Below are 143,875 nucleotides of genomic sequence, written 5' to 3' on the forward strand. Positions count from 1 at the left end.
TTCCCACAAAGCCTCTCCCCTCCAGCTCTGCCCACCCAAATCCTCCTCATCCTCCCAGCTCTAGCCCAAACATCACTTCCTTCAAGAAGCCTGCTCTGGTCCCAAGAGGAGCCATTTCATCCCCCTCGGAACCCTCCCTGTAGAGTGTCTGTCACTCTCCCAAGAGACACAGCTCCCTCACCTCCTTTTTATGGAGTTTCATCCCCGTGAAGAGGCACAGTATTCTTTGGGTTAAGGGCAAGGCTTCGAGTCAAACAAGGCTAGGTTCAAATCCCAGGTCCCTTAACTATGATGATTTGGGGCAAGTGACTTAATGGTCCTGAACTTCATTTTCTTTATGTGTAAAAGAGGACTAAAAGAGCACCTCCCTCTGAGGGTCCTACAGAAGATTAAATAAAATGATGCACATAACAACTCAGTAAATAGGGATATTACTATTGTCTTTCCCTTTTATGCAAGCTCCTTGTGGGCAGACACACCATCGTTCTCAACTCTTTACAGGAGCTCAGTGCAGGGCTTTTCCTGAACATAGCTAAACATTTTTAGAATAAATGAAATGATCAGAAGTGGTTTCTGGCTGTACACCTACATCGCTAGCGGCATTATTCATAACAGCCAAAAGCTGGAAACACACCAGCTGTCCATCAATGAATAAATGAATCAACAAAAGGTGGTATGATCATAAAAAAGAATATTATTCAGCCTTTAAAAGGAAGGAGATTCTGACACATGGATGGATGAACCCTGAGGACATTATGCTAAGCGAAATAAGCCAGTATCACACACACACACACACATACACACACACGTAAATGCTATATGATTCCACTTTATATGAGATACCTGAAGTAGCCAATTCATAGATGCCGAAGGTGGAAGGGTGGTTTCCAGGGACTGGGGGAGGGAGGAATGGGGAGTTGTTTATTGAGTAAAGGGTTTCAATTTTGCAAGATGAAAAACATTCTGACAATTGGCTACACTTTGTCAATGTACTTAACACTAGTGATCAGTACACGTAAAAATGAGTGAGATGGAAAATTTTATGTTATGTATATTTTAACACAATTAAAACTAAACAAAGCTAAAATAAAATAAAATCAGTAACTTGTTTGGACTTTAAAAAAAAAAAGTAGATTTAGGCTGAATCCCTCAAAGGTCCCAGTAGGAACAGAACAGCTGAAAAGAGGTACTTAAAGTTTAAAATGTTTGAATATAAATATTTTTTAACGTCTGTGAACCACCCATATATAAATACGCTAAAAAATGAGCTCTTTTTTCTTCTCCTTTCTACTCCAAAGGGTGACATGGAGATCATCAGCACGGGAGGGACCTGAACGACCTGCTGATTACAGGATAATATTCATACAATGAGGTTAAAAGCACTGGCTGAAAAGTTCTTTCATAAAACCTGCTACATGAGAAGAGAAAATAATTTATGAGAACATGAACAATTAGCACTTTGTAAAAAAGAAATAATGCACTTAACTTGATCCCTATATTTAACATCAATTAAAGATTATCCTCATGAATGAAACTCGACCTGGAAATTAACAAGGGATTTAAATTGCATTATGCAAGCGACAGAGAGAAGCACGCGTGCACAGGTTCAGAGCTTCCAATATTCGGCTAAAATGGCAACTGCACAATGAGACCCAGCCACTTCCTCACATTTCTGCAAGCTCGAAAATATTGTTGCAACATATAGGAACATTTGTTTCAGCTCCAAAATCCTGTGATAAAAATCCCTAGGTAGCTACAAGCAAAAGGTTGGCATCCTTCATTTTTAAAAATAACTTCTGGGTCATTTTTTTTTTTTAAACAGATAAAACTAACCAAGAGAGTCCCTTAAAAAGAGTGTCTGCACTGCTCCTAGATTTGAATCTGGATCATTTCCATAGAGCTATCCAAGTGAATCTATAGGGCAAGGCTAGATCAGAAATTATATTCTGGGTCACCTGGTTCCAAGTCATAGAACATTTTATTCCCTAAAATGAGCAGCTCAAAGGGTGTGAAATGGGTCTTAAAAAAAACAAGCATGGACTATATTTACGTGTGATTTTTTAAAAATAGTTACCATGTATTGAGCCAGACTCTATGCTAAGCAGACCAAAACCCACGAGGACAGTACTACTATCTCCATTTTACAACCAGAAGACCGTGAGGCTCAGAAGGTGCAGATGGGCAGATACAGAACAGGGACTCAATTTCCTCCATTTCCAGAGCTCACCAGTAGTAACTAGCCTTTAGGGTGAAGGGCAGATATGGTGGCAGAAACACAGAACCCGTCAGCAGACAAGCACAAGAGTCCTTCCCTGAATGTTCCAAAGTTTGCATCTGGAACCAGAGACTGAACTCTCTCCTTTTGTCTCTTTCTGGTACAAAGCATCGTGCTGCTTCCCAGGGGACATGTCAGGACCACAACTCTGATACTGATGGCTAAGAATTGCCCTGTCAGGAGGAAACACAGAGCTTTTTGCCATCTTCCAGACCCCCTGGAAGACAGGGTCTTGTTCACAGCCCAGAACATACCCCTGAGAGATCTGGCTTGGTTTTTGTTTTTTGTTTGGGTGGTTGGGTTTTTGTTTTTTTGTTTTTTTGGTTTTTTTGGTTTTGGGTTTGAGTTTGGGTTTTGTTTTTTGTTTTTTGTTTTTTGTTTTGCTATCACTGTCACTCTTGGCACATCCAAATTTTCTGGTTATTATTCCCAGCAGTGGATCTGGGGACAATTTACCTCTTTGCCGAGAGAGAAGAAGAGAGAGAAACTCAACTCTCACAATCCTGGCTCTGTGCGCATGCATGCAGGGCACGGCTTTCTCCCATTGTTATCTGGGGAAAAGAAAGCAGATGTTAACCGCTACCCCTTGAGAATTCACCTCGCTATGCTGTAAAATTCTGCATTATTAACATTCCAAAATCCTTCCACTCTTGTACGCATCTTAGATGGGAGTGAATTTTTGAGAATTCAAAAATGTCGAGAGGATGGAGGTGGCAGAAGTTTATTAAATTGGCCCAGGGCAGTTTTGAAATTTGAAAGTTTCTCACTCTCCATGGCTCTGGGCCAATTCTGCTGAGCAGTCTCTGCAGTGCTTTCTCATTGGGTGGCCCTCTACAACCTCACAGAAGGTAAAAGCCAAGCACGATGGACTCTGGGGTACACCAGGAAGAGGGTACAGTGGCAAAAGGAAGACACTCCAGATGACTTCACAGTAAGTGCACTAAGTATTAGTTACATTAATGGATCTTTTTTAAAGACAAATAATTCTAAGGCAACTTCTCTTTCATGGAAGTCAGCAGTTTCTTCCTCCTCTGACCCATTGGAAAGCAACAGTTAGGGTGTTTTTGTTTTTGTTTTTCAGTCTGCTTTGAAAAAGAAAGAGAGAGAGAGAGAGAGAACGAGCAGAGCCAAATATCCACTCATTGCAAAACTGTAGAAGAATTTTAAAGGGTATTTCCCAGCCTACAAATGTGCTTTGCAGCAAGATAGCTGCAAGTTTCTGTAATAACAGAGAAGAGTAATTAAGTCCAAGTCTTTGAAATCAGAACTTAGGCTGAGTTCTGCCTCTGTCCCTTTCCAGCTGTGTCACTTTAGGCAAGTCAATTAACCTCTCTGAGTTTCAGTGTCCTGTGCCAAATGGGAATAATAATAGCACTGACTTTATGGGGTGTACTCTGAAGATTAAATAAAATAATGGAGATTAAATCCACAGTACCTGACCCATATTATGTCTCCAAGAAATGCTAGCTGCCCCACATTATTATTCGCAGCATTCGTATTGTTCATGTTGTTGGTGAGGTCGATTTTTAAAGCACCTTGCATCCACACATCATGCCCTAAAGCTACAGCTGGTTTTGGTTTTGCATCAGGAACTGGACCCAAGGATTGGGGGGGGGGGGCGGGCAGGGGGAGTTTCTTCCAACAGGAGAGGCTTTTCCCCAATCTACCCCTCCCCAACCCTCACTCCCACTCCCAGGTTTTTATTTCAGAATTCCCAACTAGGGAAGATATAGAAGAACATTTGTGGGGGAGGGAGAAATGAAAGACAACATAGAATCTAATTCCTATAATTGATTAACTATAGCCTTCCATGAATGGAATTTTTAATGCCCTATCTTTTAATGAAGAGATGAACAAATAGCCAGCCTCTGTGATGTGCCTTCTCAGAAGTAAGCTGTTCCCTAACCCAGGCCCAAAATGCCACCCGAAGATAACTCAGGTGAGTCCCCGCACCCGCTCTGCCTCAGAGCTTTGAGTTCGGTAGACCGACGGTGGGTCTGATGTAAAAGGTTGGGACAGTCGAGCCCGGAAGACAGGATGGACGTGTGTGCAAGACCGCCACAGATCAGGATGACACCAGAGACGCCGGTCTCATTAGCGCGAACCAGCTGGCCAGGTTGCAGGACCCAGAGCCCACAGTCCCCAAGCATTCGGGGCAGGGCGTCTGCCGCAGCCGCAGCGCGGGGGGTGGGAGGCTGAGCGCCGCTCCCTGCAGAGGGAGCTGTGTAGGCGCTCCCCCGCCTGAGTAGACAGCCATCCATCACTCCCGGAGAGGCAGCGGTGGGGACGTGAACTCGGTCACCTCCTCCCCCTCCCCCTCCCCTGCAGGCGCAGAGGAGCCGAGGCGGTGGCTGGCAGCGCGGGGAACAGAACGCGCTGCAAACTGCTTGGCTACCGCTTTGCAAGACTGACGCCGCCGCCGACACAAGTTTCGCGGTTCCCCCCAACAGCCTCTCCCACTGCCAGGAAGGACGGCCGCTCTGGGGGCTTGCACGCCGTCCAAGGGGGCCCTGCCCAGGGGGTTCGGAGAGGCCCTCTCCTTCCCTTGCACGCCCGGGGGCCTCGGGGACACTCACCTTCACCCCCTCCATGGCTGGCGGCGACCCCGCGGATGGCACGGCCGTGCGGAGTCATTACCGAGTAATTTGATGGCTGGCCTGCAAGGTGCCAGATCCGAGTCCCTTTCGAAATCGAAATCGGCCGCCTTCTGCGTCCTTGGTGCGCATGCAAGGCACAGTTAACGCATGGGATCCCACACTCGGAGGGCTCTCGGCGGGTGTGCTCTGAGCCATTGCGGCCTGAGCCGATTTGACAGGCTCCATTAGAGAGCGCCTCTTTCGTGGAAATTGTAATCTTAACAGAGGGGTACGGGGCCGGGGGGAGGGGGGGTCGGTCCTTGGACCTCTCTCCACCGCCAGGCAGGCCGCCTTCCCAGGGTGACAGAATCGATGGCTGTTCCCGCCGCCATTCCCTAACTCCGTGGGAATCATCAGACCTGACCTGCAGGGCCCCGATTGGGGAAGGCACGGCCTGGAGATCTACAAGAGGGAGAACAAGGCGGCTTCAACGCCTAACCCCACTCCTGGCACCTAACCCTCCATGCCCTGGGGAACACAGCCTCAGATGCTTCTCAAAATCAATGCAAACTTAAGAACTTGGCAAGGACTAAATAGAGAAGTCTTCTATCTGGCAGCAAGAACCCTAAAGTAGAAGACCTGGGCTTCCTGGAGTGACCTTGACAAAGGTCTTCCCCCTTCTAAACTTCGGTGTCCCCATCTCCAAGTGCTAAGGCAAGACCTGCTTTCTCAGAACCTGAAGCGGTTCAAGTCCATCATTGATCAATGCATAAAAATAGCCATTAGGCCAAGACAAATTCAGATGAGTCTCCTTCCTCCTAAAAAGCACAGAAACCACCTCCAGAGAAGGAAGTTCACTGGGGAAGGGAGGTGAGAGATGTTTGTAGAGCTCGCCTGCCCCGGAGGCAGCTCCCAGCAGAGTAATGTAGACCCTTGAAGTCAGAGACCCTAAAAACTGGAGCCTCAAAGAAAGGGGGTGATAAAATCAATCCATACTTCATATCACACTCTGCAGAGACAATAGGATTGACCCCAGTCCCTGGGAGCCACCTTCTCTCTGCTCCGGGAAAGGCAAGGTTTGTCCCGCTCCAGCTCCCCTCCCCCACTCAAGGCCACCTCCTAGACACGAAAAGCCATCTCTCCAATAGCTGGACCGTGGGGAGGGGCGGGGGTGATCCCACCTGCCATGGTGGGTGTTGAGGGGGAGGACCGTAGCTGTGGCTGAGGGCCCGCGGAAATTGACCTCAGACCCCTGCGCTGCTAGTACGAGGCTCATCACAAGCAAGCCTGGGAGAGGCGGAGGGGGGAAGCCTTAACTTTTATCCGTAGGCTACGTCTAAGGGACCGGATCTGGTTAGACAGGGTGGCCTCCCGCCGTGGATTTCACCCGGCCCAATCCGGCCCTGGACTCGCGTGCCGCATTGCCCAGGGGGTTGCCCAATGCAGGAAGTGCCCGCCACCCCGCAGCCCTCCCTGAGCCCTCGGACCCCGCGCCGGGAGAGCCTGGACCAAGCCCTCGCTCCAGTTCGGGAACGGGGAGCCTGGGCTGCTTCCAGCAACTCTCTTCGTTCGGTCGCATGGACTCTGCAACCCCGGGCTTGGGTGCCAACTGCAGCGCCTCCCGTGGAGCAGCCCGCGGGGCCTCCAGCCAACCCGTCCCGAGCGCGGCGGCGGCGCCCGCAGAGCCCCCGGCTGCGCGCGCTCAGCGCGGCGGAGACCAAGGCTGCCATCTAGCGGACGCGGCGGGCAGGCGACGGGGGTAGGGGGAGACCGGAGCCCGGCCGGGGCGGAAAGGGCTCCCGGGGTCCGCGGCAGCTCGGCTTGGAGGCCAAGGACTCGGGTGCAAACGCAGACGAGCTGCGTGTGATCTTGGACAAGTCTCCGGCTCAAGGAATCAAACCTCCCTTGCCGGTGAAAAGCAGAGGATAGGGCTTCTCCGCTCAGGGTCGTCGGGAAACGCGAGACCCCGGGAGTGGTGCACCCTCGTTCCTCGAGGCCACCCCCTCTGTGAGTCGGCTCCCCATCCTGCTCTGGTCCAAACGAGTCTTGAGCTAACCCCTTCCCTCAAAGACGGGAGAGGAAGGAGCCGCTGCGGAAAAGAAAGCAGGAATCCGCACTGAACAGCAGGATCCTTTTCTAGGAATTGTAAACCCAGAATTGTAAATAAAATGCTAATGATTTATTCCTGCTCAAACTCCGGGGGCTGCGTCGCAGCTTTTGAAGACAATTCCAAGCAAGGCTTTCCAGGAAGGCGGGCCTCCCCGCGGCGCCTTCCAGGGCTCTCCCGGGGGCTCGGGCGGTGGTTCTCAGCTGAGAGCTCCAAACGGTCCTTCACTGAGGCCTGAATGGGGTCGGAGGATGACCCATCCTTTTTCTTCAACCCACAACTGAGCCAGACCCCTCCGCATTCACCCATCATTCATTCAACAAATATTTACCCATCACCAAGTACCTATTAAGTCCTCAGCTGAAAGCTGGTGATCAAAACAGACCTGGGATTCACATCTGGTGAGGAAGGTTGACTTAGCGGACAATCCCACAAATAAATACATGCAAATTACAGTGAATACCTTAAAAAAAAAAAAAATACAGGTGTGTGTGTGTGTGTGTGTGTGTTTCCACTTCCAGTATGGAGACCATGAAAGTTCTAAGAGCTTCCATGGGCCCTAAAAATGGCAGGGGAGCAATCCAGCAATAAGCCTTCAGTGTCCTAAATATTTTAAGACATTTATGTAAATAATGAACTTTTAAAAACTTAACAATAATTCAAGCAATATGCATTTGCCACTGCCATGGTAGCTGTCCTGATGTTGGACCTGGCTGGGGAAGGGGAGGGTCACTGAGCGCCTGCAGCTGCCAAGGGCAGATCGCAGGGAACGGGCAGACTGCCCTTCATCCCGCTCAACCCGCTGAACCTGCAGAGATGGCCTCATTTCAACTTCCTCTCTGGACTAAGCAGGTATGCAAGAGCTTCCTAAAGAAGCATCACAGGGGCCCCAAATCCTACTCCTCAGAGCAGGATACCTGGAGCAGCCCTAGCCAGCCCTCCAGCAGCCACCTGCAAATGCTCCTTGCATACTTTGTTTTTAATGAATGTCTCATCCCACACTCCCTTTTACATGATTCCCTGAGAAACTCTCTGGTCAACACTGACCTTTCTTGGGTCCTTTTGAATATCAGTCACAAACGTAAGAAGGATGATCAAGATTCCTGCCTCCACCGTGAAGCTGACTTTTTTGCATTTGGTGGAACCTCGGTAAGATCATCAGGACATAGTTCTTTCTTTCATCATTGGTCACCAAAGTCTGTATTGTTGAGGAAATCCAGACTTCCTGCAGAGGGCTGTTCTGAATGACCTTCATTTTCTTGCCCTGGACAAATGTTTATTGATCTCCTGCTAGGGACTGACTCTTCACTGGGCCTTGGAGAAGTAAGACCCATAAAATAGCTTCTACCCCCATGGGGCTCACAGTCTAGGTTAAGCACCTCATTTGCAAAGCAAGGAATTCTGGGGTTCCCTCTCCTCCCCAGCACTGTGGAAATCTGGACTCCAGCACAATCCTGCATCCCTTAAATTAGTTTATGTTTTCAAGGAATTCATAAAAACATTCCCTAAAGCTGTAAAAAGAGATTAGTATTTGGTCTGGGCAAACAGAACCAAAATTTAAAAAAACAAAAACAAAAAAAAATTAAAAAAAAAAAACCTCTCTAGGGCACCCTTGTCCCAAAACCCACCCCCTGGACTGAACTATAACAAAAATCACACTTTATGTCCAGGGCGGAGCTCTGGTGGTTTCTTTAAAATAATTTTCATGTAAAAAAAATACTAATAATAAAAAGGAATAAAATTCAACTATGGGCAAAAACAGGGGTGAATCTCTAATGCTGAATCAAAGAAACAAGACACAAAGAGCTCATGCTTAAAGGAGGATTCCACTGATACAAAGTTTAAAAGCAGGCACCAAGAAGCTATTTTGGTTGAAAATTTATGAAGGAAAATTAGTAAGTGGTCATCACAATAGTAGAGATAGGCATGACTTCTAGGAGGGGGGGCTTGAGATAAGGGAGGGCACACAGTGGGCTTTTGGGGGGGTTGGCAATACTCTATTTCTTGACCCCCATGGTGTTTGCAAAGGCATTTCCTTTATGAATTATTTGTCAGATTGTATCTGCGTTTTATGAACTCTTCTACGTATGTGTGATAGCTAACACTAAAACTGTGTTCAAGAAAATGGAAGAAAAGGATTATCCAGCCTATTTTTTAGATACAATTTTTTCAAACTGAATTCTATAGTCTGGGGATCTATACCCTGCCTGAATTCTCTAGAACCACGTATATCAACCCCTTGAGTCTTTCATGCAGCTGCAACAGATTTCCTGACTCATTCTTACAGACACAGGAAAGGCAAAGAGCTTGTCTCCTGGGACACTTGAATTCTGGTTCCATAGCGTTTCCAACTCACTGCGTGACCTTGAGCAAGTCTCTTCCCTCGCTGGGCCCATATCTTCTACCGCACAGTGAAAGGGTTACAGATGATTCCCCAGGCTTGCCATTATGTGGGAGGTGCCTAGTATGTTGGGTGAGATTTTCTCTGTTCTAGAAATCCCTTCCCATCTCCTTCAGGACCCAGCCCTGGAGTCTAGCAAATCCTGCAATGAGGTCACACTGCAGAGCAAGCAAACATCCCCAAAGCAAGACAATCAAACACCCAAGGTTGTCTAAAACTGCCACAAAGTCTCTTCCTGGGGGGGTGAGCACCCCACCTCTCACCACCTCCCAGAACCCACACACAGAATCAGCTCCATCCGTTCTCAGATTCCTCCCCTCTGCAGAGGCAAGAGCTGTCTGCGGGCCTGATGTCCCTTAGGGATGAGAGCACCGCTAAAATCCCATTGATTAATCGGGTCCCACCCTTGGATCAATGGCTGGCATTAGGCGAGCTTAGCGCAGTTTTATTAGTCTGGCTGCCCTCTTGCAGATGTTATAGATGAAGAAATAAAACGAGGAGGAGAGGGAAAAAGGACAAAATCATTAGTCTGAAAGGAGCAAAAGAGCATCTTCTCTATTTTGTATTCAGATTCAGAGCTGCGCTGGGAGCACACACAACAATCCATTTTTATGCTGTTTCCAGAAGTTCAGCTCAGCCTCCTGATTTCCCATTTTCCCTGATATCTAAGATCCCAGGAGCATTTGGTCAGAAGCATCCTCCAGCCCAGTCTCTGAAGCCATTTTCTAGAACCCCCAAAACACCTGAGGACCCACTCCTACGTTCATCCATTTCTCACCAGGGTGGGAGGCTTCTGCCTGATGCAGGGAAACAGGCCCAGCTCTCCCCCAGATAATCCATCTTGCAAGTGTCATACTTACTCTAAGGAGCCTGGCCCTTCACAGGCCCTGCCCAGCAGCCTGCCACATTGGTCCCCACCTTGCCAAAGCTTTGGTTCCAACCTAGGAAACCCACAGCCTCTTCTCCCTGAAGCTCTCCAGAGCGACGCTTTGAATTAAGACCAGGAATGCTTTTAAGAGACTTCGGTCCCTGGCCTTCTAATGATGACCTCTTCCTTAATTTTGTGATGGCTTCATCTGCCTCCTTCCATCATCGAGGTAGCTATAAAAAGCTAAACACCTCCTACTAACCCCATTAGGATGAAAGCGGAGGATTTTATTATTCATTTTTAATAGGAAGAAGCTCAAACTCCCCCAGGAAGTGTAAAAGGTAGGGTTTTGAAGTCTAGTATGGAGAGGTGGCAACAAAGCAGACCCCCTCGCCCCAACCCGAGAATGGCAAAATCAAATGGGAAAGACTTAGGGTGACCAGTCTCTGCAGAAAGGAAATGAGCTCAGGCAGCCCGGACCCGCTCCTCCCAAGCGCCTGGGCTCCCCTGCGCGCACTGATCTCGAGCCCTGCCGGGGAATCCAGAAATAACCCAAATCCCCTAGAACACCGTCTCCTGATAATTGTCTGTTAAACATTTGCAACTCACACACAAAGGTAACTAAACGGAATGGTTCCCTCCTGGACCGCACCGTTCATAACAGTAATAAAGCCCCTGCCACAGACAGCGTCATTATCCAAACGCCATTAACATCAATATTCGTATCAAATGCCATCTGGCAAAAGAGCTTGCAAAAGCAAGCCCCTCCTACACAGGACTTCGCAGCCTGGTGGGGAGAGGACCGAGCCTGTTCAGCTCCTGCTTGGGGCGTGGGGGGCCGGGCCTGCCTGGGAGCGCAGGGCCAGGCCGGTTGGGCTGGTCCCCGGAAGGAACCAAGGTGTACCGGGAACAGAAGGACAGGGAGAGAGAGCGACAACCATCCAAGTCTAATTTAGTCCCTGTCATTGACTTTATTTCTTCAAGTCTTAATTAGAAAGATGCAACCACCCGCTCCTTCACATTCTCATAATAAGAAACTGACAGAGTATTTATATCAATCCTTCGGGAGGATCATTGTTTTGAAGAGAAACAGAACTTAACCTCCCGCCAGTCCTCTAGGCTACCTTGCAGACAGCGTCACATGCACAACCCTATACTTAAGTTGAAAGAGATTTCTGCCGGGAGTAATTACCTGACCCCAGCACAGGGTGTTTCCTGGAAAGAGGGGCTGGGTACGAGGTACAGCCCCGCTCCTCCTCCGCGCTGGTTCCTGCTGCCCTAGCCCCTGCCTCCGTGCCACCCAGGTGTCCCCCTGAGGACCCGAAGCCACCCAGCCGTGGGGCCCCACAGCCTTAAGCCCGGGGAAGGGAAAGGAAGAAAGAGGACAGGAGCCTTCGGGTGTTGGAGTTTGATAAAGTGAGGCTGGACCTGGACAGAGAAATATAGGAGAAATATAGAAATAAAGGCTCTGGGGGCATCCTACTATACCCAGCCTGGCCTTCCCCTCTGTCAGTTTCAGCTATTATGATTATGAATATTCATAAATAAATACCCACCACGGGGGGGGGGGGTGTCATGGTGAGGTTCGAATGAAGTAATAGTAATGACAGTAATAATAATAACGGCCACCATTATCGAGTTCATTGTGTGCCGGCTATGAGCCTGAGGGTTTCACATTTTGTCTCATGCTGCCCTCACCACGACCATGGGAAGTTAAAAAGCATTGATCTCCAGGGGCGCCTGGGTGGCTCAGTGGGTTAAGCCTCTGCCTTCTGCTCAGGTCATGATCCAAGAGTCCTGGGATTAAGCCCCGCATGGGGCTTTCTGCTCAGCAGGGAGTCTGCTTCCCCACCCCCCACCTGCCTCTCTGCCTACTTGTGATCTCTGTCTGTCCAATAAATAAATAAAATCTTTACCAAAAAAAAAAGCATTGAGGGACACCTGGGTGGCTCAGTTGGTTGGACGACTGCCTTCGGCTCAGGTCATGATCCTGGAGTCCTGGGATCGAGTCCCGCATCGGGCTCCCAGCTCCATGGGGAGTCTGCTTCTCTCTCTGACCTTCTCCTCGCTCGTGCTCTCTCTCACTGTCTCTCTCTCAAGTAAATAAATAAAATCTTTAAAAAAAAAAAAAAAAAAAAAAAAAAAAAAAGCATTGATCTCCATTTCATACAAGAGGAAGCAGAGGTTGAGAGAAGTTAGGTAACTACCCAACCCAAGTCAACTCGTAAGTGGGAGCTAGAGTTTGAGCCCAAATCTCCTCTACCCCCCGCCTCCCCCGAACCTGTTTTCCAAGCTCTTGGCCATTTTGTAAACTCTGATGCACTGAGCACAGGATCCCCAGGCAGAAGGCCGGGGTGCTCATCCTGGCTCCCTCCGCCTCACAGCTGTGTGGCCGTGGGTTTGTCGCTTTGCCTCTCTGGGTTGCAGTTTCTCTGACTGCCTCACTGAGAGGCAGTGATGCTCTTATGGGAAGAAGGCTGAGCCTGACTGCTCTTCTTAGTGGGTTAATGGGTAAAGCCCTGCTCAGCTGAAATGAGATTCCCTCTGAAGAGCAGCGTGGCTCAGCCATAAACGGTGGAAAGTGGCTGCAGCGAAGAGGAGTGGCTTTAGAGAAACCCCAGGGAAGGATGCTCTGCGTGAGCTCAGGGGCCCGGGGCAGCCGGAGAGCAAAAGGACCATTTCCAGAGAGGAACCAAGGACCAGAGAAGATGCCGCTTGGGCCACAGGCTAAGGACAGGCTGCTGGCTCCACACTAGCCTACCTGGGGACAATCACACCATCAGAACCAGGGACCTGGGTACCGGTAAGAGGATCATCATTACCCTTCACAGCAGCTGCAGCATCTTTCATCCTGAGACATGACCGTGACCGGCTGCCGGCAGCACTCAGAACAGCTCCCACATGCCCTGTCCCGGTGAACGTCATCATGGGATAAGAGAGGAAGCTCTTCTCTACACTCACTGTCAATCCTTTTGGGAAAGAGACAGGACTCACTAAATTCAAATAATTTTTTCGACGTGAGCTTCCCAGCATCAGAAGCATCCATACGTAGCTGGCCAGTGATTTCCCAGGAGGAATTCCCACATAGAGAGGGAGGCCTTTCAGCGCTAGAACTTTGGTTCTGTAGCCGCCCTTTGTACTCATCCCTCACAAAGCCTCCTCACAGGAGACAAGGACGTGCTTGGAGAGGGGACAACGCTCTGCTCTGGGAGAACGGAAGTCTTTGACTCCAGTTCAGCACTGTCCGAGCTCTTGTGTCCCCTGTGATAACAGCGAATGTTTCCCGCCCCACCTCTCACTCCCTGTGTGTCCCCCGGGGGGGCTGATACTGTGGACCCTCGCCAAGGAGCTAGAACAGGGTAGGGTGAGAAGCCGGGACAGAGCTGGGGTTCTCTGGTGTGGGAAAGCAGAAGGCACTACTGTCGGAAGGGGGCGAAATCAGAATGTAGTGCAAGGAGTCCAGAGCAAGGAGACAAGTCCCGCATGGCCGGCCAGGATCTAATGGGAAATCTACATAATTGCATCAAATACGAGCCAGCATTTCGAGCTCGTCTTTGTGGCCAGGGAGGACGTGACTCATGGCTTGGTTTGTCCTGTTCAAAAAATGACCTGGGGAGAGTGGGTGCTTGGAGTGATTAGGAGCAGCTCCAGCCAGCAAGCCCCCTAGACTGCCCACAGAAACCTCTGAAAATCTCAGGCACATCTCTGACTCCAGGCTAATATCACAACCTTGGAAAAGGGAACTTTTCCCTTTTCTACTTTTCCCTAATGCATTCAGGCAGAAGGGCCATTAAAATACTTAACAAAGAACGAAAAATCAAAGGAGGAAGACAATTTTTTTACTCTATTTTTTAAACATTTGGGTATGAAAAGTCAGATGTCAAAAAAAAATTCCCCATTTACATCTTTTAAAATGTGAGCAATTAATATTTTCCATGGAGGTTCATGCTCCCTCTCTTCATTCTGTTTGCAGGGTATTGTTAAGCCGTGCTTTGTAATTTGTTGCATGTTTAAATATTCAGTCTGTATTTCATTTGGGCTACACATTTAATTCAGCCAACATGTTCATTTTAAGATCAATACTGTCATAACTATGTTGAAAAATTAAATTATTGTAACTTTATTTACATTTCTTAAAAGTACTGTGAAAATTATTCTTAACCAGGACCTAATCAATGTTAGAGTCTAAAAATATGCCACTCTGCATGAAGCTATAAAAAGATTAATGTACATTTTTTTACAAGAAATTAGTAGCTTAATGAAGTGGATAAAAACGCTGTCACAATTTTTATTGGATCTAAATTGCATAGTAGTGGAGGTACAGTAAGTGCCTTCCCCATAATGACATAATGAGTCATGACTGGTGCTGGAAGGCTAATTTGCCCTTAACTGACACAAAACCAGGGAATTAACATCCCAGTCGCTCTACGCCAATAGCAGATGCATTATTTCATTGCACAGCAGGGTTTTTAACTAAACTCTTAACTGTAGAAATATTGATCTATTCTTCTGTGAAATGATGAAATTGAAATTTTTTAAAAGGACGTCTTAAATTATGGCTGTTGCGGTGACATTTGCTTTCACAGTACCATGCCTGTCGACCAAGCAGATGCAACGGGAGAAATTTGGGGAGGCTCATACCTGGGTTTTAGAGTCTTTCATCGGAGCAGCGAGGAAGGGGGAATTTGGTAGGAGAGCAAGTGCTGGCATCTGGGAAACTGACAGATCATCTACAGGTGCCCAGGTTCTGGAGTGAATGCTCTAGAATATTGCCCTAGCCCCTAGGCTGGTTTACTTTAACAATAATCTAGGGCGAGCTGTTCCGAGCAACCCACTCACCAAAAACGGTGGTATTCAACTTAAGTTCCAAAGACAAATGTAGTGGTGAAAAGTAGGATAAGTAGTACTTGGAGGAGTTAGAAACCCTTCAAAGAGATAAATATGAGTTTAGAGACACTATACTCTCCTGGCTTCGGTTTTGTCATTCATTCATTCATTCAGCCATTCACTCATTCATTCATTCATCTTATATTTATTGGGCACCTATCAAGTGCCAGAGATGAATAAATACAGTAACACATCCTTTGGTGGCACACTGTTGCTTCTGTCACACAGTGCAATGACGCATACTCCTTTGTTAAACTAAATGAATCAAAATTCATCTTGCTTTGAAATTTTCACAATAAACCTGGAACTAAGGGCACCTGGGTGGCTCCGTCCTTAAGCGTCTGCCTTTGGCTCCTGTCATGATCCTGGGGTCCTGGGATCGAGCCCCACATGGGGCGCCCTGCCCAGGGGGAGGGGTCTCCCTCTCCCTCTGCTGCTCCCTGTACTTGTGCTCGTTCTCTCTCTCTCTCTCTCCCTGTCAGATAAATAAATACAATCTTTAAAAACACACACACAATAATTTATTTAAAAAAAAAAATAAAAGGCAACCTGGAAGGAACTGCAGGTGCTTTGAGCTATAACAACCCAGGAATTGAAATTTTGAAAGAATGGTGTGCTGACTCACATAGAGATCTGACATCTTTTATGCGTCTCTGTTTGTCACCTTGAGTTACCATCCAAAAAAAAAAAAAAAAAAAACACACACACACACACACAGAAGCAGCAAAATCAGAATTCTGGATGCTGGAAGGCCTGGGAAACCACACCTATTTAACTCAACTCAACAAGCCTGTATTCTACCACATGACCTAGACCCAGGCACAAAGAATAACTAGACGTGCGTCACCGGATCCAGCCTACAGGCCCCTGGTTCTCAACAATACTAACATGAAATCACAGACAGCCTTAGTGAAGTGGTTGGGGATGGACCTGGTATGACTATTTTTCAAATCACTCCAGGTGGTTCTGGAGTGTAGCCGGGGCTGCGAACCACCTCGGTAAAGGCAGTCGACACAGCAAGCAGAGAAACCACACAGACCTCTCGCAGGGAACTGGAGCACTTAGTGAGGGGGCTCTGCCCCAGAGCAGGGAGGAAGGCAGCCACAGACCGGCCAGGTGAGGACGCAAGCAGATACATTGGAAACTGCCGATGATGAATTTGCTCCTCCACTCTGAAGCTAGGACCATGCTCGGCTGCATGTAAAAAACCAATAAAATCTCCTCCTCATCTTCTCTTCAATATTTATAGAATTTTTTAAAATGCATATATGTATATTGTTAATTATAGAAAAGGATACATATTCATTGTAGGGAAAAAATTGGAAAACACTTTTTGAAAGGTAGGAAGAAAAAAGAGGCTTTTCAAAATCTCTGTTATTTTAAAGAGGTAGAGGAATCCATCAGTTTGAAAACATCCTAAAATTGATTGCTAAAGCTGGAATGAAAGATCCTGTTCTTGTATCCCCATCAACACTGAGTATCATCCCTTAAAGAAATGCCCATTTGATAAAGAGAAAGGGAAGCCCATTGCTATTTTAATATGCATTTCTTCTCTTCCTTGCGAGGTTTTCTTGTTTTTCATGTTTCTGGCTTCTTTGTGTGTACGTGTCACATACTAATATCTTTTCCTCACTTTCTTTTGGAATGTGTTTCTTACTGATTTATATAACTGTATGAAGAATGTTAACTTTGGGGGGGTGCCTGGCTGGCTCAGTTGGAAGAGCTCACGAGTCTTATCTCAGGGTCGTGAGTTCAAGCCTCACTTTAGGTGCAGAGATTATTTAAATAAATTCATAAATAAGTAAACTGAAAAAAAAAAGAATGCTAACTTTATGTATTCCTCGTCAGCCAACATTTTTTCCTAGTTCTCTTGTTTTGTGTATAGTAGTATGTTTTGACATAAAGAAGTTTTTCATTCCCATGTAAAGAAGACACAGAAGAACAATAAACAGAACTTTTCTGTAAACTGTCTCTATCTTTCATTTCTCTTTTCCCTTCCCCCCCCTGCTGGGTTGACAAGCCCCTGGGACACAGAGTCAGATCAACACTCACCCCCTAGCTGTGTGATCTAAGGCACGCCCTTTACCTCTCTTAGCCTCTACTTTCCCCCATCTGCACCCTAACTTTGGTCAGGATGAAATTCATTCACCACTCTCATGGGGAGAAATTTGCTATCTTATTCACTGATATAGCCCCAGAACCTAGAACAGATCCCTGCACCCCATAGGTGCTCAATAAATATTTGTCGATCGAATGAGTAAGTATCTGGCTTGGACCCTTGCCCAGGGCAGGCAATCAGTAAATGTCGGCCACCAGCAACAATCCCAGGCTGCACTGTTCCTAAGAGGTCTTTAAGGATCAGGAATTGTATCTCCCAGTCTGGTTGTTTGTGTTTTTCCTCTGATGCCTCCTCCACAGACAAGTGCGGACAGAGTGTGTCGCATGAGGCCAATCCTCTCCCGAGCATCCCTGGTGAATACAAAAGAGGCCTAATGCACAGACCTGGTCCTTCTCTTGGTGATGGCTCTTGTGGGAGTTCATTGTACATATAGAATAATTAAATGAGACGATGAGATGGGCCAGGAGATTAAGAAGGGAAAAGCAGGATCAGGGAAGGTATGTTGGAGAAGGAGGTGCCCACAAGGCACTTGAAGGGCGAAGACACTTCCAAAACACAGCAGTGTTTTTCTTTCCTCGGTTTTTCTTTCTGGGGGTTCAGCTGGCCAGGGTCAGCTGTAGTCGAGAAGCAGGCGATCTTCCTTTCACTGTAGCCCAACGCTATGTCACAAGGCCTGTCATTCCCCCCAATTCATCTCATCACACAGGCCTTTTACCATCTTGCATCATCACGTGAAGGGAGAGTACAGGCCAGTAAGATATATAGTTTTTATTTTATTTTTTTAAAGATTTTTAAAATGTATTTATTTGACAGAGAGATCACGAGCAGGCAGAGAGGCAGGCAGAGAGAGAGAGAGGAGGAAGCAGGCTCCCCACTGGGCAGGGACCCCGATGCAGGACTCGATCCCAGGACCCTGAGATCATGACCTGAGCCGAAGGCAGAGGCTTTAACCCATTGAGCCACCCAGGCGTCCCAATATATAGTTTTTAAAGATCTGTTTATTTATTTGAGAAAGAGAGAGAGAGCGCGCGCACACGAGTGGGGGGGGCAGTGAGAGAGAGAAAAGCAGACTCCCCACTGAGCTCAGAGCCCCCCACTGCAGGATTCATGCTCACGACCCTGAGATCATGACCTGAGCCAAAATCGAGAGTCAGACACTTAACCCCCTGAGTGCCCCAGGAGCCCCAGGACGGTGATGTATTTTGAGATAGAGACCACATTCATATTACTTTTATATTGTTAGAGTTGTTCTGTTCTATTACTAATCTCCTGCTGTGCCTAATTTATAAATCAAACTTGATCATAGGTATGTATGTATAAGAAAAAACACAGTATGTGTAGGGTTGAGTATTATCTGCGATTTCAGACACCCACTGGGAGTCTTGGAGCGTGTCCCCTGTGGATAAGGGGGACTGTTGGTACACAGGAGAGAAAGCTGGTAGGCTGGATGGTAAACAGCGATCGAGGCTCACTTTTAGCCCTGTGACTATTGGCCTAATGCGCTGTTCGGCCGCAGGACAAGTAGGACAAGTACGTGTTATATTGGTGACTTCCTTCACCTGGACAAGTTCACTTGCTTGTTGACGCTTGTACTATCTGCTAATGTATTGGGTTTAAGAAAAGCTCTCCTTTCATAGTCTTACAATGTACAAGCGGTGTTGGGGGGGAAGGTGGAAATCCCAAGGAAAAAAATGCAAAATCCAGAACATTCAGCCAAGTTGGGTTTTTCATTTATGTTCTAAATAAGCTTCCTACATGGTTTGTGTTGAGCTTACAACTGGGGTTCTTTACTTTTTTGAGTGCATACCTCTTGGGGAATTTGGGAAAGGCCAAGTTCCCTTGGTCAAGTTGGTCTGTGTGATTTTGCACACAAATTCAGGACTCTCCAGAATTTTCCACTGACTCCCTAAGTCATATGCTGAGTTCCTTGCATTAGAAGTTTGCATGAGAGGAAGACTATCCAGCAAACCCCAGACTTGAAGTTCTGTAATCATTAGCCTCTCGTTGGCCTGAAAATCATTATTTCTTGTCATTTTGCAACTGGCCACAAAACCCAGATCTTCCTTGTTCACTTCTTCCTGAGATGACTTGCCTTCCCCCTCACTACCTGACTGCGCTCCGAGCCAAGAATCAGGAACTCCGTAGTGTGTGGGTGTATTAAGTTAGGACAACACCGACTGCTCTAACAAATAAAGCTCACCATCTCAAAGACGGCCCAGCAGAGATGTTTACTCGCTGGTATGGAGGACTCCAATGCAAGTGCTTTTGGTCATCAGATGACCCTTCCAGCAGGTGATCCGGGATTCAGGTTCCTTCCACGTCAAGGCTCTGTGTTTCCAGCAGTGTCACTGTGCTCAAAAGCAGCTATCTAGTGGAAGGGGAGAGGACCGAGCATAGAGGATCACACATGAGGGGATTTTATGGCCAAGCCCGGAAGTGGCGTACATCACTTCCAACTTGGCGTTCTGTTAGCCAGAATGCAGTCACATAACCATCCCCAACCGAATTGCAAGGGAGGCTGGAAATGTTATTCCTGGGCCTGAGAGAGAAAGCTTGCTTGTGGAACAGGTACTCTGCCTCTGCCTACCTGGTGTCTACAGCTATCCTCAAAGAACTCTGGGGCAAGCTGCTCAGAGTCCCCATGTAGCCATTTTCCTTCCTCCTTTTGTAGACTCAGCTTCTAAGGCACTCTACTACTACCAAGAGGGCAGGCCTTTTCTCTGGCATCAGACAGATGGGACTTCAAGTCCAAGCTCTGCCAATACCTGGCAATAGGTTCCTGAAAGTCCCTTTGCCCCTCTGTGCCTCAGTTTACTCATCTGTAAAATGGACCACAAAAATAGCTCTAACCTCTAACATTGGATAGATTATAGGAGAAGGCATTAAGTGAAGTTTAAGCACTCAGATATTATGTGTGCTACTGCTAATAATTATGAATTATATATTTTATATTTATATAAATATACATAATATATATTATATAATATTTTATATATAATGAATATATTAGATATATAATATCTATTAGATATTAGATTAGATATATGTCTAATATAGATATATAAATGTAGATGTAGATTTATATATTAGATATTAGATTAGATATATATCTATTATAGTATATTATTATGAATTATATATATAATTATGAATTAATATTATGAATGCTACTGCTAATAATTATTACAAAAATAGTACTACTAGGGCGCCTAGGTGGCTCAGTTGGTTAAACTTCTGCCTCTGGCTCAGGTCATGATCCCAGGGTCCTGGGATTAAGTCCTGCATTGGGCACCCTATGCAGTGGGAAGCCTGCTTCTCCCTCTGCCACTCCCCCTGCTTGCTCTCTCTCTGCCTGTCTGTCAAATAAATAAAATCTAAAAACAAACAAAACAGTATTATTATTATTATAGGCTAGTCCGGTCTCTGAAAATGAAGAAAAAAATCCAAGAGACAAACTGAGATTCCTGTAAGAACTGAGATAAAATGTGGCAAGAGGCTGGCCTGGAGTAAAATTAGAAAGAATACCAGTTGAACAAGAACTTTGATAACCTTTCTCTTGAATCTGAAAGAAATCAAGAATAAATAATTTGAGGATCTAATAAATACATTGGGAGAGGATAGTCGAGGACCTACAGAAGAATAAAGTGGCCCAAATCCCCACTTCAGAGGTTTTTCAAAGTCACCAATCCCCCTCCACAAAATTAAGGTCTCTTCTTCATTCTCATCCTCCTGTCACTTGGCAGCATTTCGCACTGTGCAGTCTACCTGGTATTTGTTTGTTTTTTAAGATTTTATCCATGCATTTAACAGACAGAGATCACAGGTAGGCAGAGAGGCAGGCAGAGAGATGGGGGGAAGCAGGCTTCCTGCTAAGCAGAGAGCCCAATGCGGGGCTCGATCCCAGGAGCCTGGGATCATGACTTGAGCCGAAGGCAGAGGCTTTAACCCACTGGGCCACCCAGGTGCCCCACTACCCAGTGTTCTTGCTGTGAGGATCGTTCTGACTTCTTTTCCAGCCATCCTCCTTCTGCTGATTGACCAAGGCCTTCCCTAAGTTCTGCCCAGGCCCTCTCAGTGTGCTGGCTCAGTCTTCATTCAACTCACCTTTCTTCCCCTCCACCCTGCTCCCAGGAACACTGCCCCTGAGATCCTGGGCCCCCTGACACCTAAATGAGCTCCTTATTGCTAAATAGCCTGCTTTTCTCAATTATCCCATTTCCATCAGGAGATGGCCCCCAGGGGTCATAGAGTGAGGAAACAGAGGCCAAAGAACCCAAAGATATCTTAGATATCGAACCAGGAGCTACAGTGCAGCAAACAATTCCATTTCCCAAGTCAAGGCAGGTGTTAGGGAAATGGCCTGTAGGACTATAAGCTTCCTTCTCAGCTCAACTTCCAGTGCTGCAAAGCCAGTGCCATATTCTGAGAAAAAAGCCCCATCCAGAAAGTTCCAGCACTGCTTTTTCAGAATAAGATAGGCCCAGTCTGTTCAAATAAATTAACACTTGGTTCTCAGCTGCCCCATTACCTGCAACACAAAGTTCACATGCCTATTTGAATAGAGATGGGAGAGAGAACATGGAAAGAAAGGAGGAATATTTATCATTTACCAAAATGAGTATACCCAGCACCTCTCTTTAAAAGAAGGAAGAAAAGTTAATAAAAGGAGAAGAGAGGAAAGGAGAAAAGAGGATAGAAGGAAGGAAGGAAAGGAGAGAAGACATTGTCTGAGATTAATATTCCATTTTCGTGGCCCAGGCTTTTGTTCTCCAGGTTATGTTGTCTGACACCAAATTAATCGTCTGCCCAGTGCCTTCTGATGTTTGATCACTTTAACCCAAAAGACACTTTTTACAGTGTAAGGGTCTTCATGTGGAAGTTGTAACACTTTCACAACACATTGGGAGTAACAGGTGCTTTGAAGCAGGGGCCGGGGGGCACCAACTAGTTTCCTTCCACTCAGTTCCTCATTATAACTGTCCTTCTGCAGTGTTCTCAATTATATTTTAAACAGCTCTGAAGGTGCATTGATGTAGCTCATTCTTTTTACATTAAAATCTGTCTTTGCAGAACAGAGTCACAGCTGGGGATTGGGGAGAGTTGCTATGGCCCCAGAAGAAAGAAAAGCAAGTGCCCGTGGAAGGATAATGTATCCCAGCCTTTTCCTTTGCAGCTTTAGCTCTCAAGAGTGAAATAATTACAACAGACCTCATTTGAGGCAAAGGAAACTGATGAAAGCAGATATTTTAATTCAAAGATGTGGCTTTTCCTTCCATGGGAGTCTTTAAGAGCACACACACCCACAACAGATGGCTCAGGGAGCAAGTAGTCCTGTCTGTTATAGAACTGTGGATAGAGCTGTCTTCTTAAGGCCCCTTTGGAGCCCATAATCCATGAAGCAAATGATGTTATGACCTTTGTCCTATGCCACCCCTTGTTAAAAAGCTGATAAGATACAAAAAGTGAAAATCACAAACTGCTCCCCTTCTAAAATGTCTCCAATCAGTCTTGAATATTATTTCAGGGGAAGTAACTTCAGCAGTTCTTTGGATCTCTAAGTTGGGTATACACTTGGGTGATAAACAGGCAATTTAAACTTTAGCAGCAGGCCAAAAATGCCGGCGCCCGGAAAGCTAAAGGCTGTGTTAAAACAGTACAACACCGCCACCTAGAGGTCAAACAGCAAGGCATCGGCCACTACAGTCAAACCAGGTGAAGAGGCTAGGCAGGTTGCTGCCCAGACCAGAAGGGCATCCCCTTCTTCCCATTAAAGCTGAGACGAAAGGCAATTTATTTTTTTAATAAAGATTTTATTTATTTATTTGACAGAGTGAGAGACAGCAGCGAGAGAGGGAACACAAGCAAGGGAAGTGGGAGAGGGAGATGCAGGCTACCAGCTGGGCAGGGAGCCCCGGGACTCCATCCCAGGACCCTGGGATCATGACCTGAGCCAAAGGCAGGCACTTAACTGACTGAGCCATCCAGGCGACCCATGAAAGGGAATTTAAATGAGCACGGGTTTTTCTTAACATGTGGGATACTGAGGATATGCCTCCCCCATCCCTACCAACAAGGTCAAGTGCTGAGCAAGTTACCAATAAAGCAGAGAACAGACCCACCCAGGTCCAAGGTGCAGAGGTAGGGGAGTAGATGGGGGAAACCGGAGTGGGTGGAGGGCTTTTAGAGAGGATTTGGCATTTAAGCTGAGCTTAGGATGAATAGGATGTCTATAGGGCAAAGGAAGCAGATTTCAGGCTGAAAGAACAGATCAAGCTACCAGACTCAACTGTGAAAATACACAGTCTTTACTCTGTGACACAACCAGGTCACTGAAGGTTGAATTGAAACACTTAGAAAATGTGGGCGCCTGGATAGCTCCGTTGGTTAAGCCGCTGATGCTGGATTTCAGCTCAGGTCCTGATCTCAGGGTCCTGGGATGGAGCCCTGGATATTGGGATTGAACCCTGAGTCAAGCCCTGTGTGGCCTCTGAGCTCAGCAGGGAGTCTGCTTGAGATTCTTTCTTCCTCTCCTTCTGCCCCTCCTGTTCACGCACTCTGTCTCCAATAAATAAAGCTTAAAAAAAAAAAAAAAAAAAAGACACTTGGAAGATGGAATCGTAGTTCCAATACCACGTAAAACATTTCAGTGAAATGTCCTTCGGTGTGTTTATACACGGCTGGAATAGGCATTTCTTAGTGTCACACTGACACTGAACATAGGATACAAACCAAGGCAGAACGGCTTCTCTACTGCGGTCTTCTCAGAACCTTTAATACTGGACTGAAAACAGTAAATTTCCAAGAGACTACAGAAGGCAATTTCTAAAATTTGACTATGGAATTTTTTCTACAAAACATCTCATAAGCAAACCCCTCCTCCCTACTTAGGGAAGCAAGGTCAAGTGGTGGTTTAAGGATACAAGTTCTAGGGGCACCTGGGTGGCTCAGTGGGTTAAGACTCTGCCTTTGGCTCAGGTCATGATCTCAGGGTCCTGGGATCGAACCCTGCATCGGGCTCCCCGCTCAGCAGAGAGCCTGCTTCTCTCTCTCTCTCTCTCCCTCTCTCTCTCTCTCTGCCTGCCTCTCTGCCTACTGGTCATCTGTCAAATAAATAAAATCTTAACCAAAAAAAAAAAAAAAAAGATACAAATTCTAGAATCAAGCTGCATAGTTTCCAGTTTTAACTCCACCATTCACAATTGAATCTCTATGCCTCGGTTTTCCCATCCTCAGAATAGGAATATAATCCCTACAACATAAGGTACTGTTAAGATTATGTGAGGTAATAATATAAACCACCTAAAATAATGCTAGTAGCTGCTACCAATTCACATCTCTTCTGGCTGCTCTTAGATCCACAGGCTCCCCAGCTTTGCAGGAGCAGTTCAGAGAAAATGCTGTTAATGGAAACACACTCCAGCCACGCCAAACTGCCACCCACATTCCCTTTAAAGATTATGTTCCTTCAGGGCCTCTAGGGGGAAAAGGGGAGTGTTACTTTATTAGCTTAGATGGAAAATAGTAACAATATTCACTAATAATCTCTTTTGGATATAATCAGAAAAGCTTTCGGCATTTGCAAACCAAAACAGGCCAAATCCACACACATTGCTTTCCCCAACAACAAAGCTTGTAACTATCTTAATTTTATCTTTAAAATCATTTCTCTGTAAAAGCACAGAGCTCAAAATGTAGAGGTGAAATTAACTCACAAATACCTTCGGCATTCTATATTGGGACTTCACTGTGAGTGTGTTTGTGTGTATATATGTGTGTCTGTGTTGAGACTGGTATGAGTGAATGGGAGAGGAAGTGAAACGGCTGTAATTGCTCATGGCAGCAGATTATAAAGGTTTTATTTAACCGTCTGGCGCAGTGCTCTCCAAGGTAGCCTGGAACCAATGAACAGGCAAACCCCCTTAATAGTTTTATAGGATTCTTCCATTTCCGTTAATCCCAAGTTGCTTCCCTCATTCACTTGCTGTACTTCACCACTTTTCAAGTTTTCTCCTACATCACCCCCTGAATTTATAATTGTCCACAGCAATAGGGGAAAGAAAGAATTCTTGGGCACCCATGTGCCATGGTTATATTCATCTTGGGACATTATCTCCATTGAAACAACAGCAGCGTGAGACTGAAGATACAGGCAGGCCTTACTGGGCAGCCACAGCCAGCGCACAGGCCCCACCCGGCACAAGCTACGTCCAGGACTAGGTTGGCCAACATTGATTTACCAGGACAGCATTTACCGGCTCACCGGTCGTTCTGGCATCACTATGAATGGCATCCCTTCCACTCTCAACGGTATCCTGGTGAATTTATATGGTCATCCTATCTGTAACTCTAGACAAGCTTCTCTACTCCTCCAGACTTCAGCTTCCCTAAATTTGGAAAAGGATATGGGATTAGATAGTATTTTAAGAGGTTCTATCTTTTAATCTGCTTCTGTGATTTCCATTTCAAAGTTTTAAAATTGAATTCTAAAGTAATCCGATGATGAAAAAAATTGTAAGATCTTTCAACCTCTAAATACCTTCCCTCCCTTCTATGAACTAATGCATACTTTACCCCAATCAATTTAGTTCCCACATAACTGACATTTAAGGGTCAATAATCATTATCCCAGGAACTGGAAGAACAAACAGGCTGGCACTGGTAGAAATCTTAACATGGTGTCCTACTTAATTCATCTCCTTACCCCTTCCTTGCTTGGCTATAACACATCAGTTACACCAGGCCCTGCATATTCCTCACCATGAGACAGATCTGTTGGTATGAAACACCGCAACCAAAAAACCATTTTCACCTAGGCCTGGACCACCTACCCTAAGCAGAAATGGGCCAGGAGAGATGTCTGGACAGGGGGCATGAAATTCTGCACCGAGACAGAGCTTGAAGTCCTAACACATATAACATGTTAACCATATGAAGCAGCAAAAGAAATGGATAGAATGATAAAGCGAGACAACCCAACGTCCCAACACCCCACCCTCCTCATACTGGAGGCAAATAAAAAACTGATTTTGGAGTAAATACATTTATTGATACCCATTTTATATAGTTCAGTGAAATAATCTATAAATATAAAAGCATTTTCTTTTGGATATCACCATGGTCCATGTAAATACTCAACAGTCAGAATCATCTGCAGGAAGCACTCCAAGTCACACTGTTAGGTTTACAGACCTGAATATACATATTTCATTAAACAGTGGCACTTATGTACTCAAGTGGTCCAGTGGCTTTGGAACATAGGACTACTGGGCATGTCGAGTAAAAATAATGGGTCACTTTAAATCAATGGATAGGGTATCAACCATCAACAAAAAGAAACAATTATGAATTAATATCCTAGGTGAAGAAAGTACCACAGTTGACACTCGGTGTCAGAATACTGGAGACAAAGTCTATTTAATGTCACATGCTGTGGTGCCATGTGCTCTCTCCAACTCCCAGTGGACAGCCCACCAGTGCCTTAGGGTCATTCATGGCCAACGAAACAGCAATCTGTAAAGAATCTAGATAGCTTAGAATAAAAGGTACATAGTGGCTGGTACCACGTCTAAAGAAAAGTGAGCTAAATATTTCAATGACATAATGAGTTTCTCCCCTAAGAGGAGAAGATTGTGGGGAAAACAAATTTTTTAAATTCCCTTCATTACACTGATCATGATCACTTATCTAATGGAGGAGAAAGAACCCAGATATCTGGTACCCAAAACAAGGTACAAACATTTTCTTCTGTTTTAAAAAGTTTCTTCAACACTTCCGAGAGAGTTAACGCAGCAGCCACTGATGAGCCTTGCTCTCGACCTGATGCAGCATAAAACTTTCTCGTTTCTTCAGTAACAAATACAGGAATGTCCTTTGCTGCGGTCAGACCATGTGTCTTCTGAGTTAGCAAGCAAATGCATTTAAAACGTCTTAGGGTGTGCAATGTCCAAAACTGAAATCTGAGAGGCAGTGTTAGAACTTAAGCAAGGCAGGATTTTGAGAGACTACTCAAATGAAAACCTAAATGAAGCATATAAAAATTCAGTTCTTTCTATTATTTCCAACTGGTAATTGACAGCAACATTCTCTGGTAAGGATGGGTAAGTGGTGTTATCTCCAGGTCCAAAATATCCCAACTACTTAAAATAGGACCCCAAAGAGGAGAAAGACACACTGAGTTCTGTGGTCTCTAGAATTCTTTTTTTTTTTTTTTTTTTTGCCATTTAAAAAAAAAAGAAATAGTAGCTTCAGTTGCACACCACTGGTTGAAGGGGTTTTCATCCAAACGAGAAACTCTCCCCCTTGTCTCTAGTGGGACAGGCACCAGGATTCCCACAAGCGGCAGCTCCCCTGTCCTGTAGCACGTGGCATCTGACCCTGGAGTGAAGAGTAAGCTGGCACAGAGCCCCGACAGCTGGAATTCAGGCTAGATGGCATTCCGCGGCGTGCCATTGTGTGTCAGCGCTTTCAGGCTGGGGGCGCTGGTCTGGTGACCACAGCTCCTGTGAGAAGTCACACCCACCTCAAAAACCTCATGAATAGCTTTCCGGAAACAGTGGAAGTTGTAGTCTATTAAACCTGCAAGAGACAAAAAGAAGATCAGACCCCTTGAATGTCAACTGTGAAATTATCTACTAGGAAATATTTGGTGACAGAAGAAAATTGGTTATGTATTAAAAAACAAACATCCAACTGAGGAATTTTCTCTGCTAGAAACATGATAAAGCATATACCCCCAACTGTTAACACTGGTTACCACTGGGGCCTGGGAATGAGCTGAGTAAATAAATAAATCCATCAGGGAGGTAAATTTGCCAAGAAAATCTACAATAAAATCTGAAGGGAAAGTAAAATACTTTTCAAATTACCAAGCTTTTTCCTTTCGTAAGTCTTTCGGGCAGCCCGTGAAGAGCTGAAGGAACAGCAGGAGCAGGAGTTTGGCACCCCGCCCAGGGGAGTCTGGAGGTAGCAGAGAGGCCCACCAGCAAGAGCCTCAGGCAGCCTACACCTGCTCTCTCCAGGCAATGCAGCTCCTTCGATGTTTCATGAACTGGCTTCCAAATAAGATTTTGGTCAAACAGTTCTGTTTTGTTATAGAAATAGCCAGTTGCCAACCAAAAATCTACTTTTCTCCCTTCTTCTGTAGTAATGGAAACCCAATTTCTTTTTTTTTTTTTTTAATATTTTATTTATTTACTGGACAGAGAGAGAGAGAGAGATCACAAGTAGGCAGAGAGGCAGGCAGAGAGAAAGAGGAAGGGAAGGCAGAGACTTAACCACTGAGCCACCCAGGCATCCCGGAAACCCAATTTCTGATGAGCGCAATGATACTCAGCTAAAACATTGTACTTCCCAACCTTCCTTGTAACTATGTACAGCTACAGGACCAATTCTGGCCACTGGGATAGGTGGAAGCACGTGGGACCTCTGCGAAATTTCCTTAAAAGCAAAAGGATGTATTCTTTCCCCAGCCTTGCTCCTCCTTACTGTCTGGAACACGAAGCCATTCTGGACCACGAGGTCTGCCTTAAGAACAGACACCAATTAGAAGAATGGCAGATCAGAAAGAGAAGCATAAATGCCCTTGAGAGTACTAGAACATGAAGACAACCACACACACACACAAAAAAAAAACAGATCAAAACAATATGGTGTCAAAATGACTAAAAATGTCACAGAAGGGACGCCTGGGTGGCTCAGTTGGTTAAGCAGCTGCCTTTGGCTCAGGTCATGATCCCAGTGTCCTGGGATCGAGTCCCACATTGGGCTCCTTGCTCCGCAGGGAGCCTGCTTCTCCCTCTGACTCTGCCTTCCACTCTGTCTGCCTGTGCTTGCTCTCGCTTGCTCTCTCTCTGACAAATAAATAAATAAATAAATAAATATTTAAAAAAATAAATAAAAATGTCACAGAAGTCTATAGGAAGGAGAGCCCAGTGCAGAGCAAAGGCAGCCTTTGGGGATATAGGCAAGGTTTAATTAGGCCGGAAAGCAAACAATATCACAAAAATGAACAGCAGGGAGCTGGCAATGAGAACACAGCACAGGTAAAGACAGGAAAGAAACTGGAGTGACTGGAGATAGGGGCAGAGAATTCTCGCTGGGAAGTACTGGGAATCAAGTCTGACTAAGGAGATTAGAGTCAAATTCCGGAGGTCCTTCAGACTCAGGAAGAAAAAAAAGCTATAAAAGTTTTGGTAAGGGGGCACCTGGGTGGCTCAGTGGGTTATGCATCTGCTTTAGGCTCAGGTCATGATCCCAGGGTTCTGGGATCAAGCCCCATGTTGGGCTCTCTCTTCTCAGCAGGCAGCCTGCTTCTCCTTCTCCCTCACTATTCCCCCTGCTTGTGCTCTCTGTCTCTGCCAAATAAATAAGTAAATAAAATCTTTTTAAAAAAAAAAACCTTTGGTAAGTTCAACTACATTAAAAATGACTTCTGTGAAATTGGTAAAATAAAACTGACCACCAGGGAAACCCAAACACTAGCCAGAGATCTGACGATATTACAAAATCATTGTTCATTTTTTTGTTTATTATTGGCATCGTTATGTTTTAAGAAAGAATGCTATCTTGTGAGACACGTGCTGAAATCTGTAGAGACAAAATTATTTGATCACATCAGAGATTTGTTTTAGAATAACCCAGCAGAGAAAGAGGTACAGAAAGAAGAAAGATTGGCTATGATTTTTATAATTATCCAATCTGGGAGATAAAAGGGGTTCATTCTGTTATCTTCTCTACTTTTTTATGTCTGACAGTAAAAAATAATAACTTTGCTGGTAGGATAAACAGAACACGAGACTGACCATATGCTGGGAACTGCTGATGTAGGACGATGGCTATATGGGCACTCACTGTGTTGCTCTACCTTTGTATATATTCGAAAACTGTTTTGTTTTTAACTTTTTTTATTTTTAGATTTTTATTTATTTACCTTTAAGAGAGTGAGAGAGAGAGCACAGAGGGAGCGGGAGAAGCAGACTCCCTGCTGAGCAGAGAGCCCGACAAGGGGCTCCATCCCAGGACCCTGAGATCGTGACCCAAGCCAAAGGCAGATGTTTAATGGACTGAGCCACCCCAGTGCCCATTTTTAACTTTTAAGACTAGAATGGAGAAAAATAACTAAGAAGCACAAAAAGAATAAAAGTATATGAACAGGTAAATTACCAAAGAACAATCTTGAACTGGCATAAAAGGTACCTGCCACAAGGAAAACGCCTGTTCTAACTAGTGATTAAAGAAGTAAAAATTAGAACCAAATGAGATACCATATTACACCTACCAGACCGACAAGCATTATCAAGGACATGAAGTGACAAGAACTCCCACACAGTGCTACTGGGGCCGAAAATGGGAAAGCCAGATTGGAGAGCAATGTTTAATAAGGCTGAAGATGTATGAACACATCTCTATAAATTCCACTACTAAACATATTCTAAGAGAAACTCTGCACATGTGCGAAGGCAAACATGTTCATTTGCTGCATCTGAGTATTTGCTGCAAAGCTCTCTGTGATTTTAAAAATAACCTAAATGTCCAGCAGAAAGAAAATAAATTGTGGTATATTCGATCCACATAATATGGTGTAGAATTAAAATGAACGAACTAAAGCTACATGTTAACAACACAAATAAATCTTAAAAAAAGACCTTAAGTGAGGAAAGCGAGTTGCAGAAGACTGCTTACATTTTTACAGCGTTTACACAGAGATACACAATACAAAACTCTATATTGGTTAAGGAAGATATGAAGTAAAATACATCATACATGGGAAAATTAGATACTACATTCAACACAGCACCAAAAAAGACTTCCAGTGCGACACATACATGAATGACAACCATGTCTCTGCCGTGTTTTAGTTCTGAAGCTCAAAGGCGAATACGCACATCCTTGTTTATCCAAAAATTTTGTGTACTGGATATAGTTCATTAATATTAACATTAGTAAAATATTAAACCGTACAACATTAAATTTAAAAAAGCAGACCGCAGAGCAGGCACTTGTAGCACTGAACAACAGAGAGCTGTGTGAGATTCCTGAGTATTTAAATAATATGATGAAAGCAACTTTCTGAAAGCTAATAAAAGACAATACATACAGTAGCCCCTCAAAACATGTGCTGAGAGCGTCACCTCAAGCAGGACATTAGTGCCCAACCATGGGCCTGCAGGGATGAGGGCCTGGACTGATAGTGGGAACGGAAAGGAAAGCCACGAAAGAAGATTTGGTGAAGCATCAACGTAAACAATATAGGAAAAGAATGGGAAAAGGGGAACACAGAATGCCTTCTGGAAATGACCTGCAACGGCCCCTTTACAGTGCCACCACAATCACCTGACTACAAGGTACCCAAGCTTGGACGCCAGGCGATGTTGTAACAGGTAACACCACCAGGGTAGCCAAGAGGATCAGGAAACAGAGGGGGAACAGTCGTCAGTTCTGACACCACGTACATGATGATAATCAAATATTTAAGAGAAAATGTCTTACTAACAGCTCCAAACATGGGACTGGAATATGGGCCCAAGTCACAACTGGGGAGGTCAATTTTTCAATCAACCACAGAGAGAATATTAAGTGACCATGGCTTGGAAGAGCTGAGCAGGAGAGTAAGTGAAGAAGCAAGCATAAAGACGTGGCTCTGAAAAACACTCAGAACTGAGAAAAACAAAAGAAACCGAAGAGATCAGAGAAACAAATACATGAAATAACTTGGAGAGCTCAGCTTTAGGGAAGCAAAGGGAGAAGGAAACATCAAGCAAAGAGAGACTGGCCGGGTCACATGCTGGGGAAGGCTGAAGAGGCTACAGAATGCGGAAAGGCCGCTGCATGTAGCAAGAACGTGAGCTGGTAACATGCCCAAGAATCGTCTCTGTAAGCAGGTGTGGGTAGAAGCCCAACCGCAGGCGTTTAGACATGTATTAAAAGACTCAAAATAAGAAAGTTTGGAATTAAATACCTACCTTAACATAAAAGATCAAAAGAAGGACAAAGTGTGGACTATATATGGAAAGGAAGGGACAAGAGCAGTTTGAGCTGATAAGTATTTAACACTGCAATATTAGTTTATGTGATTTTCAAGAACCTAATACATTTTTACAAAGAATTTAATATAAAAACAGCCTTTTAAAATGCCATTACCTTTTCGTTCAAAACTTTCTTCCCTAAGAATGCAGACCAGTGCCAAAAATTTAGTCACTTCCTTTAAATAAAGGACAGTCGTATTATTCAGCTTGATAATTGCCATAGATTCTTTGTCGTAAGCACTTCCACTTCCATCTTCCTTTAACCTGTTTTAAAAGAAAGTATTCATTACAGGTTTCCCAATGAGGTATTCTGTCACATTTAATTTGCACAATGACAACTCTTTCCACTCAGTTTCCAAAGTGTCTTTAAGAAAAAATAATGGGGGGACGCCTGGGTGGCTCAGTTGGTTAAGCAGCTGCCTTCGGCTCAGGTCATGATCAATCCTGGGATTGAGCCCCACATCGGGCTCCTTGCTCGGCAGGGAGCCTGCTTCTCCCTCTGCCTCTGCCTGCCTCTCTGTCTGTCTGTGCTCGCTCACTCTCTCTCCCTCTGTCCCTGACAAATAAATAAATAAAATCTTAAAAAAAAAAAAAAAAAAAAAATACTGGGGGCACCTGGATGGCTCAGTGGGTTAAAACCTCTGCCTTCAGCTCAGGTCATGATCTCAGGGTCCTGGAATCAAGTCCCACTTTGGGCTCTCGGCTCAGCAGGGAGCCTGCTTGCCCCCTGCCCTCTCTGCCTACTTGTGATCTCTGTCTGTCAAATAAATAAATAAATAATCTTTAAGTGGGGGGACAGAAAAAATACTGGCTTAAATATATGGCAACAGAAGTTCTCATTTAAGAAATAAGGTTCCCAGGGATGCCTGGGTGGCTCAGTTGGTTGGACGACTGCCTTCCGCTCAGGTCGTGATCCCGGAGTCCCGGCATCGAGTCCTGCATCAGGCTCCCAGCTCCATGGGGAGTCTGCTTCTCTCTCTGACCTTCTCCTCGCACATGCTCCTGTCTCCTCTCAAATAAATAAATAAAATCTTTAAAAAAAAAAAAAAAAAAGAAAGAAGGTTCCCGGGGTGCCTGGAACTCAGTTGGTTAGGAGTGTGATGCTTGATCTAAGCTCAGGGCTTGATCTCAGAATCATGAGTTCAAGGCCAACATTGGGCTCTACAGTGAAGCCTACTTTTAAAAAACAAAAAAAGAAAGAAATAGGGTTCCCAGACGAGGATGCAGTATTCTATACATGCACGCCTTCATCTTGTTTACCCAGGATACAGGGAACACAGGTTTCAAACCTTCCCTCACCTTAATCTGTACTGACAGAGTATACAAATAAAAAAGGACCTAATGTAAGAAAAATGCCATTAGTGAAAAAGGAGTTAAGTATATAAACTAAAATTAATACAGTCTATCAAAGATATTGTGGAATCCTGATGCTTACAAAGTGAGCCTTCAGGGTCTGAAAGCTATTGTTTTTACTAGAATTGTCAGAATTATAGGTAGTTCTCCTTCAAAAGATGTAAATCAAGAGCTGAGTAAGAAGCAAATATAATAAAATACGCCATACTGCCAGCACGGACTGTGTTACGAATGAGATAATGGATACTTTTTCTTCTCTTTTATAATGTAGCATATAACACAAAATGTATTATACAATGTACCTTACACTGAAAAAAATTTTGCAGCTAATTTTGATTTTTAAATTATAAAAAAGCAGTTATGAAATTTTGATTTCTTTTAAAAAAAAAACAAGTGTTCTATTCATCCATTTTTAAAATGAGGAATGGGAACATGAAGCTGTACTGAGTAATATAACAAAAAAAAAAATTAACATTTTCATTATGGAAAAAGAGCAAAGGAGAGCATGTAACCACAAAAGTGAGAACCAAATAGAAGACAGAAACAGGCAGGTAAAGAACATGTGAGAGAAATGCATTCTCCTACTGAGTCAGCTGGAGAAAGACACCATCATATCAGGCTGAGAGACCAAGGTGAAGGGCAAGAACAGAGAGATGAAAGAAGAGTTCAGACCAGGTGGAAAAGGGAACAGATAAAGGACACAGAAAGCAAAGGTCATGTTAGAGCATCAGAAAGTGCCTTGGGAGTGCTGATGTTAACACACTGGGGGGATTAGGGCTATTAGAAGCAACAGAGGTTGTTGGCTTTTGAAATACCAGTAATTCTCCAAAGTTTTCATTTGTCCTCTGGACTATTCCACAAAATCACACCTTTGCTGGCATTTATAAATCTCTGTATGAAGCTTGGTGAATTTACATAAAGAAAGAGTTTACATTTTAGAAATTTATTTTGGAAACTCACGTATGGGTCAAATTTTTCTATGTTTAAGTCCTTCTGACACCCAAAATTCCGATTTCCTTGTCTCTTGGCTCTCTGAAAGATTAGGATCCCTCATTTCCATAAAGCCTGAAGTTAAATTAGGAACCAGTACTTACTCTGTTATTCAAAATACATTAATCTACTTTTTTGATCTAGCAGAGTCCCTAAGGGAAAAGACATAGTGCAAGCCCCCCAAATAATGGTAGGAGAAACTTTCAGTGATAATTAAATCTGGCACTAGCAGTTTTCCGACTGCTCTTACCCATCCTCTGAAGCAGTATAACCTAGCAGTCCATCTACAGGGAAATCAAGCTCCAAGTGGAAGCACTATGGTCAGAACAATTCCACTCTCTACAGTACCTGCTAGAGGCCTCAAAAATTAATCCCTCTGACAAACTGAACTGGTAGTCTTCAATATGTCTGATATCTTGCAAATACACACACACACACATATACATAACTTACCCATATATACAAGACACATCAATTACGACATCAATCATGTCACAACAAAGTTCATAAGATTGCATATCCACAGGAGAACTGTCTGTTGCAATGTAGATTTTGCTGACAACGTCGAAGAGGAAAGCTTTTTCAATACCTGAATTCTAGGAAAAACAAAATTGGAGAAGTATTCAGTTTCAAGAATCAAAATTTGTAATTTAAGATCCTGAAATTATGGATTAATACACAAAGACAATTTAATTGTATAACTCAGTACCAAAGAATTAAACAGTATGTGGTTGAGAGACACTTCTGTTATCCAAAGAATAAAAGTGGAATCATGTGTCTGCTCTGATTTACTGATTGACTTAATTGCATTAAATTTGATTTTTCTTCCTCCTCAAATTAAATGAATTACTTGGTAAGACACCATCAGAAAAGTTAACAACAACAAAAAAATTCCTCCAAAAATCAAGCCATGCTACATTTTCAATAATCCTTGTCACAATAATCAACCTCTGATTTAAATGACCTTGCCACCAGAAAGGCATTCTGTGGCAACTAGCAAAACATAAAAGAATTAGTTTGATGTCAACATCTAGCATAACCCAAAAGCCCAAAAGAAATGGGGACCCCTACACCCTGAGCTCTTGAAAGTAATGTCTAGAAAATATAATAGTTGAATGTTATATTTATTGAAGGAATATCCTCTTTTATTAAGCTGAATCCTCAAAATAAGAAAAGTGAAATATGATACTAAGATTATAGTTAGCAAGGAAAGGAAAAGATCAATTTTTCAATGTGACCTCCTATAAAGCAGAGATTAAGCAGGAGTCAAATTCCCAAAACCCAGATTTTTCCAGTTACTATTCTCCATTCAGGAAACAGATGTCATGAAGATTTTTCCTTTTTATCATGGAGGTTTTTATTAATTAAGAAAGTACGAAGAAATTTTTCACTTCATTTTAAGATCAGAAGGGTGAGCACTAAGGAAAGAACTCAGAAAATAACTCAGGCCATTTTTAAAGTATTCTTATGATTTATTTTACGTGTTAAGTGCATCATTAGCCTTTCGGCCTGATTCAGACTAAGGCAAGACATTTTTTTGGAGAATTTGATAACACAAATATATTCAAGAAAATGGAATCAGAAACTACAGTGAATTAGCTCACTTACTGATATAAAGATATTTAATAGGTTTTCCAAGGTCGGCAGTTGTGGGATGAGTTTCTGTACCACCTTACTAAAGGCTTCAAATATTGAATGGTCATAGATACTAGTCAAATAAAAGCTGAAAAACACAACACAATTTGATTAATTTGAAACATATCTTAAGTTCAGTGACAATTATACAATATAAAATTTTATGTTGCTTAACATTTGATTTCACTAAGTTCAAATAAAGCCTTTTTACCTCGCCTGTCATCCCCACTGTTCAAGAAAACAAATGCAGCTCCCCAACCTGGCTTGTAACCATCCATCTCTTTACAGCATTTACAAAACAGGGCAATTTCCTAGTACCCAGGAAAGCATTTTCAGATGCAGGAACCTGAATATTCACCTAAGTCTTTGCAACCTGATCCAAACAACCTGGTTTCTTAAGCCCATAACTGACAAAGACCAAGAGGGAGCATAAAGAGGGGTGACACATATTCAGTAAGAATGTAATTCAGGTTTCTACGAAAATGCCATCTCTTCAGAAAGCTCTTTCTTGACCTTCCTACCTAAAACAGCAGCCCTTTTCCCTAATTTCTCCTCATAACACTGATAAGTACCTAAAATTACACTATATGTTTATTTGTAAGTGCTTTTGAGCTGTCTCATTCATCAGAATGTAAAATCCATGAGGACAGAGACTTCGGTGGTCTTGCTCATAGCTACAACCCCACTGACCTGAACAGTGCTCATAAATATTTGTTCAATAAACAAATGAACACAGCTGATGCTCAGAATTTATGCAAATGACATAATTAGAAGAACAGGAGCCGGGGCCCTATTAAGCATAGGAATGGAACAGGAATCTGCCTAAAAGGACATAGAGTGGAGAAGCAACAGCCATAGATTTAACAAAACACATACGAAAAAGAGAGACCTTTCACATTTTAATACAATTTTACATGCTATTTTTAGCTCAGAGAGTATACTCCTCATCATGTAGTTGTTCTACTTATTTATTTGTAAGTACGTATTACAAAGTCAGAAACACAGATCTGTAGCTATGACACTTGGCAGGCAATTTAAAAACACTCTCAGGACGCAGACCTAGGAACCTAACCCTATACAAGATGCGGCTTGACTCTAGATGTTCGAGCAACAAAACAAGTGAGGCCAAGAAGACCCCTCTCCTAAAGGCATCAGGGACAAGCACTAGGAACAACGGAGTATTTTATTGTTTCCTTTAGGCAAAAAGGTTAGCAATGTGGGAAGGTCCTTCAGACACTCTGAAGCTTGGAAGTAGATGGGGACATGGAGAACCCTACAAGACAAAGGGCATTTTAGTAAACAGGATTTCTGGGAACCAGAAATCCAACAGAGCCTAATCCACAGGCATGCTAGTAATTAATAAAAGCTCGATGCAAAGATTCTTCAGAGGTTAACAAGGCCTAGAGTCCTATAAGAAACTAGAAAAAGGGATGGCATGTACCTCTGCAGTGGGACGCCCCAAAAAGGAACAAGGAAGGGGATTAGGAGAATTCCCATATGCCTTAGGGAACACAGGACAATCATGGCCTAAAATCCATTGTTAAGTGTAGATTCCCAAAAAGTGAGACTGAGGAATTTCACAGGGAGGCACTTTCACTTTCTCTTACAAATATTGCTAAATTTTTTTTAAAGCATGAATTACTGATAAAGATTTTAAAATTTCAATCCAAACTACAGATTAATGACACTTTTTCTACATGACTTCCCAGAATAACTGAAAGTCCCTGGCACCTGAGGCCCTAGGGAATATTAGGGGTAGGGATGTGGGGTGGCTTGAGCTTTTAAGGAAGTCAGTGTAACAGACCAGGGATAAGGAAATAGCTACATGTGTGTCTCTCCCCTGCTTCCCCTTTAAGCTGGTTATATCAAGAGAACATTTTCTTGGGTACTTTTTATTACTCATATCTACCTATACCACCAAAAAAATACAAAACATAGAAAATATTCCTCACACACTTCCAGAACACAAGCACATAAATCATCAATCCTATCTAGTACTTGTTCTTTAATGATACTTTCTTCATAGTATTTAGTTATGAATCCGCAGTTCTTTAAACCTAACAGGAACCCTAAACAGATTTATAGAACAAATTCACCTAACTCAAACTTCAGAAATTATAAAAGCATAAACTGTTTTTAAAAACATACACAAGGTACATCAAAGTCCAGACTCGAACATGTGCCTCTTTAACATGCTCTTCCTACTGAAAAAAAAAATACTGTGAAGACTCCAGCTAGAGTTCTACAACAACTGTGACAGAGTCCTTGAACTGAAGCAAAATGAAAATAAATAAATGATGAAATCAAGAGAAGGGAGTCCCAAAATAGATTTATGCCATGAGGAAAGAGGCTGATTCCAGTCTCCTGAGATGAATTTTTAAAAGCACCAATGAAAACCCTTCACATGACTTCAATCTCCAGGAAAGTAACTTCTCAAATACCATCAGGCTCCCAAAACTGAATTCAACAAAGAGATCAAGAATATTACAGATTTGGGAAGGGCATACCAGTAACAGAAAGCCACGTGTTTGTAATGACAGAGATGGGAATACATTTAAACATTTTTCAGGGCTCTCATATCAAACACACATGTTGTTACCTAAGGTGGAGTTTTTCTAGCCCAGCATCTGCAAGGTCATCATTGGCCCTTTGATGAATGTCCCTCTGTGTTTCTATTTTGTGATCATCAGACAGACCATCAACTTTGTGAATAAAAACCTCAAAATTCATGTCTGGGTTAACTTTGTAGGCTTTAGAAACAGTAATGTGAAGTCTTGTTAAAGCCTCCATGTAGTCATCCTGTAAGTCAGAACAAAATATTTTTTAAAAAGAAATCTGGTAAAAGTCAGTAACGAATTAAGAAAGCCTCAAACCACCTCTTTCCCCAACCACAGAAAATATATTACACTAATTATTCACAAATACTCCAAACATTCAAATACATTAACCTCATCTCTCTAAATCTTTAATCTCTCCAGATAAAAAAATTCATTTACCAAGTTAATGCTTATAATTTTTATATTGCTAATATAAGAAAAGGAAAAAGGAAATGGATACTTCTTCCCAATAGAATTTTTTAAAAGTAATCCCAGCTCTGCCATTTATTAGATGTGTGACTTTAAGCAGGTTGCTTAAACTTGTGATCTCAGTTTACTCATCCATCAAATTGGAATTACCATACCTACCTCACAGTATTGTAAAGAATAAATTAAATTGGATCATGTATGTGAAAGCCTCCATTACAAGCCTCCCAATCAGAAAGCACTCTTTACCAATGCTTAAGCTTCTTAAGGTCAAGGACATGTACCATTCATCTCAGGGCTTGTCACAAGCTAGGCCCTCAATAAACACTTGTTGAGTCAAACTCAATTTGGACAACCAAGAAAACTATTCACTTTAATGTTTACTGACTCAGTTCTCCTATTCCTCATTAGATTATGGGCACTGAAAGGATCTTTCCAGTGAGTGACATCACTATTGTAATAGTTAATGAAGTATGGCAATATCCACTATTAACAAACAAAAGTGGAAAACTGCTCATTAACTAGAACTCAAAAGAAAAAAAGCCACTATCTCCTAATCATCTCATATTCTGCACCGCACAACGGCATGCCTGCACACCTCTGAAGCTCCATCTCCCATACTGCTAGGAAACCTACCAGCAAAGAAATAAGCTGCAAGAAGCACATGATAAAGAAAACACCTTTCCTTTGTGTCTACATCTTTTGACAGCAGAGAAAAAGAAATAAACATTATTCTTACTACCTGTGCATCAATGACATATATCAATGCTCCTGTTCCTCTGAAGATCATCTCGTAGTCAAAAGTTGGGTCAAAAAAGTCCATTTGTCCAGGAAAATCCCATATCTGGAAATTCACAAAGGAGCTATTGGAAATGTCATCTTTATAAATCTTGTTGGTACTTTCCAAAAAGAGAGTCTCGTTGGGTGACATTTTATGAAACACCACCTGTTAAAACAAAGAAGATAATTTTATGACTATTCAACTTTGTACTTAAAGTTCAAAATTCGACCCTGAATTAACATATAAAGGATATGATCCTATAGCAAGAATTTTAAAAGAGATAAAAAGTGAATGGTGTATCATCAGTATTCACTATCCTTTTACTTCTGAGAAATGAGAAGGCACCAAATTACTTTCCACAAACCTATTCTGGAGCTGAAACTTTTCTGCTATTTTCTCTGCACATAGTAAATCCTAGTAGCAGCACTGTCTTTCATTGTCAATTCATTTTATTTTCTGCTAAACTGTATTAATTCTCCCAAAACCTACTTTAATATCGTAAAAGCTTAGAGCTAAAGTTTTAGAATTTTTGTTCACTGAAAACTTACCGAAATGCCTCTATCAGGCTCTGAGAATTACAAAGGTAACTGCCTAGACTCTGCCTTCACTGAATTTGCAGTCTTGTGGAAGAAATAAAAGACAGTGATACCAAGTAGAAAATGATTGGGGGGTGGGGGAGTCAGGAGAGGAGTTGACAGGGAAATGACTGCTCCCATGAGAAAAGAAATGGTAAAAGTAACAGTTAAGAATCAGGATAATCACAATCCATACAACTCTAACATAAAGCTAATTTGTCTCTCACTCTTACTTTCTAGAAAAGGAAACTGGGTAGTTACTACCAAAGTTTAGTCAATGAGTAACAAGCGAGAAGAATTAAATTCAGTTTGCTAAAACCCTACCATGAATTTACTCAAAATTTGCTGTAGAGGTGAGAAAAAAGAAAAAAAAAAACAGCAATCCAGTAAATTCAGAAGTTAATAAAACACAGTAATCCAGTTAACTTCATTAGAAGGCTACTTTTCAAAACCATCATGTTTACAAAATATCACACAGATTTATTTTAGATAGACCTCTGCAACGGAATGGAAAGGGCAACAGACCAGGTATCTGGCGTCTTATTACCAGCTCACTTGTGTGTGAGGTGGGTGGCTAATGGAGGACGCCAACCTTGCCTCGGTTTCCCCCTTACTAAAAAAGGTCTAGCCCTCCCTTCGTTCCTGACAGACCCGAAGTGAAAGCAAATGGCCTGACAAAGATCTGCAAATATTCTCGAGGTCTCAGAAAATTTTTGCATCTGCACACATAACAGGAGGGACTATAACCAGCAATTACACTCGCCCGGCCCCAAATACTAAAACTGGTGGAGTAACAGCTCCCCAATCCCCAGCGATGTTAAATTCTCCTTCGTAGTAGGAAGCATTAAAACGGCCAGCGACTTAGTCACAGCTCTTCCTGATGCTGCTCCCTGGGACTCACCTGGGAAGCCCCGCAAACTCAGGTCACCTGAAGTGAGAGGAATACACAAAATCGGGGCAGGGGAGGGAGTCGGACAAGTTCTCCAAGTTGGAACTACAGAGTACGTCTCAGTTTCGGAAAGGAGTCTGGGGCTGGGTCCCAGGGGGCGGAGGTCCCGGGCGGTGCCACCAGCACCTGCCTCCCTCCAGCCAGTCTTGCCTTCGGGGACCCACCTGGCCTCGGCTGACTTGGGCGTGGACTCCGAGTCGGGGTCCTCCCCCGGGCCACGCCTCTGGCCTCACTCCCCAGAGGACAGAAAAAGCGCGGTGGGACAGCCGGGACAGCCAGCCCCGGCCGTCGCCCTCCTCTGGCCCCCCGCCTCAACGCGCCCGGCGGCCACCCAAGCCCCTAGGAGGGGGAGGAGGCGCCGGGGGATCCGGCGCGGTCGCACTCACCTTCTGGATGGAGGACTTGCCGCTGCGCCGGAGCCCCATGAGCAGAATCCTCGGCTTGGAGCTGTCAGCGCCCCCAGGGCCACAGCCTCCGCCGGCCCCCGCCCCAACCCCGCCGCCCGCTGCTGCCGCCTCCTCTTCCTCCTCCTCCACGCCGTAGCCGAAGTCCTTCGGAAAGGAATCCGCCGCGCCGTAACTGCCGGCCAGGGGCGTCTCCTCCGCCCCGTACTGCAGGGACATGGTGCTGGAGCCGCCGCCGCCCGCGCCCTGACAGGCCAGGCCAGGCCAAGCCAGGCCGCCGCCTCCCCAGTCCGCCGCCGCCGCCGCCGCCCCCGGCAGCCGCCACCGCCGCGCGGCCCGCCCCCTAGAGCCAGACTCTCATAGGCTCCGCGCCGAGACCCAGCCTCTCATTGGCCGCCCGAGCTGCCACTCGGGAGCAGCAGGGTAGGTGGTGCCCGTCACGTGCCCGGAATCACCTGACTTGGAGCCGTGGAGGGGGGAGGAGGAGTCACGAGGAGGGTGCCCCGGCCGGCCGAGCCCTCTGCCCTCCGCCCTACCGAGCGCCTCGGTCCTGCCCAGCCACGCGCCTTGCTCCTCGCCGCTCTTCTGCCTGCTTGGGAGCTCTGGAGGCCGTCGCAACGGGAGATGTTCTCTGGGCATTTGGGGGAAGAATTGATTGTGCTCCTACAATGGTACTCGCCCAACCAGTATTTACTGATGCCCGCGATGTCCTGGGGGGGGGGGGGGCGGGGACAAGGGACACAAAAACTGAAACGGACTCGGACCCTGCCTGCCCTCATGTTGCTCGGAGATTAATAGAGCTCGGATCTCTGCGTAAGTAGCTTCGGTACGAGATACGAAGCGTAAAGGTCAAAGGTACAGGTAAAAATGCTCGGGAGTTGGGAGGGTGAGAAAGTCTGTAAGGAAGTGGCGTCTGAGCAGGTCTAGATGGATGGATGTGGTTGGGATATGCAGGGATAGGGAGGAGGAGCCAGCCTGAGTGAAGGTAGAGCCTCAACCAAAGGCAGAGTCAGGGTGTGATACAGTTCGATCTAGCATGTAGCAGGAAAGTAAATGCAGCCAAGCTAGAACAGCTTATGCTCCCCCTTCAGCAAATCAGACGGTGGTTACTACTACCACTTCAAAATCAGAAGGATTGTTTCCCCTTTTTCCACACCCAGTCTACTTTGCATGTAACTTACCCTTCCCTGGCCCCATAGAACATTACATCTGCTGTGACCTTCAGCTTACAGACCAAAAGAATGAATAATGAAAGCAAACTAAAATGTTTTCACTAGATTGGTTTGAGAAAGCTAGAGGAATTTTCACTCTTGACAATCAGGCTTTAGAATTGGAAATTTGACAGAACAAGAGCCTCCTCTTAAAATGGAGGTGATGGCGGTGGCGCTGATTTTCTAAAGACTTTAACTTCTAGATTATGAAAGGAAAGCATGTTTTTGCCAATCTGGGCCTTAGTTACATCTGAATATATACGTTGAAGGTAGGACACATCCTCAGAGGTCATCTAGTCCAATCTCTCTCCTAAACAGAGTCCACTCTGTAGCACCCCAGCTGATAGATAATGCAGCGTACACTTCAGTGCTCCAAGGGAAGAGAGGTCACTATTTCAAAAGGCAGGCACATCCACTGAGGTAAAACTTTGTTTGGAATTCTTCTGTTTAGACTAAAAATCACACTCACTGGAGCTTAAAATGGAGCAATACAGGAGTAGTCTTCCATCTTTTTCATGACAGCCCTTCAAATATTAGGTTGCAGTCTTCATTACCCACTAAGTCTTCTCTGTTCACGTTAAACATACTCCGTTCCTTTGAACATCCCTTCTATGCTGATGTACAGTGGACCTTTCTGTGATGATGGAAATGTTCTACAACCATACTGTTCAGTATAGTAGCCACTGTGAATTGAGCATTTGAAATGTTGCTACTGTGACTGAGGAGCTGAATTTTTTAAGTTGTAGTTCAGATGTGGCTAGTGGTTACCGTATACAAGCCACAACCTTGTATTTTTAAATGCATTCTCCCTGTTGATCATTTACTTTTTTACATGCATTTGAGCTTCCACCAAATGTCTAGCGCCTGCAATTCAATACTAACCAATACAGCCTTAGGGATGACTGTTTGCACCTGGACAGTATTTCTATTAATGCTTTCCAGATGGAATTTTTTTTTAAATATCCAGAGTATATGTGGTTCATAATGATAATCACTGGAACTAGTATTTTGTCAGCAGTCGTAGTGCCTAAACTTGTATCACTGCATTTTTTAACCTAAACATAAGACTTGACATTTCAGCTTTTTGGCTTAGGCCCAGAAGTTGGGGTACTCCAGTTTATCATTTTCAAACTTGTTTCAATATAATTTACCAACCAGCCAACTTTGTGTCATTTATAGATTTGGCATTACACCATGTGACCCATACGTAGTCCTTTACAATTTACAAGGTACTTTTCATCTGTTATATTTAATTTGATCCTTACAACAACCTTGTGAGGTAGGTAAGATATGAAATCTACATTTTATAGATAACGCAGCTGAATGAAGCATAGCAGGATCTGAATGGATGACGTCCTTTTTCTACTCCATTGAACATCTTCTTGTACATTCTCTTCAGCCATATCATTGATAGAAATGATGAAGAGGACCTCCAGAGGCCAAGCTGACTCTGAATTCTTAAATAGCACTGACTGATACAACAGTTTAAACAGGTCAGTTTCCTCTTAAAAATGCGGTTATCCAACCCACTGGTTGCCCTTCTGTCCAAAAAGATGGTACAGGAGACAGTAACCTGACTTATGTAAACACTAATACTAGTCCCATAGTAGAGAAGCAAATGAGGGTCAGCAGCCAGAAAAAAAATTCTGCTTGTCTGTATTCCACAAAGGGACTGTCATACCAGCTGTTTAAAGAAACCAAGTCTCCCTCTCTTTGAAAATCCCCATGGGGCCACGTTTTATTGTTCTTATGGTTCTTAGCACTTCCTATCCCACACTGTTAATTGCTGATGTACATGTCTTATACCTAACTTCAAGCCATTCATCTCTGTAACACCCAGCACTCAGCCTACTGCTGAGCATGTAGGAGGCACTCAAACTGGTAAAAGATAAACCGATTCAAGTGAATGTTCTTCCAACAGTATCTGGCCCCCCTCCAAAAACAAACTTGTGACTAGAAGAGACACAGACCATTGCCACATTCTTGCCAACATGACTGATTAAAATGCCCTTACAATTAGCTCGGTCACAGTTTCCAGCAAGTGCTGAGGCTTTTGATAGTTAAATCAGCTTTCATTGATGTGTTCTGTTTTCTACGTGTGTTTTGATCAAAGAGTAAAAACAGGTTCTCTAACAATAGGGTTAGAATACATGAGACAGGATGACTCTTAATAATGTCAAGTCAGTCAGTAAGGAATATAAGTCACCAATAAAATGAAAACATCTGACTGTAGGTCTTCCAAAAGAAAGGAATAGGACTAACAAACAAGAATATAGTGCTTTACCATTTACAGATCTTTCACATACATTCCATTTGACCCTCACAACAACCCTGTGAGGTAGGCAGCACTGATACTATTCTTCTCATTTAACAGATGAGGAAAGTGAATCTCAGAGCAGTTAACTGAAGTGCCCAACATTCTATAGTTAGTAGATAATTTGTATTAATATCAGTCTTTGGCCTAAAAATTCAGCACCCAACCTCGCCTCATACTTGCTGTACCTACTTCACAGGGATAATGAAGATAAAATGAATTCAAGGCTAGAAAAATACTTTGAGGGAAAAAGCACTATATAATTATACCCGCAAACTATAATTTTCCACAATATATGGCTCATTCCCCTTCTCATCCCAGCTTGTGCATGAACCCAGAATTTTATATTGCCTCAGTTCTGTGCTCAGCTGAGCAACTAAGTAAGGCAGGGAAACAGTGTGATCCTGTTTGAAGTTATATAAATTACAATCAGGGTAACTGCTAGTATAGCAAATTGAAAAACAACACAGACCAATGTGCAGCTAGGACCCACTGAAGCACAAAGCAAAGCAAGGCAACATCATCAGATAGGGCATGATTGCATAGAAGGAAACGTGGTGTCAGAGTTCCAACTGGCACACACACAGTCATCTAAGGCAAAGTGGTGGCAAAGAAGTTACTTGTTCCATATTATATAAACACGAGCAGAAGATTCACGGGAACCCATGCAAAAGCATCTTCTGTCACACTGATCTCTCCAGCTGCCTTCAGAGGATATAAACAACAGTGTCATCTTCATTTTAACGGATGACTGTAGCTGTGCTCATATCCTGCACTGAACCAAGGAACAGCTCCATGCTGAACTTTCTTGGCTAAAATACAAGGAGTACCATCATTGCTAGTCAGACTAATAAACAGAATGTCTTTTAAGGTAATGAATTAGATGGCTGTGTTTAGACTTTTTTTTTTTTTTTTCAGGATTCACTTTGGATTCTCCTGCTTTTAAGACCCAAAGAAAGTTATATTGAGTTTTTATTGGTGATTCTAAGTATATGTGTTTATAACAGTTAAAGTGTGATAGGTGAATTCAACATATTAAAAGAGTTCTAGAGCATCTGTTCAGAAAAGGTTATATACTATACAAACTATTCAAGTCATACAAAACCATTTTTTTCAGTGTCTTTTCAACTGAGAAGGATCCTATTCAGCACGCTTCTCCTCCTGAGGTGGTTCATACTGAGCAAGCTATAGGGCAAAGACAGAGGAGTTTAGGTGAATTTTATTCTAAATTGGGTAAAAAAAACTTAATAGTAACAAAATGAGTAGTTAACTATTCAATTACTGAATCAGGAACTTTATATGAATATCCTATCCATTTTTAAACCATTTAAGATTTATACAATTTAAGATTTAATACAATCAAATGTAATGAAAACTCTTTTCATATAAACCTTTAAAATTACTGGGAAACCAGTGCCGGATTTCAGTTCATGACTGCACTGCTCAAATACTTAATAATGCAATAATCTGTCTCTTTCTTCCCAAAGATGCTATGGCTTCTGGTAAAGGACTTAACTCTTTAACAAAAGTTTACTGAACTTTCTCTTAAAAAGCAGGAAAAAAGAATAATGTAACATATATTAATCTAGCCAGTCAGTGAAGAAGAGCTCATGTCTTTGACTTAAATGGTGCCAAAGAGTTAACTGATAATTTGTATTGTGGAATCTTGGATTATTTAAGAGGCTGTATTTTCTGTTATGCTAAGATTTAGGTTATTCCAATTAGTTGAGAGATTTGAGAAGATGATTAGACTTCACTGTGCTTTAGTTTTCTACCTATAAATCGTTTTGTGTACCTGTTTCGCTTATCTCGCAAGGTCGTTGAGCAGATAAATCACATTATAAGAAATGCCTAGAGTAATGTAAAATGCGTTACGTGATTCAGAATGTGGAAAAACCTCAAAGACTTAAAAGTTGACTAATTTGAAGTTTATGAAAAGTCTCACAGGAGTTTCAACAGAGAAAAAACTTGAGCACAGACAAAATTAAGTGCAAACAAATTTATAGAGATAAACACATTACAGCGCCAGCACATATGACTGTGCAGGTTACACACTGCACAACTCTGAGAGGTGCCATTCGCAAAGCATTGACCTTACAATGACCTACTTAGATCAAGTGCTTAGGACTCCCAGAACACTCCATTTACTCATAAGCAGCATTAACCAATGTACTCATCCTTTTTTTTTTTTTTTTTTTAAAGTAGGCGCCATGCTCTGCATGGAGCCCAATGCAGAGCTTGAATTTAAGACCCTAACATCCCAAGACCTAGGCTGGGATCAGGAGTTGGCGGCTTAACCAGCTGAGCCACCCAGGCGCCCCCCTCATCTTTTTCTTGATGCAGGTTCCCAAGAAGCTCTTCTTGACCACACATTGCTTGTCCTATTTACAATTTGTGGTTTTCTAGATAGAGCATCAGTTCAGCCTTGCAGTTAATCAAGATTTTTTATCCTCCTCCCTCCCCTACTATCCATTTTAGTGAGGTTTTGCTCTTTTTAATCATTAAGGGTGAAATTATTTTTAACATGAATTCTTTTAAAACATTTACCTTTGTTTTCAGTTTTTTATTTTCTTCTACAATAGCTTCATATTTCTCTTTCATTTCTGCCAGTTCTAGGCGAAGCAGCTCTATTTCTGGATTTTCTGGAGTAGCAGCTCCTAAGTGATGCTTTAAAAAACTAATACCAAAGTTAAGAATTTACTTGAGCTGAATGAAACTAATGAAATAGCTCAGAGCAGTATCAGTATCTCTGATCATGGTCACCCCACCTTACCACCACCATTTACCCAGAGATCATCATCGCAAAACATAAAGGAAAGTAACTTTTTCAATCGTGAAAAATACTTTAAATATTTATCTACGTGAAAAAATAAGAGTTCAAAAATAAGTCCTTTTTCTGACTTGAAAGATGAAAAGGATACTCCAAAGCACTATTAGGTTTCTCTGGTTCTTCATATAAGGCTACCAATACTGCAAATCAAAAAGCAGAAAAAAGCAACAATTAAAGTCTTAAATTTGAATGCCTGAAAATTATATAGCCCAGTAAATGTTAAATGCCTGTTATACGCCAAGCACATTGCTAGGACTGCCATACCATGGTAAACAAGGCAGCTAAGGTCCCTGCTCTCAACAACTTCACAGTCTAGTGCAAAAGCAAAGAACTAGACCAAAAAAAAAAAAAAAAAAAAAAAAAAGGCATCAAGTGGCAATACAGGATGATGGATTATGGGAGCGCTTTGGAAGAACACCTAACTCACCTTAATGAACCAGGGAAGGCTCCCTAACAAAGGGAAATAAGACCTGAGACTTGGTTATGAGGGTTTCAGATAAAATGGGAAGGTGAGGGGGTGGGTAGGGCAAGAGAACAACACATTGAGGAACCGAAAATTCAAGTATGGCTAGATGGAGCCGTGAACAATGTGGCAGGAAAGGAAGCTGGCAGGGTGGTCAGGACGCAGACCAGGGAGGATCCTGCAAGTTTGGTTAGACTTTGATCCTTAGAACAGGCATATAATTAAACAGTTTTTAGCAGGAGAGTGACAGGATCACTCTTAACTACTGTATGGAAGATCCTGAGTGGGACAAGGATGAAGGCAGGAAGAGCAGTTAAGAGGCAGGTGTGGCAATCCAGCTGAAAAAGATAGCAACCTGCACTAGAGTGAGGGGGGGTGAAAATAAAGTAGATAAATTTGAGAAAAATTTTGGAGAGAATCAACAGGGCTATGGTAATTACTGAAAGAAGTTTTGAATTCAGAATGTGCTTCAAGAATAGTTTCATATACAACATGCTAAATAACCACCAACCAAAGACTTTACCAGTTATCTGCATGCTCAAATCAACATTAAAATAGATGTTTTAGTTTGTATCCAAAAGCTCATGTGAGCACTACCTTGCTCGTCTTCTACTGAACAAATTCCTCCTGGGATTTACTACTCAGATAAAAGTCTCTAGACCAGTGGTTAAATTTTTTGTGCATGGAACCCTTTGAAAAGTGACAAAAGCCCAAAAATGTAACTACACACAAATAACGTCCATCTCTAGACTCCAAGCTAAAAACTGTTGTAAAACAACTTACACACTTTCTTTTTTAGCTTTAATAAATCATCAAAATATATAGACAGTATGAAAAAATCAAATGGAGCCGTGACTTTTTAACACCCTGCACTGAGTTCTGATAGTTACTCTTCTAAGTATACATACAACCCTATTTTTTGAGAAATTGGTAGGTTTACATCACCACCACCCTCTCTCTTCAATATGTTTTTCTTTAAATAACACACTCAAACCTGTTTCTTCCATTAATTTCCACTGATCTCTGCCAACTAACATTATAAGACATGAATACTCTTACCCTTTTCTACCTCTTCTTCCCCACCCCATTTCTTTCAGCTTCTAAACTTCTGTCTGTGGTACTATGAGGTTGATAATTACAGAACATAATGTAAATGTCAAGTTTCCTGTGCTTTTCTATAGATGAAATATACTTCCTTTTAATCAGATAAGAACTCAATAGCTGGTGTTTCCCTTTTTGCCTTAGCAGGAGGGATTTTTAGAGGTTGATGTACTCAAAATAACTCAAATGCTTCTTTTTCCATATGACTTATCTTTATCTTTAGCCGTCCTTTAGTGTGTTAATGTTAGAAGCAGTTTCAGATCCTCTTGGAAATATGCTGTATTAAAATTAAATTAAATATGTATAAAGTACCCGTGTTTGAAACTGAAAATCAAATTTTAAATAGGTCACATCAGTAGAGACATTATGCTAAATTCTCTGATATTATTTAGGAGACCGTAAATCCACAGAGATTGAGAAGTCAGATGCCAGTAGATGTGAGCAAGGGAAAAGGAGCCTTCAGGGGTTTCCAATCTCGCTAGGGAAGATCCATGTACGGCCACAAGGCTGTTACTTCCCACCAAGGTCATTTATCTGTCTTCTAACATTCTTTTACTCTGTCCAGCCACTCTGGCCTCCTTGCCTTCCTGGAATGCTTGACATCACATATCATCCAGATCTCTGCTCAAATGTTACTTCTTGAGACCTTCCCCCATCACACCTTATAAATGGCACACCCGTTGCTCTTTATCCCCTTTGCTGTGTTTTTATTCATAGAATTTCCCACTGGCTGGCACTATGTATTATCTGTCTCCTCCAAATAGAATATAAGGTCATTTAGAGCAGGGGCTTCCCCCCACCCCACTGCTGTATCCCCAGTGCCTGGAACAGAGACCTTAATAAAATGATGAAAGTTAATTAACTTACGGAATGTTTTTTTTTTTTTAAAGGGGAGGGGTCAATGAAATTGAACCTTCTGTGACACTTCAGGAGAGGACAGAGCACAGCACTTTCATAGAATACTCCTATCATGTTTGCTGAAATTTAATTGCAAAGAGATAAAGAAACTGGTACCTGAACCTAAGGTTGGTAGCAATTCAGAATTCTCAGCCCATACATGGGAATTAAAAGTCCTGCTTTCTGTTAAGACCCAGAGTTAATCTCCCAGAATTTTCTCCTAACCTTTGCTTCCGGCCAAGAGCAGTTACCAAATTAATTCCCACACACTTCTCATGTGGAGCCAGTCATCATCCCTGACAGCTCTTCTGTTCTACACCCTTGAAAGTCCTAGCCAATGAGCTGAATGATACATAGCTGACATTCACATTATTGCTGAGCTAATGAAGTAAGCAGTACCCCAACTATCTCTTGGAACTCTCCAGTTTGAAGCTCCTTATTCATCTTAAGTCTTGAATCCCCTTGGAGAAAGAGATACAGTGTAATAGCTTCCATCTTAAAAAGTGTAAACAATATAACCATTTTCATGTGCCCTCAAGCTCTTTAAACTGTAATTCTACTTATGAAATCTGCACAGAGTAGGAATTGGTATAGCCTACGAAAGTGGGGGTTGAAAAACCGCAGCCAGACTGACTATGAATCGCCTACTTTGGGGATTGAGTTCACTTAGTTATTTTATAAGCAACTTTGAAATCAGGTAATTTTCCCACTGGCCCTTTGTTCGAGGGGAAAATGCTTCTTTACATAATTTTGACTTCGCAAAAACTGTAAGGAGAGAGGAATTGGGATTTCAAGGTCTTTAGCAAACGTGCTCCCTGCGACCGCTCGAGGCAAGGCAACGGAAGTCGGAGGGACTTTGCAACAGCTGCAAGAGTTTCACTCCGCCCGGAGAGCGGTAGTGTGAGCGAGGCTACCCCAACTCCGGTGCCGTCCGACAGCCAGACGTGCGCCAATGCCTGCTGAACCCCGAGGCCCACCTAGCTGGACCCCTGACAGATCCCACCTGTTCCCCTTCTTTCCCTACGCCTTGGCCCGTCGGGGGCTCAGCGCCAAAGAGCACGGCGTGGACACGAAGAACCCTCTCCTAGCCCATGCTCACCCTTAGTCAGCGTGTCCAGCACCCCCGACTTCTCCAAGTACCTCCGGAACTGCTCGCGCTTCGAGTCGGCGGCCTGAGGAGACACGGCGGGTCAGTGGCCAAAGCCCAGGGGCCGGAGCAGGAAGAAGGCGCTGGGAGTCCGGCAACCCCGCCTCCGCCTCGCTACCTCAGGCCCCCAAAACCTGCGCGCGCGCCCCCATTCCCACCCTCAGCCGACCAGCGGCTGGCTACCGCCCGCACGCCCCCAGCCACGCCGCGCCCCCCTCACTTTGTAATGGGCCATAGTGACAGCGGCAGCGGCGTAGCTGGCGCCCGAGACCGTGGCTGGCGGGCTCTGAGCCGCACTGCTCATGCGCGGAAGGGCGCGCGCGCCTGCGTACTTGCGGACCACGGGCCGAGATCGCAGGGGTGTGGCCTGTTTTCATGACGACCAGGACGCTGTGAGTGCCCCATAGTGGGCTAAGCCGAGGGAGGCTGCGTACGCCCGCCTCTCTGCTCCCAGAGCAGCACCTCTCCTTCCTCTTCCGGTCCTTGCCGGGATTCGGTTGCTTAGCGAGAGGCGAGGTTTTGGTAACTCCGGACTGGTGTCCAGGTGGGGCCAAAGATGGGCGTGGCTTGCGGAGGCCGGTAGCGCTGGGACTGGAGCCGGGTGGGATCTTCGGACACCCGTCTGGAGCAGACCTGGCTCAGCTGGGACCTCATTAGGTGTGGCAACCTATACAAGCCGGTTTCTTGGCTCTCATGCTGAAAAGGTGCGCACGACCGACGCCGGGCAACCCTTGGGTATGCAATGTCTGGAAAGGAGTTCTTAGACTCGTGTGTTTCTACTCCCGCTCTTACTTTTGGAGTTCGTTTTGTGGCGGGCTTGATAGGGGCCTCTGGAGGATGGATGAGCGGTAGCGTACTAAGCTTTTGAGCGCTTAATGTGTGCCAGGCACTGTACTAAACACGTTTCTTATTTTAATTCTCATGCTATCCTTGTAAAGTGGGCAGTGTTAATAGAGTGGCGAAGTTAGAGGACCAGGGAGTGTAGAGCTACGACTCCAGCCTGGGTACTGAATCAAAATGCTATAAAGCCATCAATCTTTTTAAAATTTTATTTACTAGACAGCAATATTATCACTATACTCAGGAGACATCAGGTTGCAGTCAATAAAGAAATTAAATTAAGTCCCAGGGACAAACAATTGAACCATTGTCCAGAAATAAAAGATTAGCAAGTAGAAAGGAGAATTATGTAGAACAAGGACAGTCTCCTAAAGCTGTACTCCCTTCAGGGAAAAATCTGTTTCCAAACCATTAAGCCTCGATTCTGAACATGTGACTTTCCCAGAATCAGTTTTCATGAATTTTAAAGGAAGTCTCTGAAAAAGTAATTCTGATTTGGTAACTATGTCATTGAGTTTAAAACTGCCCCTTCACCATTCAGAATTAATCTCTTTTTCCTTTTTGAAATGGTTTTGCAGTTGTCTGCCTTAACAACGGGTCTTTAGGGCTACCCTTGTCTTGCCTGCACTCCACCACCACTAGGGTACTTCTGTGATAGCTTAATATGCAGAATGTCTAGAAGCCAACAGCTGTTCAGATCTGAAGGTCTGTGGGAGCCCGCCTACCAATGAGGTTGTTTGTCAGCAATCCCAAATGATTTGGAGGACAAGCAGTAGGATTATTGCAGCTTCTGACCAAATCAGATTCAAAGGACAATTGTCCCAAAGAAGCAGGAGTATCTGGAATGTCAAGTGACTGGCAGTCTCCCTGGGAAGGAGGAAGGGTGCTAATTGTGCCCTCTCTGAACTGGCCCTTCAGGTTTCCTTTAGGAGGTGACACCTGATTTTCATCTTCCTTAGAGGGACCCCACGTAGCACTAGGCCACAACTGTTCCCAGGCACAGTTAGCAGGTAGAGGGAAAGCTGTTTGGGATGACTGCCCCATGTGGTTGTCCAGATCTATAGCAACACCTGGAATAGAACAGTGACCTCTAGAGCAGTGGTTCCTTTTGCTGTCTTTGCAATCAATTTCTCTCTTTTCCCTTAATGGGTTACCCATTTCTTTTCTAAATATTTTATGAGTGTCTTCATTATTACATGAGCTGAAGTGTTGAAGATGACTACAGGTAGCGCTAAGTGTGTGCATCTCATCAGAAAGTACAATTTCTTGTTTATCCAAAACACATTTCTCATCATTTCCGCTGTGATTGTCAGGATCCACCTGAAATGCAGGTGAATTTAAACTAGGGCACACTGCTGTGTGTTTTTGCTTTTCCATTAACAGGTAATAATCAGGTGCAGAAGAGAGTCTCTTCAGTGAATTTGCAGATGCGCTCTGATACTTGGCAGGATTTTGTTTTGACTTGTTCGCAAAAAATTCATTATGCTCATCCTTCCATTTATATTGTCCCCAAAGCCCTCTTTTAATCTTTTTAAAACCTAGGTGGAAAATTTCTAGAACATTTAAGAGAAGCGAAACAGTGGCTATGGCTTGCATAAATAGTAGGAATATTGTCTTTTCTGTTGGTCTTGAGACAAAACAATCAATTATATTTGGACACGGGTGGCCATGGCATTTAAATAAAGGCTCTAAATGAAATCCATATAAAAGATACTGTCCGATCATGAACCCAACCTCAATCACGGAGCGAGTGAAAATGTGTACCACGTAAGTGCAAAGCAGTGTTCCTCTGAGTGGAGCTTTATTTAGTTTCCTTTGTTCCAGCTGACAAAGTTCTTGCTCCAGTCTCCTTCGGTCCCCAGGCATTTCAAACTCCACCCCCTCCAGTGCTCCTCTCAGTTGAGCTTTCTTCCTCTGCCTCTCTTTCTCCAGAACCCTCAGTCGGTATAAAGCATGGCCCATATAGACCAGGGATGGTGAAGACACAAATATCACTTGCAAAACCCAGTATCTAACAAGGGAGATAGGAAAAGCCTGGTCATAGCACACATTTCTGCAGCCAGGTTGTTCTGTATTACAGATGAAGCCAGACTGCTCGTCATTCCAGACATCCTCAGCTGCTACACCCAGAACAAGCATTCGAAATATGAACAGGATAGTGAGCCAGATCTTTCCAATTATGGTGGAGTGGATGTGAACTTCCTCCAGGATGCCTCCAAGGAAATTCCAGTTCCCCATGTTTATTTAGTCAGCCATCTTCACTCTGAACCCCATCAAATGGGAGACAGATAAATTCTTCCATTCTGAAGGACATGCTAATTCCTAAAGCAAACCTATGGCGAAAACATGAACAAAGCATCACTCTCTTCGTGTGCGGGTTACTCTCCTCTTTCTCTAGAGAACTGTGATAATCTTAGCAAGAATTTTTTAAGCTATCAGGAATTTTAAATCACTTATGTTTAGACATCATAATGCAATGAAGAAAAAAAAAAGATAGCTGGAGGAGGCGTTGTATATATTCTCTATGAAGAATAGAACTCTAGATGGGGTGCTTGGCTGGCTCAGTCAGAAGAGCATGGGACTCTTGAACTGGGGGTTGTGAGTTCGAGCCCCATGTTGGATGTAGAGATGACTTAAAATAAGTAAATAAAATTAAAAAAAAAAAAAACAACTCTAGGACTCCCTATAAGAAAAGAGTCTTGTTATTGTTAGTTGAAGTTTATTGCTGTTTTACTTTAACTGAGAACTTTTGGGCAGGTTCCTAAAACTACTGATGTGATCTTACAAATCTCTCTATTAAGATTATATAAAAATTGGGACGCCTGGGTGGCTCAGTTGGTTAAGCCTCTGCCTTCAGCTCAGGTCATGATCCTGGGGTCCTGGGATGGAGTCCCACATCGGGCTCCTTGCTTGGCAGGGAGCCTGCTTCCTTCTCTCTCTCTGCCTGCCTCTCTGCCTATTTGTGTGTACTCTCTCTCTCTCTGACAAATAAAATCTTAAAAAAAAAAATTATAACCAAAGTCAGTGATCTTAAAATCTCATTTATACACAAAGGAAAATGAAAGTGTTTCATTTGATAATTCAGTAGGATACAGCACTTAATGAAAATCAGAGGAAACAGATCTGGCTCTTGCTATCAGAATTTAGATTTGTTTTTTAATCCATGTTTAAATGTCTAAATTCTCTTGGCTTTCTGACAGTTGTTGAGCACTTTCAGAAATCAGAAATTTCAGTAATATTTACAAATATTCATAAAATTCTTAATTAGCTATGAACAATTGTGTACATTTTTATCATCTTAAAATGAACTCCAGTTAACTAAGTAAAACTTAAATTAAAAAAACAGAACTTCAAGATAAATACAAATAAAAAAAGAACTCCAGAAATTCTAAACTATTTTTGTCCTAGCAGAATGTTTTTAGATAGTTCTTGAAATAAACAGACGGCTGTGGTGGTGGTGGTATTATAGATATTTTCATTGTAACAATATTTGACCTACTTAGGACACATAGCTTGCTTTTATGGAAGGAACAGTGTAATAACAGAGCAAGTTATACTTTAGATGCTTGGATTATCAAGCAGTACATTCCATATTAAGGTAGAGATTCTAGTGTATCTAAGAGGAAATATATCCTACAGAATGTGTATACTATATCCCTTATATAAAGGGAAATGTTACACAGTTAAATACAATACTGGGATACTATAGCTAAACAATATATTCATCACAAAAACCTTATAAAAACCTTATGAGGTAGGAATATTGTTTCCCCAGTTTACAGATGAGGAGACTGAGGCACACCTAAATTATCCAAGGTTGGGGCAGCTGGGTGGCTCCGTTGGCTAAACATCCAAGTCTCAGTATTGGCTCAGGTCATGATCTCAGGGTTGTGGGTTCAAGCCTCACATCCAGCTCTACACTGAGCACAGCATCTGCCTGGTACTCTCTCTCCCTCACCCTCTGCCCTCCCCCAACCAAATGAATAAAATCTTTAAATTACCCAAGGTCACACAGCTGGAACTGGCATTGAAAATCAGTGTGGCTCTAAAGTCAGGTCCTGTTCTATTTTTCCTCTTTGGGTGCACTTAAGATTTGCATGAAAGAAACATGAAGAAATCATCTGTTTTCTCTTAAAGGTTTACTTAAATTAGGTATGTCAAATAGTGATAGTTTGGACTTTTTAAATAACTGATTTTAAAGTCTTTAGTTCCTTTTCTAAAGCTTCATACGATTGAAAAGATTTACAAAAGCATCAAACTTCTAAAAATTAGTTGTACTTCTGAGATAGAGAAAATTTCTATTTGACTTTATTATGTTAATAATAACATATTCTTTGATCCAACAATCCAAAACACTTTAAAGTATAAGCAATGGTATCATTCATGTTGTTCTTAATAATTGCAAATTGAATATGTCCAAAGTAATTATCACTACAAGAAAGGCAGTGTTGTACATAATAAATAATAGTGCATCTATAGTATGGTACTATGCAACCAGTAAAAATGATAAATATATACTAATATAAAAAGACATTTGATGGCGATTCACAGACCTATACCCCTGGGGATAAAAATATATGTTTATTAAAAATTTAAAAAAAGACATTTGATATATTGTTTCAGTTTATAAAATAGAACAGTATGACCCCATAATCATATATTTGTTTATATGTAGAAATGTGTAAGAAAAAGCCTAGAAGAAAATTCATCAAGGTATTAACTATGATTTAAAAAAAAAAACTAAAGATATTAAGTATGATAATCTCTGGGTGGTATAATTACAATTGACATTTTTTTAAAATTACATGTATTTTAATTTGTTTTTACCATGAGCACTTCTATAATCACACACAGAAAAATTGTTTTTCCTTAAGATACAAAAGCATAGTATTTCCTGAAAGGAGCAGTAAATTAGCTACTAATCTTAAGTTCTGAAGCTTTCCTAAATGACATGAATACTAGTCTACAAAGACTCAATCCCACAGAATTCAGAAGCAAAGAATAAAAACATTTCAAACAACTCTTTGTTAATTTGCTAAAACAGAGATTAACACAAACCTGTTCAGATAAATCTGAGAAGCAAGTCATGTTCTCTGAAGGTGTCCCTTCCCAGGTGTTGCAGGTATAATGCAGTTCAATTCAATCTGAGTCAGCCATCTGCTAAAATTCATTTGTGCTCATTGTTCCTGCTCCTGAAACCACTCTGTCCAATAGAACTTTTGCAACAATGCTGAAACAGACTCCCTCTGCACTGTCCAATAAGGTAGTCACAAGCTACCATAGAGCCATTGGGCACTTGCATCATGACTTGTGTAACACAGGAACTGAGGGGTTTTTATCTTATTTAATTTTAATTAAAATTTAAGAGCTGCATGTACCTTCTGGCTACTTTATTGGTTGGGATAAATAAAGAATATTTCCAGTATTTCTAATAACATAGCAGTTTAGAAGACTAAAGTTCTGAGCCCCAAATTAAGCTGAATAGATGGTTCCTCTATAATTCAGAGACGTCAAATTGAAAACACCAGATGTTCGTATGCTTTTTTTTTGTAGTAATTTTGCCCCCTGGGGAGCCCAATTAGATATCACTGTTTTGGGTAATGTGAACCATGTTTCTAGTACTGAAAACTCTTTCTGACTAAAAACAGTTTCTTTTTTATTTATTTATTTGAGAGAGAGAGAGCATGATGGGGGGAGGGTCAGAGGGTGAAGCAAACTCCCTGCTGAGCAGGGAACCTGATGTGGGATTTGATCCTGGGACTCCAGGATCATGACTGGAGCTGAAGGCAGTCACTTAACCAACTGAGCCACCCAGGCACCCCTAAAAAAGTTTTCATAGTTAGATGAATTCTGTTTCTCTGTCTAGTTTTCTGTTAGGAACAATTAAATTTCCATTTAGGTCATTAAAGTTCTCTCTTCAGAGCTAGTGACCTGATGGGTTGGCCATGACCGATGACTGTTTCTTCTCTGAGCTTTTGTTTTTTTCCCTTAAGATTTTTTATTTTTAAGTAATCTCTACTCCCCAACATGAGGCTTGAACTCAGAACTCTGAGATCAAAAATGGCAGGCTCTTCAGCCGGAGCCAGCCAGACACCCCTTCTCTGGGCTCTTTGCCAATTAACAGATACTTTTCAGATTAAATGCAACTATTTTACAGGGAAAAATTATACATTTATATTCATATATTTGTATATTATATGTTACATAGGTGTAATATATACATTATACATAAACTATTAATAAACTTGAAAAACACTAAGCCTCATTAGTAGTTAGATAAATACAAATTTAAAGGAAGTATTATTTTTTCACTATCAAAATGCAGATTTTTTTCAAAGATTTACAGTATCTGCTTTTGGTAAAAGTATAAGGAAACTTACTATCACCTGCTGTCAGTAAGAATGTAAGTGGATGCAGCTACTTAAAAGGCAGTTTAAATCTATCAAAATTAACAGCATTTCTGCTTCTGGATGCTTAAAATATTCATTGAGCAAACATACTCAAAGGTATCCTGCACCTAGGAAGTGCACATAACACTGTTGATAATAACACAAAATCAGCAACAGTGTCCAGTAGAGGCGTGGTTAAATAACCACAGTACATCTTTATCATCCCGCAACTCAGAGAATGGAAGTCTCTAACATCACATTGTAGAGCAAGTTACAGAGCCGCACCCCTAGTATAATCTCATTTATGCTGTTAAAATTTAACAGTTCATATGTATGAACTGTATACATATGTATGAACATATACATAATATGTATATTTAATTAGAACAGAGATTAACCCAGATCTTTCTAAGTCGGGGTAAATCATTCTTATAAGTTATACCAGTCACCTTCAACTTGTTCTCTGAACTTGTCCCTTTGGGGATGCAGAGCAGGTTCAGTGCCATTTAGTACAGTGAGGGAGCCAGGCATCAACTCAAATCCATTTTCCTTTCTGCGCCTCGTGGGTAGAAAAAGATCTTCGAGAACATACCCCCAGCTGTTGACAGCAGTCATCACCAGGAAAAGGAGCAGGTTTGGGGTGGGAAGGTAAAAGAGACTATTTCATTTAAGTTCTTGTTCAAATATTTGTTTAACCAAAAACATATGCATATTCTCATACTCAAAAAACTTTTTTTTTAACAAATCTCAGATCAGTTTTTCTCAAAATGCTGACATAATACTTGGCATATATCTAAGTAAGTATGTATGCTCCTTTCAGAAAACAGCAACATGTTTAGATAGGTGTTCAAAAATAAAACATGTCAATGATGAAAGAAAAACATTGTATTTCCTATGTTCAGATAGCCCAAAACTACCATTTTGGATAAAGGGTGACCAAGGCACCTGGGTAGCTCCTTGGTTAAATGTCTGACTCCATCATAGCTCAGGTCTTGATCTTAGGGTTGTTGAGCTCAAGCCCCAAGTTGGGCTCCATGCTGCATGAAGCCTACTTTTTTTTTTTCTTTTTTGAAAGTGGGAGAGAGAGAGTGCAAGGGGTGAGGAGGAGCAGAGGGACAGGGAGAGGGAGAATCCCGAGCAGGCTTCATGCTGAGCTCAGAGCCCGCTGCAGGGAGGGGGGAGGGGAAAGGGGGAGGGCACAATCCTGTGACCCTGAGATCATGACCTGAGCTAAAATCAAGTGAGCCACCCAGGTGCCCAGACATGGAGCCTACATTTAAAAAAAAAAAAAAAAAAAAAAGGCTAACAGTCTGGGTTCTATAATAAGAAAGGAGGCAGGCTTCTCAGCTTTCAGATTTGACATTTTACCTTTTGTAAATAAATCCTACCCACTCCCAGGAGAGCCACTAGCCATGTAAAGGATGAGAATCCAGAGTCCGGGATTGCACCAGAAAGCTAGTTCTAGGTTCCTCAGGATCCTAGACACACTTCTTGAATCTTAAACTGGCAGTCCAGAAAATTTTCAGTCTCCTTTTATAAGATATTTCTAGCATCTATGATGCACTCACAGAAATGTTTGTTCTGTCCTCCTATGATACTCTCAGCTTTCAGTTTTTGGGGAACATAGCCTCATTAGAGGAGGAGAGAGTGGGCTTTCGAGTCATTACCAACCTTTAAATCAGTGCCCTCTTAGACAAGTTACTTGATTTTTTTTTTTAATGATTTTCCATGTGGTCCTCTCTAGATAGAGTAATAGCCACCTCGCTGGGTTGCTGAAAAGATAAGCAATAATGTATATCAAGCACCTCAAACAGTGATCTGTCCACCCCCAACAGTGACAGAAAGTGATTATCAATAGTCTGGCACAGGTATGAAAAGTTTTTATTATCAGCACAGTACAGTATTTGTGAATTCTATCAAACAGTCTCTACAACATACCCTCTAAGGAGAGCAAGTCTCATTTAGATACATATGATGCACACCATGAGTCTGGAAAGAGCCAATCCCTGCTTTTTCTATCCCTTCCCTTTTCTCTCTTCCTTTTCCCTCCTCTGCGTTCAGAAGCCCCTTCCCTAAACCCTAACCCCTTTTGTAAACAGTCTTTGCAACTGAGGACATCGGTGGTGTTCTGACCTCTTTAAAAAAAATTATTAGTATTTGCAAGGACTTCTTGGTCTCTTCATAGACTTCAGTTTTTTTCCAGATGGCTCTTTGCATTCCTTGGTTTATATATCATGAGGCAGTTCAGTTTGCTGGGGATAGGAAAATGTTGAAAAACACGGCAAATAAGACACAAGCGAAATAAGCTGCAATTGCTATCCAGAACCTTGGGTCCTTCAGCAGAGCCTTATCAAAGCAGCTAAACACAGTGTAACCTATGGACATTCCAGCGAATCCACCTGCAACATGGGCTGCAAAAGACACCTTGGGAGGAAAAGGGGAGACATGAAAATAAGCGAAGAAAATGCTAATTGCATATTTCAGTTGCGTCCCTCTTCCTAAAAGACACATACCATCAGAGTCAACAAGAGTCTTAAAAGCCTGAAGGACAAGGAGGTACGCGAAAAAGAGACCCAGAACTCCCATGTGCACAGAGAGGAGATGTTCTGAAACCATGCTGAGCTTAAAAAATGTCATTTCATCCACACTCCGAATGCACAGGACCGAGACATTCTTTCTCACTCATTCTCTGTCACCATCACATTCAGGATGGTCCTGTATAATGTCAAGAGGAGGTGTTCCATGACCACGGGGGATCTCTGTAGGAGCCGCATCTAACCCCACATAAATGGAATGTCAGAATGAAAACACAGATGACGGAGACACACGTATGCCAGCAGAAACTACCCAATTCAAAGACTAATAAGAAAACTGGAAATCTCTGTCGTTTTGTTTTTGTTTTTGTTTTTGTTTTATCTTGCAAAATCATCTGGACCAAATTTTCATTGCTGTTTTCCAGGTGCAGAGAAGTAGAGTCAGCAATCAGGGCTCTGAGAGAGTTAAGTGAAAAGGATAACCCAAAAATCTGATTTCTTCAGGAATCTGTTCACCTTCCACTGAAAAGCGTGGCTGCCCTAAATCACAGAATTGTTGCCCCTATTTGATGACCCTTTTTGGCTACTGATATGATAGCTGAACAAGTTCTTATTAAAAAATAATAAATGATGGGGCGCCTGGGTGGCTCAGTGGGTTAAGCCGCTGCCTTCGGCTCAGGTCATGATCTCAGGGTCCTGGGATCGAGTCCCACGTCGGGCTCTCTGCTCAGCAGGGAGCCTGCTTCCCGCTCTCTCTCTCTCTCTCTCTGCCAGTCTCTCTACCTACCTGTGATCTCTCTCTGTCAAATAAATAAATAAATAAAATCTTTAAAAAAAAAATAATAATAATAATAAATGAAACTCACCGGTGACCCGTCCGCAGGGACAAAGAACCTTCTGTAGAGAGCAAATCCCATATCTGACCCAACTAGAAAGAAAAACAAACTGATGAAGACCCAGGACCACCAGAGCAATACACCAGATGTTTTGGGTTCTCTTCTAGTAATGGTAGCAGCTAACATTTATGGAGACTCACTCTGCCAGGTGCTATTATAAGCGCTTTAAGAGTATCAATTTGTGGGGATGCCTGGGTGGCTCAGTCCATTGGGCGGCTGCCTTCGGCTCGGGTCATGATCTCAGGGTCCTGGGATCGAGTGCCGCATCGGGGGGGGGGGGGGCCCTTGCTCCGCAGGGGGCCTGCTTCTCCCTCTGCCTCTGCCTGCCATTCTGCCTGCCTGTACTCTATCTATCTGACAAATAAATAAAATCTAAAAAAACAAAAAGTATCAATTTGCTAATCCTCATAAGGACTCTATGAAATGAATATACCATTATCCCATGTGACAGATTGATTCATCCCACCTGTATTTGGTGGTTATCCACTATGTGCCAGGCACTATTCTAGGGGGCAGAGATACTGCAGTGAACAGATGAGACAGCCCTGCCTCTGCCTCCTGGAGCTGATGGTCTCGTTCCGGGAGGCACACAAATTATTAAAACATAAAACGTGCAGTACAGCAAATGGCACTAAGTGCTCCATCAAATGGGCAAAATGCAGAGAGGAAGGAGGATAAGGAACGCTGGGAGTAGGGTGTGATTTTTTAATAGAGTCAAGGACAATCTCACTGAGAATATGACATGTGACAGAGATAAGAGAGCAAGCGATGCTGTCCTCTGAAGTAAGAGTCTTCCAGGCAGTGGGAAGAGCAAGTGCAAAGTCCCTGTGGCAGGAATGTGCCCGATGTGCTGGAGGAAGACCAGAGCAGCTGAGCTGGCTGAGTAGTTGGTTTTCAAAGTGTGGTTTCCTGCCCCTCCAAGAGCAGCAGCAAACATTCACCTGGAACTTATTATAAATTAAACTTCTCAGGCTCACCCTAGAATTATTGAACCAGAAACCCTGAAGATGAGGCTCAGGAGTCTGTGTTTTAACAAGACCTCAGGTGATTATGGACTGCAGTTGGGGATAAAATGTTAGGCGAAGAGCAGGGGACAAATCACGTAGGGGCTTTATGGGCCAGTGTAAAGACTTTGGCTCCAAGTGGTAGGAAACCTTTGAAAGCTTTGGAGCACACGAGTGATATGATTCAACTTATGTTTTGGTGGTGGTGGTTGTTGTTGCTTTAAGATTTTATTTATTTGCTAGAGAAAGAGAGAGAGGACAAGCAGGGGGAGCAGCAGGCAGAGGGAGAAGCAGGGTCCCCCACTGAGCAAGGAGCCTGATGTGGGACCCTGGGACCCTGGACCCTGGGATCACAACCTGAGCCGAAGGCAGCCGCCTTAACAGACTGAGCCACCCAGGTGTGTACCTCGACGTCTGTTTTTGAAAGATCATTCTGGCTGCTATACAGGAAGGAGTGTAAGAGACCAAGGACGAGAGCAGGAGACCAGCTAGATCACAGGTATGGTATCCATCCAAGTGAGGAATGACGGTGGCATCTTATCCATAAGGAAAACAAAACACAGGAGGTAAGTACTTGTCCAAGGCCACCCAGCTCAGAGGCAGGGACAGGATTTGAACCTTAAGAAGTCTGACCATGGAGGCTCCCCTCTCACCTACCACACTAACTGCCTCTAAGTACACCAGAGCACTGATGACAGGCCAAGAAAAGAGATGAGTCCATACTTTCCAATGGAACATCAAGAGCCAGAACTCAACCTTCTTCAAATAAGGCAGACCCATGATGCCAAAGGAGTTTCCAGGACTTCTTGGCCTAGAAGAACTCCACCTTCCACGTGGCCTATACTTGGAAACATCTCGTGCAGCTGTCACATTCCACACCCATCCCTCAACTCCCTGTGCTCCACTTAGTGGAGCCTCCGTGTCCTCGGAGATGGAAAGACCTAGTCCTTGCCTTTGGGGAAACAGCATCAGGGCCATGTGCTGTGGCTGGTTTCCCTTTCAATACTGTATTGATTGATGTTCAAGTGACTAGACGGGAATTGAGGTCGAGGAAGTACTCAATATTAATTTAATTGTGAATGACTGTTACACAACATGCTGGATAAATGCATCTGAGTTGTATCTGCAGCCATCATTTGGATTTCCTAGTCCTGTGTAAATAAATACACAACAGAGGTAGAACTAGGAAAGTTCTTACTGGAAAAAGTTATTCTGGCCTCGTTGTCCACAGAACAAGGCCTCCTTTCAAAAAGTTCTTGTAACCCTTAGCACATCCATTCCTCCAACCTCTTGCTCTCTTGTCATGCCCTTTCTATATCTCTCTGCCCGACTCCTCCTGCTTCCTGGGAGAGTTTGCTTCTCCATCTGCTGCAGTGTCTACACTGGGACATGTCTTCCCACCCGAAAAGAAGCTTCTTTTCCAATAAACCAAGTTATTGTCCTTGCTAAAAATTTGACACTGATTTTTAAGAGAGTTGCCTTTATAAGGATTTTTTTTTTTTTTGGAAGGGTGAAAATGTGATTTCATCTTTCAAAAACTCAGCTGCTTTTTCAGTAGATGCATGGAACAATAATGCTTAGGAAGGAAGGTTCATCAGGCCAATTGTCCTTCACAGTTAAGAAGAATATTTTACCTGTTTAACCAGTTAAAAAAAAAAAAAAAAACTATACACTTTCCCAAGGAAATGTGTTTAAAATAAAAATATACTGTATTTTGTTAATGTGGCATGTGTTGTAATTTGCCTTTTCTTCAATAATAGGTAAACCACAAAGCCGAAGAACTTTTAGAAATGGTCCATGCCAGGGAGTGGGAAAGGTTAACATTAACAGGTCTTAGCTGCTCTGTAAAAATAAAGTGACTTTATTACTTACCTCGGGAATGACATAATGTTACATAAACTATTTTTGGAGACTCCCTGTGCATAAGGAAAGGGTTTTTACTCCAACACTGAAGAGTATTAAAACCATTTTCCCATCAAGGGTTTGAGACTCATTTTACAAAGTCATTCATAATTACCCTAAAAGAAACAGACTGAAAACCAAGAAACGTGTGTGTGGCAACATGTTTTGGTCACAGGATTTGTCCCTTGGTCCCAGTGTGACACTTAACAGCCCAGGTGGCAGCTCTGCTCCACAGTGACTCTCACAACAGACATTTGCTGTCCTTTCTGTGCTCACAACTTTGCCTCACATTTTCAGTTTCTTACGGACAAAAATATTACATTGAGTATGTGTAACATATAAACAAGTCACTTACCTTCTCTCAAGATGAAACAGTGTTTTTACAGCTGAACTGTCCATAAACTGGATTTAGTCTCCTCAGAGGTAGTTGGCCCTATTCCCAGCAATGTGGATAACTGAACTCTTGATACCAATTAGCAGAACCATTTCTTCTTACCATGTGGATAGCCAAAATCTTAGGTTTTATCAAGCATTGCCTCCATCATGGCCTTCAAGAGGGACCCTACTGTCTCACCCCAGGGTCTGCCTTCTCCCCACACCCTCTATGTGGCTCCAGCTTCTGCAGAAGCAGATCAAAAAACACGAGTTAATAGCCCTGCCGTGGCTCTTTTTCTTCTACCCAGTGTGGCCTGCCACCACCCAAAATCTACCATGACGTTCAGACTCAGCTAAAGTTTCGCCTCCTCTCCAGACTGAGCATTCTTCCTAAACTCCTTCAGCATGTAATTCTCTGCTGTCATTCTTGGAGATTTCAAAAGCCACACTGGCCATCCTCCCAGTTCCTTGACCTCTCCGTTCCCTCACCCTCCGCTCCTGTCTTCAAGCCTCAGCCACTGCTCCATGCTTAGATCCTAGATCAGATTTTTTTCCCTTCATCTGAAAATGTATAAAGTGAGGAAGAGAACAGATCATGTCCGTGTTTTTCAAGCTTTCCTGTTTCAGACAATATCACATACAGAGTCCAATGTATGAGAAAAATCCAGTATATAAAACATAAATGAAGCTGTTGTGGTTAAAGTAGACAGACTACCTAAAGCTCTATCCTCTTGACTTCCCCCACTCCAGAAAGAAACAAAAAGCAGAAACTCATTACTAAGGCACCTCTAAAAACCCCCCCACAGGGGTGTGAAAACTCCTCCATTGACCTTTCTGCTTAGGGTTATGGAGCCAAAATTCTTTGTCACTCCCTGCCAGTATTTAGGAAAAGTGAGGCCCTCTGGAAGTCAAACTGATAAAGTTACAGGTGCGAAGTGTTCACAAAACAAATTGACTTATAATGGAACACCTGGGTGGCTCAGTGGCTCAGTGGGTTAAAGCCTCTACCTTCGGCTCAGGTCATTATCTCAGGGTCCTGGGATCGAGCCCCACATTGGGCCCTCTGCTCAGCAGGGAGCTTGCTTCCCCCTCTCTCTCTGCCTACCTGTGATCTCTGTCAGTCAAATAAATAAATAAAATCTTTAAAAACAAGCAAACAAACTTACTTATAAGGATGATGATCAGTAGTCTGACAATTCCGAGGGCAGGAATCATTTCTCGAAAATTCTTGCAAAGAGATAAATAAAAATAATGTAAGCCATCTATTGGCAAATGAAACCTCCACTGTACTCTCTCTTCACCTGCTTTTTCATTTAAAGTTTGAGTGTCAAGTATTTACAAAATAAAGCAATGCTCTCGAAGCACAGCTTTCAAATGTATTTGGGAAGTATAATGCTGGTGTACTTGAGAGCAAAAGAAATAGTTAATTCCTTTTAATTCCTAGTTAACTAGACAGGACTGTATTAGCAGGAAAGAAATCAAAATATAGGTAATGTGGAAATCAATACTTAACATGTCATGGGTAGAGATATGATAAGATAAGATAGATAGATGCTGTCAAATGAAGTCTGATGAAATATTTCTAAGGGTGTTTTGGTTAATATTCATTCAATACTTTATCCTCTTCCTTCCAAATAGGAGTTAGTTAAAATTTGAATATTATCTCAATTCTTTTAAAGAATTTCAAAAAAATTTAAAATATTGGGTAAAAAAAAAAATAAAGTTTCATGTTAGCTTTGAAAAATCTCGGTCCAGGGGCACCTGGATGGCTCAGTCAGTTGAGTGTCCAATTCTTGCTTTCAGCTGAGGCCATGCATGATCTCGGGGTCATGAGATCAAGTTCCATGTAGGGCTCTGTGCTCAGCAGAGGAGTCTGCTTAAGATTCTCTCTCCTACCCCTCTCTGTTCTCTCTCTCTCTCTCTCCAAAATAAATAAATAAATCTTTTAAAAAGAAAATCTCAGTCCAGTTTACAGTATCCTCCCGTGTTACTAAAGAATTACTGAGTCAGGGGCACCTGGGTGGCTCAGTCGGTTAAGTGTCTGCCTTCAGTTCAGATCATGATCTTGGGATCCTGTGATCAAGCCCTCCATTGGGCTCCCTACTCAGTGAGGTGTCTGCTTCTTCCTCTCCCTCTCCCCCTCCCCTGGCTCATGCTCTCTCTCTCTCAAATAAATAAATTAAATCTTAAAAAAAAAAAAAAACTGAGTCAGACAGACATCTCTACTTTAATTTATTGAGTTACTTCTCCCTCCCCTTTCAATTTATTAATTCTCTTCCCAAAGAGTAAAGACACTGAAATATCCATGTTTACTTTAAATCAATTATTTTTAAACTGTTGGGGTCACAACCTATAATAAGAAACAATTTACACAAAAATCCAGTACACACATAAATCAAACAGTTTTACACGTAATACATACTGAATTTTTTTTTAATTTTTAATTTTTAAAAAAAATTTTATTAGTTTAAGTCAGCTCCATGCCCAATATGGGGCTTGAACTCAAGACCCCATGATTAAAAGTCACATGCTCTGCCTACTTAGCCTGCCAGGTGCCCCTCTTTTTGTTTAATTTTTGGTCACAATTCCTTAAATTGTGTTCACAACCCACTAATGGGCTGCAATCCAAAGCCTGAAAAACATTTTTCTAAATAACTTCTATTTTTAGAATAGTTTTATAATTGCTTCCTATTTTCCTCCTAGGGTATTTTTTTTTAAAGATTTGACTTATTTATTTGACAGAAAGAGACATAGCAAGAGAGAGAACACAAGTAGGGGGGATGGAGGAGGGAGAGGCAGGCTTCCCACTGAACAGGGAGGCCTATGCAGAAGGTTAATCCCAGGAGCCTGGGATCATGACATGAGCCAAAGGCAGACTCTTAATGACTAAGCCACCCAGGCAACCCCCCTCCTAGACTATTTATAAGTATACCATCGTGGGTCAAAGGGTTTCAGAGCTAGCCAAGATTTAACACTATAGTCTCTTTTAAAAAGTGGTTGACATTCTTATATACTAGACATTGACATATAAAATGGTATTTTGCATTTATCTATGAAAATTTAAAGCCTTGACCCAGTAAATCCACTTCTAGGAATTTATCCTACCAACATACACACACACACACAAACACACACACACACACGCGCGCGCAAAAAGATAAATGTAAGAGAACAACATCCTTACAGCACTATCTACAAGTGTGAATAGGTAGAGTCACCCCACTTTTTTTTCATTGAAGGATTAAATCAGGATGCAGCTCTACAGTGTGCTGTGGGGCACTTGAAGAGACTGAAGTGAATTTCTGTGTACTGATATGGGTAAATGGAGTCAAGATAACTCTATGTTAAGACGAAGAACAGTATCTTTAAGAGCGGGTCCATTTTTGTAGTCAATTTTGTCAGGATTTTGAATACATCTAGAAAAAGATCTGAAAGGATGTATATCAAACTGTTAACAGATACTCTATTTGAGATTTTGACTATTATTCAGCTTAAAAAATTTTTTAGTATTCATCACTTTTGAGATCAGAAAAAAAAATAAAGATAAAATATGAAAGGAAAATCCTGGTTCCTAAAAGGAAGATGAATGCTCAGTAAATATGATGAAGATTCCCTGATCCAAATACCAGTTATTCTTTAAAAGGAAAAAAAAAAAAAAAAAAAGATCTGTAGATTCCATTCCCAAAGTTCTTACCACCAGAACATTCATAAAATAGCCTCCCATCAGAGCATAGACTCCTCCTGAAGCACCCACAAGATATTTGAGTGGGTCGAAAATGGAGCTGGCAAGGGACCCTAAAGAAATAAAACACAAAGGATCGCACATAAGAATCATGAAAAGATAAATCTTTCTAACCTAAGGCAGAAGTTGGGAAGATTGGGCCATTATCATATTAATAAGCAGCAAGTTTATTTTGTTTGTCCCTTCTGTACTATAAAAGTATAGCTATGTCAAATCAATTTTTCTGAAATTAATTAAATGTTCAATATGAGGACAGTATAACAGGGACAAAGAGCATAAACTCTAGAGCCAAAATTACCAGGTGTGTGACTTGAGCAAGTTTCTTAACCTCTCTATGCCCTAGTTTCCCTACGTAAAGAGAATATTAATAGAACTTACCTCAGTGCATTGTCAGGGGAAGCGAATGAGTTATGTCCATCATGCTTAGAATGCTGCCTAACATGTATTATGTACTTAACTAACTATTGTTTCAAAATATTGCACATGTTTAGCCAAAACTATCAAAATACCTGAGACATTCCAACATCTTATGATCTAATGGCTGGCTTTCTCATGAAGTGAAGATGTGACCTCAAAACCCTTCTCAACATAGATTCAAACAAGAGGAAATCTATTTGCCAACCCAATCTTAGATTGTCTGAACCAAAACAAGCCTTTATTTTTTTTTTTTTTAAGATTTTATTTATTTACCTGACAGAGAGAAATTACAAATAGGCAGAGAGGCAGGCAGAGAGAGAGAAGGAAGCAGGCTCCCTGCTGAGCAGAGAGCCCGATGCGGGACTCGATCCCAGGACCCCGAGATCATGACCCGAGCCGAAGGCAGCGGCTTAACCCACTGAGCCACCCAGGCGCCCCCAAAACAAGCCTTTAAAACCACCTTCTGCAAACTCTAAGATGATCTCTCTGTACTGCTTTGTTCTACTACTTAGTTTTTTGCTTTTTAGGCTCTCCTTCATTCCTTAGGATACAATGTAATACCTGCTTTGTGCCAGAAAGACAAAGTGGCCTTGGGAATTTTATAAACAAATGAGTAAACAAGTATAAGAAGCAGAATAAAACAACTACTATGATTTCTTAAATGTAATGAATTTGCTATGGAAGCACTTAGGAAGGAATTATTTTTTTCCCCCAGCAGAGAGGTGGAGGCCTTGTTCCACTGAGAAGGAGGATACAGCATTTTGATTAAACTCTAAAATATCTTTAAGATTTGTAAGGGAAGCAAAGGAGGGGAAAGTATTCAGGACTTAGGTAACTGGAAAAGTAAAGACACAGAGACAAAGGTATATGGGTGACTAAATATCAGTGAGTAGTCCAACAGATTGAGGGGATGGTCCTCAAATGTCAACCTTCTGACTAGGGCTCAAGTGGCTGCATCTTAATCATATGAGTAATTTATTTTTAAAACACATATGTACATGTCCACTTCTAGCCATGATGGAGTAACAAGGATAAGATTTTCTCTCCTGCTTGAAACAGCTAAAACCACTGGACAAAATATATGAAACAGTGATTCCAAGATACTGGACATAAGATAACAAAGGACAGTGAAACCTGATGGACAAGAAAGAAATGAAGTGAGCTATCTGATTGCGCAGCTTACTGCCTTGAAAGAAATTACAGGGTTCCCCCCAGGTAGCTCTCAGTTAACTTTAAGTTGATGAGATAGAGTTTCAAGTCCAGATAGTCCTAGGCAGCTAGAGGTTGCAAGACAGTGCACCAGAGAGAAAGGAGCAACAGACAGAACTCCAGAGAGGAGCACATGAGGAAATTACCTAAGCTAAAGAAAAAAACACCAGAAATGAATAGAGGGGAGAGCAAGTAGCTTTGCTCACCCAGCACAGAGAGGCCAAGTAACTTTCCAAACCAGAAAACTTCATAATTCATGGGGCATTGCATGAAGTAAACAGAAGGGTCCTACCCAAGCAGTGGGTATTAGCACTAAACATGACTCAAAAACACAGTTTCACCTAGAAAATCTTACCAGAAATTTTCAAACTACTTCCAAATAACTGTGTTTCAGAAAAAATTTAAGGAATATTTATAGGAATACAGTAATAACCACCATCCAAAGTTTAAATGTCTAGCATCCAAACAAAAATGGTCAGATATGCAAAGAAACAGGAAAATAGGACCGATAATAAAAAAAATAAGTAAAATTTTAAAAATCAATTAAACCCCGAACTGACACAACTCTAAATTTTAGCAGATAATAGCAATAAATAATTATTACAACTATATTCTATCTGTTCAAAAATTAAGTAGAGACACACAAGATAGAAAACCCTCAAATTTCTAGATGAAAACTGCAATGTCTTAAGATGAAAAAAAAAATACACTGGTTGAGCTTAATGGCACATTAGTGCAGAAAAAAAGATTAGTGAACAGGAAGACATGGCAGTAAAAGTATCCACATAGAATGAAACACATAGAGAAGAATATTTTTAAAAATAAATACCTTGGGGACACCTGGGTTCCTCAGTCAGTTAAGCCTCTGCCTTTGGCTCAGGTCATGATCCCAGGGTCCTAGAATCAAGTCCTGCATTGGACTGCTTGCTCAGTGGGGAGCCTGCTTCTCCCTCTACTTCAGCTGCTCCCCCTGCTTGTGCTCTATCTTTCTCTTTCTTTTTCTCTGACAAATTTTGAAAAATAAATAAAGACAGCAGGACACCTGTGTGCCTCAGTCAGTTAAGCATCTGTCTTCAGCTCAGTCATGATCCCATGTCCTGGGATTGAGCCCCACATCAGACTCCATGCTTAGTGGGGAGGCTTCTTCAAGATTCTCTCTCTCCCTCTGCCCCCTCCCCTTGCTTGCTTACACTCTCTCTAAAACAAATAAATAAATCTTTAATTTTAAAATGCTAAAGAAAATTCTCAGGGAGAAGGAAAAAATATCAGATGAGAATATGGAATTACACAAAGGAGTGGAAGGCACTGGAAGTGGTGAGAACATGGACAAACCCACAAGATTTCGCTTATTACTTAAATTCCTATAGAAGATAAATATTTAACTACTTGAAATAATAAGTAAATTATGTTGGAGGATAGAAGATCAATGTACAAAAAAATCAACTTAATGTCCATGTCATAGCAGTGAAGAATCAGAAATAGAAAATTTTTAAATAGTACCATTTACAGAATATCAAATATATGAAATATGGAGATAAATCTGACCCACACACACAAATACGCAAGAGCTGACACTGAAAGCATGGTTCCTAAAATTTACAAAGTGATAAATTATACTTCATCAAAACTTTAATCTCTGGGTTGTGACTTCAAGCCCTGTGTTGAATGTAGAAATTACTCAAAAATAAAATACTTTTTAAAAAGATTTTATTTATTTATTTGATAGAGAGACCGTGAGAGAGGGAACATAAGCAGGGGGAGTGGGAGAGGGGAAAGCAGGCTTCCCACAGAGCAGGGAGTCCATTGCCGGGCTCTATCTCAGGACCTTGGGATTGATTGTGACCCAAGCCAAAGGCAGATGCTTAATGACTGAGCCACCCAGAAGCCCCTAAAATACTTATTTTTAATTTTTTTAAAGACTTTATTTATTTATTTGACAGAGAGAAATCACAAGTAGACAGAGAGGCAGGCAGAGAGAGAGAGAGAGAAGCAGGCTCCCTGCTGAACAGAGAGCCTGATGCGGGACTCGATCCCAGGACCCCGAGATCATGACCTGAGCTGAAGGCAGCAGCTTAACCCACTGAGCCACCCAGGCGCCCTTATTTTTAATTTTTTAAATTTTTTAAGTAGGCTCCACACCCAGCATGGGTCCCAACATGGGACTTGAGCTCACAATCTTGAGATCAAGACCTGAGCTGAGATCAAGAGTCAGCTGCTTAACCAACTGAGGCACCAAGGTGCCCCCAAAATAAAAATTTTTAAATATAAATAAACAAACAAACAAACCCAGTGAGATACCATCATATATCCAACAGACTGGCTAAAATTAAAGACTGATGATAGCAAGTGTGGAGAATGTGGAGGAGCTGGAACTCCTGGTGAAGGTGTAAAATGGTACCACAGTTGACCCTTGAACAAATGGGTTTGAATTGCTCAGGGCCACCCTTATGCATATTTTTTCCCACTGAATACAGTACAATACTATAAACGTATTTTATCTTCCCTGTGATTTTCCTTAAAGTTTTATTTATTTTTTTAGTAATCTCCATACCCAACATGGGGCTCAAACTCATGACCCTGAGATCAAGAGTCACAGGCTCTTCTGACTGAGCCAGACAGAATGCCCCCTTTGGTTTTCTTAATAATTTTTTGCTCTAGCTTACTTTACTGTAAGAACACAGTACATAATAATGTATACAAAATATGTGTTCATCCACTGTGTTATCAGTAAGGCTTTAGGTCAATAGTGGGCTATTAATAGTTAAGTTTTGGGAGAATCACACATTATATGTGGATTTTCAACTGTGTGAAGGATATCAGTGCCCCTAATCCCCACATTGTTCAAGGGTGAAGTGTATTTTGTACCATATAACCTAACAATCCCATTTTCAGATATACATCCGAGAGATGAACACAAAAACTTATACACAAATATTCATAGCAACATTATTCATAATAGACAAAAAGTGAAAGCAACCTAAATGTGCATCAGCTGATGAATACGCAGAGGAAACGTGTAAAGCCACATAATGGAACATTGTCTAGCTATAAAAAGGAATGATGCACTGACATAACAAACATTGATGAACAATGAAAACATTACATTTAAGTGAAAAATGCCAATCACGAAAGACCGTATATTGTATGATTCCACTTGTATAAAATGTCCAGAATGGGCAAATCTAAAGAGACAGAAAGTAGATTAGTGGTTGCTAAGTCTGGGGAAGGGAGAATGGGGTGGAGTGGGGAGGGATACAGGGTTTCTTTGGGAGACAAAAATGTCAAATTCAATTGTGATGATGGGCATATAACCCTGTGACTTAAGTAAAAAACAAAAACAAAAACAAAAACAAAAAACACTGAATTAGGAGCGCCTGAGTGGCTCAGTGGGTTACGCCCTGCCTTTGGCCCAATTCAAGAACTCAGGGTCCTGGGGTAAAGCCCCATATCGGGCTCTCTGCTCAGCAGAGAGCCTGCTTCCCCCCTCCTGCCCCCCTCTCTGCCTGCCTCTCTGCCTACTTGTGATGTTTCTCTCTGTCAAATAAATAAAATAAAAATCTTTTTAAAAAACTGAATTAAATACTTAAATAAGTGAATTGTATGATATATGACTTAGCTCTCAGTAATCTTACTTTAAAATGTTGGCAGTTTCTTAAAAGTTAAACATCCCTCTGAAAGGATCCGGTCATTCCATTCCTAGGTATTTACCCAAGAAAACTGAAAACATCTGATTACACAAATACTTACACACAAATGTTCATAAACGCTTCATTTGCAATAACCCCAAACTGGAAACAACCCCTAATGTCCATCAACAAGGAGAATGGACAATTTGTCTATTCCCACAATGAAATACAACTTGGCAATAAAAAGGAGTCAACTATCGACACACACAGTAACATGGATAAATCTCAAAATAATTATGCTGACTGGCAGAAGCCAGACAAAAATAAGTACATACTCCAAGATCCCACTTATATAAAATTCCAGAAATACAAATTAATCTATAATGATCAGTAGTTGCCAGGGAAAGGACAGGGAGGGGCAGTAGAGAGCAATTCTCAAGGGTCACAGAGAAACTTTCTGGGGAGTGATGGATACATTTCTTATCTTGATTGTGGTGATAGTTTGTTTCATGATTGTATACATGTATCAAAATTGTCATATTATACACTTTAAATATGTGCAGCTTATTATATGTCAGTTATACCTCACCAAACAGAAAACAAAACAAAAACAGATGCGAGGGCCATATCCTCTGAGCTTCTGAGTCAGTAGATCTGGGTGGGATCTAGATGGGTTTAGCTATGACAAACTCTCCACGTGACTGTGATGATCAGTCCCACTGGGGACACTGGGTAGGACTGCACACCAGCACTTCGATCTTTAACGTGCATACAAATCAATTTTCGATTTGTTCAAATGCAGATTCTGATTAGTGGGTCTGGTTGGGGCCCAATATTCTGCATTTTTAATGAGCTCCCAAGTGATACACATAAAACTAATCCATGGATCACACTTTGCCAGGAGCAAAGATGGGGAAACTAAAGTTATTTGACATATTAAAGAATCTAGAAAAAAAAGCAAGAAAGACAGTGGACAAGAGGAAACTTTTAGAAGTGATGGACATGTTTATGACATAGATTATAGTGAAGATTTCACAGATGTATACTTATCTCCAAACTCATTAAGTCATATACATTAGATATATACAGATATTGGTATGCCCATCATAACTCGAGTTATTTAAAAAAACATTTTACATCAAGTTCCCCTTAAATTCTTTATGTATATATAATTTTTTTTTGAACATTAGTAAAGATTATGGTTCCAAGGAAAGAAAAGAAAGGCAATGGGGCCACGTAGTGGAGGTAATGAGCAATCTTGGATGTTTTGACTTTCTTCTGGACGTTGTCAGTTTTTTAGGAAGGATATAATATGATCTAATCTGTGCTTGAGGAAGGTGACCCAGGCAGCAGTGTGAAGACCAGAATAGCAAAAAGACACACACCTGCCAAGAAACTATTGCAAAAATAGCCAGACGATGTGAACAGGTTAATCACGTTCTCTCCTCTCTCTCCTCTGAAACTGGGGCAGGGCTGATTCCACAGGTCGAAATCAAGCTGCGGGGGGGACCCAGGCAGATGCTAGAGCCCTGAGGGCCTCACCAGCACAAAGGCTTTCAGGGGCAGGAAAAACAGGCGTGTGCAGGACCAGAAGTAGAAGGTGGAAAAACAGATTCCACAAAAGCAGGAGGGAAGCCCCTGGGGAGCTATGTCACTGAGCATTGCCAAGTCTGTCTCATGAAGGTTTCCTGCTCTCTGGCCCCACTGCTCTAGGAGGCTAGTAACATGTTCATCAGTGAAAAAATTTCAAGCCCTGCAAAAGGTTGGCCTATGTCCCCTCTAAAAAGATGTGTTCACATTCTAACGCCCAGCACCTCACAATGTGCTATTGTGTGGGAAAAGGATTACTGCAGATATGAATAATTAAGATGAGGTCGTGTTGGATAGAGTGATATGACTGTGTCCTTATTAGAGGAGACAGGCACATGTGAATGGTGAACTCCATGTGGCAATGGAGGCAGAGCACGAAGAGCTACAGCTGCAAGTCAAGGAATGCCAAGGACTGATGGTCACCGCCAGAAGCTAGGGAGAAGGGAGGAAGGAAGCATTCTTTCACACAGGATCAGAGGACAGAGCATGGTCCTACTGACACCTTGATTTCGACTTCCAGCCTAACTGTGAGATAGTACAGTTCTGTTGTTCCAACTACCCAGTCTGTGGTTCTTTGTTAGAGGAGCCCTAGGAAACTGATACAACCAGCCACTTCAATATAAGTATATTAACTTATTTGTAGGTTGCATATAAAAGTACTACTAATGTGAGTGTTTTGATGGCAGGTACATTGTATTGGTTTTCTTTCATATAGTAATATGTATTTTTAATATAAAATAGATTTTTTTTAAGATTTTATTTATTTGGCAGAAAAAGAGGCAGAACAAGCAGGGAGAGCAGCAAAGGGAGAGGGAGAGGGAGAAGTTCTGCTGAGCAGGTTGCCGGAGGCAAGGCTCGATCCCAGGACCCTAAGATCAAGACCTGAGCCAAAGGCAGATTAGCTTAAGCTACTAAACCACCCGGGTGCCCCTAGAAATAGAATTTTTAAAGGATGAAACATTGATTACACAATATTTTTAAATCATTTTTACTTTATTATTGGTACAAAAACATGGTTTTTTTAAAGATTTATTTTAAAGAGAGAGCACAAGCAGGGAGAAGAGCAGAGGGAGAGGGAGAATCCTCAAGCAGAGTCCCCACTGAGCCTAACACAGGGCTTGATCTCACAACCCTGGTATCATGACCTGAGCAGAAATCAAGAGACAGCGGCTTAACTGAGCCACTCAGGCACCCCTGGTACAAAAAGTGTTTACCAAACCATAAAAAGACAAAAGAGAAATTTAAATGCATGTTTCTAAGTGAAAGAAGCCAATCGGAAAAGGCTATGTGCTATGTGATCCCAACTATGTGACATTCTGGAAAAGCTAAAACTGTGGAGGCAGCGAAAGGATCAGTGGTTGCCAGGGGGTTGGGGTCAGAATGGGGGTAGGGATGAATAGGCAGAACACAGAGAATTTGGGGGACAGTGAAAATACTCCATATGATACTCTTAATGATGGATACAGGTCATTACACATTTGTCCCAAACCACAGTATGTACAATGCCAAGGATGAACTTCTTTATGGGCTTTGGGTCATTATGATGTGCCAGTGGAGAATTCGTCAGTTGTAACAAATACCCATCTGTAGGGGGATGTCAATAAAGGGGTGGGGTGAGGGGATTATGCATGTGTGGGGGCAGGGGTTATGGGGAATCTCTGTGCCTTCCTCTCCATTTCTCTGTGAACCTAAAACTTCTCTAAAAAAACAAAGTCTTTAATTTCAAAAAAAATTTTTGAATGAGCAGATTTATAAAAATAAGCTTCATTATTTGTTTGAAAATCCTCATTAAATATCATAATTCTGAAGTACAATATATACTCCTAGATTCAGTTATTTTCTATAGAAATTTCCTCTTACTCATAGCCAAAATGTAAAATTTTAAAATGACATGTAGTTTCAAATGGGAGAATTATATCATTGACTTTGCTTACTCCAATTATGAAAAAAAAAAGTGTTGTAATTTACCTGTTAATCGCCACCTTTCCCAGCATCAGTCCTCTGTTCATGCAACTCATCAGAAGGTGTTATAAAATAGGTTTAAAACCCACTAAAACTCTTAACTGAGAACTCTTGAAACTGATGAGAAAATTGTTTCCTGTGTTTTAAGTGTGAATTTCTAAGACTTGTTGCATCATTCCCAGCAGCAAAGTCACCCAATGAGAGAACGATTTCCAATTATTAGTTTTTAAAATGCCCTTTCAGAGCATAAGTATTTTTGGAAAAGCAATTATGTTCTTTCTCCTTGTATGAAAAATGCTATTATGTCATCAATGGAACATATTTTGCATTTGCTTTTTCAACAACACCTGTTCAGTAGCATCCTACTGAAAACCTTTTGTTAACACAGGGCAAAAAAAGTCAGCAAATTAGACACTCATCTTTTTGTACAAGAAAAATGCATAGTCTTTAAAATGAGCCAAAGAGGAGAGGACTTTCACTGATTTCAAGACTTACAGTGTGTACAGTAGTACGGACGACATGGTATCGGTGGAGGGTACCACATAGGTCAATGAAACAAACAGGAGAACTCAGAAACAATGCCCTACAAATACAGCCAACTGATTTTTGACAAAGGTGTAAAAAGAATTCAATGAAGGTAATAGAATTTTTAATAGATTGTTGTGAAAATATGAAGTCATTTCCAAAAATCCCCAGAAGAACCTCACTCTAAACCTCACAGCTTCCTCACTCAAAACAGAGGCCATATTCCAATGTAAAGCATAAAACTGTAACATAAAGGGTAGTGTAAGAGAAAATTTTCAGGACCTAGAGCTCAGTGAAGAGTTCTTAGACATCACCATGAAGACGATTCATAAAGGAAAAAATGGTAAATCAGATTTCATAAAAATTAAGAACTTTTGCTCCATGACTCTATTAAAACAGTGCAAAGGCAACTACACATTGAGAAAAATATACCAGTCAACTACTTATTCAATAAAGGACTAGGATCTAGAATATGTCAAGAACTCTTGGAACTCAATGGTCTAGAAAAACCTAATTAGGGGGAAAAAAAAAAGGAAAGGAATACAATTAGGAAATGGGCAAAAGACATGAGCAGGCATATCACTAAAGAGGTTAGGCACATCAACAAGTGTTCAGCATCATTAGCCATCGGATGGCAAATTAAGGACTAAGGCCATGATGAGATATGGCCTTAGTATCACATGCTTCTGAGCACAGCTGAAGTAAGAAATGGCAACAACATGAACGCTGGTGAGGATGTGGACAACAGAATCCCCTCTACACTATTGGGGGGAATGTAAAATGGAGCAGCCATTCCAGAAAACATTTTGGCTGGTTCTTAAAACAACTCAACAGGCACTACCATACAGCTTCAGAACTGAGCGCTTGGGCATTTATCCCAGAGAAACGAAAACTTCTGTTCACAAAACTTGGTACTTCTGTTCACAAAAACCTGTACACAAACAGCTTTTTTTTATTTTTTTATTAACAGCTTTTTTTGTAATAGCCCCAAACTGGAAACAACCCAGATAGGCTCCAGGGAGTGAAGGGTTAAAAAAATGGTGGTCCATCCACACCATGGAATACTACTCAGAAATAAAAATGAATGAAGTATTGATACATAGAGCAGCCTACATGGGTCTCCCAGAGAATGATGCTGTGTGAAGACAGCCAACCCCAAAGGCAATATACTGTATCATTCCATTTATAGAACATGCTTGAATTGAATTACAGAAATAGAGAACAGATTAGTGGCTGTCAGGGGTGAAGGAGGGGTGGAGGATGGGGAAGAAGAGGTGATGGCTGTGAAAATACAATGTGAGGAATCTCTGTTTTGCACCTTGACAGTATCAAGGTGGATGTCCTGGTTTGGAAACTGTACTAGAATTTTGCAAGCTGTTACCATTGGGGGTAACTGGTGAAAGAATACTTGCAACTGCAATGTAAAAAAAAAATTAATTTAAAAAAAATGTTTCCGGGCGCCTGGGTGGCTCAGTGGGTTGAGCCGCTGCCTTCGGCTCAGGTCATGATCTCGGGGTCCTGGGATGGAGTCCCGCATCGGGCTCTCTGCTCAGCAGGGAGCCTGCTTCCTCCTCTCTCTCTCTCTCTCTGCCTGCCGCTCTGCCTACTTGTGGACAACAGAATCACCTCTCTGTCAAATGATTTCTCTCTGTCAAATAAATAAATAAAATCTTTTAAAAAAAAATAAAAAATATGTTTCCAATAGAAAGTTGAAGTGGGCTCAGGGGATTTGCTTAAAACCATAATTATATTGCTTTGATATTCATGTAACTCAGAAACTTTCTTTGACTTTGGAGTTTGAAAAAGTAATGGTTAACTTGAATCTTGGAGAAGGAAATAGATGTTAAAATCTTGAGTCTGAAGAAACAGAAGGCAGTTCATGAGAAGAGAGGTGTTTCATCCCCATTATGCAGGTTAGAAACGGAAGTTCAGAAATGTCAGCAACATTCCCATGTTCACACAGCTAATAAACGATAAAGGTAGAATTCAGGATAAGGTTCTTCAAAAGACCATATTCATTTTAATATAGTACACTAGCTGCTAGAAAGAAAAAGATTGTAGCTTTAGGGGTGCTTTATGGTTGTTGTTTTTTTTTTTTTTCAGTGAGTTAAAGCCTCTGCCTTCAGCTCAGGTCATGATCTCAGGGTCCTGGGATCGAGCCCGGATTGGGCTCTGCTCAGCGGGGAGCTTCCCCCTCTCTCTCTCTCTGCCTGCTTGTGATCTCTGTCAAATAAATAAATAAATAATCTTAAAAAAATGTTTCCAATAAATAAATGGATAGATGGGAATTCTCATACTTTCTCCTCTGATCAAAGTGGATCCTCTTAAGACACACCCCTTTTCAGAGATCACTGCGTATTTTGCCAGTTCCCTCTGAGCCCTGGGCCTCTGTAGCTCTTCTCTATGTTCCCTTCAAGCGGTCTTTCTTAAATGCACATTGGCTCGTGTGACTTCCCAAGATCGCTAGTCTGACATGTTGGGCCTTCATGATCTGGCTTTTAAGTCTCTACCCAATATATATGCACCTGGGCACCAACATATACATAACTTCCAAATGTGCAAAAGCCAGTCTGATTCTGAGATACCCAAGGACAGGCACAATGACCTATCTCTGTGTGCTTCTCTCAAATATTTTAACTGTTGTGGGGTTTTTGGGGGTTTTTTATGGTTTTTTTTTTTTTTCTTCAGTTTACTTATTTATTAATTTATTTAAGTAATCTCTACACCCAATGTCAGGCTCAAACTCACCATCCTAACATCGTGAGTAGCATGGTCTTCTGACTGGTCCTCTAACTTTTCTTTCTTTCTTTTTTCCTTTCTCTTTCCTTTTTCCTTTCTTTCTTTTCCTTCCTTCCTTCCTTTCTGTACTTTCTCTCTCTCTCTTTTTTTTTTTTTTTTTAGCTTTATTTAAGTAATCTCTGCACCCAATGTGGGGCTTGAACTCATGACCCCAAGATCAAGAGTCCCAAGCTTTTCTGACGGAGCCAGCCAGCTGCCGCTGATTAACTGATTTCCAGTGCTTATCAGGTTCCCCAGCATGTATTAGGAATACAGGAAATCTTGACTTAAATGATTACTTTTGCCTTGTGCATTGTGCCCTCAGAGTGCAGAGGCATTGATTCTGTGTTACCCTCAGGATACTCACCTGCAATCACTCCTGCCAGGTACACCAGCCCTACTCGCAGGCCTTTGTGGACCATTTCCAAGGGAATACCCAAAGCAAGCTGCATAATGAGATTCCCCACGATGTGCTGAACTCTGCAGAGACAAACACAGTAGTCCCATATTACGACTAACCCACACTGTTGTTTCTTTGGGACATGAACAGGCATTGGTGTATTGTTTCTAGTTCAAATTCCATTTTCTAATTTTTTTAGGTGACTTTTTTTTCTTTAATAAAAATCTCAACACAGTGCCTCAATATGTAAAACCGATAAAAGGACATTTTGGAAGTATCATTTATTTTGTAAGTTCTGTCTTGAAACAGTGACTGACAACATCAAACGATCAGTGATAAGGATGGCTTAAGGAACATAAACTTGAAGTTAGGCTCAGATGACTATTGCCATGTTAGGTCAGCCCCCCGCATCTGATCCTGTTTCTGTAGCATGGTAATGAGAAAATCCTAATTCACACGTATCGAGTTTTAAGTTTCAATAGCTTTGTTGTTGTTGTTTTTCTTCTTTAAGGGAGGCTCCATACCCAACGTGGGGCTGGAACTCTCAACCCCGAGATCAAGAGTTGCATGTGCTACTGAGCCAGCTGGGCACCCCAAATTTCAACCGTTTTTTAAACAACTGGTCTTGCAATCTTAGGATATACTTTTATTTTTAAGATTTTATTGATTTATCTTACAGAAAGAGAGAGAGACAGAGACCGCGCATGAGCAGGGAGGAGGAGCCAGAGGGAGAGAGAGAAGCAGACTCCTAGCTGAGTAGGGAGCCCAATGCGGGGCTCAATCCCCGGACCCTGGAATCGTGACCTGAGCCAAAGGCAGATGTGTAACTGACTGAGCCACCCAGGCACCCCAGGGTATTTTTTTATAAAACAGAGATGGCAAGAGAAACCGCATCCCCAGTTCTGTTTTAAAAAGTCCAGTGGTAAGCTGCTGAGCAAGGAGCCTGCTTCTCCCTCTCCTTCTGCCTGCTGCTCCCCCTGTTGTGCGCACTCGCACTCCCTCTCATTCTGCCAAATAAATAATTAAAATCTTAAAAAATAATAAAGTTGAAAAAACAGTTCCCCAGAACGAAAAAGAAAGTTTACACTAGCTGAAGTTAGTATCTCCCATGTACTACAGTTTGGCATATAACATATTTGAGTGCAGGTGGTTTTTATTTCAGTTCTGAAAGAGGTAAAAATATTTTTAAATAAAATTCATATTTTGCTTGTCAAAACCCACAGGCATCTCTGAAGAATCTCTGAATGTACTTTGGTACATTCCCACATTCTAGTCATCCTTAGTTTAGTTACAACATAACACAAGACTTTTTTTTTTTTTTTTTTTTTAAGAGATTTCAGCTTAGGGGCGCCTGGGTGGCTCAGTGGGTTGAGCCTCTGCCTTTGGCTCGGGTCATAATCTCAGGGTTCTGGGACTGAGCCCCACATCAGGCTCTCTGCTCAGCAGGGAGCCTGCTTCCCCCTCTCTCTCTGCCTGCCTCTCTGCCTACTTGTGATCCTTCTCTCTCTGTCAAATAAATAAATAAAATCTTTAAAAAAAAAAAAAGAAGACTATACAGTGAGAGGAGAAAAGGCATAAGGATGAGATCCCCCATCGTAGACCCAGAATAGAAATGCTGACTTTTTTCATCAAATTTTATCTACCCTTCCAGGTCTAGCTTGAATCCATGACATCTGGGAAACCACCCCCTCTCGGATCTTTCTGTCTTTCTGTTTCTGTTACAGTGACTAATCCCACATCCATCTCCTTACCACCTGTCTGCTTCCTTTAGTGAGGCTGGAAGAGCTCATGTTGACTTTGCCAGCCTCTCATAGTAAGGGGCAGCTGTGTCCATGGGTCTGGCCATTGAAATGCAGGACAGAGCAGCACCCGTGGGAGACTAGGAAGAGAGCTACTTTCTTGACGAAAGGGATGAATATCCCCAGCACCTGGTCTACCCTTCCCCTTCCTGCTTTTAATGCCCAGCTATGCTGCCAACTTGCAACCACGAGAGAAAGGTCAAAGGAGAAGCAGATATGCCAGCACAGAACCAAGAGTCTTGGCCTTGTTAAACTGAGGAACTAAGCAAAGAATTGAGGAACTATGACAAAGAATTAACCTCCATTTGTTTAGGGCCCATTAGATTTTTTTTTTTGTTACCTACAGCCAGAAGCATTCTGAACTCCTATACCCCACTATGTGACCTGTCCTACACAGCCTTGAGAATTCTTTTTGAGGGCCTTACTATGTGTCAGGCATTGCAAAAATTACATTATAACCACAGCCTCATTTAATCACAGCAACCTTATAAAATAGGTGCTGCTACCCCATTTTATAGATGTGGAAACTGAGGCACAAAGAAGTTAAATAACTACTGTATACTATAATACTATATGGCCTCCCATTACTATTTAACTGACCTGACCGTTTGCCCTTATAATTTTCAAGTCCTTGAGTGCAGGAACCACATTTGCTCAGAACATGTTAAATGAAAAAGCAAACAAAGTATCCATAGAAACTGGGCAATGAGCAATTTTGTCCTTATTTTTCAAGTCTCTGAGCCCTCTGTCTGTCATGGATGCCTATTTAGCCACTGACCACAGTCATCCTTCAAGATCCAAGGCTGGGTAGGTCATACAGACGAAGCTGGCCTCATCTGAACCCCCAGGCGAAGCGTCTACTGGAGAGGGGGGGCCACAGCAAGCTGCTCATGGTCTGCGGTGGGCATAGTGAATCTTGGGTTCCAAGCAAGGTCACAAAATACTATTAGCATATAAGATACTATAACTAGGGACTCTTGGGTGGCTCAGTCAGTTGGGCATCTGCCTTTGGCTCAGGTCATGATCAGGATCCTGGAATTGAGTCCTGCATCGGGATCCTTCCTCCTCGGGGAGTCTGCTTCTCCCTCTGCCTACCACTTCCCCTGCTGGTGCTTTCTTCCTCTCTTTCTCTTTCTGATAAATAAATAAAATCTATTTTTTTAAAAAAAGGAAGCTGTAACTAAAAAGCACTGCATTGCCCATTGCTCATATCAGTCCAGATGGACCACAGTATTATACACTCCACAAAGCACTCGCAAATTAATTCTCCTTAAGTGTGTGGCAGGGCAGGGACGGAGGGACTGATGATCCATACCCTAAAGGGAATATTTTCACAACATCAAACAACTAGGGGAACATACATGTGCTTTAGTAACGATGGGGTCTCTTCTCACTAATCTCCCTATATAAATGCCAGGATCGGGCAATTACAATGCAATACAAAGTCCACTGGACTTGGAGTTAGCGCGGATAGGTAGAGGTTCTAGCGCTGCAACTTAGCCAAGTGACACAGAGCAAGTAACCACATGCCTGAAGCCTCAGACACAAAGCGGCAGGAGTAATCCTTGCCTCCCGGGGCTGCTGAGGATCAAACAAGATTATGGACGTCTAAGTGCCTTATCAGTAATGAAGCACTGACCCGATGCTGAGAGCTACAAGCACTCGCCGTCACCTTCGACATCAGTGACTTACGGTGGTGTCTTACCCAGCGTGGACCAGCATATAGGAGACAAACCTCCAGGCTTGTTCCCGCTTCTCGGGATTGTAGGTAAAGGGACTCTCCAGGATGCCTGTGTCCAGGGTGATCCACTGTTTCTGAGGCTTCCACACGGCATAGTAAATAAACACCGCCAGCTGCCAGGGCGGGGCAGACAAGAATGTTAACCACCTTCAGCAGAGGGTGACCCCGGAAGAGCCCACGGGCACTACTACTTTGCTCTCAAACACTCAGCTCTCAAGTGGGCCCCTCTGTTGCATGTGCTCAGGAGATGACAGGAATTGGGGCACCTGGGTGGCTCAGTGGGTTAAAGCCTCTGCCTTCAGCTCAGGCTATGATCCCAGGGTCCTGGGATTGAGCCCCTCACTGGGCTCTCTGCTCAGCGGGGAGCCTGCTTCCCCCTCTCTCTCTCTCTGCCTGCCTCTCTGCCTACTTGTGATCTCTCTCTGTCAAATAAATAAATAAAGTTTAAAAGAAGAAAAAAAAAAAGACAGGAATTAAATGTCCTCGCCGTATATCTGACCATGTCACTGGTCATATCCCACTTCTCCAGTGATGAGAAGCAGCCCTAGGCCAAATATAAAGGCTCTTTCCAAACCCCTCTACCCCTTACGTATCCTCCACCCCTATCTTCCCACACCCAACATTTTGTCTTTCACTTCCAAGTTATTATGAAATTAAGTCGCTGCTGGCCTCCAAGGAACAGAATAGGGAAAGGGAACGATAATGACTCTACAGCACAGAAGCCCAGCAAACACGACCTTAACGGAGTGAGGGAGGTTCAGGTTGCCAGGGATGTCATGGGGATGTCCCATACTCCCCAATGTGACATGAGGACAAAGGCACTTCGCCTCTGTATGTTCCTCCCCAAAACCTGTTAATTCCAATCTAATCAGAAGGAAAACCTCAGGGGCGCCTGGGTGGCTCAGTGGATTAAGCCTCTGCCTTCGGCCCAGGTCATGATCTCAGGGTCCTGGGATCGAGCCCCGCATCGGGCTCTCTGCTCCGCAAGGGAGCCTGCTTCTCCCTCTCTCTCTGCCTGCCTCTCTGCCTACTTGTGATCTCTGCCTGTCAAATAAATAAATAAAATCTTAAAAAAAAAAAAAATTAAAATTAATAAAAAAAAAAAAAGAAGGAAAACCTCAGACAAGCCCAGACTGGGCAATTGTCTACAGAAATCTGGCCCGTACTCCTCAAGACTATCAAAGTCATGAAAAACAAAGACAGACTGAGACAACTGTCACAGATGAGAGGGCACTGGGGAGCCACAGGAACATACTGCAAGGTGATACTCTGGGTTGGAGGGTACAGAAGGGACAGAAAAAAGACATTAATGGAAAAGCTGGTAAAAATGCATATTAAAAACTCCAAAGGAAGCCTGCAGTTTAGTTAATAGTAGTATACACATGTCAGTCTCTTCATTTTGACAAATGTGCTATGGAAATGTAAGGTATTAACAGTGGGAGAAAGGAAGTGAGACCTACATAGGAACTCTCTGCACTATCTTTGTAACTTTTCTATAAAGCTAAAATTAATCCAAAATAAAAAGTTTATCCCAAAAACTTTTATTTGAAAAACAGATCTTTCTGTGAGAGAACAGGCATCCCAGCACCCACCCCACAACTCTTCTATAGAGAACTGCCCTCTCCACAGCACAGACCCCGGTGGTCATGTTCGGTATCATGTGACCTTATCCTATTATTCCCCAATTCCCACACTCACCAAGCACTCCCACACCTGACTGGGCCATGGGTAGGCCCGCCAACCCATAGGCTGGCAGGATAACATGACAGAGTGTGCCAGAAATGTTGATACATTGGGGTTTTCTTTAACTGAGCCATAAGAGGCTAGGTCCCTATGCTGGTTAATGTTGTGTTAACTTGGCGAGACCATGACACTCAGAGAGATTTGATCAAACATCATTCTGGATGTTTCTGTGAAGGTATTTTTTAGATGAGATCAACATTTAAATCAATAGCCTTTGAGTAAAGCAGATTACCCCCCCATAACGTGTGGCCTCATCAGTTGAAAGCCTTAATAGACCAGACTGACCTCGTCTGAGGGAAAGGGAATTCTGCCAGTATGACTGCCTCTGAACTCCAATGGCAACTCTTACTCCTAGGTCTCCATTCTGCTGGCCTACCCTATATTTTTAACTTGCCAAGCTTCCATAATGGCACAAGCCAATTCCTTCAAATGAACCAATCTCCCTCTCAATATACATGTGTAAATAGGTAGATGGATGGATGGATAGAGAGATATAGATGATAGATGATAGATAGATAATGTTTATGTTTGTGAATGTACACACCCTATTGGTTATGTTTTTCTTTAGAACCCTAATACAGTCCTTGATAAAGAAATTGAGACATTGGTGGGAATTAAGAGGATTACATTACATATGGACTTCCTAATGTCCCTGAAGTCACACCCACACATATCTATCCTCCACCCATTCTTTTATGAGACATCATGGTAGGTGCCATGAGGCTCAGAAGAAGCCCAGTCCCAGCCCAGTCACTAAATGTGACCTTGGGCAAGTCATTCCAGCTCTCTGGGCCTTGCACTCTTTTTCTGGACAACAAAAGGGCTGATGAGATCAGAGTCTGAAAACACACTACTTGCTGCCCACAGTAGGGGATCCCATTTTTTTTTTTCCCTACTGAAACCTGGAGGCAGCCCTAGAGCTCTTCTGGTTAGGTGTCTCTGTTGGCTCCACAAAAAGACCTTAACCAATCAGTCTGAGTTGGTTCATAAAACCAAACCAATTTGTGACCCCAAGATTATTTGGTTTCTAAAGCCCCAGCAACTAAAATGAAATGAAGCCACTGAAAACTATAGTCACTGCTGGGCAGTGAAAAGTAAAACTCAACTCTTGGCTAAAAGCGACTGCAATCATTAGGAAAGACCCAAGGGGGCTCCAGAGAGGGTGAGGTTGAGTTCCGTGTGTGCTGGACTTGCCACCACTAAGCTCTCTTCCTTCCAGTCTCTCCTCTAAATGTGGTTGAAGCCCCTCCCCCCTTTCCCCTGGTCTTGTTGCAATTCCCCAGTGGTACTTGCTCTAGTGCCCACCGCCCAACATACCTCAGCAAGGCTGACGGAGATGATAAACACAGGGGGTGGGAGGCAGTTAGCTCTCTCCAAGTATGTTCTTCGGACCTTTTCAGGAAGCATCCATTTTGAGACAACCCTATGGACCTTTTTACTCTTGAAGGCTTCACCTCCACCGTCCTCTCTCATTTCCTGCTCTTCTTCCAGCTCTCCTTCCATGTCTCTATCCATATTCAGATTCATATCCTCCATCTCCAAATCATGATCAGCAGCCATTGTCCTGGGTCCTCCCTCCACCTGAAAGGGCCATGAAAGTCAAGGAAAAATAGATAACCTGATAGTCCTTGGGACATGCTCTTTCCTGAGCTCTCCGGTATAACCATTGATGGTTTCTAAGGCCTTTCCTATATACTGATAGAAGGCAACTTAAGATCTGGAGCCCAGATACTTATACTATCCATTCCCTCATCATCTGGCTCAATTGTGGCAAAGTACTAGGGTCTCCCCAAATGAGGGAGAAGACCCCCAGGGATCATTTCTGGTATCATCTATTGCTACCACCTGAAGGATGGACTAGAGCCTTGGAATAGAAACTCTACCTTGTATACCCTTTCCTTCCCCTCTGCCACTGACTGTCAAGTCAGCCATCAGCATAAGAGATGCCTTTGTCATAACGTGATACATCTCAGAGCTTACAGCATACGCACTGCATAACTGAACCCAATCTTGTCCACCTGGAGTAAATGGTCTCCTTTCCATTCTTAGGTCTCCTTTCCCTTCTTAGTTTCATCTTGCTTCTACTCAAAGGCCAGACATAGGTCTCTGGTTCTTGATTCAGAATCAAAAACAATTTACTGAGCAACTACTGTGTATCAGGAACTAAGCTGGGGCTTTCCCATCTATTGACTCATTGGACTTCCACAATAACCCCAGAAGGTAGGGTTTTGCAGTCCCATTTATAGATTAAAAAAAAAAAAACTGAGCAGCCCAACCTGCACCCCTAAGAAAGATTCAAGCCTACACCTTTCTAAAATACCCGCACTGCCCATTCTTTAGCACACTTGAGGAAGGAAAGCCATTCCTTACTGGTTCTCCAGGCACAAGGTCAATACCCTTGCTGAAACACATCTTCCCAACAACTCTCTGACATCTGGAGCTCTAATTTCCACATTCGGTATCCCCTTGAACTCAATCCTCAGCATTCAATTATTCAAGCATTTATTCAGTAAATATCTACAAACACCTACTATGTATCAGGCCATCATCTACCCCAAAGTGTTTATAATGTAATGGAGGAGACAGAGGTCGATAAAAATCATAAAGATAACTATCATTACACCGTGATAGAGGACACCAAGCAGGTGGATAAGACACCAAGGGACACCTCACTGTAACAGTGAGGACAAATCCATATACTCTGTGCTTTCCCGGTGCCATGCCCTCAACCATGTTCTATCCATTTCCTGTTGGTCTGGTTCTGCTATTTTTTTTTTACTCCTGGTTAATCTACTTAAATCACTCAAATGTTTCTGTGGTCAAGGGGGGTGGTGCTCAAAAATGAAGGGAAAAAAATAATAAAAATAATGTTGCAAAATAGTACATAGAGTACAATCCAATTTTTGTAAAAAGTAGTGTACTGATACACATACAGGAAAAAATCCAGAGAATGAACCATGATTTTATCTGCATGGTGGGATTTCACTACATTTTTGCCCTCCATGGAGGAATGGATCCAAATTTTGTGGAGCCTGAAGTGTAAACAATTTGGGGGGTTTTCTTTGGAAAAATAATATAAAATGAAAATTCCAAAATATAAAAATTACAAAAGTGGATACACGGCCTTTGAAGGAGCCCAAGCCAAGTGAGAGATCTGAAGGTTAAGCTTTATTAGCTTCAGAGAAAATCCACCTCTGTTTATATTTGCTTTTTTTTTTATTTTATTTTTAAGTGATCTCTACATCTGATATGAATTTTGAAGTTACAACCCCAAGATCAAGAGTGACACATTCTACTGACTGAGCCAGCCAGGCACTCCTATTTTATTTTTTAAAGTATATATTACTATTTTAATTAAAAAATAATAATAAAGCCATATCTATGACACCTTTACCTGATCCTAACATCTCAACTACTGTACTGTTTCTCCCCTCCCCTTTGTGGCCCAATGTCTTGAAGAAAGAATCTATACCCTAACCAGCTGGTCATCTGGATGCCCCACTGAAACTGATCTCCTGAGTTACGCCCATCAAACAAATCCACTTCCGGAGCGATGTGAGTCCCAACCATGAATGCAGAGTACTCTTGGCACTTCAGAATATATCCCCACTGCAAAATCTCACGTATTCCTCAGAATTACCTTAAGTAAAAAGAAGGCAATGATTATGTTCCCAATTCTTCTCATCTTCAACCTCCCTAACAGACTTTCCTGTTGAAATCTCTTCCTCCATCTTTCATCTCAATCATAATTCATTCACTGACTTCATTCTCCTGCTCCCCAGACACAGGCATTCCCTCTGCATGCTTCAATAACACTCTTTTCTTTTTAAGATTTTATTTATTTATTTGACAGGCAGAGATCAAAAGTAGGCAGAGAGGTGGTCAGAGAGAGAAAGGAAGGGAAGCAGGCTCCCTACTGAGCAGAGAGCCCTATGTGGGGCTCAATCCCAGGACCCTGGAATCATGACCTGAGCTGAAGGCAGAGGCTTTAACCCACTGAGCCACCCAGGTGCCCCAACTCTCTTTTCTTGCAACTGGATTTCTCTAACTCGGTGAAGAGGAGTGAGCTAGTGGCAAGGTCACTAGATGACAGAACATGGGTTTTGCACTACTCAGACCCCGGGGAATGGCCTTGTCTTGTTTTTCTTTGCAACCCTAGGCAATGACCCTGGGACTGGTACCATGAACAGTAGAACAGTGGTTTCTAGGGGTGGGGAAAGGGGGAAATGGGGAGTTGTGGGTTTAATGACTACAAAGATTCAGTTTAGGAAAACAAAAAAGTTCTGGAGATGGATGGTAGTGAGAGTTTCACAACAAGGTAATGTAGTTAATGCCACTGAACTGTACACTTAAAAATGATTAAAATGGTAAATTTTAAGTTATGTACATCACACACACACACACACAAACTAAATAATGCGAAACTTTCAAAGTCATTGTGAAGATCAGATCTAGTGTTTGTGTCACCAATATGGGCTTCACCAATGATATCTTATAATACTGATATTTTCAGTTTAGGTTAATGTATCTAAATTTCCTAAATGACCCCAAATAAAGTTTTTCACTATATATATTTTTTTTAAAAACATGATGGAGCCAGATATCTGGGATTAGAACACAGCTCTACTCCACACCAACTGTACATGTAGGTAAGTCACTTCAGTGTTCTGAGCCTCAAATTGCATTTTTTAAAGATTTTATTTATTTATTTGACAGAGAGAAATCACAAGCAGGCAGAGAGGCAGGCAGAGAAGCAGGCAGAGAGAGAGAGGAGGAGGAAGGCTCCCTGCCAAGCAGAGAGCCCGATGCGGGACTCGATCCCAGGACCCTGAGCGATCATGACCTGAGCCGAAGGCAGAGGCTTAACCCACTTAGCCACCCAGATGCCCTCAAATTACATTTTTTTAAAATGTGGTAAAATACACATAACATAAAATTTACTACTTTAACCACTTTAAAGTGTACAATTCAGTGGCATTAAGTACATTTACAATGTTCTGCACTCATCACCTCCAACTCATTCAGAAACTTTTTTTTTTTTTGAAAGATCTCTTTTTCACTTTATTTTGTCAGAGAGAGAGCACAAGCAGAGGGAGAAGCAAACAGAGGGAGAAGCAGGCAGAGGGAGTAGCAGGCTCCCCCTGAGCAAAGAGCCCAACGTGGGGCTCAATCCCAGGATCCTGGGACCATAACCTGAGCTGAAGGCAGACACCTAACTGACGGAGCCACTCAGGCGTCCCTTGTTCAGGAACTTTTTCATTGCCCCAGGCAAAAACCCCGTACTCATTAAGCAATCTCTCTATAGCCACCACGCTCCAGTCCATGGCAACCCCTAATCTACTTTCTGTCTCTATGGATTTACTTACTCTGGATATTTCATGGAAATGGAATCATACCATGTGAGGTCTTTCGAGTCTGGCTTCTCTCTGTAGTAGTAATAAGTTTTCAAGGTTTATCTGGGTTTTGGCCTAGGTCAGTACTTCATTCCTTTTTTTTTTTTTTTTTTTTTTTTTAAAGTAAGTGCCACATCCAATGTGCGGCTTGAACTCACAACCCTGAGATCAAGAGTCTTGGGAAGGGGCACCTGGGTGGCTCAATGGGTTAAAGCCGCTGCCTTCGGCTCAGGTCATGGTCTCAGGGTCCTGGGATCAAGTCCCACATCGGGCTCTCTGCTCAGCAGGGAGCCTGCTTCTCTCTCTCTCTCTCTCTCTGCCTGCCTCTCTGCCTGCTTGTGATTTCTCTCTGTCAAATAAATAAATAAAATCTTTAAAAAAAAAAAAAGAGTCTTGGGAAGGGACTTGTAGTCATGGGTGAAACAGGTGATGGGGATTAAGGAGGGCACTTGTGATGAGCAGCATCTGGTGTCCTACATAAGTGATGAATCACTAAATTCTACACCTGAAACTAATATTACACTGTATGTTAACCAACTGGAATTTCATTAAAAATTTGAAATAGAAAAAAGAAAAAAAAAGAGTCACATGCTCTACTGACTGAGCCAGCCAGGCACCCTGTACTTTATTCTTTTTTATGGCTGAATAATTTTGCATTGAATAGATATATAAACACACCTTTTAAAACATTTTATTTATTCACTTTATAGATATAAGAGAGAAAGCGAGAGAGAGAGAGAGTAGCAGCAGGGCTGAGAGCAGAGGGCCAAGGACAAGCAGACTCCATGCTGAGCACAGAGCCCCACATGGGGCTCGATCCCAGAACCCAGAGATCGACCTGAGCCGAAACCAAGAGTCAGACGTTCAACCAACTGTGCCACCCAGGGGCCCCTACAAACACATTTTGTCTATCCATGTGTCTGTTGCAGGACATTTAGATCTTTGATGACTATGAATGGAGCTGCTATGAACATTCCTGTGCATTGTTTGAATCCCTGTTTTCAGTTATTTGGGGTATGTACCTAGGAGTGGAACTGCTGAGCTATATAGTAATTCTATATTTAATTTACTGGGAAACTCTCAGATTCCATTTTAAAGTGGGGATAATTCAAAAAAATAGAAATAAAGTGGGGATAATGATAGAACTTACCTTGTAGTATTGTTGGAAAGACTGTTCGAGGCAATGCATGTAAAGCACTTAGAATAGTATCCGGCACACAGTAAACACTCCATAATTGTTAGTTATTATTCGCTAAGGATGGTTGCGTGGGTGTGTGGATGGTTGAGATGGACGGAAAGACAAATGGGGCTGAGTCTAGGGCCTATTTTCACACTGCAAGTTACTGGGAATCAACTCTTACCGATTTTATTTTTTAAAATAGTTCATTAGGCAGTTTCCACATTACAATAGATTATATTCAGTAAATTTAGGGAAGAAGAGAAATCCCCTTTTATGCTACTTTTCCCCAGCAACTTTTCTGAGAATAAAGTTCCCTCCCCTACATCATCCACCTCCCACTCACCCAACCTCCCAGGGTCAGACACTAAGGCTGTAGACCTAACTATTTCATTAACTTTCCCTGAATGTTGTTGATTATTTCTAGATTTACAACTTCTCATAATTGGCAAAAAAAAAAAACAAAAAACAGTGTGGATTTAAGGTCTGTAGCTTTTAACAGCAAATATTAAAGCATTTAAAAAATAAGTTCAGGGGCAGGGGCACCTGGGTGGCTCAGTGGGTTGAAGCCTCTTCCTTCAGCTCAGGTCATGGTCTCGGAGTCCTGAGATCGAGCCCCGAGTCAGGCTCTTTGCTCAGCGGGGAACCTGCTTCCTCCTCTCTCTCTGCCTGCCTCTCTGCCTACTTGTAATCTCTGCCTATCCAATAAATAAACAAAATCTTAAAAAAAAAAGTTCAGGGGCACCTGGGTGGTTCAGTGGGTTAAGCATGAGACTCTTGGTTTAGACTCAACTCATGATCTCAGTATTATGGGATCAAGCCCCATGTCAGGCTCTGCACTTAGGGAGGAATCTGCTTGTCCTTCTCCCTCTGCTCCTCCCTCCCCATCCCTCCACCTCCCCCACCTCCACTCACACTTTCTCTCCTCTAAAACAAATTTCAAAATCTTTAAAAATTAATAATAGTAAGTTCAAGGGCACCTGGTTAGCTCAGACAGTAGAGCGTGCAATTCTTAATGTCAAGGTTTTAAGTTTGAGCCCAGCATTGGGTGTAGAGATTACTTTAAAAAAAAGTAAAATAAAGGGCACCTGGGTGGCTCAGTGTGCTAAGCCTCTGCCTTTGGCTCAGGTCATGATCTCAGGGTCCTGGGATGAGTCCCTCATCCAGCTCTCTGCTCTGCAGGGAGCCAGCTTCCTCCTCTCTCTCTCTCTCTGCCTGCCTGTCTGCCTACTTGTCATCTCTGTCTGCCAAATAAATGAATAAAATCTTAAAAAAAAAAAAAAGTAAAATAAAACCTTTAAATCAGCAAATAAAAGTAAGTTCAGTTAGGGATTTTAACGTTGTATTAATAAGCTCTATGTAAATTAAATTCCCATACACGATCATTTTATGAGGAAATAAAATTCTACACTGTTAATACAACCGTATAGCTAAAAAGGAGCTTAAAAAACAAAAAAAACTAATGGGCGCCTGGGTGGCTCAGTGGGTTAAAGCTGCTGCCTTCGGCTCAGGTCATGATCTCAGGGTCCTGGGATGGAGTCCCGCATCAGGCTCTCTGCTCAGCGGGGAGCCTGCTTCCTCCTCTCTCTCTGCCTGCCTCTCTGCCTGCTTGTGATCTCTGTCTGTCAAATAAATAAATAAAAATCTTTATTAAAAAAAAAACTAAGGATTACATTTCCTCAAAATTTTCTGTCCTCTAGATTTCAAATTTTCTAGAAATTTTACAGCATTAAGCCCAATATTTTAGAGAAATGTATTTCCTGTGCTACAAAGATACCTAACCCATTCAGCTCTGCCAAGACTCACCATGGGTCTGTTTTCTTCCTCGGCACATACAGCAAAGGGATCAGACATGTAGTAGTTCAGCCACTTCAGCAGCTAGCAACAGTTGAAAATGTTGGTCGCACCTGCAGCATGTTGGTTTTACCTCTCTTCTCAGCAATGGTCACACTCTGACTTCAAGCCCTGTCTGTGTGCCCTGTTCTTCGGAAACCAGGAGCACCTCCTTGATTAAGCATCTCTGACATCTTCAGGGCTCACAGGTGTGCTTTCAGACTGTGGCATTCCCTGGCCCTCCCACTCCTGTTTATCTTCTGCTCCCACACCTGAATTCCTGAGCACAGTTCACCACCTTGGAAACATTCCTGATCAAACAATGAAAAGATGATCCAAAAAAAAGAGAAAGAAAGTGAAGGATTATCCATACTCATAAAGCTGTGGGAAATGGGTGCAGCATAATTTTGGAAGGCAACTGGGCAGAACCTAGATGCTATGAAAAGCATATACTTTCCAACAGAAACACCGTACTCCTAGAAATCTATCCTGCAAATGTATTTGAGCCAGTACACAAAGCTGTATACCAAAGATGTTCAGTGTGGAACTACTTATAGTAGTGAAAACTTAAAGAGAACCAGAATGTACTTCAATTGGGTTGTTGTATTTTCTGATGGTTCTAATTCTTAGAATGAGCCCCTATGGTCTCCTCTTCCTTATACTGTGCTGAAATGTGCCCACTAGTACCTCTGCTTCTGGGTCCAAGGTTTTCCTCCCTAGGCTAATCTAAGGCTCTGCCATTAATTTTGTCCTTGCATGGGTGTGGTCCAGATAATCCACAGGCTCTACAGGTCAGAGTTGGGACAGAGTTTCTGGAAGCATGCTTTTTTTTTTTTTTTTTTTTAAGATTTTATTTATTTATTTATTTGACAGAGAGAGAGAGAGAAATCACAAGTAGGCAGAGGCAGGCAGAGAAAGAGGGGGAGGCAGGCAGAGAGAGAGGGGGAAGCAGGCTCCCCACTGAGCAGAGAGCCCGATGTGGGGCTCGATCCCAGGACTCTGAGACCATGACCTGAGCAGAAGGCAGAGGCTTAACCCACTGAACCACCTAGATGCCCCTGGAAGCATGCTTTAGATTACCAGAATTTTTGATGGTCCAATCACATAAAGCAGGAGTCTCAAAACAACTCGGCAATGATTACAACACATCATAGTCCAACAGAGACATAAAAGCCTCGCATCTATCAAATTATTCACTTGGTCAGTTTCAACACCGTGTTACATGTGGAATGGAATTATTTACTGCACTGACTGGGCTTTCTTACTCATTAAGCAAAGATCATCCAAGTTTCTTGAGCTTCCTTTAATGTTGGCTTAATGTTATGCTTCACCTCCTACCTTTTATCTTTAGCAGGTGGCTGTCAACTCTGTTGAAATCAATCTTTCTCGGTCTCTCGGTCTCTCTCTCTCTCTCTGACTCTCTCTCCCTCTCTTTCACACACACACATACACACATGTGCACAGACACACATGTATACACACACACATACAGGTCAAAACTGGGTGGCACTGTTGTGAAAAGTTCTCATCCTGCCAGTATGAACAATGAGGGGAGATTGTTAAAAAGAATGCTGGAAGAGTAGAAAAGACTCATAGCCATCAAACTAAAAATATGTTCCCCCTGTGCACCAAAAGCTTAAGACCTTCCCTTCATGCTTGGCAAGTTTCCCTTTTCTTTTCTTTTTTTTTTTTTTTAAGTAGGTGCCACACCCAACATGGTGCTCGAATTCACAACCCTGAGATCAAGAGTCACATGCTCTACCCACTGAGCCAGCCAGACTTGCCGGCAAGTATTCTTAAGAGGAAAAGTGGAAAGAAGTTTCCTGCATCCTGACTGTATCTGGGGTAAGTATTGTTCATGTTATGAATCATAAAGCCATTGTGTTGGCCAAGGATTGGGAAGGGTGGGGCCATGCTCATTTACCCAGAGCACTCTTCTGCTTAACCAAAAAAAAAAAAAAAAAAAAAAAAAAAAAAGGTAAAAAAAGATTTCCACAAGGAGATTTACACAGGAGATCCTTGACAATAGCAAGGGATTTTTCCAAAGACTTTCCAGGAGACTTAATATAACCTACAGTGTCTCCCAAAATTATGTTGTAAATTATAGCTGGAAAATTTTTAAGTGATTGCATTTCAGACCCTAAATAATTCTATAATTAGAGATGTAAGGTTATTTATAAAGTTTGTTATGTGAGGAGTGTTAATTAACCACATTCAACACTTTGCACCTAAGGTCCCAAAGAAGAAAAGAGAATAGAACCTCAGTTAGTGAATTGTGCCTCTTCATCTTTAAGTAAAATTTACCCTCTCTCTCAAACCAGTTCCTGCACTGGTTGAAGCACTCATTAAAACAACTTCCCAAGGCACTATTCCTTGTATCTATCTGACATATGGTAGATCGCTTGGTATCAAAGATCCTAGGCACTACTGAACTTGACATTCCATGCCAAGTGGCACCACTGAACTTGACATTCCATGCCAAGTTTATCCATAATTTCTATTTGTGGCCACACAAAAAAGAAAAGAAAAGATAAAGAAAAACATCACTTTCTCAAGCTTCACTTTTTTCTCATTTCTATTTCTGGCACTATCAAGTGATTTATTTTTAGGAGTCTTTTCTACTCCTCCAATAAGAAACAGATTTTAGTCACTGCATGCATGGTTACCTAGAGGCTGGAAACTCGTACAGAAGAGCAAAATCACGTGAGACATCGAAGTGGCATGGCAGGCTTGGCTCACTCACTAGCAAAGGACTGGTTCCAGCAAAGTCATTCAATTCACATCCCTTTACAATGGCCTTTTGGGGGCAGCTAATAAATTGCAAAAACTGTTAAGTGCTGAAGCTGCAAATGTCAAGGGCTCCAAGGGCTCCCAGTGTCTTCTTTGATAACATTTATATAATGGCCCTTTGTCAGGGCTCTTGGAGAATTCTTCATCTCACGAATCCTGGCAGGCAGCTAGGACCACTTCCCGCTACCGAAGGTAAAAATCCCCACTCCTTTCGGTTCCAGGTTTCCAGGCAGCTAAGGTTCAGGTCCTGGCTTAGTCTTCACCAATTAGCAGCACTTGCTTTGGATTTTGGAGGCTGGAGCTTGACACCTGGCTAAGTTCTTTATAGCAGTGCACTATAGAGAGTAGCATACCTAAGTGTCCATGCCCCCCGGTGCCAGCTGTATCTTCTATGCAGGTGGCAGCAATGAGCACGCAGGAGCAGCAGCCAGAGCAAGGGGACCATCTGCACCTACTTGGCCCTGGGATGTGATTTTAGTGTAGTTCTAGGTGCCTGGTCTTCTTTTGTCTTGGCTTATTTTCCCACCCTTGTTTCAGCAGCATTCCAATGATTTTGTAACCTACCTGTGACCCTGTGGTATACTAAGATATATATATTTGGTCTTTATCCCCAGTTCCCCCGCACAGAGCTCCTAAAACCCTTGGAATTTCCTGACAGGGTTGGGAGGGACCAGCTTCTGTTATTCACAATAAGTCCTTTTCAACCAGACCTGAGTTTAGGCTAAGGAAGTGACTCTTGGAGGATGGGAGCTGACTGCCTGAGGAAATAACCATGTGATGAGAGTGATGGAACTTTCAGCCCCATCTCTGGGAAGGGAAGAAGGGCTAGAGATTTGAGTTTAATCAGTAATAGTCAATGACCAATCACACCCATGTCATGGATACTCCATGAAAACCCCAAACAGAAGATTCAGAGAGCTTCCAGCCTGGTAAACACAGGAAACACCCAGAAAGCGTGTGAAAGCTCTGTATCCTTTCCCATCCACCTGGCCCCACGCATCTCTTCCATGTGGCTGTTCTTGAGTTGTATCCTTTATATAAAAACCAGTAATAATCAATAAAGCCCTCTCCTAAGTTCTGTGAGCTATTCTAGAAAATTCTTTTTGGTTTGTTTGTTTCAAATTTATTTATTTATTTGTAATTATTTTTTATTATGTTCTGTTAGTCACCATACAGTACATCATTAGTTTTTGATGTAGTGTTCCAAGATTCATTGTTTATAACAACACCCAATGCTCCTTGCAATATGTGCCCTCCTTAATACCCAACACCAGGCCAACCCATCACCATGCTAACCCATCCCCCCACCTCTCTCCCCTCTAAAACCCTCAGTTTATTTCTCAAAGTCCAGAGTCTCTCATGGTTCATCTCCCCCTCCGATTCCCTCCCTTCATTTTTCCTTTCCTTCTCCCAATGTCCTCCATGCTATTCCTTATGTTCCACAAGTAATGTTTCAGCAAATTATTAAGCCCAAGGAGGGGGTCACCCCAATTTCTAGCCAGTTGATCAGAAGCCCAGACCCACAATGGGCATCTGAAGTGGAGAGCAGTCATAGGGCACTGAACCCTTAATCAGGGGGGTAGTTGGTGTCAGAATTCCTTGGCATGAAAAACCCACATATTTGGTGTTGGAAGTGTGAGTAGGAGTTGAGATATTGTTTTTCTTTTTCTTTTTTTTTTTTTTAAGATTTTATTTATCTATTTGACAGACAGAGATCACAAGTAGGCAGAGAGGCAGGAAGCAGGCTCTCTGCTGAGCAGGGAGCCCAATGCAGGGCTGGATCCCAGGACCCTGAGATCATGACCTGAGCCAAAGGCAGAGGCCTAACCCACTGAGCCACCCAGGCACCCCGAGATACTGCTTTTCTTTTCCTACCCAACGTGATTTCAATAAAATTAATTTACTGGAGTCATCAGCAAAAATTAGTTTCTGTCCCCTGCAGCCAAGAACCTAACTAACACCTAAATACCCAAGAAACTCTTCTTTTTTTTTTTTTTTTTTTTTTTAAAGATTTTATTTATTAATTTGACAGAGAGAAATCACAAGTAGACAGAGAGGCAGCCAGAGAGAGAGAGAGAGGGAGCAGGCTCTCTGCTGAGCAGAGAGCCCGATGCGGGACTCGATCCCAGGACTCTGAGATCATGACCTGAGCTGAAGGCAGCGGCTTAATCCACCGAGCCACCCAGGCGCCCCCCAAGAAACTCTTCTAAACTCTACCTGGGGTCTTCCTGTCACAAGTTAAACTCACTTCTTGTTCTGCATTAGGGAGACACAGCGTGGGAGGGCACAGAACCAGGAGACTTGCTTTCTGGTCTAGACTCTGCCACTTTCTGGCTGTGTGAGCTGGAGCCAGTCCTTCTCTCACCTGTGCCAGGAAATGGACAGTCTGTACCAGACCAATAGTTCCCCAAACTAGTTCTGCCTTCAAATCCCCTCTAGCATTTCTTATTCTTTCTTTTTTTTTTTTTTTTTAAGATTTTATCTATTTATTTGTCAGAGAGAGAGCGTGAGAGTGGGAGCACAAGCAGGGGAAACAGCAGGCAGAGGGAGAAGCCCTGAGCCACCCAGATCTCCCAAGCAACTGTTTTTCAGCATTTGTTTCTATACAGCTTCCTGGCTTCTCTCCTGAAAAAAACTAATTTGATAGCTGTAGCAGATCTCTGACAGGTGACATGGAGGCAGCAGCACCTTTGAGACCCACAAACTAAGGACTCCAGGTTCCATTCCTACCACAAACTCTGTATTCTTCCAGTGGAAAGCAGAGTCAGTTTTACTGCTGTATTCCTTGTGCCCCGAAAGTTCCTGGCACACAGGAGGTGTTCAGAAAATACTAGCATCTGCGTAAGGGTAAACAAACTCTCTGCAACTTTTCTGTAAATCTAAAATTATTCCAAAATAAAAAGTTTATGTAAAGAATACTGGAAGGAAGAAATCTGTCCAGACAACATTAACCAAGAGTCTTGTATCATTTTATGTTGAAAAGTGCCTTCTACCACCCTTTTCCTCTGCACCCCACCCCACCCCACCCCCACATCATTCTGCCATCACTGAACCATCAGAGGAGACCAGCAAAGCCACCATCTTGTAAAGGCTACCAAAGGGCTTGTCACCTGTCTTTGTGCTGGGCACTGTGAAGACCCGAGTTCTGCTCCCAGCATACCCCTTAATTTCACTGTGCCACAGTTTCCTTGGCTATAAAATACACCCCCTTTATCCCCTCAGTATCTTACAGAATTATTGTAAGAAGCAAATGAAATAGGAAGAGTTGCCATAATAGTGAGCACTTACTAGGGGCGTCTGGCTGGCTCAGTGGGAAGCGTCTGCCTTTGGCTCAGGTCATGATCCCAGGGTTCTGGGATCTAGCCCCAGGTCAGGCTCCTTGCTGAGCCAGGAGCCTGCTTCTACCTCTGCCCTTCCTCCTGCTCCTTTTCTCTTTCTCTTGCTCAGTCTCTCTCTCTCTCTCAAATAAATAAATAAATACATCTTTAAAAAAAAATTAGTGAACACTTACAGACTTTTTAAAAGATTTTATTTATTTATTTTTCAGAGAGAGAGAGAGAGAGTGCACAAGCAGGCAGAGCAGCAGGCAGAGGCAGAGAGAGAAGCAGGCTCCCCACTGAGCAAGGAGCCCAATGTAGGACTCTATCCCAGGACCCTGGAATCATGACCTGAGCCAAAGGCACCGGCTTAACCAACTGAACCTCCCAGGTGTCCTGCACTTACAGATTCTACGCTAAACACCTGATGAGCCTTCTCTTCATTAATTTTCACAAGAACCTTATAAAACAGGATAATAACAAAAAACAAAAGTTAAAAAAAAAATAAGATCATAACACCCCCATTGTATAGATAAGGAAACTCAGGCTTCCAAAAGAACTTGATCAAGATAACCCAGCCAGTGAGGGGAGGGCTCGGAGAACAGCCCTGGGTGTCTCACTTCACAGACCTTGTGTGTTCCTCTGTCCTGCAATTTCTGGGCACCAAGTGTTAAAGAAGTGGACATCTTTATTTAGCTTATTTTCATACCATCCTTCCCTCTACCCTCATCTCCCTCTTCTTCCTCCAGCTCCCCAAACAGACCTGGACTAGAGCCCAGGAGTTTCCAAATAGGAGCCATGGAAGTGGCAAGTCCTCAGCCCAGAGTCTGGGGCTCCCACTGCTGCCCCAGGGAGTCGGGATAGACACAGGCACCCAGGAAGGGAAAAGCATCTGCCTCTCCAAGAACCCAAATGTCTAAGTCAGGCTCCCCTTCCCTCCTTCACCTCACCCAGGAGAGCACAGGCGAGGCCACCCACCTTAGGACAACTCGTCTTTGGCAGAAGAGACTTTGGATCATGAGTTTGTGCTGCTTTCCTAGTTGCATTCACACGAGTAGGTTTTAAATATCTGAATTGTTTCTTTAAAGAGCTGGCCCCACCCACTGATTGGTACCAGGCGGGCCCCAGCCAAGGCTGAGTCCAGGCTTGATGTGGCCTGGGAGCCCAGGAGGCTGAGCGGCAGTCTGTGCTGGGTGTACCCAATTTTTGCCCAGCTGGGCCTGGTGGGGAGGCTTTTGGTGGTGTTGCTAGGCAACCTGGGTAATTAGAGAGGCCACGGATTGGGCTTCTAGGCCACAGAGATTAACAGTCTCCTTCATCACGCTGCAAACCATCATTATGGCCCGTTCCAGAGGCCTGCAGCAGTCTCTGTGGTTATAGCCTGAAAGAGCACTTTTTTAGCTACAGAAATAAAGAACCAGCTTTTCAATATTATGGGTTTGTGGCTGTGGTTGTTTTCTTCTTGCTACATCTCTGAGGATACACTCAGAATAAATAAGCAGATGATTTAAAAACAAACAAACAAAAAGACGCCTTCAAAAACCTTTTCCAAAAGTTTTTCTTACTCCTAAAGCAAAGCAAACTTGCACTCACTGTGAGGGCAACTAAGGTAGAGACATCCTGCTTCCTGAGGTCTGTGTGCGCCCACGACACGGTAAAAGCTGCTTCCTTGGAAACCCACGCAGCTGGGGCTGTGGTTCAGGGTGGGGGAATCATGGCCTTGGTCCCAAACAAGGCCTCTCAGCAGAATAATCTCTGTCTTTCCCACTCAACAACAATCACAATACCCCCCTTCCCAGGCTCCAGCCACTTTCACTTATACTATTTCAATGGTCCCTCCTTGCTGCTCTGTGAGGATGACGTCATACTCCTCCCATTTTACAGATGAACCACTAAAGCAAAAGAGTCATCCCTGATCATATAGCAACCTAGTCACACCAAAGCTGAGACACAAACCCATTTTTCTGAGGCTAGAGGGGCTCTCCCCCATCCTCACTGTTTCCCCCAGCACTACCTAGGGTAGGACATACAACTTTGTACCTGATCACAGTATAAGTTATAGTAGTAACAATACTCACTGGCATAGAGACACAAGAACTATCATATCTATCATATCATATCATATACATATTATACTATTCTCCACACATCACCCTTGCTGATTGTGGCCAGTCTTCCAAAGCTGCCTCCCGTACACTAAGGAATACAGTCTGGAAGAATTCCCAGAGCTGGACACCCTATTTAAGAGGCTTAACCCAGTCTACCAGAGGACAGGGCTGAAGGGAAACACTGATCCTGAGCCATCTCCGCCTTCATTTGGGGAGTTGACTCTGTTGGACGGCATTCTGATACTATTCCGTCAGTCCTGTGACTAAAGAGGCAGAATCATGGCTCTCATTAGGTATTTGTAGTTACTCTTCAAAAGGGCTTTCACTGCCTCATCTACCATGTTCCTGGTCCATCAATAGTGACCAGCTGTGCAAGACTGCAGAGGACTAGGGATTTCCTGGGATGTGGGGCTTGGGATGCTAAAATCAGGACAGTCCTGGGCAAACTGAAGACAGTCACTTCTCATAGATCACCTCCATCAGAATCATCTAGGGATGTCAGGGGAAGATAGCTGGTTCTCTCATCCTGGCAGTGGTTCCTAACCTTGGCTACACATCAGAATGATCTGAGAAGATTGTAAAAAAAATGTTGACATCGGGCTCATGAGCCCAGCTCGTCCACCAATAGTATCAGAGCTTCCGGGACTAGGGCCCAAGTGCTGGTATATTTTAGCGTTCAGTCCAGACTAAAAACCCCTACCCTAGAGATTTGGATTCAGAGGGTGTGAGCTGGGGTCTTGCCCAGGAATCTCCATACCTTTTGACAGCTCCTCAAGGGATGCTTATGTATACTGTGGTTTGAGAAGCTGTGGTTTGAGAAGCAGTGAATTCTTATGTGATGTGTGCATTCACTGGATAAGCACTCCCTGAATGTCTTATGTACGTTGGGCTCTGGAAACATAAGAAAAAAAAAAAAAAAAAACCCACCTCCTATTCCCAGGTCCTCCCTATCCAGGGAGGAATAAAGATCTGTAAATTGTCCCAACACAGTATACTGTGGCTTAGGTTTATAAGTGACTCAGCCCCATCAGGGTGATTACGGTTAATCAGTTCCCAGAAGCCTAGGGTGATAGATTACAGATGGCATCTATTATTTGCCATTCCTCCCACTAAGAGGTGGGGTTTATCTCTCCTGCCCTTGAATCTGGGCCAGCGCTGTGACAGGTTTAGGCCAGTAATATGGGGCAGAAGTAGCACATCCCAAGGCCAGGCCCTAAGAAATCTGTAGCCCCACTCTTGTTCTTTGTGGAAACCTAAGACCATAAGAAGGTTGACTACTGGGGCACGTGGCTAGCTCAGTTAGTAGAGCATGCAACTCTTTTTTTTTTTCTTAAGATTTTACTTATTTATTTGACAGACAGAGATCACAAGTAGGCAGAGAGGCAGGCAGAGAAAGAGGAGGAAGTAGGCTCCCTGCCAAGCAGAGAGCCTGATGCAGGGTTGGATCCCAGGACCCTGGGATCATGACCTGAGCCCAAGGCAGAGGCTTTAACCCACTGAGCCACCCAGACGCCCCGAGCACGCAACTCTTGATCTCTCGGTGTCATGAGTTCAAGCCCCACATGGGGTGTAGAGCTTACTATGAAAAAATATAAATAAGTAATTCAAAAAGAAAGTTGAGCACTGTGTATGATATGAGACTGAAAAATCATTGACCTCTACCTCTGAAACTTATAATGCATTTTATGTTAGTTAACTGAATTTAAATTAAAAAATAAAATTCTTGGGGGCATCTGGGTGGCTCAGTGGCTTAAGCCTCTGCCTTTGGCTCAGATCATGATCTCAGGGTCCTGGGATCAAGCCTTGCATCGTGCTCTCTGCTCAGAAGGGAGCCTGCTTCCCCCTCTCTCTCTGCCTGCTGCTCTGCCTACTTGTGATGTGTCTGTGTGTGTGTGTGTGTGTGAAATAAATAAATAAAATCTTTAAAAATAAATAAAGTTCTTGTGAAAGTAAGAAAGAAAAGTAAATCCCTAGAAATAATCAATTAATTAGTTCATTAATTCATTAAAAATTTAGAAAAGAAGCTTGATTACCCCGAAGCCACCATCCTATGATGAAGCCCAATTATTCATATAGAGACAGAGAGGCCATGCGGAAGGGCACCGAGATGCCAGACCTATGTATAAGTGAAGGCTTTTTTTTTTTAAGATTTATTTATTTGAGAGAGAGAATGCCTGTGTGTGGGAGTAGGGGGAGGGGCAGAGGAAGAGGTAAAGAATCTCCAAGCAGACTCCCTGCTGAGAGGAGGGGGTGGGGCTCACTCTCAGGACCCTGACTGAGATCATGTCCTGAGCGGAAACCAAGAGTCTGATGTTCAACGGACTGAGCCACCTGGGTGCTCCTAAGTGAAGTCTTCCTAGACCCTACAGCCCAGCCCATCCACCAACTAAAGACAGCCAAGTCAGTGACCCCGGCTGACACCACACACAGCAGAACTACTCAGCAGGACTCTGCCCAAATTCCAGACCCACAGAATCAGGGCAAAATAAAATGATTACCCATCCCATACCATTCTGTCTTCCCATTGACATTGTTCATCTTGGTAACCCTCCACAGTGTAGACTGCTGGTGTCCTACCTGAAATATTCTCCATCTCAGCTTCCACTCCTGGCCCCCTCCAAAGCAAACCAATACAACCATAAATCAGACTACAGCAACTCTGCTTAAAACCTCTCAATGGTTCCTTGCTGTCTCTGAGACAAATACAGGATCCTTACCAAGACTGGTAAGGTCCTGCATGACCTCACATTGTTTTGCACACAAATCCGCATTAGATTTTGAAAAAGCTATGACTCTCACACACATTTTACAATAATGTCTAAAATTCTTTTTTACAAGTTAAAATAGGTACTAAGACAGAATTTGCTGGTGTAGTCTTATTAGAAACATGCTTTAGGTATATTTCCATCTAAACCTTGGAGTTACACATTTAGTTCAGTTTTTGGAAAACGTCTGTCATCTAATCCAATTGTCAAAGCCAATGTTCACTGTCCAACCGATTAGTCAAAGCAGAATAATTTTCTGTCTGTAAGAAAACCCACCTTCATTTTTAAACATTTCTATCAGTGAGTATATCTGCAGTGATATACAGTGAGTATATCCGAAGACAACCAATTCAGGTCCCAATTAATTCTACAATACACAGTTAATGAGCTAAGGCACTTCAATTTAAAGCAGAGTGGCATAATAGAGCACAAATTCTAGAGGGGAGGTTCTGGAGTTGAAGTCCTGATTCTGCCACATAATAGCTCTGTGACCTTGAGTAGCCTGTTAAACTTCTGGTTGCTGGGGCACCTGGCTGGCTCAGTCAGAAGAGTCCAGCTCTCAGTCTCAGGGTCATGAGTTTAAGCCCCACACTGAGTGTAGAGCTCACTTAAAAAATAATAATAAAATAAAATGAAAAGTAAATTTTAAGAGTCTGCAGTAAGGTACCACCCCTTCAGTTTATCTTATCTGATCCCTCAGGAACAAAGCACCCTCTACTTGTCCTTCTGGTTTTTATAGCCCTGGGCAATGCACCACTGAAAGTTTCAGGACAAATCTAGCAAAGCCAGAGAAAGGAAATAATGAAAGCAGAACTAGGGTCTCCTGCCTGGTTCCGCAGTAGAGCAAGGCAACCCTGAGCCTCAGGGTCTTGAGTTCAAGCTGCACGTTGGGCATGAAGCCCACAAAAAAAGAAAGGAAGAGAGAGAGAGGAAGGAAGGAAGGGAGAGAAAGAAGGAAGGAAGAAGGGAGGGAGGAGGAAAGAATGAGTTCACAAGAAGAACTTAAAAGAACCCAGTCAGGAGTGCTTGGGTGGCCCAGTGAGTTAGGTGTCCAACTCTTGATTTTATCTCAGGTCTTGATCTCGGGGTCATGAGTTCAAGTGCCACACTGGGCTGCATGCTGGCTGAGGGAACCTACTTAAAAATAAAAATAATAAAATCTAAAAAAAAAAAAAAAATCGAGTCAAGCAGATTGCTTTCAGGAGGGAATACCTGTGGAATCTGAGGGCCCGGAAACGGATTCTCTGAAACCTATCCACATCCAGTTCCATGTTCAACACAAACTCTCACGCCACATAACAGAGCCCAACACAATTCACAATTCCTGGTGCCCCCCTGCAACTCCATCTCTCTCCTTTACGTAACAAAGCACAAATCAGCAAGCTGTATACCCCAGAATTTGCTCCAGATACAAATGTAAATCACTTGTAAATTTCAGTATTTCTATTAGAAAGAATAGATTAGCTGTAACCCAGCATACAGCCAAAGATGAAGCACAGTAGATCAGAACACAAGGCAAGTTAGGAGGCCCTTCATGCACCATTAGGAAGTCCTGAAAAGGAAGTCCTAAAGAGGAAGGCTCATTTCTTCAGAGAGGAACCCTATCAGGCCTAGAGGTCTTGGTGCCATTTCCCTGACCCCTCCCCATGCCTCAGCCACACTTCTGAAATACAAGTCAGATGGTGTCCTCCTTTTGCTAAATCCCTGCAATGGTTACCCAATACCCTTGGTGTAAAATCTATTTTCCTTAAACAAGGCTCATAGCCTGAGTCCTGCCCATTTATCCTTCATTCCTCCATTGACACTACCCTTCGGCCATACTAAGCTCCTAGCAATTCCAGCTCCCACCCTCCACTAGGCTTTTGCATGAGCATCTCTCTCTGCTAGAGTATCTTCCTTCCCCAATTTGTTCTCCTGGTGAACTTCTTTTTTTTTTTTCTTTGTTTCAGATTATATTTATTTGAGAGAGAGAGAGAAAGAGAGCAAGCAGGGGAGGGGTAGAGGGAGAGGGACAGAGAGAGAATCTCCAGCAGATTCCGTGCTGAGTGAGCATGGAGCCCAACTCAAGGCTCAATCCCACAACCTTCAGATCATGACCTTCAGCAGAAACCAAGAGTTGAGCACTTAACCAGACTGAGCCACCCAGGCGCCCCTCTCCTTCTAACACCCCCTTCTAACATTTCTAACTTCTAACTTTGAACACCCCCTTCAAGACTCTGTCCTAAACACCTCCTCTGCAAAGCCTTACAGGCATCTGCCATGAGCCTGCCATTGGCTAGGCCCTGTATCCAGTAGAGAACAAGGCAGACATGGTGGAACTAAATGACGCTCATCGTTCCCTCTGCAGCCTCTGTTCCTGTCTAGGGTACCATGCCTTCTTTGTATTATCACCATCTCCTCTATGTGAGTCTTGAGGTTAGGACTTCTGTTTCATTCATCTATGAATGCCTATGAGGGAGCCCACAGAATACATCAAAAAATGTTTGTTGGACCCATTTACAAAAGGATTCATCAAACATTCCTGTATTAGGGACACCCCAAGGTGCTGGTTACACAACTGTGAACACACAGACATGGTCCCTGCCCTCTTGTGCCCAACAGAGCACTTGAATGAATAAATGATGGGTGAATGAATAAATGAATAAATTAAATGAATAAATGAATAAGTAAATGAATTAATGAATCAGGAAGGAATGTGCCCCTCCCCATGGGGATGAAGCAACCCAGGGCAGGAGATGTACAGGAAGTGAGAAGTTGGTGTCTAAGAAGTTGGGAGAATAATCATGTCCTTTTGTTCTCTCTGATACACAGGAACTGGAAAGACAGCAAGGAGTTGGACAAAAAGCATGGATAGAGTCTAATCTAGACTTGAACTCTGGATCCATTGTTTATCAGCCATGTGACCTTAGGCTTAGCCTGTTTGTATCTCCCAGTGTCTCCATTTCCTTATCCGTAAAATGGGAATAGTAATAATGTAACCGGGATAAGACAATGCATTTAAAAGCCCTTAGCCTGAGGCCAGGCAGAGTTGGTTTTAGGAACTGGTAGTTTCCATCACTTGCTCAGTGTGTCTGCAAATTCAGAAACACCGCAGGGGAGCCTGCCCGGGAGCTTCATCTCCCTTCCCTGGAGTCCCAGCCCTGGTTCGGTGTTCTTACCTCAGACCCGAGGGAGGCCCCTTCCCCATCCCGCCGCATCCCCACCCCTTCTGAGCCTCCCTCTCCCTTCTTCACCTCCCCCTTCTCTACCCATTCTGAGTGTACGCGTCTGCCTACGTGCTTTCAAGATCAGGGGTTTTCTTAGACATCTTTACAGACCTATGGAGAGGGGGAGGTGGCGGTGGGAGGTTCGGCGCAGGAACGCGCGAGGGGAAGGGGGAGCGGTGTGCTAAAGAAGAAAGGAAGAGCACTGGTGTTTATTAAGGACCCACTGCCTGCCAGGCACCGGCTTGGTGCCTGACCAGCTCCCTTTCATGCCATCCTCATGACAATACCACTCTACAGGGGCTCCTGGGTAGCTCAGCCGTGGAGCGTCTGCCTTCAGCTCAGGTCACAATCCCCGGATCCTGGGATTGAGCCCAGCACGAGCTCCCGGATCCCGGGGAAGCCCGCTTCTCCCTCTCCCGTTTCCTCTGCTGGTGTTCCCTCTCTCACTGTGCCTCCCTCTGTCAAATAAATAAATAAAATCTTTTAAAAAATAAATAAATAAAACACTCTACAGATGAGGGAATGGGGGCTCAGAAAGTGAACAGGAAAGATGGGATAGGAATCCAAGTGTCTGGTCAACTTCAAAATAATGTTACCTATGCCACAGGGCGCACCAGCTTATCATTATTAAATGTGTATGAAATACTGTGAAGTGTGTAAACCTGGTGATTCACAGACCTGGGGATAAAAATATATGTATATAAAAAATATATGTTTATAAAAAATAAAAAAATTAAAAAAAAAATGTGTATGAAATAAAGGGCAGTTTCCCCAGTCCCATGAAGAGCAGAGACTGTGTGCCCCCTCCCCCGTAATGCAGGTTTAGGCTCAAACAGTGATGAATCAACAAGTGAATAATAACACATGAATGAGCGAAATCCCTCAGACACCCACACCAGGAAGGAGGAAACAAGCCCGGGGGAGGCGCCTAGCAGGAAGAAGTCCTCCCTGGCAGCTGTCTCTTCTCCAGTGCGGGGCACGCGGGAGGTCGGCCAGCCCAGGAGGGCTAGGAACTGGCTCAGCTGGAAGGGACTGGGGGCAATGCTGAGGGACAAAGGTGTGGAAGGGGGGTTGGTTATGGTGAAAAATGGGGTGAAGGAAGAGAGGGCCAGTGACTGACCAGGGCTGGGAAGGAGAATGCCATTACCTGGTCCCCCGCCATGTCCCTGGGGGAGAAGCCAGAGTCAGCCCCCCACTCCTAACTCAACATGGTACGTTTATTTTATTTCATTTTTAAAAGTAATCTCTACACAACTCACGACCCCCGAAATCAAGAGTCCTATGCTCCTTGGACTGAGCCAGCCAGACGCCCCCTCGACATCCTACTTTCAAAATGAAAGTTGCAGGATCCCAAGCGGCCATCCTGAAGACTAGTCCAGAAGGGAGGTTGCCAAGAGCGTCCCACCGCCGACTCCTTCCCGCTCAGACCCCGGACCCCGGCTTTTCTACCCCGGAGCGCCTTCTGCCCCGCCCCCTTCTCCGCCAGGAGGGCCTCGTTCCGCAGGTCCCAGACCCCGCGCTTACCTCGGGAGGCCCACGTTGTCCCAGCCAGGACAGGCTGCCCACCGCCTGCCAGGATGCCTGGGCCGAGGGGCTGCCTCTGCGGCCCTGACGTCCCCGCCCCGCCAGCGGTCCCTCCGCCCCTCCCCAAACTAAAATCGTTCCAACAGGTTCCCAGCCGCCCGGCCCACGGGGAGGGAACCTGATGAAATCCCCTCCCCGCCTTGACACCCAGTCTGGGCAGGGCTAGGCGGCTCTGCAGTCTCACTCCTGGGTTGGCCCTGGATGAATGAGTCCTCCCCTCCGCGGGCCTGGGTCTGAGCCAGGGAGCCAGGGACAGTTTCCGATCTTTCTCTGTGGCCCCGGTACTGGACTCCATTCTGTCTCCAAGTCCCGCTTTCATGACTACATCTGAGCCCTTCCCCACTGTGCCCTCCTAGGAAAAAACCTCAGCAGGGTGGTCTCTGCCGCTCTGCCTTTGGTGGTGGTGTGTTGGGAAGCCAGATCTGGCACTGGACACCGGAGTGGTGTGACTTGGAGACCCTCGGCAGAGATTTAATCACAAGCCCCCTGGGCTCTGTCTACCAAACTGGTTCTACCTTGACCCCTGGTAAAATAGGTTTACTAGTTTCTCATTATTCATTCAGTGCATTTTAATAATTCCCATCTCACTAGGCCCTGGGGATGGTTGATATGCCCTTAAGTAATTTTTGTAAATTAATAAATTCTCATTTAGGATTTGAACATCGGTTCCTTCTGAACCTTGTTAATATGAATCAGTGCCTACAAAATCTCAGTTCTGAGATTTTTATTTATTTATTTATTTATTTAAAGATTTTATTTATTTGAGAGAGAGAGACTGCAGGGGACAGGGGTGTGGAAGGGGCAGAGGGGAAGCAGACTCCCTGCTGAGCACAGAGCCCAACTCTGGACCCTGGGATCATGACCTGAGCAAAGGCAGATGCCTAACCAACTGAGCCACCCAGATGCCCCCTCCCCCCTGATCAAATCAATCTTTGCAATGCTTAACCCCCACCCCACCACCATCACAGTGCCTAGGGGACCTTTTCCCAATTGGATGTTCCATTTGGAATTTCTACAAATGTTTGTGTGGCTTTTTTTTTTCTCCAGCAGCTCTTAGCTGCTCAGGCAGAGAAGATGGCAGGATTGAATCAGGTTTAAGTGCTACAGAAAGACCAGAGCCAAGTATCCTGCTGGCTCAGTACAGCACCATTTCTCTGAGAACTGCTCCTTCCCATACCACCCCTTGGGACTTTGGCTGTCATGTATATATTCTGTGGCCAACATTGGTCACAGTGATTGGACCAGAGAAGGACATTTGACTGGGGACGGGATGGGGGGGACATACAAATTTCCGTTTTCCTAAAAATTTGCACTGGGGGCAGAAAGACTTCACTCTGTCTCTGTCTGTAGCTGAAATGAAAAACGGTAAATCTGGGAGCTACTGAGTGTTCCACATGTGGAGCAGCAGAGTAAACGAACTTCCCTGCCTCTGAGCTTACCGCATCATTGGGGGTGAGGGTGAGGGTGGGGGGGTGTCTTTCCCTCCTGTGTGTCTCCTTTATTACTCACATACAACACTTCCCCTCGGACAGTTCCGGTTACCAAATGCACGGAGGTTTTCCCCCACCAAGCAGTTTGAGATACCAGCTAGGGATCCGACAATTTAACTCAATTCTGACACTGCCGACCCGGAGATAGCAGCTGATCCCACAGATTAAGGGCTCGGTCCCACAAGACTGTCCCCCACTTCAGATGCCCATTGCCAGTAGCAGGTACCTGGGTCACCCACACCACCTCTCTGATGTGGCTACAAATCAGAAGTTCCCATACTCCTATTCTCTGGTTTGGTTAATTTACTAGAGTGGCTCACTTGGGGAAATACTTAACGTTACCAGTTTATTAAAGGGTATGATAAAGGACACAAGTGAATGGCCAGATGAAGATGTGCATTGGGTAAGGTCTGGGAGAGTCTCAAGCACAAGAGCTCTGTCCCCTTGGAAACAGAAGGGCTGCGTACCCTCCCCATTCCTGGATGGTTCATGGACCGGCACTCTCTCTGAACCCCTTACTACTGGGATTTTATAGAGGCTTCCTCACATAGGCATGATCAATTATTAAGTCCATTTCTAACCCCCTCCCCTCTCTGTAGAAATGGGAGGGGAAGAGCTGAAAATTCCAAGCTTCAAATCAGGGCTTGTTCTTTCTGGGGACCAGCCCCTTCCAGGAGCCATCCAGGAGCCCACCCAGAGCCACCTCTACAGAACAAAAGTGGCTTCTAGTGCTCTTATCACTCAGGAATTTACAAGGGAGCTCTGTGCCAGGAACATGGGAGAGATCAGCATATATTTTTTTATTATCTCACACACATCCTAACAGCTACCAAAAAGTATTTAAATTATCTGGGTGTGTGTCTTTCTCTTTCCCTGCTAAAGAGTATGCCCTGAGATTATGAATTCTTCGAGAGCAGTAACCCACTCTGTTTCATCTTTGTATCCACGCAATGATGCCAAAGTTTGACACAAAAGTGTGAAACAATAATTGTTTGTCAAACTTTTGAACTCAAAAGCAACAACAGTTCCCACCTTTAGCAGATGAAGCCTCCCTCAGCCACCAGCAGGTGTCAGGACGTATCTCTGTAGCTCCTGACCACCAAGCTTCTTGTCCGAATTGTGATTCCTAGCAGGCAGTAAAACTACAGAGGAGTCCCTAGAGGTGTGCAGTGTATGGGATAGCTCAAGACCCCTGAGTGTTAGGCCACTCAGCAGGAAACAATATAAACTAAGCTGCATAAACTTACTTATTATATTCTTCCAGACTCCATGGAGTATGTTTCCCAAATGCTGAATTCTTTCCTAAATGTCCTAGATAAACTGCAAATGTGAATATCCCAATAAGGTAGCTTTCTTTCTGGGACTGAGCATTCGTTACATGCTTAAAATATATGAAATATGCATTTTTTAAAGGTACTCTGTTTATGAAAAAAGACATATTAACCATTCACAGAAAACCCACTACAGCTAAAAACACTAGATAAAATGTAAAAAAAAAAAAACTTTTTCAATGCGTGACTAACCTTGGCTGATATCTAAGGGATTCCTAGGAGAAAACAGGAGAAAATGAAGGCTAAATGAACAAATCTATTTAAAGAAGACACACCCCAAAATTAAGAAAGTCGGAAAGGTTGAGAGTTTTTATTATTAAAATAAAATTGACATATAACATTTTTTAAATGATTTTATTTATTTATTTAACAGAAATCACAAGTAGGCAGAGAGGCAGGCAGAGAGCCTGATGCGGGGCTCAATCCCAGGACCCTGAGATCATGATCTGAGGCGAAGGTAGAGGCTTAACCCACTGAGCCACCCAGCACCCCGGCATATAATATTATATAAGTTTAAAGTATATAAAGGATTTTTTAAAATTTTTAAAGTAATCTCTACACCCAACATGGGGCCCGAATTCACAACCCCAAGATCAAGAGTTGCATGCTCCACTGACTGAGCCAGCCAGGCACTCCCAAAAGTTTTTTTAAAACAGGTGAAAACATGATTAAACTAACCAAAAGAGAGTTGGTATAGTTATATTAATATCACACAAAATAGAATTTAAGTTAACAAAGTTATCAGAGATAAGGAGGGTTACTATAAGTTGAAAAGAACTTCTGGGTGGCTGGCTGGCTCAGTACATAGGGCATGCAACTCTTAATCTTGCTGTTGTGAGTTCAGGTGTTGTGAGTTCAAGCCCCATGTTGGGTATGGAGCCTACTTAAAATATTTCTTTTAATTTTAAAAAATTAAATATATATATAAATATATATTTATAGATTTATTCAAATATATTTAAATGTAGATATATAATAAATATTAATAAATACACATGCATAATAATATATTAATATATAAATAAATATTTAAATATTTTTATTATATATTTCTTATATATCTATTTATTTAAAGAGTTTTGAATTTACCAGGAACCTACTACAATTATAAATATATGATTGATTGATAGATGAATACCTACATACAGAGAAACATATATAAGAAAGCTTTCTGGCGTGCCTGGGTGGCTCAGTCAGTTAATCTCAGTCAGTCATCTGCCTTCAGCTTGGGTCATGAACTCAGGCAGTATCCTGGGATTAAGCCCCATATCAGGCATCTTACTCAGTGGGAGCCTGCTTCTCCCTCTCCCTCTGCCCATCTCTTTCTAGTGTTCTCCCTCTCTCAAATAAATAAATAAATAAAATCTTTTTTCAAAAAAAAACCCAAAAACCTTTCTTAGGGGTGCCTGGGTGGCTCAGTCAGATAAACCTTTGACTCTTGGTTTCAGCTCAGGTCATGATCTCAGGGTCCTGGGATCAAGCCCCACAACGGGGCTCTGAGCTCCCTGGGGAGTCTGCTTGAAGATTCTCTCCCTCTACCTCTTCCCCCCTCACTGTCTCTCTCTCAAGTAAATAATTTTTTAAAAAATACTTTTTATTAGCATCTTATCAGAGTAAAACCTAGTACTGCATAGGAAATATAGTCAATGGTATCGTAATAGCATTGTATGGGGACAGATGGTAAGTCTGCCTGTACTGAGCACAACACAAGAATAGACACAGCATAACCAGTGGACTTGTCCAATCACTGTGTAAAAGGCAACATTGAAACTAATGTAAAATTGTGTCGACTATACTTCAATATTTTTTTAAAAAATAAAAAACAAATACATCTGTCATATATTGTCATATATGTCTATATCCAGAATGTCCTCAAGCAAGGAGGATCGCTGATAACACCAGGGCATCCGTTCTCTCACTCACTGCCATACTTCTGCCAATGCAAAGTGTGTTCCTTAAACAGAAAATCCTGCTGCAAAAGCCCCACCCACCCAAAAGGGAGAATCTGTCTTCTTTATCTGTATCCACCAGGATTCTAAACTGCAAGAAACAAAAACCAACTCTGGAAAACAAAAACAAAAACAAAACACAACTCTGGGTATTGCAAGCTGAAGGGCAATGTATTTATTGGTTGATTGATTGGTTAACATTTTATTTATTTATTTATTTGACAGAGAGATAGAGAGAGCACGGGTAGGCAGAGAGGCAGGCAGAGGGAGAAGGAGAAGCAGACTTCCTACTGAGCACAGAGCCCAATGCTGGCCTCCATCCCCAGGACCCTGGGATCATGACCTGAGCAGAAGACAGATGCTTAACCAACTGAGCCACCCAGGTGCCCCTGAAAAGCAATGTATTGAAAGGAGATTAAGTAGCTAGTAGAATTCATGAGGGCTGAAGAGAAGACTCATAGTCTGGGTTACGAATCGAGAAACAGCAAAGTCAAGGAGTAGAATGGGGCGGGTGGTAAGGGCGCCACTGCTGTGGCTGCGGGGCTCTGACACACAGCTGTGCCCGTGGTAGCACTAGCATGGAATGCTGGCTGATGGCTTCCCCCACCCGCCCCCTGACTCCCGTGGCCTCGGCCTGTCGGGGAAACGAGTTTCCCTAGCTAGCTTGGAGGTAGGTGTGTGAGACCCACAGAGTGCCGTCCATATGCCAACCCTCTTCCTGCACGGGATGTGGCCAAGGGCGTACTCAGCACTTTCACCTTTTGAAGAGGATGATGGATCCTATATCCCAGATGCAAAACCTGAAACCTAAATGCAAGACAGGAGTTCCAATGTCAAGGGCCCAAAAGAAATTTCAAATGTCCACTAAACTCTTAAACATCAAGACCACCCCTGCCAGGGAATAAAGATCAATCTAAGAATTCAGCTAATCAAATTAAGAATTATGACTTAAACTAAGAATGAAAATCAACTCTGGGGACGCCTGGGTGGCTCAGTTGGTTAAGCAGCTGCCTTCGGCTCAGGTCATGATCCCAGGGTCCTGGGATCGAGTCCCGCATCAGGATCCTTGCTTGGCAGGGAGCCTGCTTCTCCCTCTGCCTCTGCCTGCCTCTCTGTCTGCCTGTGCTCACTTGCTCTCTCTCCTTCTGTCTCTGACAAATAAATAAATAAAATCTTTAAAAAAAAAAAAAAAGAAAGAAAATCAACTCTGGACTGGTTCCAGTATATCTCACAGTGCCTGCTACAAACAAAACTCAATTCCAGATTCAAACCCTTAGCACGTAGAGGACTAGGAAATTTAAAATACATCCAGAGACCAAGCTCCAAGAAGGTCTTAGAAGTGCAGTTTTAACCTTCCAGCCTCTGCAATGTAGGCAGGCTGGACCGGGGGGCTTGGTGTCAACCTTGAGCATGCCGTCTACCCCACTTGTCTCAGATACTACCCATTACTTCTATTCAATCTCCAAAGGGTACTTTTTACAACTATTTTAATAGGTAATGCATTCATATGGTAAAAAAAAAAAAAAAAAATGCAAACATCATCACCAATAGGCAATGAAAAGCAAATCTCTTAGTTGCCTTTATCCTCCAAACCCCACGCCCCCTTCTCCTCCTAAGAATCATTGATTTTTACTGGCTTCCTATTTATCATTCCAATGATAATCTGTGTGTATGTGTATATATATTCTTTTCTTTTTACATATATGGGACATAAAATGCATATTGTTTTTCTCCAATCTACCTTTTTTTTTTGCTTATTTCATTTTTTTTAATTGAAACACACTTGACATATAATATTATATTAGTTTCACGTGCACAACACATAGTGATTCAATATTTATGTGTATTATGGGATGTTTACCACAATAAGCATAGTTACCCTCTGTTGCCATAAAGAATTATTACAATATTATTGACTATATTCCCTATGTCATACTTCATATCCCTGTGACTTATTTATTTCATAACTGGAAGTTTGTACTTTCTATTTCCCCCAACCTCCTACCCTCCCCTGCTCTGGCAGCTACCAGTTTCTTCTTTGTATTTATGAGTCTGGTTCTGTTTTCTTTTGTTTTTGTTTTAAGATTTTATTTATTTATTTGACAGAGAGAGAAGCAGTGATATAGGGAACACAAGTAGGGGGAGTGGGAGAGGGAGAAGCAGGCTTCCCTCTAAGCAGGAGGCCCGATGCAGGACTCGATCCCAGGACCCTCGGATCATGACCTGAGCAGAAGGCAGACATTAACAATTGAGCCATCCAGGTGCCCCAAACCTCCATTCTGTCTTCTGTAGTGGCTGCACCAGCTTGCATTCTCACCCACAGTACATGAAGGTTTCCTCTGCTTTTTCCTATACTTTTTTCACCCCAATCTATATTTTAAAAAATATTTTATTTATTTATTTGACAGAAAGAGATCACAAGTAGGCAGAGAGGCAGGCAGAGAGAGGGGGGAAGCAGGCTACCTGCTGAGCAGAAAGCCCGACAGGGGGCTCAATTCCAGGACCCTGAGATCATTACCTGAGTGGAAGCCAGAGACTTAGCCCACTGAGCCACCCAGGCGCCCTCTACGTTTTTCTAAAAGATTTTATTTATTTGTCAGAGAGACAGAGAGCAAGCACAAGCAGGGGGAACAGCAGGCAGAGGGAGAAGCAGGTTCCCCACCGAGCATGGAGCCTGATGCAGGGCTTGACCCCAGGACTCTGAGATCATGATCTGAGCCCACGGCAGCCACCTATCCGACTGAGCAACTCCCATCTGCTTTTAACACCTGATGAGAGAGAAGAGTCCTGGAGAACCCAACACCAGATAAGGATGGTCTGATGACAATGGGAACTCCATTTCTTTTTCATGCACTTTGTTTTTAAAAAATCTTTCTTTTAGTATGCCTGGGTGGCTCTGTTGGTTAAGCATCCGACTCTTGGTTTCAGTTCGGGTCGTGATCTCAGGGTTTTGGGTTGGAGCCCCACATCAGGCTTCACTCCCTCTCCCTCTGCCACTCCCACTTCTCATGCACTCTCTAAAATTAATTAATTAATTAATTAAAAATTCTTTCATTTATTTCTTATAAAATACTGCAAAATATTTAAATGCACAATAAAACAGTAAAAAATGAAAGTCTCCCTAAATTCCATTTCCAAAAAGTAACTAATGTAAATAGCTACCTTACCTATGTATCCATCTCATCTATCTGTCCACCAGTCTATCCCTATGTGTATATATTTGCATAGTTTCTACAGCTTTAAATTCCTTCCTCTACATTTTTCCAAGTTCTTCACTGGCCAGAGTGTTGGATCTAAATTTGCCTCACAGTTCTGTTAGCTACTAAGGCTACAACTATTGCCTTAATGGATCCCTTAAATCTTGTGTCTCTACCAAAACTCCCCAAAGTAAACAAAGAAGCCTGATCTAACTGTGTCCTTGTTGCTTCTTGGTGGTAGAATCTTAAAATTCAAGCTCCTAGATTCCCTCTTGGATTTTGCCAAAATTCTTGAAGCAATGTCTGCAGTTTACTCTTGCCTATATTCCCTAATGCAACAGAGGCTTGTTTTCAGACTCCCCTTAGCTCCTCTCTCCTGACCACAGACCTGTGATCTTCCTGGGAAATGGGATGGGAGTCTAACCCAAGCAAGGTTAATCAGTATTTTCCCTGAGATTTTTCAAGCGAAGTTGGGAGGAAGATGCTCTTTTCCTTGCTGAGGAAAAGAAAAAATGTGACTCTGTGAGTCTGGAATTGCTGGCAGCCACAGATCTACCACATTCATGGTGAAGTTGGATTTATCTTCCATAGCAATTTTATCATGTATTTTTTTAACATGGTGGAGGGGCAGAGGGAGAGGGAGAAGCAACCTCCCTGCTAAGCAGGGAGCCTGACAGGGGACTTGATCCCAGGACCCTGACATCATGACTCCCCAGTCAAAGACAGACGCTTAACCAACTGAGCACCCAGGCACCCCACAATTTTATTATGTATTAATAAATTTTTCTATTAATAAATTTTTATTAATAAATAATTTTTCTAAATTTCCAAGCTTGCTAAGATACAATTGACATAATAGAGGCAAAGGCCAATTTTTTTTCCATTCAATTTTTTTTTAATGTAAGTTCTAAAGTAAATTTTTTTAAATATAAGTTCCTTTTTTTTTTTTTTAAAGATTTTATTTATTTATTTGACACAGAGAGAGAGAGAAACTGTGAGAGAGGGAATACAAGCAGGGGGAGTGGTAGAGGGAGAAACAGGCTTCCCGCTGAGGAGAAAGCCCTACTTGGGGCTCCATCCCAGGACCCTGGGATTATGACCTGAGCTGAAGGCAGATGCCTGAACCACCCAGGCACCCCTTAATGTAAGTTTCTAATGTGAGATCATAGGGCTCAAACTCACAACCCTGAGTCACGTACTCTACTCTCTGAGCCAGCTAGACACCCCCAGTCAAGTTCTTTATTATTAGACAACAGGTAGTATTCACTCTTTTGCCATGCTCAGAGGTTCTGGATATTAAGAAGTAGATATCTTTGGGGGCCATTATTTAGCCTACCACGTGGGTTAGTAATGGGACATACTTTATCAGGCTATTGTAAATGTTAACTGAGTTAACTCACATAAAACTTATACATACGTAGCTCTCAGTGAATGTTGGCTATTGTTTTTATTATTATTTGTTTCTCTAATGTACTTTATTGTTTTTTTTTTTAGCCATCTCATGTCTGAACACCCTTCTTATTTTGAGGCATAGTCCCATTTATGGGTCTCAGGGAGAGGGAGAAGCCCAAATCATATTACAGAAGTTTGAAGGAAAACAAGGATTTGCCTTCCCTATCCCCTATTGTCCAGGTCATGGGCCAATAACCAAGGTTTGGCCAATAAGATGCTCATGCCTGGGACACTGGAGTCTTGAAAAGACTCAATTTGAGATTCTTAAGGGCTGCAGTAATGGTGTCAAGAGTCTCAAGCAAACTAATAGTACCTTGTATGTTAATTAATTGAATTTAAATTTTTAAAAAAGAGTCTGGAAGCAACAAATGTGCAGTGGTGAAAGAAATGATCAATGCTATCTAGCCTTTTATTTTTCTAAAGATTTTATTTATTTACTTGACAGAGAGAGATCATGAGTAGGCAGAGAGGCAGGCAGAGAGAGAGGGGGAAGCAGGATCCCTGCTGAGCAGAGAGCCTGATGTGGGACATGATCCCAGGACTCTAGGATCATGACCTGAGCTGAAGGCAGAGGCTTTAACCCACTAAGCCACCCAGGTGCCTTTTTTTTTTTTTTTTTTAAGCTAGATTAATGGCTTTCTGTTCCTTTTCCGAGCCTGCTTCTCCAGTTTTCTCTTCTATAAGCTATAATATCCTTCTGATACACTCGTTTTCTTCCTAAGTTAACCACTTTTGGCTTCTATTGTTGCAACCGACAACTCTGATTAATATCTATTGGTCTGCTGTTTGCAGACAGTTAATTAACCATGACTATTAGACTTCCTGATGATATGCCCGCTGAAGGTGAGACACTGAAGACTTGATTAGAACTATTTCCTGAGGGGCACCTGGGTGGCTCAGTGGGTTAAGCCTCTGCCTTCAGCTCAGGTCATGATCCCAGGATCCTAGGATCGATTCCCACATCTGGCTCTCTGCTGCTCGGCAGGGAGCCTGCTTCTTCCTCTCTCTCTTTCAGCCTGCCTCTCTGCCTACTTGTGATCTCTGTCTGTCAAATAAATAAATAAAATCTTTAAAAAAAAAAAAAAAAACTATTTCATGAAATCAAAAAATGTAAGAGACCGTTGATTATGTTACCTACAATAAGATAGGGAAAACATAGTTTACATTTCCCAGATTAGAGCAAATTTTGAAATTCAGAACCATCATGAGTCAGGAAGTCCTTCTTCCTGTATCCAGCACTCCAAAAACATTCAACACCTGTCTCAAAAACATACTAATTTTTCGGGGCTCCTGGTTGGCTCAGTGGGTTAAAGCCTCTGCCTTAGGCTCAGGTCATGATCCCTGGGTCTTGGGATCGAGCCCTGAGTAGGGCTCTCTGCTCCGCAAGGACCCTGCTTCCTCCTCTCTCTCTCTGCCTACTTGTGATCTCTGTCAAATAAATCAATCAAATCTTTTTAAAAAAAAAAAAAAAACGACTAATTTTTAACAAGTGGTACAAATACAACTGATATCCACATGCAAAAAAAAATGAAGTTGGATCCTTAGCTCACACTATACACAAAAAATGAATTCAAAATGGATCATAGACTTAAATATATGAACTTAAATTATAAAAATCCTGCAAGAAAAATGGGAATAAAATTGTTGTGACCTTGGATTAAGCAACGATTTCCTAGATGTGACATCAAAAGTACAACTGATAAAAGAAAAATCAGGTAAGTTGGGCTACCTCAAATTTAAATGTTTGTGCTGCACACACCGCCACCAAAAAAGCAAAATGAGAGAAAATATTCTCAAAATGGGAGGACAATATTCGCAAAGTGATATGTTTGATACGGTACTTGTCCAGAATACATAAGGAACTCTTAGAACTCAATAATTAAAAAGACATAAAGCTTGATCAAAAATTGAGCAAAGATTTTGAATAGGTATTTCCCCAAAGAATATATACAAATGACCAATAAGCACATGAAAATACATTCAACATCATTCATCACAGGTGTTTAGAGGAATCCAAATCAAAACTACAATGACATACCCATAAGATATCAGCCTGACCTCTAGAGAGGCAAAAGAAGAAAGGGCACTGAACTCAACCAATGATTGACGGCCAACCAATGGCCCCATGATTTAACCAATCTTGCTTATATAACGAAGCTCCAGTAAAAACTCTGGACTCTGAAGCTTGGTAGAGCTTCATGGCTGGCAAACTTTGATGTACCAGGAGGTGATATGCCCTGATTTCACAGGTAGAGGGCATGGAAGCTCAGCATTTGAGGCCCTCCCAACTTCTGTGGCTCTCCTTTGGCTGGTCCTGACTTGTATTGTTTATAATAAAACTATATTTGGAAGTATAGAACTTTCCTGAGTTATGTGAGTCGTTCTACCAAATTTTCAAGCCAGAGTGGGGAACCCTCAAATTTGTAGCCAGTTGGCATAAATGGGGTTGGCCTGGGGATGGCTAAAGTTTGGGTGGCTTCTGAAGTGAAGTTAGTTTTATTGGGGACCATGCCTTTTAATGGTGGGTTCTGTGTTAACTCCTGGTGGTTAATGCCAGAATTTTACGATAGTATGTTAGTTGATGTCAGAATATCACCTTATCTGGTAAAAGAGCTACATTATGGTTATGTGATCCACCTGGACTATCTAGCTGGGTCCTAAAATTCAATCACAGATATCCTTGTAAGAGGGAGGTGGAGGGAGATTTGCCACCAGCAGAAGAAGAAAAGGCAGTGGGACCACAGAGGTAGTCAGATGATGTAACCACAAACTGAAAAATGCTGGAAGCCAGCAGAAGCAGGAAGAGGCCATGAACAGACTCTATTCTGGAGTGTTTAGATGGAGAAGAGTCTGGCCAATGCCTTGATTATTTTTCTTTTTTTAAAATATTTTATTTATTTGGGAGAGAGAGTGAGAGAAAGCACAAGCAAGGGGAGGGGCAGAGGGAGAGGGAGAAAGAGAAACAGACTCCCTGCTGAGCAGGAAGCCTGATGAGGAGCTCAATCCCAGGACCCTGGAGATCATGACCTGAGCTGAAGGCGGACGCTTAATCAACTGAGCTACCCAGGTGTCCGTAATGTCTTGATTCTTCATTTTGGACCAATAAAACTGATTTCAGACATCTGACCTCTAGGATTATATGAGAGTAAATTCCTGTTATCTCAAGTCACCAAGTGGCAATTTGTTACAGCAGCCATAGGAAATCAATATATCTATATCTCGTTTACAGATAAAATTGAGGCCCAGAAACTTTCCCAAAGTCTGACAACAAGGACAAATTCACATTCAGTTTCTCTGGCCCCAGAGCCTATGCTCCCAATGGCTATTCTGTCGTGCAATTAACAGAAAGCTTCTCACCGCTCACCATCTTGCTGTGGTTGCCACATTCCATTCTTCACAACTCCAGAAGTCTGCTCCTTGCAAGCCCCCTCCTCGAGTTGATATCAGCATTAACTTCATTTAGGCTAAAGGAAATAAAAGCACCCCCATCTTACCACGGGAAGTGGGAATTTGGTCCAAAGAATCACAGATAAGGGGCACCTGGGTGGTTCAGTTGGTTAGGCGTCTGCCTTCAGCTCAGGTTATGATCTCAGGATCCTGGGATTGAGTTCCACTTTGGGTTCCTCACTCAGCGGCCAATCTGCTTCTCCCTCTCCCTCTGCCACTCACCCTGCTTGTGCATGTTCTCTCTCTCTGTCAAATAAATCAATTAAGTCTTTAAAGGAAAAAAAGAATCACAAATAAGCAGCACAAAAACAGGGGCCCCTGGATGGCTCAGTAGGTTAAGGGTCCAAATCTTGATATTGGTTCAGGTCTTGATCTCACAGTTGTGAGTTCAAGCCCCACACCGGGTCAGGAGCCTACCAAAAAAACAAAACAAACAAAAAAACAAAACAACAACAATAACAAAAAACCTACAAAAGCATCTTGGTCTGTATTTCTAGGCTTTGTGCCACTGAACTCTGGCCCTTGGGCATTTAGAATACAGTAACAGCTCTAGTGCCCAAAGACAATGCCAGTGGTCACTCCCCTGCCCCACCTACATCTGTTGCTCCCTACCCTCCATTCTCTGGACACAGTTCATCTCTGTCCTTGCCTCTGTTTCTTCCTGCTATTTCTACTGATGGATTCTGTCCCTGCTGTCCTATATCTTGCTAGATTTCTTCTTTCTCCTAGATGCTACGACCTTATGGCTTCTGCTTAGAGCTTTTTCCTTCTGTGTCTCAAGTACTGTTTCACTAGAAGTCAAATGCCGCAAAAAGGTGTATGGCTAGGCTGGTCAAGCACTATCTGATCTGGTGCCCTTATTGGTCAGAGGCCTTTCTAGACCACTTTAAAATGATTCAATATATTTAACATATTTATAATGATTCCCAGTTTTGGCTCAGTGAAACTGATTTCAGACATGTGATTTTTTAATAGTCAATATATTCAAAAATAGATATGTAATGGTTTTTAATTTTAAAATGTTGATATTTGCAATATGCTGGAAACCCTATCTTTTGCAGTACTGATCTTAGAATGAAAAAAATTATTTATTTTTAAAAGATTTTATAGGGGCGCCTGGGTGGCTCAGTGGTTTGGGCTGCTGCCTTCGGCTCGGGTCATGATCTCAGGGTCCTGGGATCGAGCCCCGCATCGGGCTCTCTGCTCTGCAGGAAGCCTGCTTCCCTCTCTCTCTCTCTCTCTCTCTGCCTGCCTCTCTGCCTACTTGTGATCTCTGTCTGTCAAATAAATAAATAAAATCTTTAAAAAAAAAAAGATTTTATATTCATTTATTTATTTGAGAGAGAGACAGGAGAGCACAATCAGAGGAGGGGTAGAGGGCAAGAGACAAGCAGATTCCCTGCTGAGTGCAGAGCCTTATGAGGGGCTCGATCCCAGGACCCCGAGATCACAACCTGAGCCAAAGTCAGATGCCTTCACTGACTGAGCCACCCACATTCCCCAGAATGAAAAAATTTAAAATCAACTAAAACATATGCACAAGAGCACACAATTTTTCAAAAATGTTTTAGAAGATATGTAAGCAAACAGTTGGTTCAATGTCCAGCTTCTTTGTTGGAGTCCCGCAGCAAATAATGAGAAGAAAGGCTGTGGGTTAAAAAATAAAAGTAGCTGGGGGCGGTAGGTGGCTCAGTGGGTTAAAGCCTCTGCCTTCGGCTCAGGTCATGATCCCAGCGTCCTAGGATCAAGCCCTGCATCGGGATCTCTGCTCAGCAGGGAGCCTGCTTCCCTCTCTCTCTGCCTGCCTCTCTGCCTATTTGTGATCTCTGTCTGTCAAATAAATAAATAAAATCTTCAAAATAAATAAATAAATAAAAGTAGCTGAATACAAGTGCCCCACTGAGAGATACGTTCTGACTTTATTAAGAAGAGCTGGGGTGCCTGGGAAGAGCTGGGGTGCCTGGGTGGCTCAGTTGGTTGAGCGACTGCCTTTGGCTCGGGTAATGATCCTGGAGTCCCGGAATCGAGTCCCACGTCGGACTCCCAGCTCCGCGGGGAGTCTGCTTCTCCCTCTGGCTTTCTCCTTACTCATGCTCTCTCTCACTGTCTCTCTCTCAAATAAATAAATAAAATATTTAAAAGAAGAAGAAGAAGAAGAAGAAGAAGAGCTGTGCTTGGCATTCGAGGGGCATCATCTCAGTTAACTCCGGTAATTCACCTGTGAGGTAGGTTCATTTTATAGGTGAGCAACCTGGGTTCAGAGAGCTTGTGACTGGCCTAGACTTCCACAAAGTGGTCAATATCCGAGCTGGGATTTGAGCCCACATCCGCCTGATCCCCAGATCTGTTTTTTGTTTGTTTGTTTGTTTTTTAAAGATTTTATTTATTTATTTGACAGAGATCACAAGTTGGCAGAGAGGCAGGCAGAGAGAGAGGGGGATGCAGGCTCCCTGCTGAGCAAAGAGCCCGAAGTGGCCTCGATCCCCCAGGACCCTGGGATCACGACCTGAACCGAAGGCAGAGGCTTTAACCCACTGAGCCACCCAGGCGCCCCCACCCCCACCCCCAAGATCTGTTTTAACCACACCATTCTGCTATTTGCCAGAGAGAAAAGCGGCCTCTGCTACATCCCATCTCTGTGAACGGCAGCCAGCTGCACTGGGAATCAGAGCCACACCAGCAGAGAGGAGACTCAGGGTAAGCTCAGAGAGGGATGGCAAGAAGATCCAAAGCATTGTGGTACTTGTGGCTAATACAGGCTCTGTACCTCAACAAAGGAAGATGGAGTGTCTTCTGGTGGTCTAAGCAGTCACCATTCCCATGCCACATTGAGAGTTAGGAAGGGTGGCCTCTGCTGTTCTGCCCTGTCTTAGGAGATCAAGGGTAAACAGTTGCTACCAGATGGTTATTCCCCCTTTGTTCCATGCTCCTTTCACATTGGTGGTATTTTGTGGAATCTCTTATTTCCCCCCCTTTTCTTTGTCATCCTCTACTTTCTGTTTATATCCCCTCAGAAATAACACAATACAGTGGCTAAGTTTATGGACTCTGGACCCAGACTATTTGAATGCTTACTAGTATTCCTAGTACTAATACTTAATAGTACTCCTTACTAGCTGTATGATCTTAGATAAATTACATAAATTCTCCATACCTTGGTTTCCTTTTTAAAATCCTACCATGTGGGACGCCTGGGTGGCTCAGTTGGTTAAGCAGCTGCCTTCGGCTCAGGTCATGATCCCAGCGTCCTGGGATCGAGTCCCACATCGGGCTCCTTGCTCAGCAGGGAGCCTGCTTCTCCCTCTGCCTCTGCCTGCCACTCTGTCTGCCTGTGCTCACTCTCTCTCCCTCTGATAAATAAATAAAATCTTTAAAAAATAATAAAAATAAAATCCTACCATATAAATTTGCATACTTCTAACCTACTCTTTATTTTTTAAGAAGTTATTTATTTATTTAACAGAGAGAGAGACACACAGTAAGAGAGGGAACAAAAACAGGAGGAGTGGGAGAGGGAGAAGCAGGCTTCCTGCTGAGCAGGGAGCCGAAGCAGGGCTTGATCCTAGAACCATGGGATCATGACATGAGCGGAAGACAGACATTTAACAGCTGAGCCACCCAGGTGCCCCTGACCTACTCTTTTTTTAATAGCTGCATCAAATGTACCATACTTTCTTCAGTCACTGCTTGAATGATGAATATTCTCTTTAATCTCAGTGTTTGGCCGCTGTGAACAACGCTGCAATAAACATCCTCGTAGATATAGTCCAGTGCTTTTCTTTTATAGGATGTCTACCCAGACATGGGATTTGTAGATGAAAGAATATGTTTTTATTTTTTAAAGGTGTTGCTGAAATGCTTTACAAAAAGTCTATACCAGTTGCACCTGGCTGGTCAAGTCAGTAGAGCATGGGACTCTTGATCTCAGGGCCATGAGTTTGAGCCCCATGGTGGGTATAGAAATAAATAACTTAATTTTTTTTAAAAAATCTATTCTACTTTATAGCAATATCTAATAATGCCTCTTGTTCAACCATCCCACCAGCAATAAATATTATCTAAATGTTTTAATTTTCACAATCTGGTAAGTATAGAGTGAAATCTTAAACTGTTATTTAATTTACATTTCCCTGGCTTTGGTGAGTCGGAACACTCTAATATGCTTCTTGTGCACCCACATTTGTTCTGTGAATTACTTCTTCATGGACTTTGTCCATTTTTCTGTTCAAGTCTTAGTCCTCTTCTTGTCCATTTGCAAGAATTCCTCTAATGTTATAAATGGTAAGTCTTGGGTGGCTCAATCACTTAAGCATCAAACTCTTGATTTTTGTCTCAGGTCATGATTACAGGGCCGTGGAGTTGAGTCCCACCTGAGACTCAGGGGGGAGCAGAGTGGTGTCTGCTAGAGATTCACTCTCTCTCCCTCTGCCCCTCCCCCACTGCTCGCATGCGTGTGCGCTCTCTCTCTCTTTCATAAATAAATCTTTAAAAATATATATAAATGTCAACTCTCTGTTCACTCTGTTGCATTCCCCCCCAAATTTTTTTTGCTTGTTTTACGACTCATTTAAAAGGCTATACTTGGGGGCCTGGGCAGCTCAGTCAGTTGGACATCTGCCTTTGGCTTGGATCATGATCCTACAGTCCTGGGATCAAGTCCCACATCAGGCTCCCCACTCTGTGAAGAACCTGCTTCTCCCTCTGTTTCTCCCTCTGCTTCTCTCTTTCTCAGTTTCTCGTGAATAAATAAATAAAATCCTTTAAAAAAAAAAAAAGAGGCTTCATTTAGTCAAGTAGTTCCTTTGTGTTTGTTTATTTGTTTGTTTGTTTGTTAAGTAGTCCCTACACCCAACAGGGGAGCTTGAACTCTTGACCAGAGATCAAGAGTTGCATGCTCTGCAGACTGAGACAACCAGGCTTCCCCTACTTTTCTTTTCTAACGGCTGAGTTTGCTGCCTTGGTCTACCTCATGCCTAGGCTGTACATATAGTCTCCTGCATCTTCTTTCTTTTTTATAAAAATATATACAGAAAAGGGGTTCTTGGGTGGCTCAGTCAGTTAAGCATCCGACTCTTGATTTGGAATCCAGTCATGATCTCAGGGTTGTGAGATTGAGCCTATGTCTGGCTCCACACTGCGTATGGAGCCTGCTTAAGATTCTCTCTTTCTCCCTCTCTTTAAAAAAAAAAAAATAATTAATTATATGCAAAATTAAAATAGTTGCTTTTTCAAAAAATGTTTTCCTCTTTAAATTATGTAACATCTAAATTTTACCAAAATGTTTTGAGCATCTGCACTTTATACAGGTACTTATGTTGCACAACAGAATTTTTAGACGTATGTAAGGTGAGGGAAGCCTCCGTGGCTTAGCTGGTTAAGCATCTGACTTGATTTTGGCTCAGGTCATAAGATCATAGGATTGAGCCCCAAATCAGGCTCTGCACTCAGGATGGAGGCTGGTTGAGATTCTGTCTTTCCCTCTGCCTCTAACCCTCCCTGCACTTGTGCTCTCTCTAAAAATAAATAAGTAAAATCTTTAAAAAGAAGATGAAACTGTATAACGTGATAATGTATGTATTCATTTTGAAATGATCACCACCAAGGTAAATAACACATCCATCTCCTCACAAAGTCACCATTGTGTGTGGTGAGAACATTTAAAATCTACTCTTCTAGAAAACTTCAAGTATATTAACTATAATCACCATGTTGCACATTAGATCCCTTCTTACATTTTCTAAGATTTTTATTTTTATTTTATATTTACATTTAACTGTAAGTATTTAAGCCATCTATTTAAATTGCATAAGATAGGGGTCAAATTATTTTCTTCCAGGAACGCCTGGGTGGCTCAGTTGGTTAAGCCTCCAACTCTTGATTTCAACTCAGGTCATGATTTCAGGGTTATGAGATTGAGCCCCCAAGTCAGGCTCTGTGCTAGGCATGGAGCCTGCTTGGGGCTCTCTCCCTTTGCCCCTCCCCACTCCCCACCCCCACTCATGCTCTCTCTCTCTCTTAAAAAAAAATTATTTTCTTCCACATACACAACCAGTTCAACAGCAACATTTATAAAGGAACCATGTTTTCCCTCTATGACAAATGACACCATTGTTACATGCTGAACAATCTAATACAATAAGATCTCGTTTTAGATTTTCTATTATTTTCCACTGAACTAATCCTATGCCAACGTTATATTACTTTGATTACGTCAGTTTTATGAATATTCTGACATCTGTTTAAGCAAGTAGTCCCCCTTCACTACAGTTCATTTTTATGTTTTCCTTGGTTATTCTAAGGCTTCTATTCTTCCATATGGATTTAAGATTATTTTAGCAATTCAGTTCAATATATATTAAAAAAACTGCCTGTCAGAATTCTAACTAGAATTGCATTAAATATAAATAATAAAAAAATTTTTTGTGTTTTTATAACATTGGTACCCAAGAACAAATAACTTTTTTTTAAATCTAGCTTCAATTTTACGTTGTTCAATAAGATTTCATCATATTCTTCCTATATGACCTGTGACTTTGTTCAGCTTATTCTTAGGTATTTTTTCCTTTTTTTTTTGTGACAGAATACACATAACATAAAATATACCATCTTAACTAATATAATGCCATATGTTAATGATACTGGAACTTTAAAAAATTAAAAATTAAAAACCAAAAATTGTCATCTTAACCATGTTTTAAGTTTATTTATTTACTTTTGAGTAATCTCTACACCCCACATAGGGCTCAAACTCATGACCCCTAGATCAAGAGTCGCACCCTCTGCTGACTGAGCCAGCCTCATCTTAACCATTTTTCAGTACATGGTTCAATATCATTAAGTACAAAAATTTACATGGCTATGCAGCCATCACCACCATCCAGCTCCATAACTATTTTAATCTTCTAAAACTGAAATGCTATGGGGTGTCTGGGTGGCTCAGTGAGTTAAAGCCTCTGCCTTCAGCTCAGGTCATGATCCCAGGGTCCTGGGATAGAGCCCCACATCGGCCTCTCTGCTCAGCAGGGAGACTGCTTCCTCCTCTCTCTCTGCCTGTCTCTCTGCCTATCTGTGATCTCTGTCTGTCAAATAAATAAATAACATCTTAAAAAAAAAAAAAACCTGAAACGCTGTACTTATTAAACAATAACTCCCAATCTCTCCTCCCCTCCACTCCTGGCAACCACTTTTATGCGTACTGTCTTTATGACCTTGACTACTCTACATACTTCTTAAAAGTGGAATCATACAGTATTTGTCTTTATGTGACTGGTTTATTTCACTTAGCATAATGTCATCAAAGTTCATCCATATTGTAGCATATTCCAGAATTTACTTCATTAAAAAAAAAAAATTGGGGGGTGGTCACCTGGGTGGCAGTTGTTAAGTGTCTGCCTTTGGCTCAGGTCCTGATCCCAGGGTCCTGAGATAGAGCCCCACATCAGGCTCCTTGCTCAGCGTGAAGCCTGCTTCTCCCTCTCCCACTCCCCCACTTGTGTTCCCGCTCTTGCTATGTCTCTCTCTGTCAAATAAATAAATAAACTATTAAAAAATATTTTTTTGTTTTTTTTTGTATTTTTTACTTTTTTAGAATCTCCTTCCTTTTTAAGTCTGAAAAAATTTCATCCTTTTTTTTTATACCATATTCTGCTTTTCCATTCATTGGTCAGTAAATACTTGGGTTGCTTCCAGGTTTTGGCTATTGTGAATAATGCTGCTACAAACACGGGTGTATAAATATCTCTTCAAGACCCTGTTTTTTGGGGCACCTGGGTGGCTCAGTAGGTTAAGCCTCTGCCTTCAGCCGGGTTTATGATCTCAGGGTCCTGGGATCGAGCCTCACATTGCGCTCTCTGCTCAGCGGGGAGCCTGCTTCCTCCTCTCTCTCTCTGCCTGCCTCTCTGCCTACTTGTGATCTCTCTCTCTGTCAAATAAATAAATAAATAAAATATATATTTTTTAAACCCTGTTTTTCTTTTCCTTTTTTTTTTTTTTAAGATTTTATTTATTTATTTGAGAAAGAGAGAGATCACAAGTAGGCAGAGAGAGGAGGAAGCAGGCTCCCCGCTGAGCAGAGAGTCCAATGCAGGGCTCGATCCCAGGACCCTGAGATCATGACCTGAGCCTAAGGCAACAGCTTAACCCACTGAGCCACCCAGGCGCCCCGTTCTTTTCCTTTTTTTAAAAAAGATTTTAGGGACGCCTGGGTAGCTCAGTTGGTTAAGCGGCTGCCTTCGGCTCAGGTCATGATCCCAGCGTCCTGGGATCGAGTCCCACATCGGGCTCCTTGCTTGGTGGGGAGCCTGCTTCTCCCTCTGCCTCTGCCTGCCACTCTGTCTGCCTGTGCTTTCTCTCGCTTCTCTCTCTATGACAAATAAATAAATAAAATCTTTAAAAAAAAAAATAAAAAATAAAAAAGATTTTATTTACTTGTGAGAGAGAGAGAGAGAGAACCAGAGGGAGGGCCAGAGGGAGAGGGAGAAGCAGGCTCCCCGCAGAGCAGGGAACCCGATGTGTGACTCAATTCCATGAACCTGAGATCACGACCTGAGATGAAGGCAGAAGTTTAACCGACTGAGCCACCCAGGTGCCCAAGATCCTGTTTTCAACTCTTGAATATACCCGTAAGTGGAATGCTGGATCATACGTAATTCCATTTTTAGCTTTGTGTGCAACCACCATAATATTTTCTTCAGTGACTGTTATTTTACATTCCCATCAACTGTGCACAAGGTTCCAATTTCTCTACATCCTTGCCAAAATTTGATATTTTCTATTTTTTTATTAGCTGCCCTACCAGGTATGAGGTGGTATCACTAGTTTTTATTTGCATTTCCCTAATGATCAATGATGTTGAGCATCTTTCCATGTGATTATTGGCCATTTGTATATCTTCTTTGGAGAAATGTCTATTCTAGTCCTTTGCCCATTTTTTTTAAAGATTTTTATTTATTTATTTGATAGACAGAAATCACAAGTAGGCAGAGTGGCAGGCAGAGAGAGAGAGAGAGAGGAGGAAGCAGGCTCCCTGCTGAGCAGAGACCCCGATGTGGGGCTCAATTCCAGGACACTGGGATCATGACCTGAGCCGAAGGCAGAGGCTTTAACCCACTGAGCCACCCAGGTGCCCCCCTTTGCCCATTTTTGCATTAGGTTTTTTTGTTCTCATTGAGTTTTAGAAATTCTCTATATTTTCTGGATATTAATCACTTATCAGATATAGGATTTCCCAATATTTTTCTCCTGTTTTGTGAATTGCTTTTTTACTCTGTGGATAGTGTTATTTGATGCACAAACTTTAAAATTTTTCATGTAATCCCTTTATTTTGTTATCAGTGCCTTTAGTGTTATATTCAAGAAGTCATTTCCAAATCCAAGATTGTGAAGTTTTTGTCCTATGTTTTCTTCTAAGAATTTTATTATTTTGTGTTTTGCATTTAGGTCATGGATCCATGTTGAGTTTATTTTTATATATGGTATTTGGTAAAGGTCCACTCTTTGGCATGTGGATACCCAGTTTTCCCAGCATAGTGTGTTGAAAAGATTGTTCTTTCCTTGCTGAATAGCCTTGGCACCCTTTTCAAAAAATCATTTGACCATATATGTGATGGTTTATTTCTGGGCTCTCTATTCTATTCCATTGGTCTATATGTCTGTCTTTATGCCTATACCATACTGATCTGATTATTGTAACTTGGTGGGAAGGTAAGTAATATAGTAATATAAGTAGAAGTATTAGTCTTCCAGCTTATTTTTTATTTTAATTAATTTTTAAAAGATTTATTTATTTATTTGACAGAGAGAGGGAGAGAGGGAATCCAAGTGGGGGAGTGGCAGGCAGAAGGAAAGGGAGAAGCAGGCTCCTCGCTGAGCAGGGATTCTGATGCGGGACTCAATCCCAGGACCCTGGGATCATGACCTGAGCCAAAGGCAGACACTTGACTGACTGAGCCCCCAAGAGCCCATGTTCTTTTTTTTTTTCCCCCCTTAAGATTTATTTATTTATTTTCGGGAGAGAGAGAAACCCAAGCAGACTCTGCAGCATGCATGGAACCCAACAAAGGGCTCAATCCCATGACACCAAAATCACAACCCAAGCCCAAACCAAGAGTTGGATGTTCAACCAACTGCTCCTCAAGCACCCCTGTTCTTATTTTTAAGATTGTTTTGTCTATTCTGGTCTCTTTAGATTACATCTGGATTCTGGGATGGGTTTTTCCATTCTCAGCAAAAAAAAAAAATGTCTTTGGGATTTTGATAGAATTGCATTTAAAATGTAGATTGCTTTCAGTAGTATTGACATTTTAACAATATTAAACCTTCCAATCTATGAACATGGAACTGTTTCCATTTATTTGTCTTCCTTAATTTCTTTCAGCAATGTTTTGTGTCATTTGCATTGTACAAGTCTTTCACCTCTTTGGATAAGTTAATCCCTATTTTTTAAAGACTTTATTTTTAGAGATTTATTTGTTTGAGAGAGAGAGAGCATGCATGGGGGGAGGGGAAGATGGAGAGAAAGAGAAAGGATCTCAAGCAGACTCCAGACTGAATGCCCAGCTCAATGTGAGGCTTGAAATCATGACCCTGAGATCATGACCTGAGCCAAAATCAAGAATTGAATGCTTAGCTGAGAGCCACCCAGGCACCCCAATCCCAAATTATTTTGGGTCTTTTTTTTTTTTGGTTCTATGTAAATGGAATTGTTTTCATAATTTTCTCTTCAGAATCCTCACTGTTCACGTATAGTAAATGATTTTTGTGTTGTTGACTTCATATTCTACTACTTAGCTAAATTCATTTATTAGTTCTAATAGCTTTTTTGTGGGATCTTTAGAGTTTTCTACATATAAGATCATATCATCACCAAACAGAAATAATTTTATCTCTTCCTTTTGATTTTGAATACTTTTGATTTTTCTTACCTAATTGTGCTGGCTAGAACTTGCAGCACTATGTTGAACAGAAGTATCTTTGTCTTTGCCTGGTGCTTGATCTTAGAGGAAAAGTTTTATTCTTCCACCCTTGGGTATGATGTTTGGTGTGGGTTTGTCATATGTACTCTTTATTATACTGAGGTAATTTCCTTCTAATATTGTTGAGAGCTGTTATCAGGAAAGGATGCTGAATTTCATCAATGTTTTTCCTGCATCAATTGAGATGGTCATTTGGGTGGTTTTTTTGTTTGTTTGTTTTGTTTGTTTGTTTGTTTGTTTTTCATTTTGTTGCTGTGGTGTATTACACTGATCAATTTTCTTATGTTGAACCATCCTTGCATTCCAGGAATAAAGCCCACTTGCTCATGGGTCCTTTTAATATGCTGCTGAATTCTGTTTGCTAGTATTCAGTTCAGAATTTTTGCATCAATGTTTATAAGAGATTTGGTCTGTTCCTAGATATTTTATAATGTTGTTAAGAATAAAATTTTGGGGGGCACCTGGGTGGTTCAATGGGTTAAGCCTCTGCCTTCAGCTCAGATCATGATCCCAGGGTCCTGGGATCAAACCCCGAATCAGGCTCTCTTCTCGGCAGGAAGCTGCTTCCCCCTCTCTCTCTGCCTACTTGTGATCTCTCTCTCTCTCTGTCAAATAAATAAATAAAATCTTTTAAAAAATTAAAATTTAAAAATATATTTACCTTGTAGCCACCTACCTAATCATATTCTCTTATTAATTCTAGTAGTTTTTTTTGTCATTGTTTATACCAGCACAATTAGTACCTTTTCTTTTCCAATGTTTATACAATGTCTTACCTTGTTTTAATCCCTATGATAGTAACTCCAAGGTAATACTTAATAATAAAATGGTGATTGTGGTCATCCCTGTCTAGTTTTAATCAAAATAGTTTGAGAATTTCACCATTTAGAATGTTACTGTCTGTTGGTTGAGGTAAAGTCTTTTTTTTTTTTTTTTTTTTTTAAAGATTCTCTTTACTTATTTGTCAGAGAAAGAGAGAAAGAGCAGCAGGCAGAGCAAGAAGCAGACTCCCTGCTGAACAGGGAGCCATGATCCCAGGACTCCCGGATCATGGCCTGAGCTGAAAGCAGACGCTCAACCAACTGAGCCACCTAGGCCTCCCGAGGTAAAGTCTTTTTCATGTTCTAGCAATTTCTCCCCATTTCTTAATGTTAAACATCTTTTATTTATTTATTCTCATAATGTGGTTCTCATATATTTTAGAGAACTTGAATTTTCCTGTGCCCTTAAATGATAGGGCAAGCTTGCTTTTGGCATGTGATTAGAACAAACTATACATGCTTATTAAGAATAGCTATTGAGGGGCGCCTGGGTGGCTCAGTGGGTTAAGCCGCTGCCTTCGGCTCAGGTCATGATCTCAGGGTCCTGGGATCGAGTCCCGCATCGGGCTCTCTGCTCAGCAGGGAGCCTGCTTCCTTCTCTCTCTCTCTGCCTGCCTCTCAGTGTACTTGTAATTTCTCTCTGTCAAATAAATAAATAAAATCTTAAAAAAAAAAAAAAAAAAAAAAAAAAAAAAAGAATAGCTATTGAATTTTATTAAGACCTTTTCAGCATCTACTGATATGATCTTTTTTTTTTAAGATTTTGTTTATTTATTTGACACAGAGAGAGAGAGAGAGAGATCACAAGTAGTCAGGTAGAGAGAGAAGGGGAAGCAGGCTCCCAGCTGAGCAGAGAACCCGATGTGGGGCTTGATTCCAGGACCTGAGATCATGACCTGACCTAAAGGTAGAGGCTTAACCCACTGGACCAACCAGGTTCCCCTACTGATATGATCTTAAGGCTTTTCTTTGATTCATGAAGTTTATGAATTATATTTCCTTATAGTCTAATCACCCTCACATGTTTGAAATAACCCAGTTAGGTCACAGTGTGTTACTTTTGTGTATTGGATTTTATTTGCAAATATTTTATTTGGAATTTGTGCCTCTATTCATTAATAAAGACGAGCAATAGTTCTCTTTTGGAATTATCTTTATCAGACTTTGGTTTTAAAATTTATGTCAGCTTCATAAAATGAATTGAGGAGTTTCCTAATTTTTGGTTGGACTAGTAGATGAAATACCAGTGGAATTACATGTTACTTAAAGGTTAGATGAAACTGGGTTGGAAAACTATCGGGTTCTGAGTCTTTTATTTTTTTGTATTTTTTATTTTTTTAAATAATCTTTCCACCCAGTGTGGAGCTCAAACTCACTGCCTCGAGATCAAGAGTTGCATGCTCTACTGACTGAGCTAGCCAGGGCCCCAGATCCTTTTATTAAATAGTAGATCTTTAATTACCTTTCACATCTCTTTCGTGATGAATGCTATATTATAGTTTTCCTATTTTGAAGTTAATTTGTATAATTTATAATCTAACTGGAAATTAACTATCTCTGTTATAACTTTTCAAATGTTTAGCCATCAGGTTGCAAGTAATATTCTGGTTTTCTCATCTCTTCTGTATGTATGATTGTCCCCTTTCTCATTCCTAATATTTTGTCTTTCTTTTCCTTAGTAAAATTTTTAAGTTTACCGATTTTATTATCCTTTAAACAAAAAAGCTTTCACTATATTCATCCTTCTTACTATTTTTCATTTTATAACTTTAGCTTTCTTATCCATGATTTCTTCCTACTTTCTTTTAATTTATTTGTTTTTTTATTTGTTTTTCAGAGGGAGAAGCAGACTCCCTGCTAAGCAAGGAGCCCGACATGGGGCTCTGTCCCAGAACCTGGAGGTCATGATCCAAGCAGAAGGCACATGCTCAACCCTCTGAGCTACCCAGGTGCCCCATGTTTTTCTAATTTCTTAAGATGAATTGTAAGTTCATGTATTTTTTAGTATTTCCTGACTGCAGACGGAGCTGTTTGCTGTGCATAGGTTTTAATCTGAAATGTCCTCTTTTTTTTATTGCTTTCTAGTTTACAATTTCAATTTTTATTTACTCTTTAATTTCAATGATATCTAGGAATATGCTTATTAATTTCCAGGCATTTAAAGATTTTCTTATCTCCTTCTTAAAAAATTAATTTTTTTTTTTTTTAGTAATTGCTACACCCAGCGTAATGCTCGCACTCATGACTCCAAGATTGAGACTTGCATGTTCTATTGACTAAGCTAGCCAGGTGCCCCTTTACCTTTTTATTATGTATTTCTAATTTTATTGGATCATATTAAAGTATACTCTATAAACTTGCTTTTGAAAAAAACACATTTATGTTTTCTTTATGACACAAGTATATGGTCTAATTTTATACATGATTCATGTGCATATAAAAAAAAAAAGGAGGGATGCCTGGGAGGCTCAGTCATTAAGCCTCTGCCTTCAGCTCAGGCTGAATTGAGCCCCACACCAGGCTCTCTGCTCAGTGGGAGGTCTGCTTCTCCCTCTTCCTCTCCCCCTGCTTCTGTTCCCTCTCTTGCTGTGCCTCTCTCTGTCAAATAAATAAATAATTTTCTTTTTTTTTTAAAAAAAAGGATACTCTCCATTCAATGGATGTTAGGATCCATAAATGACTATTTTTTTTAAAGATTTTATTTATTTATTTATTTATTTGACAGACAGAGATCACAAGTAGGCAGAGAGACAGGCAGAGAGAGAGAGGAAGGGAAGCAGGCTCCCCACTGAGCAGAGAGCCCGATGCGGGGCTCATCCCAGGACCCTGAGATCACAACCTGAGCCGAAGGCAGAGGCTTAACCCACTCTGCCACCCAGGCGCCCCCATAAATGACTATTAAACCAAATTTGTTTAGGGGCGCCTGGGAGGCTCAGTCAGTTAAGCATGAGACTTCAGCTCAGGTCTTTATCTCAGGTTCCTGGGATCAAGTTCCATGTTGGGCTCCCTGCTCAGTGGGGAGTCTGCCTGTCCCTCTGACCCTCCCCTGGTTTGTGTTCTCACTCTCTCTCAAATAAATAGCCTTTAAAAATAATAATAATCAAGGGACGCCTGGATGGCTCAGTTGGTTAAGCATCTGCCTTTGTTAGGGTCATGATCCCACCCTCCTGGAATTCAGTCCACAGTCTGGCTCCTTGCTCAGCAGGTTCTCCCTCTGCCTGCTGGTTCCCCTGCTTGTGCTCTCTCTCTCTCTGACAAATAAATAAATAAAATATCTTAATTTTTTTTTAGAAGATTTTCTTTTTTTATTTATCAGGATCCTAGGACCCTGAGATCATGACCTAAGCTGAAGGCAGAGGCTTAACCCACTGAGCCACCCACATGACCATATGATGGTATTTCTATCAAATTCTCTTTGGCTTCCTAATTTTTAAAAAATTTTTATTATTTGTTTTTTAAGTTGGCTCTACACCCAATGTGGGCTTTGAACTCATGACTCAGAGATCAAGACTGAGCCAGCCAGGAGCCTGTTAGTAGTTTTTGCTTTGTATGTTTAGCTGTCATGTTGTTTAGTTTATAATTATTAGCTCTCAGATTATGCTATTATTGTATCATATTACCCCACTGAGTTCTTTTTCTTTAGAGTCCTCCTGGTGCTAACATTGCCACTTCCACCTTCCTTTTACTTAGGATTTGTTGAATTTGCCTTGCCCACTCCTTATTTTCAACTTTTCTTTATCACTGCATTTATCTTTTAAGATTTATTTATTTATTTTATCTCTCTTGCTCTCATTCTCTCTCTAATGGATGAATAAAATCTTTTTTAAAAGGGGGGTCCACCTGGGTGGCTCAATTTGTTAAGCATCTGTTTTCATCTCATGTCATGATCTCAGGGTCATGGCATCAAGCCCCACATCAGGCTCTCTGCTCAGCGGCAAGTCTGCTTCTCCCTCTCCCTCTGCCTCTGTGATCTCTCTCACTCTCACACTCTCTCAAATAAATAAATAGAATATAAGATTTATTTGAGAAAGAAAGAGAGAGAGGGAGACTGCGGGGGAAATAGAGGGACAGGGGAATCAAGGAGCAGAGGATGAGGGAGAAAGAATATCAAGCAGACTCCCCACTGATCGCCGAGCCCTATGTGGGGCTCCATCTCAGAACCCTGAGATCACGACCTGAACTGAAACCAAGAGTCCATCCCTTAACCAACTAGGCCAACTAGGTACCCCTTTATCACTGCATTTTTAAATCTGTTTTTTATATATAATACATAATTGGGTTCATTTTTTTAAAAGATTTTATTCATCCATTTGAGAGAGAGAGAGCACAATCAGGAGGGGAGGCAGAGGGAGAGGGAGAAGCAGACTCCCTGCTAACTAGTTCATCCCACTCAGAGCTTGGTCCCAGGACCCTGGGATCAAGACCTGCGCTGAAAGCAGATGCTTAACTGACTGAGCTACCCAGGCACCCCTAGTTAGGTTCATTTTTAGCTCAGTCTGACGATCTGTGTTTCAATAGGATAGTTCTGTTTCTTTACATTTAATGGCAATTGATAGCACTCAGTTCTGTAAATTGATACTATATTTATTATTTATTTTACTTTGCTGAGTGCTCTGATTTTATCAAATTACCATTTGTTCTCCCTTTTTCTTTTTCTTGTTGATTTTAATTTTTGAGTTCTACCATACTTTTCCATATTATTTGATTTCTTCTCCTTTCCCTATACTTATTATTACACACATATTTTTCTACTGTCATATTAAAAAATGCCAACTATTTGATTAATAGACATGCTTTCTTCCCCCACTTCTTCCTTCCCTTCCCCCAAGAAGATTTGGTCTTCTTTTTTGTTTATTTACTTTTTAATGTATTATTTATTTATTAACTTTTAATTTATTTTAATTTATTTTTTTGTTTTAATTTATTTACTTTTTAAAAAGGTTTTGTTTATTTATTTGTCAAAGAGAGAGCACAAGCAGGGAGAACAGGAGGCAGAGCAGGCAGAGGGAGAAGCAAGCTCCCCACTGAGCAAGGAGCCCAATACAGGACTTGATCCCAGCACCCTGGGATCATGACCTGAGCAAAAGGCAGATGCTTAACTGACTAAGCCACCCACGTGTCCCAAGATAGGATCTTTTAGAATGTTTTTATTTCTCCATCCTCCACTCAACATGAAACTTTTGGATGACTTCCACCCCAATTCCTAGGTCTTGCTCATTTCATACCCTTTGTTTCAGGCTGCTATTATAATTTCCTAGGGCACCAGGCTGGCTCAGTTGGTATAGCAGGTGACTCTTTTTTTTTTTTTTTTAATATTTTATTTATTTATTTGGCAGACAGAGATCACAAGTAGGCAGAGAGCAGGCAGAGAGAGAGGGAGAAGCAGGCTCCCCACTGAACAGAGAGCCCGATGCGGGGCTCAATCCCAGGACACTGGGATCATGACCTGAGCCGAAGGCAGAGGCTTAACCCACTGAGCCACCCAGGTGCCACAATAGTGACTCTTTTTTTTTTTTTTTAAGATTTTATTTATTTATTTGACAGAGAGAGATCACAAGTAGGCAGAGAGGCAGGCAGAGAGAGAGAGACAGAGAGGAGGAAGCAGGCTCCCTGCTGAGCAGAGAGCCTGGTTCGGAACTCAATCCCAGGACACTGGGATCATGACCTGAGCCAAAGGCAGAAGCTTAACCCACTGAGCCACCCAGGTGCCCCAACAAGTGACTCTTGATCTTGGGGTTGTGAGTTTGAGCCCCATGTTGGGTGTAGAGACTACTTAAAAATAAAGAAGATTATAGGCACCTGGGCGGCTCAGTAGGTTAAGCAACTACCTTAGGCTCAGGTCATAATCCTGGAGTCCAGGATCAAATCTGCCATTGGGCTCCTTGCTCAGCAGGAAGTCTTCTTCTCCTCTGAGCCTCCCCTCTCTCTCAAATAAATAAATAAAATAAAAATAAATGAGCAAAATTTTAAAAAAGAGAATTCCCTTTACAGTATGTTTCTTTAATCTCAAGAATTTTTTGTCTTTATATTACATAATTTCTTATAGTTAATTACTATCCAATGGATAAATATTACATATTTATATTTATGTATATATATCAGATATTGATAGACTATATGAAAATTAAAACATTTTTTAAAATGGCTAAGAATTCTACCCTAGACAATCCCAGCTTCCCCATAACTTCAATTACCATTTCTACATTATTAACTCTAGTTTTTTCTCCAACCCAGACTTCTGAATTCCAGACCCATAGATTTATACACACGCTCCCCACTTGAGAATCCCACATGATGCTTTAAAGGGACCTCTAATGCAACATGTACAAAACTATGTATATCATCCTCCTGAGTCTGGTCCTTGCCTGATAAAAACTTTCTTGGAATATGGCACAGAGAAAGAGTCGTATCTGAATCCTTCATCTCTCTTACCCTCCATACCTAATCCTTACCAAGTTCTGTTCATTTTATTTTGTTTTTTTAAATTTGGGTTTTTTTTTTTTTAAAGATTTATTTGACAGAGAGAGGGAACACAAGCAGGGGGAGAGGGAGAGGGAGAAGCAGGCTTCCCACAGATCAGGTAGCCCAATGCGGGCCTCAATCCCAGGACCCTGGGATCATGACCTGAGCCAAAGGCAGATGCTTAATGACTGAGCCACCCAGGCACCCAAATTTTATTATTTTCTTTTTTTTTTTTTTAATTTATTTATTTGACAGGCAGAGATCACAAGCAGACAGAGAGGCAGGCAGAGAAGGGGGAGCGGGAAGCAGGCTCTCTGCGGAGCAGAGAGCCCGATGCGGAGCTCCATCCCAGGACCCTGGAATCATGACCCAAGCCGAAGGCAGAGGCTTTAACCCACTGAGCCACCCAGGTGCCCCTGTTATTTTCTAATGTTAGTAACTTTCTTGGTAACCTCTACACCCAGGATGGGACTTGAACTCACATCCCTAGGATCAAGAGTCACATGCTCTTCCAAATGAGCCAGTTAATCACCAGTGTTCACTTTATCCTCTAAACTTTGCTTGCGTCGGTCTACTTCTCTCCATAGCTTGGAGATCATGTGTTTTAGTGGAATGGAGGGGCAGAAATTAGACTGATGTGAGTTGACACTTGGTGGATAGGAAGCATTTAGAAGGAGACAGCAAATACAGACAATTTCTTTGAAAACTTTAGGCAAAGAATCCTGGAAAATTTTGGAAGATGGTATCCTTTCCTTACACTCCCATCCCCTGCTTTAGCCCAACTATGCCCCTGGGTTAGGGAACCATTGGCACCAGTAAACAGAGCCTGAGAGACCTACTATGGAGCTTTCCCAGGAAGAACTGGCATAGGAACATCCGCAAGTGGGGATATGAAAGAATTCGTGTGTGCGGGGGAGGTGGGAGGTTCCTTGTAATATTATAAAACTAATACTACAAGGCATGCATCTGAACACATATAATAACCTCTACTGATTTCCATCCACCCCTGCTCTCCTCCAACCAGTTCTCAATATAGCAGATAGGAATCTTTTCAAATGTAAATCTGATCATACTTAAGCTCTTTTATTCCCACCTTACCCCCCACCCCCACCCCAAGTGGCTTCCCACTGCTCCAAAGATAAAGGTAGGGGTGACTGGGTGGTTCAGTTGGTTGAGCAT

At 42.5% G+C, this 143,875-nt stretch overlaps 4 protein-coding genes and 1 long non-coding RNA gene across 14 annotated transcripts; 1 reads left to right on the top strand and 4 right to left on the bottom strand.

The window, feature by feature from the left end:
* Nucleotides 1-26,257: 26,257 nt before the first annotated feature.
* RRAGC (Ras related GTP binding C) lies at nt 26,258-42,276 on the bottom strand. The gene is made up of 7 exons (XM_059138023.1): nt 41,949-42,276; nt 40,000-40,203; nt 38,834-39,033; nt 36,208-36,322; nt 35,053-35,195; nt 32,372-32,520; nt 26,258-27,808 (listed from the first exon to the last, which is right to left on the bottom strand). Exons 1-7 carry the CDS (start codon nt 42,183-42,185, stop codon nt 27,657-27,659), a joined length of 1,200 nt encoding a protein of 399 aa, XP_058994006.1. The 5' UTR covers nt 42,186-42,276; the 3' UTR covers nt 26,258-27,656.
* Nucleotides 42,277-42,377: 101 nt separating this feature from the next.
* LOC131810286 (uncharacterized) lies at nt 42,378-110,527 on the top strand. 3 transcript variants are annotated; one of them, XR_009345516.1, is made up of 5 exons: nt 42,378-42,779; nt 44,488-44,670; nt 50,776-52,633; nt 97,506-97,649; nt 109,596-110,527. It is a non-coding gene; the product is annotated as an uncharacterized LOC131810286 (long non-coding RNA). The 3 variants fall into 3 exon arrangements; XR_009345515.1 differs by lacking the exon at nt 42,378-42,779 and having other exon boundaries at nt 42,789-44,670; XR_009345517.1 differs by lacking the exons at nt 42,378-42,779; nt 97,506-97,649; nt 109,596-110,527 and adding an exon at nt 90,861-91,354 and having other exon boundaries at nt 42,789-44,670; nt 50,776-52,664.
* On the bottom strand, nt 45,436-52,254 carry MYCBP (MYC binding protein). 3 transcript variants are annotated; one of them, XM_059138033.1, is made up of 6 exons: nt 52,150-52,254; nt 51,882-51,954; nt 48,413-48,461; nt 48,039-48,168; nt 47,287-47,342; nt 45,436-46,676 (listed from the first exon to the last, which is right to left on the bottom strand). In XM_059138033.1, exons 1-5 carry the CDS (start codon nt 52,231-52,233, stop codon nt 47,325-47,327), a joined length of 354 nt encoding a protein of 117 aa, XP_058994016.1. In that variant the 5' UTR covers nt 52,234-52,254; the 3' UTR covers nt 45,436-46,676; nt 47,287-47,324. The 3 variants fall into 3 exon arrangements, with proteins under 3 accessions (XP_058994016.1, XP_058994015.1, XP_058994013.1); XM_059138032.1 differs by lacking the exon at nt 47,287-47,342; XM_059138030.1 differs by having other exon boundaries at nt 45,436-48,168.
* Nucleotides 52,965-55,007, bottom strand: GJA9 (gap junction protein alpha 9). Its single transcript, XM_059138022.1, has one exon. The coding sequence runs from the start codon at nt 55,005-55,007 to the stop codon at nt 53,463-53,465; it is 1,545 nt and encodes a 514-aa protein (XP_058994005.1). The 3' UTR covers nt 52,965-53,462.
* Nucleotides 57,056-111,739, bottom strand: RHBDL2 (rhomboid like 2). Of its 6 annotated transcripts, none has more exons than XM_059138028.1 (9): nt 111,515-111,731; nt 95,778-96,115; nt 88,719-88,982; nt 85,623-85,771; nt 82,086-82,198; nt 69,564-69,664; nt 67,036-67,096; nt 62,559-62,620; nt 57,056-59,756 (listed from the first exon to the last, which is right to left on the bottom strand). In XM_059138028.1, exons 2-9 carry the CDS (start codon nt 95,823-95,825, stop codon nt 59,694-59,696), a joined length of 861 nt encoding a protein of 286 aa, XP_058994011.1. In that variant the 5' UTR covers nt 95,826-96,115; nt 111,515-111,731; the 3' UTR covers nt 57,056-59,693. The 6 variants fall into 6 exon arrangements, with proteins under 6 accessions (XP_058994011.1, XP_058994012.1, XP_058994009.1 ...); XM_059138029.1 differs by lacking the exon at nt 57,056-59,756 and adding an exon at nt 61,017-61,410 and having other exon boundaries at nt 111,515-111,729; XM_059138026.1 differs by lacking the exon at nt 57,056-59,756 and adding an exon at nt 61,017-61,582 and having other exon boundaries at nt 111,515-111,724.
* Between the last annotated feature and the right edge of the window lie 32,136 nt (nt 111,740-143,875).

Source organism: Mustela lutreola, chromosome 10 (assembly GCF_030435805.1).
Source record: "Mustela lutreola isolate mMusLut2 chromosome 10, mMusLut2.pri, whole genome shotgun sequence".
Lineage (NCBI taxonomy): Eukaryota > Metazoa > Chordata > Mammalia > Carnivora > Mustelidae > Mustela > Mustela lutreola.

Excerpts from the sequence above, each read along its gene's own strand:
- GJA9 (XM_059138022.1), bottom strand. The coding sequence starts at position 55,007 with ATGGGGAACTGGAATTTCCTTGGAGGCATCCTGGAGGAAGTTCACATC.
- RRAGC (XM_059138023.1), bottom strand. The coding sequence starts at position 42,185 with ATGTCCCTGCAGTACGGGGCGGAGGAGACGCCCCTGGCCGGCAGTTAC. Across the intron at positions 40,204-41,948 it reads GCAAGTCCTCCATCCAGAAG|GTGGTGTTTCATAAAATGTC; the intron begins GTGAGTGCGACC and ends TTGTTTTAACAG. Across the intron at positions 39,034-39,999 it reads TATATGTCATTGATGCACAG|GATGACTACATGGAGGCTTT; the intron begins GTAGTAAGAATA and ends TCTGACTTACAG.
- RHBDL2 (XM_059138024.1), bottom strand. The coding sequence starts at position 95,825 with ATGTCTGATCCCTTTGCTGTATGTGCCGAGGAAGAAAACAGACCCATG. Across the intron at positions 88,983-95,777 it reads AGGAAGAAAACAGACCCATG|GTGGAGGGAGGACCCAGGAC; the intron begins GTGAGTCTTGGC and ends TGGCCCTTTCAG. Across the intron at positions 69,665-82,085 it reads CCTGGCAGGAGTGATTGCAG|GGTCCCTTGCCAGCTCCATT; the intron begins GTGAGTATCCTG and ends TTATTTCTTTAG.
- MYCBP (XM_059138030.1), bottom strand. The coding sequence starts at position 52,233 with ATGAGCAGTGCGGCTCAGAGCCCGCCAGCCACGGTCTCGGGCGCCAGC. Across the intron at positions 51,955-52,149 it reads TCACTATGGCCCATTACAAA|GCCGCCGACTCGAAGCGCGA; the intron begins GTGAGGGGGGCG and ends GTGTCTCCTCAG. Across the intron at positions 48,462-51,881 it reads GCTGGACACGCTGACTAAGG|TATTGGTAGCCTTATATGAA; the intron begins GTGAGCATGGGC and ends TTTGATTTGCAG.